The sequence below is a fragment of the Panthera pardus genome, unplaced genomic scaffold (genome assembly GCF_024362965.1).
Source record: "Panthera pardus isolate Hobbes unplaced genomic scaffold, ASM2436296v1 HiC_scaffold_11, whole genome shotgun sequence".
In the NCBI taxonomy this organism is placed as follows: Eukaryota; Metazoa; Chordata; class Mammalia; order Carnivora; family Felidae; genus Panthera; species Panthera pardus.
The window spans coordinates 12448205-12592383 of NW_026526666.1; the positions used below are offsets into that span (position 1 = coordinate 12448205).

General features: G+C 38.8%; 4 protein-coding genes and 2 long non-coding RNA genes across 8 annotated transcripts; 3 read left to right on the top strand and 3 right to left on the bottom strand.

Annotated features, from left to right (window-relative positions):
* Positions 1–42326: 42326 nt before the first annotated feature.
* LOC109272031 (uncharacterized) lies at positions 42327–43345 on the bottom strand. The gene is made up of 2 exons (XR_002082219.2): positions 42976–43345; positions 42327–42840 (listed from the first exon to the last, which is right to left on the bottom strand). It is a non-coding gene; the product is annotated as an uncharacterized LOC109272031 (long non-coding RNA).
* On the top strand, positions 42834–62086 carry LRIF1 (ligand dependent nuclear receptor interacting factor 1). Of its 3 annotated transcripts, none has more exons than XM_019457809.2 (4): positions 42834–43027; positions 54418–55927; positions 57065–57337; positions 58196–62086. In XM_019457809.2, exons 1-4 carry the CDS (start codon positions 42960–42962, stop codon positions 58631–58633), a joined length of 2289 nt encoding a protein of 762 aa, XP_019313354.2. In that variant the 5' UTR covers positions 42834–42959; the 3' UTR covers positions 58634–62086. The 3 variants fall into 3 exon arrangements, with proteins under 3 accessions (XP_019313354.2, XP_019313355.2, XP_019313356.2); XM_019457810.2 differs by having other exon boundaries at positions 54426–55927; XM_019457811.2 differs by lacking the exon at positions 54418–55927.
* A 16524-nt stretch (positions 62087–78610) lies between these two features.
* On the bottom strand, positions 78611–98558 carry CD53 (CD53 molecule). The gene is made up of 8 exons (XM_019457807.2): positions 98427–98558; positions 85481–85560; positions 84221–84397; positions 82683–82757; positions 82075–82170; positions 81467–81547; positions 80297–80380; positions 78611–79480 (listed from the first exon to the last, which is right to left on the bottom strand). The coding sequence occupies exons 2-8, from the start codon at positions 85541–85543 to the stop codon at positions 79409–79411; spliced, it is 648 nt and encodes a 215-aa protein (XP_019313352.2). The 5' UTR covers positions 85544–85560; positions 98427–98558; the 3' UTR covers positions 78611–79408.
* On the top strand, positions 86062–97379 carry LOC128773758 (uncharacterized). Its single transcript, XR_008418181.1, has 2 exons — positions 86062–86175; positions 97101–97379. It is a non-coding gene; the product is annotated as an uncharacterized LOC128773758 (long non-coding RNA).
* A 10858-nt stretch (positions 98559–109416) lies between the features above and the next one.
* Positions 109417–109705, top strand: LOC109272189 (small nuclear ribonucleoprotein G-like). The gene has a single exon (XM_053888895.1). The coding sequence runs from the start codon at positions 109450–109452 to the stop codon at positions 109678–109680; it is 231 nt and encodes a 76-aa protein (XP_053744870.1). The 5' UTR covers positions 109417–109449; the 3' UTR covers positions 109681–109705.
* A 20518-nt stretch (positions 109706–130223) lies between these two features.
* LOC109271854 (olfactory receptor 11A1-like) lies at positions 130224–131177 on the bottom strand. The gene has a single exon (XM_019457529.1). It carries the CDS (start codon positions 131175–131177, stop codon positions 130224–130226), a length of 954 nt encoding a protein of 317 aa, XP_019313074.1.
* Positions 131178–144179: the final 13002 nt, after the last annotated feature.

Genomic DNA, 144179 nt, shown 5'->3' on the forward strand with positions numbered 1-144179 from the left:
ATGGACCATATTATAGAGTTTCTGGTATTTTTCCTCCAGATCTACATCCTACTCTTCCCCTGGGTCTGACTTAGAGATTGACTGTTATAGACTGGATGTTTGTGTCTCCCCAACAATTTGTATGTTGAAATCCTAGCCACTAATATGATGGTACTAAGAAGTGAGACCTTTGGGTGGTGATTATGTTTTGAGAGTGGAGGCCTTGTGAGTGGAATCAGTGTCCTTATAAAGGAGACTGCAAAGTGCTCCCTCACCCCTTCTGCCATGACACAGCATGAAGACAGCCATCTATGAACCAGGAAATGGCTCATACCAGACATCAAATCTGCTGGTGCCTTGATCTTGGATTTCCCAGCCTCCAGAACTGTGAGAAGTCAGTTTCTAGGTTTATATGCCACACAATCCATGGTATTTTGTAGTGGCAACATGAACAAACTAGACAATGCCCTTATAAAATAGGCTGTAGAGAGCTCTCTTATTCCTTCCACCATGTGAGAATGCAGCGTGAAGACAGCCATCTATGAAACAGGAAGCAGCTCTCACCACACATCAAATCTGCTAGTGCCTTGATCTTGGACTTCTCAGACTCCAGACTATGAGAAATAAATTTCTGTTGTTTATAACCCCCCACCCCCCCAAAAAAAACTAATTGGCTAAAGAAAAGTCCAACTGGTTGGGACACCTGGGTGGCTCAGTCGGTTAAGCATCAGACTTCAGCTCAGGTCATGATCTCACAGTCTGTGAGTTCGAGCCCCGTGTCAGTCTCTGTGCTGACAGCTTAGAGCCTGGAGCCTGCTTCAGATTCTGCATCCCCCTCCCTCCCTGACCCTCCCCCATTCACACTCTGTCTCTCTCTCAAGAATAAACATTAAAAAAAACTTTTTTAAAATAAAAGTCCATCTGGTTAAGGGATATAAGGAACATTAAGAAGTCTCATTGAATGATAAGTTATATTGATTATACAATATAATAGTTTAACTTTTCCTATTTTAAAAAGTGTTAAGGAAAGGTCATGGAAGGTAGAAAATCAGTAAAGAGTCAAATTCTCCCTGCATGAGAATTTTACCTTCAGTTAGTTGTCTAGCTCTGAAAATAAATAAAAGAGGTATGTATCAACTATGTTATTAAGCAACATTTACCAAGGTTAAAATGAACGTTGATTGGTAAATTGAATCTGGACTTGGAGAACTATAAATACCTCATGAGAAGCCATATGCTCTGGATTTCCTTAGTGTAGGACTCATAACTGGACAACTTCCTTGTGAGAATCCTGGAAGATATGGATTTGCATCAAACTTCCAAGGATCATGAGTCTTTTAAACCAGAGAAGCTTCTACATTTCACCCATTAATGTTAATTTCCATTTCCTTGAACTGAGCTTTTACTTGGAGAATCAGAGAAAATAGCACCAAAGTGACTGTTTAAACTACCGTAGGGACTCCTACAAAACTTACTTCCACAAAAAAGCAACACATGGCAAGCTCTGGTGCCTGTCTCAGAGCCTCTGAATATACCTAAATGTAGCCTATGATAGTTTTGTAAGACCAAATGCTTAGTTGAACCTAAAAAAAAAAAAGTTGGGAGGTGAAATTAGTATGATGATAGACTTGGAGATTCCAATAATTGTGTCTTTCAGAAAAAGGACAGATGACCACTAAAAAAATAGTTCTGAAAGCTCTGGACTACAATGCAGTAGTAGCAGGAAACCCTGTGGAGCACAAAAACTGAGGATGGCTGATAGAAAAGAATAGGAAAGATTGTACTTGCGTCATCCTATTCACAAGTCCAAAGCAGCTCAGCACCAAGCAGGATCCCCTTAGAAGAATTCACTTCATGGGGAAAAGGGAAATAGAGGGAGTCCAGAAATCTCCATCATTGCTTGGAACATCTCCAGTCTTGCTACCAAGAACCCCACAGACTTTACCAACACTGAACACAGTTGATGTAGCTGCCCGGGGTTCCTGTTGCTGCATCTCCTCCCTAGGGCTAGAGCTGCTGCCATGCTGTGCCCCATCCCTTGTGTTCTGAGTCAGGGCTTTGGCCCACTATTACCAGTGCTGCACTGTCACTGCTCTGTGCCCCACCCGCTAGGGTCTAAGTTGTGGACGTTGCTACACTATTGCTACTCTACACTCTGCTCCCTAAGGCCTGAGTGATGATTATGACCTTCCACTATGAGGGCTGCACTGCCTCTGCATCCTGCCCCCTAAGCCCAGGCCATGACTGCACCTTTCATCCCTGGGCCCATGCTCTGCTGCATTCTGCCTCCTTTCCCCTAGGAAGGAGCCCCAGCCACTCAGAGATCATTTCCATGAATAATCTGCACATGCCTCTGCCTCAAACACCCTTACCATCACAACAGCAAGTGTAACTGTATCCCAGGCCTTAGGTAACATAGTAGTATGCACGTTCCTGAGCACAAGACCCCAGTTTGACTGCTGCTCTGGGTGCCATTGTTCTAGACCCAATTCCAGGAGGATATTCTGGGCTAGAATCTCCTCCTATGGACAAAAAGAAGAGAACGCCAGCAGCCTTGCCACCAAGTATCACAGCATCCCTAGTTGCCACCGCCACTGAAGACACCCACAGCTTTGGTCACTGAAAACCTTCAGTCTTCACTGACATGACTAAAGGTAATGGAGCTGCATAAATACTATACCACTGTACTTTTCCCAGAATCAGGTATACTGCACTCACCAACAACTGCCTTACAACCGCCTGCCAGTGAAAGTATTTCCCCACTGAAGAGGTGATTTCTCCCACAAATTTACAGACATCAACACAAGGCCACTAGAAACTTGAAAAAGTAAAGAAATATGATACCACCAAAGCAACAAAATAATTACCAGTAACTGACCCAAAAGAAATGGAGGTCTACAAGTTACCTGACAAGGAATTCAAAATAATTATTTTCATAAAGGTCAGGGATTTTCAAGTGAACACAAACAGCTCAAAAAACTTATGAAATCAATATATGGACAAAATGAGAAGTTTAGCAAAGAGATAGAAATAATTTTTCAAAGAACAAAAGAAATATACTGGAGCTAAAGAATACAATGAATGCAATGAAAAATGTAATAGAGAGCTTTTGTAATATACTTGATTCAAACAGAAGAATCTGTGAACTTGAAGATGGACCTCTTTAGTATCTAGTCAAAGAAAAAAGAATAAAAAGAAAGAAGAAAGCATATGGGATTGTGAGACACCATCATAAGAAATATACTCATTATGGCGATCCTAGGAAACAGAGAGAAAAGGGGGCAGAAGAGTTAACTCACAAACTACCAAAACTGAAACAGGAAGAAATAAAAAATTTGAACAGACCCATAACCAGCAAAGAAATTGAATCAGTAATCAAAACTCTCCCAGCAAACTAGAGTCGTGGGTTAGATGGCTTCTCAAGGGAATTCTACCAGACATTTAAAGAAGAGTTAATATCTATTCTTCTCAAACCTTTCCAATAGAAGGAAAACTTTCAAATTCATTCTATGAGGCCTATGTATCACCCTGATACAAAAACCAGATAAAGACACTACAAAAAAAAAACAAGAACTACAATATCTCTGATGAATGTAAGTGCAAAAATCATCAACAAAATACTACCAAACAGAATCCAGCAATACATGTAAAAAGCCATTCACCATTTTCAAGTGGGATTTATTCTTGGGTTGCAAGCATGGTAAAATATTCTCAAATTAATCAGTGTGATACATCACATCAATAAGAGAAAGGATAAAAACCATATGATCATTTCAATAGACACAGAAAAAGCACTTGATATAGTACAACATCCATTCTTGATAAAAGCCCTCAACAAACTAGGTTTGGAGGGAACACACCTCAACATAATATAGGTCATATATGAGAAACAGCTAATATAAGCCTCAATGGGGAAAAACTAGGAAACTTTCCCCTGCAGTCAAGAAGAAGACAAGGGTGCCCTCTCTCAGCATTACTATTTAACATAATACTGGAAATTTTAGACTCAGGAACCAGACAACAAAAAGAAATAATGGGCATACAAATCAGCAAGAAAGAAGTCAAAGTTCTACTGTTTGCAGATGACATGATACTGTATGTAGAAAACCCGAAAGACTACATGAAAAAATTGCTAGAAGTAATATATGAATTAAGCAGTCACAGGATATAAAATCAATGTGTAGAACTCTTGCATTTCTATACACCAATAACAAAGCAGCAGAAAAAAATATAAAGGAATCAATCCCATTTACAATTGCACCAAAACCAGTGAGAAACCTAGGGATAAACCTAACTAAAGAGATAAAAAGATCTGTACTCTGAAAACTATAGAACACTTATGAAAGATAATGAAGACACAAAGAAATGGAAAAGCATTCTATGCTCATAGATTGGAAGAACAAACATTGTTCAAATATCTATAGTACCCAAAGAAATCTACACATTTCATGCAATAGCAATTAAAATAACACCAGAATTCTTCACAGAGTTAGATCAAAGAATCCTAAAATTTGTATGGAACCACAAAAGACCCCAAGTAGGCAAAACAATCCTGAAAAAAAATAATAAAACTGGAGGCATCACAATTCCAAATTTCAAGCTATATTACAAAGCTGTAGTCATCAAAATAGTTTGGTACTGACACAAAAACAGATACATAGATCAATGGAACAGACTCGAAAACCCAGAAATGGACCCACAACTATGTGGTCAACTCATCTTCGATGAAACAGGAAAGAATATGTAATGGAAAAAAGACAGTCTGTTCAACAAATGTTGTTGTGAAAACTGGACTGCAATATGGAGAAGAATGAAACTGGACCACTTTCTTATACCATACACAAAATTAATTCAAAATCAATGAAAGACCTAAAGGTGAGATGGGAAACCAACAAAATCCTGGAGGAGATCGCTAGCAGCAACCTCTTTGACCTCAGTCAGGGCAACTTCTTACTAGACATTTCTCTGGAGGCAAGGGAAACAAAAGCAAACATGAACTTTGGGACTTGATCAAGATAAGATCTTCTGCACAGCAAAGGAAACAATCAACAAAACTAAAACATAACCTTAAAAATGGGAGAAGATATTTGCAAATGACATATCAGATAACGGGTTAGTATCCACAATATGTAAAGAACTTATCAAGCTTAATATATAAAAAACAAACAACCTGTTAAGAAATGGCAGAAGACATGAAGAGAGGGGTGCCTGGGTGGTGCAGTTGGTTAAGTGTCTGACTCTTGATCTCTGCTCAGGTCATGATCTCATGGTTTGTGAGTTCAAGCCCTGCATTGGGCTCTGTGCTAATGGTACAGAGCCTGACTGGGATTCTGTCTCTCCTTCTCTCTGCCCCTTGCCCGCTTGTGTTTTCTCTCTCTCTTTCTCTCAAATAAATAAGCAAAAAACTTTATATATATAAAAAGACATGAATAGACACTTTTCCAAAGAAGATGGTTAACAGATGTATGGAAAGATGCTTGACATCATTCATCATTAGGGAAATACAAATCAAAACCACGATGAGATACCACCTCACACCTATCAGAATGGTTAAAATTAACAACACAAGAAACGGGAGAGAAAGGGGAGTCCTCTTGCACTGCTGCTGCCAGTGCAAACTAGTGCAGCCACTCTGGAAAACAATATGGAGGGTTCTCAAAAAACTAAAAATAGAACTACTCTACAATCCAGCAATTGCAGTATTAGATATTCAACCAAAGGATACAAAAATACGTATTTGAAGGGACACATGCATCCCAATGTTTATAGCAGCATTATCAACAATAACCAAACTCTGGAGAGAGCCTGAATGTCCATCAACTGATGAATGAATAAAGAAGATGTGGTGTGGTGTGTGTGTGTGTGTGTGTGTGTGTGTGTGTGTGTGTGTGTGTGATGGAGTATTACTCAGTCATCAAAAAGAATGAAATCTTGCCATTTTCAATGATATGGATGGAGCTAGAATATATCATGCTAAGTGAAACAAGTCAGTCATAAAGAAAAATATCATATGATTTCACTCATATGTGGAATTTAAGAAACAAACAAACATATGGGAGTGTGGGGGAAAGAGAAGAAAGGGACACAAGACAAGACACAAGAGACTCAATGATAGAGAGAAACTGAAAGTTGATGGAGAGAGGTGAGTAGGATGGACTAGATTGGTTATGGGTATTAATGAGGGCACTTGTGGTGAGCACTGGGTGTTGTGTGTAAGTGATGAATCACTGAATTCTATTTCTGAAATCAATGCTGCACTGTGTATTAACTAACTAAAAGTTAAAAAAAAATAATGGCTTAAAACTTCCCAAATCTGGGAAGATATATTGACATTCAAGTACATGAATTTCAAAGATCCTCAGACATACTCAAGAAACATCATAATCAATGATAAAGTGAGAATTTGGAAAGCAGCAAGAGAAAAAAGTCATCACTTACAAGAGAACCCCCATAAGGCTATCAACAGATTTTGCAGCAGAAATCTTGCAGGCCAGGAAACATTGGGATGATATATTCAAAGTGTTGGGGAAAAAAGCTATCCAAGAATACTTCAGCTAACAAAGTTGTCCCTCAGAAATAAAAAAGAGATAGAGTTTCTTAGCAAAATGAAAGCTAAGGGAGTTTATTACCACCAAGAAAACTTGCCCAAAATTAGTAGAAGGAAAGAGATAAAGGTTAGAATAGAAATAAAGAAAATAGAATACAAAGAAAATAGAAGAGATCAACAAAATCCAGTTGGTTTTTTGAAAAGATAACAAAACTGACAATCCTTTAGCTATGCTAATGGAAAAAGAGAAATGACTCAAATAAAATTATAAAAAAAAAAAGACACAACTGATACGATAGCAATCCAAAGGATCTTAAGGGATACTGTGAACAAGTATATGCCAACAAATTAGATAACCTAGAAGAAATAAATTCCTAAAAATATACAACTTACCAAGGTTGAATAATGAAAATATAGAAAATCTGAACAGACCAATAAGAAGTTAAGTATTTTAAATCAGTAATCAAAAATCTCCCAATAAGGAAAAAATACAGGACCAGATGCCCTCAGTGGTGAATTCTATAAAATATTTAAGAAAGAATTAATGCCAACACTTCTCAAACTTTTCCAAAACTTTGAAGAGGATGGAACACTTCTAAATTCATTTTATGAGGCAAACATTACCTGATACCAAAGCTAGATAATGACAGAAGAAAATAAGTTTACAGGCCAATATTTTTGGTGAACTTTGATATAAAAATCCTTAACATATTTGGGTTCTTTCCATAGTTTCGCTATTGTTAGTAATGCTACTATAAACATCAGGGTACATGTACCCCTTTCAATCTGTCAGATTTTTGTGTCCTTCAGGTAAATACCTAGTAGTACAATTTCTGGATCATAGGGTAGTTTATTTTTAACTATTTAAGGGAATTCCACACCATGTGGATGCAGCCAGAGTGTATTATTCTAAGCAAAATAAGTCAGGCAGAGAAAGACAAATACCATATAGTTTCACTCATACGTGGAATTTAAGAAACAAAACAGATGAACATATAGGAAAGGGGGAGAGGGGGTAAAAGGACAGATGGAAACAAACTACAGGAGACTCTTTATGATAGAGAACAAACTCAGGGTTGATGAAAGGAGGTGGGTGGAAGATGGGTTAAATGCGTGATGGGTATTAAGGAGGGCACTTGTTCAGTTGCATACTGAGTATTATATGTAAGTGATGAATCACTAAATTCTACTGAAAACAATATTATAATATATGTTAACTAGCTAGAATTTAAATAAAATTTTGAAAAATATCCTTAACACAATACTAGCAAACCAAAGTCAAATGTACATGAAAGGGATCCTACGTGGGATTTCTCCCTGGAATGCAAGGATGATTCAATAGAAGCAAATCAATAAAAGTGATATACTACACTAACAGAATGAAGTATAAAAATATATGATCATTTCAGTAGATACAGAAAAATCATTTTATGAAATTTAACATATACTTTCATGATAAATGTTTTCAATGGATTATGGATAGAAGGAATGTACCTCAGCATGATAAAGGCCATATAAGAAAAACCCACAGTGAATATAAATCTCAGCTGTAAAGCTAATAACTTCTCCTCTAAGATTAGGAACAAGGCAAGGATTCCCATTCTCACCACTTATTTTCAACATAGTACTGGAAGTTCTAGCCAGAATAATTAGGCAAGAAAAGGAAATAAAAGCCATCCAAGTCAGACAACAAGAAGCAAACCTGTTTCTATTTGCAAATGACATGACCTTATATATGGCAAATCCTAAAGACCCCACCCAAAAGACTATTAGAACTAATCAACAAATTTAGTAAGGTTACAGGATACAAAGTCAACATATAAAATCAGTTATATTTCTATACACTAACAATGAACTAACTGAAAGGCAAATTAAGAAAGCAATGCCATTACAGTAGCATCAAAAACAACAAAATACTTAAGAATAAATTCAGTCAAGGAGGTGAAAGATCTCTACACTGAAAACTGCAGAACATTGTTGAAAGAAATTGAAGACCATATTAATCCCCTTTAGTGTTCCAGATATCCTTGATTCTGACCAAGGGATTCCTTTTACTTTCCATGATCTCCAGACCTGGGCATTAGAACAGGGTATTAAAACATCTTATTGGACTTTTATTTGTTACTAAAATTGCCATCTGGGAAATGAACCTCTTGCAGGCTTTACTCCTCCAAGCCCCCATTGTCCTCAACTCTGCACTCAGGGGGATCCATACCCCACACACTAGTTTTATACAAGTTGCGCCTGCTTGTTGTCAAAGCCAATCTGGCTTATTTCATTGTCTGGGACACTTATGTCCTAATAACTCCTGTCAAAGTTTCCTCATTTAAATGTAAGGAATTTTAGTTTTCTTCTAACCCCTTTGGCTTCAAAGCCCAATCAGGGATAGATTTTTAAATATGATCCTTTAACCACTGAAAGCCCATTAGGATGCCCTAGATATTTAATTCAGACACAGGAGTACCTAACCAGATAATGCCAAAGACTGAGACCTTGCTGCTGGTACTCAGGATATAAAGGATGGCTCCTTAACTCCCATTCCACTGACTCTTCATAAAAAGTAGAAGGGGCGCCTGGGTGGCTCAGTCGGTTAAGCGGCCGACTTCGGCTCAGGTCATGATCTCGCGGTCCGTGAGTTCAAGCCCCGCGTCGGGCTCTGTGCTGACAGCTCAGAGCCTGGAGCCTGTTTCAGATTCTGTGTCTCCCTCTCTCTGACTCTCCCCCTTTCATGCTCTGTCTCTCTCTATCTCAAAAATAAATACGTGTTAAAAAAATTAAAAAAAAAAAAAGTGGAAATTATAGACCAAGAGTTGATCCATGGAGTTAGCTTCACCTCAGACAACTGCCTCTGCTCTGTATTTGGATTCTGTTTTGGACACTTCCCCTTTAAACAGCTCCCACACTCAGTACCCATGCTCCTGCTACACACAGCTAGTCCCAGTGAACTGCAACGTTGTATTGCTCCCTATGAATATGAACTCTTCAAGTCCCTATTTTCCGAGATTGCTAATTGTTTAACCCTGGATCCTGCTTTGCTGAAACCTGCCTGTGAAACTGAGTTCAAATCCCACGATTGTAGAGCAGCTCGAGAATGCATTAAGGCTCTAGATTACAAAGTATTGTAAATTAAATACCACCCTGTAGGGAATATTTCCTAGTACACTTCTCTGCTGTGCCTAACCACTCATCCCCCAGATTTGCCACTCCTATGTGTCCTTCTAAAGATTTCGCATGATTTCTGTCCTTCCAACACTGACCATAGCAGGAATATCACACAGCCCAGCACTCATAGGGCTGGCACACAAGAGCATACATTCAAACATACCACTCCCATGAACACCTGCACTTCCTGTGTCCTCTCTCTTATATCACAACAACCATCAAACTTCCCTGGTGACAGACCAGGACCTCTGACTCATACGAATGGGCCACCGAAGTTTCAGCTATGACTCTAGCTCTTTGAAACTGTTGGGCCTCCCAACAAGTCCCACTAGACATGGGGCCCCACCTCAAAATCCTCCCTGACAACTCTATGCTAGACCAAGTTCATTGTGGCTTCGGAGGAAAGCCCCATTTGCTTAAATATACCACTTACCTTCATTCTTAACTGTACTCACATGGGACAGCTACAGATTGTACTCAAGTCATTCTCACAGGCTTAGAGCTTACACGCAGGAATCAACTGTACTTGGCCAATTCCCCATGCTGAGGATTTTACTCTCTTATCCTCATGGTATATGACAGTCTAAATAATGGTACATTCAAGTTCTACTGTAGCTCAAACTCACAGGCACAGCAACTTATGTATTTTTTTCTTTGCCAACTCCTTGTTTTTCCTAATGAAACCATATCCCAGAGTGAAGTGGTTACATGGGGGATTCCCATCGTTCTTTATCCACTGACTATCTCCCTATTCTGTCAACCCAAGGACACCAGGCAAAATGCACAATATTTATTCCTGTCTTAATAGGACTTACCATAGCTACAGGAATTGCGAGAGTTGGAGATTGTCAAATGCAATAAAATCATAACTGTCAAACAGGAACTTTCAGTGGACCTTCCAGGTCATATGCAAAGGCTAACCAAAATATTGTCCTTTATACAACTCGTCCGTGAGTCTCTAGACCAAATGGTAATGGATGACAGACTGGCTATTGTCTATTTACTAGCCAGGGAAAGAGGAGTTTGTGCCATCCAGGATACCTCCTTCTGCATGCACATGAATAACTCTGGACAAGTATAGGCCAAGCTATGAGGAATGGCCAAGAGGTAAAAGTCTTTTATAATGTAAAGGCTTTTATATTATAAACTATAATATAATATAATATAATATAATATAATATAATATAACTATATTATTATATAATTATGATTACAATATATAATTATATAATATTATATATATGTGTGTGTGTGTGTGTACACACACACACACACATATATAATACAGATACATAATATAATACAGATATATAATACAGATTTCCTTAATCCAGAGGTGCCTGGCTTTTCCTGCAAAATTGGGTGCCCCATGGTGAAGGGAGTATAAAACCTTCATAATATGTCTAGTAAGGGTCTTTCTAGTTGTCACCTTTATCAAAATCTGCCTTCAGAGGCTAAGTCAAGTGTTCCGTTCACTTTTAACATCACCAAAGCCCAGACGGCAAGCATTAGGCATCCCAATTAGTGTTGCTAATGATATTGAGGCGGCACAGAGTCAATTGGATTGCAAATTTTAACCTTTATATTTTCCTACTGCCACAACATCCCAACAAACAGGCTGCGAGCCTCTTGCCCAGGAGGCACAGAAGAGAAGGTCAGGTAAAGACAGAAGCAAAGATTGAAGTTGTGCTAACACAAGCCAAGAAATTTCTTTTTTTTTTCCAATGTTTATTTATTTTGACAGAGAGAGCATGTGTGCACAAGTTGGGGAGGGGCAGAGAGAGAGGGAGAGAGAGAATCCCAAGCAGGGTCCATGCTGTCAGCACAGAGTCTGACACGGCTTAATCTTGTGAACCATGAAATTGTGACCTGAGCCAAAATCAAGAGTCGGATACTTAACCAACTGAGACATCCAGGCCCCCCAAGCTAAGGAATTTCTGAAGCCCCTAAAAGCTAGAAGAGGCAAAGAAATATTCTCCCCTACAGTCTTTGGAAGGAATGGGTCTGAAAATCAGGAAAGAGCTTAATTTAGGACTTTTAGCCCCCAGAACTGTGAGGGAATAATTTTTCTTGTTTTAAGAGACCAAGTTTATGACAATTTATATATATGTCTATATATATGTGTGTGTGTGTATAGATAGATATAGATATAGATATAGATATATAGATATTTAGATATATATAATATTTATTTATTTTTGAAAGAGAAAGAGAGAGATCCAGGCAGGGACGGGCAGAGAGTGGGAGAGAGAATCCCAAGTTCACTGTGTGCTATCAGCACAGAGCCCACTGCCAGGCTTGAATTCATGAACCTTGAGATTATGACCTGAGCCAAAATCAAAAGTTGAATGTAACCAGCTGAGCCACCCAAGTGCCCCATTTCTTATAGCAATTTCTTATAGCAGCCACAGGAAATAGATACAGTTACTAAGAGAGTTGGGCTAATATTACCACTATGATTGTAGATTTTTGGGGTATTTTCTTTATAGTTGTCAGTCTGTGCTTTATACAATTCAAACTTATAGATTTTATTTGTATGTGTGGAATTATATGGGGATAGCTGTATGCAGAACTCATTGAATCTACAACCCACATAAACTGTCCTTCAAGTGACATGTTGTTTCAGTAAGACATGTTTTGGTAAGATATGACATTCCCCTATGCTTCTACACATATGTTTAGAAACATTTATATCTTAATGAGAGAAGATGTTAGCTGAAGGATGCAAAAAAAAAATAGATTTATGATATAAAGGTAGAATTATAGAAGATTAACCTTTATTTATGAATAAATAAATATGACTCATCTCTAGGTATTCTATTCTGCCTTAAAAACCTATCTTTTATATTAATATAGCTATAACATCTTGCATTTCCTTAATTTTTTGTGACCTATGTTTTCCCATTTTTTAATTAAAAAAATTTATTCATTAATTTATTAAAAATAATAAACCTATTGCATGTTAACACATATAACATTATTTTTTATAAACATTAGGCATACACCCCCCCCCCAAAAAAAACCATAACAAGAAAGGGGCCATCGTTAGGGAAACATACAATTCTTTTTTCTTTCTATATCCCTGTATTTGAAGTGAATATCTTTGAAGCAGGAGCTATTTGAGTTTTCTCCTATTCATAAACTTTTTATCTTTTAATAAGAAAATTGAGTCCACTTACATTTAATGAATTAATTTTATATATCCTGGTTTGTATCTTCCATTGTACTATTTTTTAAAAATTTGGAAAACAAGCTTATTGTTCTTTTCTATCTTTCTTTTGCATCTTAGAAGGAGAGAAGAGAATGAGGCAGAAAAATTAGTTCAAGTAACAATGACTGGGTTGGATCATATCTGGGTCATAAGACAAGTCTCAAAGCATTACCATGAATCACATAAAGATCTTCTTCCATTCCAAAGGTTGCTTTTTGGTTTTGTTGATTTTTTCCTTCACTGTGCTGAAGCTTTTTATCTCGATGAAGTCTCAATAGTTTATTTTTGCTTTTGTTTCCCTTGCCTCAGGAGACATATCTAGTAAGAAGTGGCTACAGTTGATGTCAAAGAGATTACTGCCTGTGCTCTCCTCTAGGATTTTGATGGTTTCCTGTCTCACATTTAGGTCTTTCATCCATGTTGAATTTATTTTTGTGTATGGTGTTAGAAAGTGGTCTAATTTCATTCTTTTGCATGTTGCTGTCTAGTGTTCCCAACACCATTTGTTGAACAGACTGTCTTTTTTTCCCATTACATATTCTTCCCTGCTTTGTAAAGGATTAGTTGACCATACAGTTGTGGGTTCATTTCTGAGGTTTCTATTCTGTTCCACTGATTTATGTGTTTGTTTTTGTGCCAGTACCAAACAGTCTTGATAATTACAGCTTTGCAATATAACTCGAGGTCCAGAATTGTGATGCCTCCAGCTTTGCTTTTCTTTTTCAAGATTACTTTGGCTATTTAGCATCTTTTGTGATTTCATACAAATTTTAACATTGTTTGTTCTAGCTCTGTGAAAAATGATGATGGTATTTTTATAGGGATTGCATTAAATTTGTAGATTGCTTTGGGTAGTATAGACATTTTAACAGTATTTGTTCTTCCAATCCATGAGCATGGAATATTTTTCCATTTCTTTTTGTCCACTTCAATTTTTTTCATAAGTACTTTACAGTTTTCAGACTGCAGATCTTTTACCTTTTTGCCTAGGTTTATTCCTAGATATCTTATTGTTTTGGTGCAATTGTAAATGGGGTCAATTACTCAACTTCTCCTTCTATTGCTTCATTATTGGTGTAAAGAAATGCAACAGGTTTCTACACATTGATTTTGTATCCTGCAACTTTACTGAATTTGTGTGTCAGTTCTAGCAAGTTTTTGCTGGAGTCTTTTGGCCTTTCTGTATAGAGTATCATTTTGCAATGGGAGAAGATTTTTGCATATTACATATCTGATAAAGGGTTAGTATCCGAAATCTATAAAGAACTTTTCAAACTCAACACTCCAAAAAACAAATAATCCATTTAAAAATGGGCAGAAGACATGAGTAGACACTTTTCCAAAGATGACATCCAGATGGGCAACAGACACATGGAAACATACTCAATATCACTTATCATTAGGGAAATACAAATCCAAACTACAATGAGATATCATCTTACACCTGTCAGAATGGCTAAAATTAACAACACAAGATGTGGGGGATAAGTTTAGGAATCTCCTGGGCTTACACCAATGGGTTAACCAAGGCATAAAGAAATACAAAGTCATAAAATGCTCACACCCAAGTTTGGGTAAACCAGATTGGCACTCCAAGGATAGCGGGGTGCAAAGAAACCCCAAGAATAGGGAGGCACAAAGATGCCAGGAATAGGGAGGTGCAAAGGCACCCCAAAATAGGGAGGGGTACAGAGCCCCCCAAAATAGAGAGAGGCAAAGGCCTGAAATAGAAACAGCGCAAAGGTGCCCAATACATGGGAATAACAAGATTAGATATTCAGGGTGAAAGCACCCCAAATTTAGTACTATAGCAGAAAGCTGCTTTCATAGGAAAATAGGCCAGGTTGGGTAAATTGGTGAATTGGACTATGGACCACTGTGCTGCAGGCTAAGCAGCCCAGAGCAGAGATGGTTAACAAAAGAAAAGGTATCTTGTTAACCCTGAGGTTTTTTCCCCTATCTGTCTCATCCCCTAGGCTAGCAAAGATAAACAGGCACAGCACCTCCTGTCTGCTGTTACCAACCATTTACCCATTTGCCCAGTGCCCGGATTTTGTTTTATATTGACCCAAACCCCAAACACTGTATATTTTCAAAACTCCCCTTTTCCCTCACATCCACAAGTTAATGTTCACAGCTTCTTTGTCTCTTTGTACACACCCATCATGTTTGTAAGCCTTCTGATCTGAATAAAAACGGGGCAAGGACCCTTATTCGGGGCTCTTGTCTTTTTCCCAGACATTAGCCATCTCTCGCTTTAATCCTGTGTCCATTCTTTTGCTGGCCAAAAGAGAACTTTAGACTTAGAGTCTATGACAACAAGAAACAACAGGTGTTGGTGAGGATGCAGAGAAAGGGGGGCCCTCTTACACTGTTGGTGGGAATGACAACTGGTGTAGCCACTCTGGAAATAATATGGAGGTTCCCCAAAAGTTAAAAATAGAATTACTCTATGACCCAGCAATTACACTGCTAGGTATTTATCGAAAGGATACAAAAATACTGATTTGAAGAGATACATGCACCTCAATGTTTACAGCAGCATTATCAACAATAGCTAAATTATGAAAAGGGCCCAAATGTACATTGACTGATGAATAGATAAAGAAGATGTGATATACAAACACGAACACACACACACACACACACACAGAAGCATATTAGTCATAACACAGAATGAAATCTTGCCATTTGCAATGACATGGATGGAGTTAGAAATCATTATGCTAAGTGAAATAAGTTAGTCAGAGAAAGACAAATACCACATGATATCATTCATATGTATAATTTAAGAAACAAAACATGTGAACATGGAGGGGGGAAAGAGAAGCAAACCAGAAAACAGACTTCTAACTATAGAGAACAAACTAAAGGTTACTGGAGGGAAGGTGGGTGGGGGTGGATTAAATGGGTGATGAGTATTAAGGAGGGCACTTTTATGATGAGCAGTAGGTGTTGTATGTAAGTAATAAATCACTAAATTCTAGACCTGAAACTAATATTACACTGTATGTTAACTAACTGGAAATTATGTAAAAACTTAAAAAAAAACTAAATAATGAAGAGAAGGCTCTCTAACCACAACAGAATTAAAATAGAAATGAATAACAATATTATATTCAGAAGATTCTTTAGTATTGGAAATGAAGCCACTTAATTCTAGAGTCAAACTAGAAACAATAAGGGAAATTAGAAAATATTTATAACTGAACAATAATGAAAATGTAACACATTAAAATTTGTAGCATACAACTAATGTATTCCTAAGAGGAAAACATATAGCCTTACATCCTGTATTAGAAGGAAGAAAAATTCAAAAGCAATGATCTAAACCTCCAGTGAAATAAACTAGAAAAAGAAGAACATATTAAATCCAAAGAATTACAAGGAAACTATAAAGATAGGAGTGAGCAACAATGAAGTGAAAAACAAACAGTAACAATGAACAAACCCAAAGCTGTTTCCTTGAAAAAATTAATAAATTAGCAAAAACCCTAACCAGGCTAATTTAAAAATATTACAGTAGCATGAATGTCACTACATGTCTTACAGATATTAAAGGAGAAATTTATGCCAATATATTTTAAAGCTAACTAGAAATGGCTAATTACTTTGAAAACTCAGCTTACCAAAACTAACACAAGAAATAGAAAATGTAAATTCACATCCTTTTTTTAAGTTTATTTATTTATTCTGAGAGAGAGCACATGCAAGTGGGGGAGGGGCAGACAGAGAGAGTCCCAGACAGGCCCTGCACTTTAAGCACAGTGCCCAGTGCAGGGCTTGAACTCACAAACTGTGATATCATGACGTGAGCTGAAACCAACAGTTGGATGCTTAACTGACTGAGCTACCCAACCGCCCCCAAATACACTTATTCTATTAAAATTTGAATTTATAAGTTAAAACTTTCCCAGAAATAAATCTCCAAGTTCAGAGGGTTTCCCTGGTGAATTTTAACAAATTTTAAGGGATAAACTATAATGATATTATACAAAATTTCAAAAAATAGCAAAAGGATCCATTTAAATTTGGTTTATGAGATTAAAATAATCCTGATAACAAATCTGACAAAGAAATTATAAGAAACATATATAGGCTGCCAATCATGAGCATAGAAATTTGTTTATATTAGTTCATCTATTTCAGCAATATACAAATAAGAGTAATCCTTGACAATCAATGGTGGTTTATCCCAGGAATTCAAGGTTGGTTCAACATTCAAAAATTATATAATAATAAAATTATATAAGTTTTTACCCAGATTAAGTGAAAGTATTGAGCAAAATTTCAACATACATTTATTACTTAAAAAAAATCTAACACATTATAAATGGAATTTCTTCAATATGATAAAAGACGTCTACTAAAAACCTAAAATTAACATTAATTAATCTTCAACAAAGCAGGAAAGAATATCCAACAGAGAAAGACAGTCTGTTCCACAAATTATGTTGGGGAAACTGGACAGAAACATGCAAAAGAATGAAACTGGACCACTTTCTTACATCATAACATAAATAATTCAAAATGGATGAAAGACCTAAATGTAAGACAGGAAACCTGGAGGAGAACACAGGCAGCAATCTCTTTGAACTTGGCCACAGCAACTTCTTAGTAGACATGTCTCCAGAGGCAAGGGAAACAAAAGCAAAGATGAACTATTGGGACCTCATCAAGATAAAAAGCTTCTGCACAGGAAGTTTCTGCACAAGATAAAAAGCAAAGCAACAATCAACAAAACTAAAAGGCAACTGACAGAATGAGAGAAGAAATTTTGCAAATGACATATCAGATAAAGAGTCAGTATTCAAAATCTGTAAAGAACTTATCAAACTCAACACCCAAAAAACAAACAATCCAGTTAAGAAATGGGCAGAAGACAGGAATAGACACTTTTCCAAAGAAGACATCAGATGGCTAACAGACACATGAAAAGATGTTCAACATCACTCATCATCAGAGAAGTACAAATCAAAACCACAATGAGATACCACCTCACATTTGTCAGAATAGCTAAGATTAACAATTCAGAAAACAACAGATTTCAGCGAAGATGTGGAGAAAGGGGAACACTTTTGCACTGTTGGTTTGAATGTAAATTGGTGCAGCCAGTCTGGAAAACAATATGGAAGTTCCTCAAAAAATGAAAAATAGAACTACCCTATGACCCAGTAAGTGCACTACTAGGTATTTATCTACAGGATACAAAAATGTTGATTCAAAGGGGGACATGAACTCCAATGTTTAAAGCAGTGCTATCAACAATAGCCAAGTTATGGAAAGAGCCCAAATGTCCACCAATTGATGAATGGGTAAAGAAGATGTGGTATATATATACAATGGAATATTACTCAGTGATCAAAAAAATAAACAAACCCTTGCCATTTAGAACAATGTGGATGGAACTACAGTGTATTATTCTAAGTGAAATAAGTCAGTCACAGAAAGATAACATATGATTTCATTCATATGTGGAATTTGAAAAACACAACAAATGAACATAGGGGAAGAGAAGGAAAAATAAAATAAAAATAGAGAGGGAGGTAAACCATAAGAGACATTTAAATACAGAGAACAAACTGAGAATTGCTGGAGAGGAGTAGGGTGGGGGTATGAGGTAAATGGGCATTGAAGAGGGCACTTTTTTGGATGAGCACTGGGTGTTTTATGCAAGTAATGAATCACTAAATTTTACTCCTGAAACCAATAGTACATTATATTACGTTAACTAACTTGAATAAAAAAAAACCCACCATACTTCATGGTGAAATATTATACATTTTTACCTGAAATGGAGAATAAGACAGACATATCTGCTCTTATCAGTTTAACATTTTACTAGCAGTTCTAGCCAATTTAATATGGCAAGTAAATAAAAAGAAAGTGGATAACAGATTGGAAAGGAAGATGCAAAACCATCTTTATTCAAAAACAATGTGATTATTTACATAGACCATTCTAAGGAAAATATAAAAATGCTACTAGAAACAATATGTGACCTGAGAAGGGTTTTGGGATATGAAGTTAATATTTTTAAAAATCAATCGTGTTTTTGTTTACTGGTGTACTAGTCTGCTAGAGCTTCTATAACAAAATACCTCAGACTGAGTGGCCATTGTAACTTCAATACCCCATTTTCAATAATAAATAAAACAACTAGATGGAAGATTGGCAAGGAAATAGAAGACTTGAAAAACACTATAAATCAAGTAGACTTAACAGAAATCTATGGAACACTCACCCAATTATTTTCAAGTCCACATGGAACATTCTCCAGATAGACCATGTACTAAACCATAAAACAAACACCAATAAATTTGAAAGAATAAAAATAATGCAAGTATACACTTCAACACAATGGAGTATAAGTTGAAATCAGTAATGAGAAAAAAATTGGGAAACTGACTCATTTGTGGAAATTAAACAACATACTTGTATATAATGAATGGGTCAAAGAAGAATGAAAAGAGACATGAGAACATACTTTGAGATGAATGAAAATGAAGATACATGTTATCAAAACTTGAGTTGCATGCAAAGTGGTGCTTAAATGCAAATATATGGCTGTAAATGTCTATTTAAAAAAGAAGAAATATCTCAAGTCAATAACCTAATTTTCCACCTTAAGTCACTTGATAAAGAGGAACAAACTAAACATAAATACAGCACAAAGAAGAAAATAAGTTTAGGGAAAATTAGTAAAGTAATGAATCAAGATTTTCTTAGAGATTAACAAAATTAACAAGTCTCTACTTAGATTGACCAAGATAAAATGAGAGAAACCAAAATTATTAGACTTGGAAATGAAAGAGGGACATTACCTACCAACATTACAAAACAAATAGAATTGTAAAGGAATAATATCAAGAAAACATTAACACATTAGGTAACTTAGATAAAATGGACACATTTAAAATAACACAGCTACAAAAACCAGGACAAGGAGAAATAGACCATTGAATAAACCTATAACAAATGAGAGATTAAATTAATAATAATTACTACTACAAACAATAAATACTAGCAAAGAAAACACAGGCCCAGATGGCTTCACCACTGAATTCTTTGAAACATTTAAATAATTTCTAGAATTCCTCACAAACTTTTCCAAAATACAGAAGAAGGACAAATAGTTTAAATTTATATAATAAGTCCAGTATTAACTACCATAATATCAAAATCAGACACAGACATCACACACACACAAAAAAACTACAGACGAGTATCTCTTAAATATATAAAAGCAAAAATCCACAGCCAAAAAAAAGCAAACCAAATCCAATAGCATATAAAATGAATTACACAAAATACCATATGGGATTTATCCCACTATGTAAGTTTGTTTACTATTTGAAAATAAATTAATGTAAGACCTCAACCAATAGGATACAAAAAGATAATATGATTATCTGAATGGATGCAAAAAAGCATTGGAAAAAATACACACCTCTTCATGATAAAAAATAGTCAACAAACTAGAGATAGAAGGGAACTCCCATAACCTGATAAAGGGCATATACCAAGAAACCAAACCAAACAAACAAACAAAGCTAACATCATAGCCAATGGTGAAATTGGATGACATCTCCCTACGATCAGGTTGAAGACAAGGATGTTTGTTCTTGCCCCTTCTAATCAACATTGTTCTGGAGTTACTATCCAAGAAATTGAACAAGAAAAAGAAATAAGAGTCTTCCAGATGGGAAAGGATGAAATACAACTATCTCTATTCATAAAACATCATTTATACATAGAGAATTGTAAATAATTCACTAAAAACTATTAGAGCTAATGAATGAATTCAGCAAGGTGGATGAATATACAAGATCAATATACAAAATCAATTCCATTTCTATTCACTTGCAATGATCAATCCAGAAATACCTGTGGGAAACAGTTCAGGGCTGACACAGGCTGCCTAACTTGTTCACACCATGTCTCACACCCCTGCACTCTGGCGGACTGCCCATCACAGTCAAGCATGCCTCAGTTCCAGGTCAATGGGCCCCTTCCCCAAAAGATCAGCACAAACCCTTGCTCACACTGTGTCTCCTGACCATAGAGTTCTGCAGGCTTCAGTTCTAGTGGAAGTGGTATCAGGTCTCACTTAACAAGCAGACCAGAGCACACATAATTAAAACTCTCCACGTGCTAGTCAAAGACCAAACACTGCCCACTACAGGTAAGGAGAACCTCTGCAGAAGACTGGCCTGAGGATAGAGCAGCCAAAACACAACAGCAGAGCACACACAGCACCAACAGAGACAACTGCTGAAGAGCCAGGCCCTGAACACTATATGACCTCTTCTTCATAAAGCCATTACTCCCAGAGGCAGGAAACATAGAGGCTTTTCTAACACAGAGAAAAAGGCAGAGACTTACAAAGAATACCTAGATGGAGGAATTAATTCCAAATGAAAGAATAAGATAAGGTCACTACCAGAGATCTAAGTAAAGTAAGTAACACACCTGATGGAGAGTTTAAAGCAACAATCATACGGATACTTGCTAGGCTTGAGAAAAGAATGAAGACATCAGGAAGACCCTCACCACAGAGATAAAGAGTTTTTTAAAAAGTATCAGTCAGAAATAAAAAATACAATAACAGAGATTGGAAATAGGCTTGATGCACTTAATAGTCAGCTAGAAGAAGCAGAGAAATGAATAGGTGATATAGAAGACAAATAATAGAAAATATAGAAGCTGAAATAAAGAAAGAAGAATTATGGAACATGAGGATACATGTTGGGAACTCAATGACTCCATCAAACATAACATTCATATAATAGGAGTCTCAAGAAGAAGAGAGTGAAAGGGGCAGAAAACTTATTTGAGGAAATAATAGCTGAAAAACTTCCATAATCTGGCAAAAGAAACAAACATCCAAATCCAGGAAGCACAGAGAACTCCAATCAAAATCAATGAAAGCAGGGGTGCCTCCATGACTTATTAGGTAGAGCATCATACCCCTGATCTCAAGGTCATGAGTTCAGACATCACATTGGGTGTGGAGTCTACCTAAAAGAAAATCAACAAAAGCAGGCCAATGCCAAGACATATTGTAATTAATTTTGCAAAATATAGTGATAAAGAAAAAACCTTAAAAGCAGCAAGATTAAAGAAGCCCTTGATTTACAAGAGAAACCCATAAGGCTAACTGGAGATTTCTCAACAGAAACTTGGCAAGCTAGAAAAGAGTGACATGATATGTTCAATGTGCTGAATGGGAAAGATCTGCAGCCAAGAATACTCTCTCTAGAAAGGCTATGATTCAGAATAGAAAGCAAGATAAAGAGTTTCCCAGAAAAACAAAAGCTAAATGAGTTTGTGACCACTAAACCAGCCCTGCAAGAAATATTCAAGGGGACTCTTTGAGTGGGACAGAAAGACCAAAAGTGACAAAGACTAGAAAGGAACAGAGAAAATCTTTAGAAACAATGTCAAAACGGGTAATAAACTGACACTAAATACATATGTATCAATAATTACTCTGAATATAAATGGACTAATTCTCCAATCAAAAAACATAGGGTGTCAGAATGGATAAAAACAACAAGACACGTCTATATGCTTCCTCCAAAAGATTCAGTTTAGACCTAAAGTGTCCTGCAGATTGAAAGAGAGGGCATGGAGAAATATTTATCATGCAAAGAAATATCAAAAGAAAGCCAGAGTAGCAATACTTATATCAGGCAACATAGATTTTAAGCCAAAGACTGTAACAAGACATGGAGAATGGCACTATATCATAATAAAGGGTACTATCCAACAGGAATATCCAACAATTTTTAATACTTATCCCCCAACTTTGAAGCATGAAAATATATAAAATAATTAATATCAAGCATAAAGGTACTCCTTGATAATAATACAATAATAGTAGGGGACTTTAACACCCCATTTACATCAACAAACAGGTCATCTAAACAGAAAATCAACAAGGAATCAATGGCTTTGAATGACTCACTGGGCCAGATGGAGTTACCAGATATATTCCATCCTAAAACAGCAGAATATACATTCTTTTCAAGTGCTAATGGATCATTCTCAGAATATATCACATATTTAGGTCACAAATCTGTCTCATTTGTATTCAACAAATACAAAAAGATTGAGATAGATCATACCATGTATACTTTCTGACCACAACGATATGAAACTTGAAGTCAACCACAAGAAAAAATTTAGAAGGGCCACAAATACATGGAAGTTAAATAACATGCAACTAAACAATCAATGTGTCAACCAGGAAATCAAAGAGGAAATTTTTAAAAAACAAGGAAACAAATAAAAAGGAAAACATGGCAGTCCAAAACCTTTGGGATGTAGCAAAAACAGTCATAAGAGGGAAGAATATAGCAATAAAGACTTATCTCAAGAAGCAAGAAATATCTCAAATAAACAACCTAACCTTATACCTAAAAGAGAAAAAGAACAACAAACAAGTCTAAAGCCAGCAGAAGAAGGGAAATAATAAAAAAATAAATGATATAGAAGCTATAAAAACAGAAGAACAGCTCAAAGAAACCAGTAGCTGGTTCTTTGAAAAAATAATAAAATTGATAAACTCCTAGCCAAAGTTATGAAAAAGAAAAGAGAAAGGACCCAATTAAATAAAATCACAAATGAGAGAGGAGAAATAACAACCAACAACATGGAAATACAAAAAATTACAAGAGAATTTTATGAGAAACAGTATGTCAACAAATTGGACAACCCAGAAGAAATGGATCAATTCCTAGAAGCACATAAACTGCCAAAACTGAAACACCAAGAAATAGAAAATGTAAGCAGACTGATATCCAGTAGGGAAATGGAATCGGTAAACAAAAATCTCCCAACAAACAAGAGTCCAAGACCAGGTGGCTTCATAGGTAAATTCTACTAATCATTTAAAGAAAATATAATATCTATTCTTTCCAAATTATTCTTGAAAGTAGAAATTGAGGGAGAAATTCTAAATTCATTCTATGAGGCCAGCATTACCATGATCCCAAACCCAGAGAAAGATTCCACTAAAAAAAAGAACTACAGTCAATATCTTTGATGAACATGGATGCAATAATTCTCAATAAAATATGTACAAACCAAGTCCAACAATACATTAAAAGAATCATTTACCCTAGAGTGGAATTTATTCCTGGACTGCAAGTATGGTTCAATATTCACAAATCAATGTGATACACCCCACTAGTAATAATAATAAAAGATAAGAACCATATGATTATTTCAACAGATACACAAAAAGCATTTGGCAAAGTACAACATCATTCATGGTAAAAAAAAAAAAAAAAAGTCCTCAACAAAATGAGGTTACAGGGAAGATACCTCAAAAAATGAAGGCCATATATGAAAAATCCACAGCTAATATCCTCAGTAGGGAAAAACTGAGAACTTTTCTTCTATGGTAGGGAACAATAGAGATGTCCACTTATTCAATATAAGACTAGAAGTCCTAGACACAGCAATCAGACACCAAAAAAATAAATAAATAAATAAAAGGCATCCAAATAAGCAAGGAAGAAATTAAATTTAACTATTTGCAGATGACATGATATTCTATATAGAAAGCCCAAAAGACTTCATCAAAAAGAGCTAGAACTGATACATGAATTCGGTGGAATTACAGGATACAAAATCAACACACAGAAATCTGTCTCATTTCTATATATCAATAATGAAGCAGCAAAAGAGAAATCAAGGAACCGATCCCATTTACAACTGCAACAAAACCAATAAGATACCTAAGAATAAACTTAACCAAAGAGGTGAAAGGCCTATACTCTGAAAACTATAAAACATTGATAAAAGAAATTAAAGATGACACAAAGAAATGGAAAAACATTCTTTCTCATGGATCAGAAGAGCAAATATTTTTTAAATGTCTACATCACCCAAAGCACACATTTCTTGCTATCCCTATCAAAATACCACCAGCATATTTTACAGAGCTAGAACAAACAATCCTAAAATTTGTATGGAACCACAAAAGACCCCAAAGAGTCAAAGCAATTTTGAAAAAGAAAAGCAAAGCTGGAAGCATCAGCATTCTGGACTTTAAGTTATATTACAAAGCTGTAGTAATCGAGACAGTATGCTACTGGCACAAAAACAAACACATATATCAATGGCACATAATAGAAAACCCGGAAATGAACCCACAAGTATTTGGTCAGTTAATCTTAAACAAATCCAAATTTGAAACAAGAAAACATTTTCATTCACTATAGCACCAAAATTAACAAAATTCTCAGGAATAAATTTAACAAAAGAAGTACAAACTTAGACTCTTAAAATTACAGAACAGTGTTGAAATCAATTCAAAATGATCTGAATAAATGTAAACACATTACCATATTCCTAGATTGAAAGCAAAGATTGTAAGAAGTAAATACTTCTCAAATAAATCTGCAGTTTCACTGTAGTCCATAGAGAAATCCTAGCTGACTTTCTTGTACAAATTGAAAAGCCAATTCTAAAATTCATAATGAATTTTAAAGAGACTTAGAACAGCCAAAATAATCCTGAATAAGAAGAATCAAGTAGGAAGAGTCATACCTGCTGATTTCAAAACTTCCTACAAAACAATGAAGTGATGGAAGAAGATATACAAATATATCAATGAAACAAATGATGGAAATAAAACCATACATCTATAGTCAACAGATCTTTGACAAGGATACAAGTCTATCTCTAGGGAAAGAATATTTTTGATAAGTGGTAATGACAACTGACCAATCACATGGGAAAGAATGAAGTTGAATACTTTCCTTACTCCCCATACAAAATCAGCTGAAAATGAACCAAAGACCTAAATGTAACTAAATATAACTAAACTAAAACTCTTAGAAAGCTATATAGGATTAAACCTTCATGATCTTAGATTTGGCGAAAGATTCTCTTTTTTTAATGTTTATTTATTTTTGAGAGAGAGAGAGAGAACGCACATGCACAAGCCAGGGAGGGGCAGAGAGAGAGGGAGACACAGAATCTGAAGCAGGCTCCAGGCTCTGAACTGTCAGCACAGAGCCCGACACAGAGGCTTGAACTCACAAACCATGAGATCATGACCTGAGCTGAAGTTGGACACTTAACTGACTGAACCACCCAGGCGACCCCCACTTTTTTTAATGTGACAAAAGATTCTTAAATATGACACCAAAAGCAAGAACAGAAAATAGATAAATTGGATGTCATCAAAATTAAAACTTTGGGCATTGCATTAGGGTTCTAAGATTACTATAACAAATACCACAGACTGGGTGGTTTAAACAATAGAAATTTATTTTCTCTGGAGGCTAGAAGTTCAAGATCAAGGCACCTGCAGGGTTAGTTTTCTCTGAGGCCTCTCTTGGCTTGTACATGGCCACCCTCCTGCTGCCACTGTGAGCACATGATCATGGTGTTTCCTTCTCGTAGGGACACATGTCATGTTGATTATGGCCCCATTCTCTAATAGCTTCTTTTAACTTAATTACCTCTTTAAATACCTTATTTTGATTATATTTGTGGGTACTGGAGTTTGGGATTTCATCATATGCATTTTGAGGGACACAGTTCAGCTCATTACATGCATTAAAGTACACTATCAAGAAAGTGAACAAAACTATCCACAGAATGGGAGAAAATATTTCCAAATCTTATATCTGATAAACACCTTGCATCTAGAATGTATAAAGAATTCTTCTAACTCAATAATAAAAAGACAAATGATCCAATTTAGAAATGGACAAAGAAGGGTGCCTTGGTGGCTTAGTCAGTTAAATGTCTGATTTTGGCTCAGGTCATGATCTCATGGTTCGTGGGTTCAAGCCCCCCATCGGGCTCTATGCTAACAGCTCAGAACCTGGGACCTGCTTTGGATTCTGTGTCTCCTTCTCTCTCTGCCCCTCCGCCACTCACACTCTCTCTCAAAAATAAATGAACATTAAAAAAATTTTAATAAAAAATAAACATTAAATATTTTTAAATAAAAAAAAGAAATGGACAAAGGGTCTCAATACACATTTATCCAAGGAAGGTATGCATATGACCAATAAGTATATGAAAAGATGTTTGACATCATTTGTCACCCAGGAAATACAAATCAAAACCACAGTAAGATGCAACTTCATACTCTCTAGGATGGCTAAAACCAATAAGTCACATAATAAAAAATGTTGGTAACAGTACAAAAAATCAAAACTCTTATACACGGCTTGTGGGACTGCAAAATAGTTCAGTCATTTTGGAAAACTGGCATTTACTCAAATGATTAAACATAGACTTAGCATATGACCCAGCAGTTTCACTCCTAGGCAGATATCTATGGGAAATGAAAACATATGTCCACACAGAAATTTGCACATGAATAAAGCAGCGTTATCCCTAATGGCATTATTCTTAATTATTCCAAGATGTAAAACCAACCCAAATGTGTGTCAACTGATGAATGGATAAATCGAATGTATCAATGGATAAACCGTGTATCCAGTGGAATATCATTTGGCCACAAAAAGGAATGCAGTACTGTTACATGCTACAACTGGATACATTGGGAAAATATGGTAAGTAAAAGAAGGCAATCAGAAAATATTATGGTAAGTAACTCCAGTCTCTAAGTCCCACTGGTCACAAGTACTCACCCAAATAAGCCACTCTCATTTTCCCAGCCAATGAATTTGGGGAAGTGTTCTCCTTGTGTATTCCCCTGTGTGCTCCTCTCTTTATTGCCTTTCTCTGCAACCATGGCTCCTTCCTCTCTGCAGCACCTGCAGTCCATTTCTGTTCCTAATCATGTCTCCCTCTTCCTACCTTCCTTGATGTGTCATTTTCTCTCCTTTCAGTTGTGGAGATTGTTCCATCAGTCTTTAGATTGATTTCTGGGGTATTTAGAATGATTTGATAGTCACTAGTTGTGTTCACAGGTCTAGACAAGCCTAAGGTCTTCCTACTATGTCACCATCTTAGCCCCTTCCTATTCCACACACTTAAAATTTATATAGTTTATTGTATATTAGTAGTACTTTGAAAATTTCTTACTCTTATGAAAACATTCTTTGTTTTAAAAATCAAATTATCTAAAAAGAAATGCAACTTAAAGGACTCAACAGTAAAGAAATAAATTTCCAAGAAACATGATCTCACATTCAGAAATCTTACTCAGAAAAATGGATAGCAGAATAAGTCCCTCAAAGATTTTAGATGCTGATGTAATCTGAATCAAGGTATGAAAGGAATATGTTCACTCTGTTTATAGAGTAAAGTTAAAGTTAGAAAACATAAACATGTATTAAAAAGCCATAGACAAACAATTGAAAAGGAGCTGGATATCCTAGGGAAGAAAAATAAATATTGAAATTAAAGAACCAGTCAGTTGTCTTGAGAAAACTTCTAGTTCTGACCAGGATAGAGTAGATTATATTTTACTAAATCTGTTTCATGTAAACATACATATACGTGTGTGTGTGTGTGTGTGTGTGTGTGTGTGTGTACACAGTAAACAGCTTATATAAAACAAAAATTTAAAGGCATTGGAGAACAAACAATGGAGTCAGGAATTAAAGAACTATGCTTCTTGTTAGGGAAAAAAAAGCATGTAAGGAGAGATTCATATGTATTCTGACCAGTTTCCTGATGGCTTTTTCCAACATAGGGACTGCAGTCGAAAGTATAAAACACAGTCATTTTAGAATGAACAGCAGAGATCAAAGTTCAGAGATGCCATGTGTCTGGGATTTAAGAAAATTTCTACAGGGAATAAACCATAGAGAAAGAATTCCAGCTACAAATTCACATGAAATCATTGGCCACATCCTTAGCTATGCATACAAAGGGCAGAAATACAATGAATTAATCAGAAAACAGCAGTTGGGGGATTAACAAACTGAGCACAAGTTTCAGCAGCCATGTTTTACTGATGAGACAGACGTTGGAGTTCAAAGCTTGCTATGTGAAAGGGTTTTGATAAGCATTAGAGCTTTCAGTTAAGATTCCACAATGGACACACCCTAGAAATATGGACCATGCCATAGGAATAATAATAAAAACTGAAATATACTAGTCCTAACATAGTCTCAAACAAACCCTCTAAAGGATTAATATGGTCTATTGGTACTCTTACTGCTGTCCAGAAAAAAGCTTTATCCTTAAACATGTTTAACGTAAATGTCCAGCATTCAACAAAAAAAATCATAAGACATCTTATAAAACAGCAGAAATTGACAAAAACAAGAACAAAATAGACAGTAAAACAAACTCTGAAATGAGTTAGATTGGGAATTAACAAACAGTATTTTATTTTATTTTACTTTATTTTATTTTGTTTTATTTTATTTATTTTATTTTATTATTTTACTTTATTGTATTTTATTTTATTATTTTATTTTATTTTAAGGCTTATTTATTTATTTTGAGGGAGACAAAGACAGCACAAGTGGGGGAGGGGCAGAGAGAGAGGGAGATTGAGAATCCCAAGCAGACTCTGCACTGCCAGCAGACAGCCCAATGTGGGGCTTGAATTCATGAAACTGTGAGATCATGACCTGAGCCCAAACCAAGGGTCAAACGCTTAACCAGATAAGCCACCCAGGAACCCCTAACAAATGGTATTTTAAAGTATAATTAATAAACACATGAATATAATTTTTAAAACAGAAAACTTTATTAGAGATATGAAATGTAAAAAACAATTAAAATGGAAGTTCTACAACTGAAACTACTAAATTGAAAGTAATAGTTTGATAGACTGGTAGCATAGTTTATTAGACATCATTGTACAGAGGATTGGTAAACTGGAAAATAAGAGAGAAGAAAATATTTCGAATCAAACATGCAGAAAATAAAAAATGATAAATATTGAATAGATCATAGGAGACATATGGGACATTGGTAAAAGTTCTACCATAAGTGTAATTGAACTATAGAAATGTGTGTAGGGGGCATGGCAGAGACAGAAGGAAGGGAAGATAAAGAAAGGAAAAGAGACAGAAGGAGAGAGAGGGGGAAAGACAAAGAAGCAATATTTCAAAAAATATTGGTGGAGAAATTTCCAAAATTAATTACAGTTATTAAAATACAGGTTCAAGAATCCCTATACATCCTAAATAAGATAAATCCAAGAAAAGCACACCTAGGGTCTAAGCTTTCAAGTTCACCTACCATTTCTTCTGAAATCTCTAATTCTCCATTAATCTAACCCAGTGTATTTTTTCTGTTTCAGCATTGTAACTCTTCTCTGGAAATTTTTATTTGGATTTTTAAAATATCTTCTATGTCTTTACTTAACTTTTTGAGCAAATGGTATACGTTTATAATATTTATATTAATATCTTTCTTTGTTAATTCTAACATCCAGGTCAGTTTTGCTTGGTTGATTATTCTCATTACAGATTGTATTTTATGGTCTCTTTGTATGCCTACTAGTTTTGGATTGGATTCTAACATTGGGGCTATTGCCTTGTGGGTGCTGGACATTTTTGTATTGCTACACATTTACTTGAACTTTGCTCTGGGATACAGTCATTTTACTTGGAAACAGTTTGACTTGAGGTCTTGTTTTTATAATTAATTAGGTGGATCTGGAGTGTAGAAGTACCCTATAAAAATATGAGTTTTTCCAGTCTAGATGTGGGAACGGGCACTATTTCCAGCCCTGTGTGGGTGTCAGGTGGCCTTTCCTCTATTCCTTTTGGATGTTTTTTTTTTTAATTTTTATTATTTTTTACTAAAATTTTTTTAAGTTTATTTATTTACTTTGAGAGAGACAGAGACAGCGTGAGTGGAGGAGGGGCAGAGAGAGAGGGAGACAGAGAATCCCAAGCAGGCTCCACACTGTGAGAGCCCAATGCAGGGCTCGAACTCACAAAGCCCCAAGATCATGACCTGAGCCAAAACCAAGAGTCAGATGCTTAACCAACTGAACCCTCAGGTACCCCGTTTTGGATGGTTCTTTATCCAGCTTTGTATTGTTTCCTTACAGGTATGTGCTTAGCAGTATTCTACTGAATATTCAAGAGAGACTGTCAGCAGATCTCTGTGGTTCTCATATGCAGTTCTTTCCTCTCTCTGATAGTCTATCCTATCAATTCAAGGTGCCTTTTTTCCTGGAGTCTCAGCTTCATTTTCTCAACTCAGCTAGTTTGCCATTTTCTGCCTCAGTTTCAGTTTTCTGAGCTGTGGTCTGTAAACTCTCTCAAAGGAGTATCCTAAGAATTACCTCATTTGCTACTCATCTTTCAAGGATCACAGTCTGTTGTGGATGAAATATTTGTTTTCCCCAAAACTCATATATTGAAACCCTACCAACAACCCTCTCCAATGTGATGGGGACTTTGGGAGTTAACTATTATTGGAAGAAGGCATGTAGGTAAGTCCTCATGAATGTGATTTGTGTCCTTAAAAGAGTTAAGACTGAGCTTGCTTCTTTTCTCTAATCTCTTCAATATGAAGATACAATGAGAAGTCAATAGTCTGTAACTCAGAAGATGGTGCTTACTAGAATCTGACCTGCTGGAATCCTGATATTGGACTTCCAGCCTCCAGAACTATGAATAATATATTTTTGTTGTTTATAAGCCACCGATTTTATGGTATTTTGTTATAAACAGCCTGTGCTGACTAAAGTATTGTTCTTCATTGCCTGACTCCAGTGTCTTGAAAAGTGTTGTTTCATGTGTTCTTGTCTGATTGTTATTATTGTTACTTGAAATTGCAGGAAAAATCCAGTCCTTGTTACTCTGTCTTGTCCAGAAGTGGCTTTCCAAAGGTTTTCGATTATTTTTGCAGGTTTGGCATAACATGACACATATATTCCTAAAAATCACCACACTATGCAATATTATGCAATAAAAATCCATTATGCTCATGGGAAAATGAGGTTAGGACCACAACACCAAAAACTTCTGAGATTAAACAAAAAGATAGGGAACCAAATAAAAATGGAAGTACAGTTTTTAACATGTTAAATGGTTAATAAATATATAAATACTGTAATACACATGGCACTTTGTTTTGTAAAAGACCTGAGATTGATTGTGGGAGTGCATGTTCATTCTCCTGCAAGCCTGACCATCTCCTGCCCCCAATGTGCTGCATAGGTGAGGAAGAGAACAAAAGAGATTTTTTTTTTTTCCAGGAGAGATTTTTATAAAAGAAAGAAATTGGAGATAAAGAGAGAGAAATAATGGAGTAATGGGGAATATAGAGAAAAAAGTACAAATTGGCTGACAGGAAAGAGGAGAAAACTAAAAAGAGAATGTGTGGGTGTTGAGCAGTCAAAATAGACATCTGAAAATCTGCAATTTGTGAAGTATTGTGAAGTCTGGAAAGAGGGTTATCTGATGTAAGATGGACAGTTGTAATAGCAGATGTGGATGTGCATGAATCATTTCTCTTGAGGTATGTGAGAACATGTGTTTTATGTCTTACACCTCTTAGTTCAGCTGGGTACAGTCTTATACTCACCTAGTGTTTCTTAGGTATGAAACTGTGTTTAAGGAAATACAAAATACATATCATGCTCAAATTCTTCCATAGTGTGTGAATTGTATAGGAATAAGTCATGTGTTCAGAATAAACATTATAGAAAAATAACTGTACTTTTCTTATTTTTTCAATATTTTATGGAATTGTTTTTCTTATTATTTTAGTATTTAATTAAAAATATTTTAAGTTTATGTCTTAGAGTAAAAAATTCTTTTTTTGTGTGTGTGCTTCCAGTTTTTATTTAATTTCTAGTTGGTTAACATATAGTGTAATATTCGTTTCAGGAGTAGAATTTAGTGATTTATCACTTACATACAACACCCAGTGCTCATCCCAAGTGCTCTCCTTAATACCCATCACCCATTTAACCCATCACCCTGTGCATTTCCCTTCCAGCAAACCTCAGTTTATTCTCTATAATTAAGAGTTTCTTATGGTTTGTCTCCCTCTCTTTTTTCTACTTTCCCCTATGTTAATCTGTTTTGTTTCTTAAATCCTACATATGAGTGAAATCATATGCTATTTGTCTTTCTTTGACTGACTTATTTTGCTTAGCATAATACACTCTAACTCCATCCATGTTGTTGCAAATGGCAAGATTTCATTCTTTTTGATGGCTGAGTAATATTCAATTATGTATATAATACATATTATATACATATTATATTTATGATACATGTATATAATACATTATATATATATATATATATAAGCACCACATCTTATTTCTATATTTAGCTATCATTGATAATGCAGCTGTAAGCATCAGGGTGCAGGTGCCCCTTTGAATCAGAGTTTTTGTATCCTTTGGATAAACATCTAGTAGTGCAAAAATTCTTATGAAGCTTTGTATGTCATATTAAATGACATTTTTACTGTATATAAATTTCTTGGTTATTTCAGAAAATTTTCCAAAAATGTTAAAGTGAAAAAAAAAAAAGATTAAAAACAGAGAGGGAGGCAAACCATAAGAGACTTCAATACAGAGAACAGAATTTCCGGGTTGGTGGACACATGGAGGTTTGGGGAGAGAGGCGTACCTGCAGAGGCCATAGAAGCACCCTTCCCCACACGTGGCCCTCTGAATCTCCTCATCTGACTGGTCCTGAATTATATCCTATTACAATCCACCCATGATCTAGATCCAGTCAGGGATCTCACATTACATGCTTGTCATGGCTGCTTTCTCTCCTCTTGTGTGGGTAAGGTCCTACATCTTTCCTGATCTTTTGTGACCTGAATACTAGGGAAGAATAATGGCTTCATGCCCAGCATGGAGCCAAATGCAGGGCTTGAACTCAAGAACCTTAGATCAAGACCTGAGCTGAGATCAAGACTAATATGCTTGAGGAGGGAAGAGTTAAGATGACAGAGATGAGACCCTGAGCTTGTCTCCTCCCTGAAATGCAGCTACATCAGCATCAAACCATTTTGAACACCTAGGAAACTAATCTGAGGACTAATGCAACAATCTGCATACGTGGAGCCAGAGAAAATGGCAGGTATGTAGTGTGGAAAGATGACTTGGGGGAGAGAAAAGCTGAAGAGCCCCAGAGGGTAGAGAGCCATTTTCCTGGAGAGAGGACAGAAAGAGAAAGAGAAAGGGGGAGAGTTCAGCACATCAGGATTGTGCAAGAAAAGCACCCCCATCCCCGAAAGTAGCTGGAGAGAAAGAGGGAGAAAGTGAAAACACTCGCAAGGGACTGGATAGAGAGAAAGAAGAGGATTTCGATACCACCAGGATTCTATAAACTATGGAGAACAGAGTCTAAAAGTTCAGAGCTCAGTGCCTGACGGTGCTCTAGTGAGAAAGTAAGGTGAATCCCAGAAGCAGGCACCATGGCCTGATAGGGTCCATGTGCCACAAGGAGAATCAGTTCTCCTGATTGAAGTGCATTTGGTACAGGCCCTATGGCTTCCCAGTGGGCAAAAGTCCTGGAGGACCCTGGAGAGCAGCCATGTTTACTGATATTGGAACAAAGACACTGGAGTACAACAAAATCTGGCGCCAGCTGTATGTTGTGATTTGCCGTAAACTCTGGACCTCTGCCACAGTGTTATTGTGCTAATGTTTTCCAGGACAAGCCGGCACCCGGCCATTGTCCAACGAGACACTCCCCCAGAGATTTGGTGCAGGTCCAAGCTGCAGGGCTCTCTGAGGTGTGGGGTTATGAAACACAGTCCCATCTGAGATAAAACTCTGGAGGGATATGCCACCTGGCAGGTGGACAGCTTGGACATGGACAGGGTAGAGGCAGGGAGCAGACAGAGGCCTGAGACAAAGGAGGGGTGCTTGATCGCAGGTTGGTGAGGGCATGGGGTTCCTGCACCAGAGACTAGGGATCTGTGTGAAACCATTTTCACTTCTAGTGCTCACATGCATGTGTGCATGCACACAGATCAGCCCCAGTGAGCTAAGCAGCGCCACCAAATGAAGAACATAGCCATTACACCAAACCTCACCCACCTGTGCTCTCCAGGCACATTCCCCAGAAGACCAGCACAAATCCCCTCCACCTGCTTATTAGTCTACAGACTATAAAGTGTGTGCTGCAAAGTTTCTGTGCTAGAGGAAACTGGCTGTAACTTCATTCAGGTTTCATTCTGTTTGCAGATTTACTTATTTGTTTTCTTTGCTTCTGGTTCTGTGTAGGTTATTTTCTGTTTTATTTTACTTCTTTTTCTTGGATACAGAAAGAGCAAATATTTCTATTTTTAATTTTTATTCTATTTTATTAAATTTTTACTTAAAAATTTTAAAACTTTTTTCCCTTCTCTTTTTTCTCTATTCTATCAACCTTCTCTCAACAAGCAGATGGAAACACCCCTAGGATCTAGCTTCCTTTATTTGATTTTTTGTTTTGCTTTTAATTTTTTAATTTTTACTTTTTATCTTATTTATTTTTTCTTCCTCCAAAATGACAAGATGGAAGAATTCACTCCAAAAGAAAGAATAGGAAGAAATGATGTCCAGGGATGTAATCAACACAGATATAAGTAAGAAGTCTGAACTAGAATTTAAAATGACTCTTATAAGAATACTAGCTGGCAATATAATTTTTAATGCTTGCTCATGTGGTGGGCCAACTCCAAGATGGCCTCCAATGATCTCACCTCCTAGTATTTACACTCTTGTGTAATCATCTCCTTTTGAATGTAGGGTGGCCTGGTGTCTTTCTTCTAACCAAAATAATTCATTAAAGGTGATGAGATATCACTTCTCTGTTTATGCTAAGTAAGATTATGAACTTCATCTTGCTATGAGACTCTTCCTGGTTGGCTTTGATAAAGCAAGCTGACAAATTTGGGAGGCCTTGAGGTCCCATGAGTTTTCAGCACATAAAGACTCCATCCAGTGTGCCTGGGTGGCTCAGTCGGTTAAGCATCCGACTTCAGCTCAGGCAAAGATCTCGCAGTTCACGAATTTGAGCCCCACATTTGGCTCTGTGCTGACAGCTCAGAACCTGGATCTTCCTTCAGATTCTCTCTCTCTCTCTCTCTCTCAAATAAATAAATAAACATTAAAAAAAGAAATTCTGGGGCGCCTGGGTGGCCCGGTCCGTTACGCATCCGACTTCGGCTCAGGTCATGATCTTGCAGTCCGTGAGTTTGAGCCCTGCGTCAGGCTCTGTGCTGACAATTCAGAGCCTGGAGCCTGTTTCAGATTCTGTGTCTCCCTCTCTCTCTGCCCCTCCCCTGTTCATGCTCTGTCTCTCTCTGTCTCAAAAATAAACGTTTAAAAAAAATTTTTTTAAAGAAATTCTACTTCTGAAACATTATTATACTATGTGATAAATAATTTGGATTTGTATTTTAAAAAATAAGAAGACTTGTGTTCTTTCAGTGAAATGCTGGACATTCTCTGGAAGACATTTGGGGATTATTAGATTCTACAGGGTTTTCACTTTCCATTACCTTTGGTCAATTTTTCAACTCTTTAGTGATATAAGTTTGTGGGGTTTTTTTCCGAATTTTTATTTAAATTCTAGTTTGTTGGGGTGCCTGGGTGGCTCAGTTGGTTAAGCATGCATCCAAATCTCTGCAGTAAGACACAACCAAACTCCAGTATGACTTTTAGCAACATACAACTGTGTCCCTAGGATGACCCTAACTACCCCTTAAAATAAATGCCTTCCTGATAAAGCCCAATATTGCCAGGAGAATTTACTGTCTTTTCTAACCAACCCCTAATGATAGGTCCCTGCCCTCTCTCTTACAGCATTTTCTAAAACAGGCTTACAGGGGCGCCTGGGTGGCTCAGTCAGTGGGGTGCCTGACTTAGGCTCAGGTCATGATCTCACAGCTTGTGAGTTTGAGCCCCACATCAGGCTCTGGGCTGACAGCTCACAGCCTGGAGCCTGCCTTGGATTCTGTGTCTCCCTCTCTCTCTCTCTGACCCTTCCCCACTCACACTCTGCCTCTCTCTCAAAAGTAAATAAACATTAAAGAAAATTAAAAAAAATAAAACAGGCTTACAATTATGAGTCCTTCCTCTGTCTCTTTGAGACATATATGTATCTCCTACAACTCAGATGTGTCTTTTTCAAGGACCTGAAAGTAATTGCTTTGAAATATAATTGTCAGGAAGTATAGGTCCCCTGTCTCCCAGTCTCTGTGGGAGCATAGAATTCTAACTTTTATCATTGCCAGCTAGCAGACACAGCTGGCCTAATTACATTTACACTGACCAACCTTTTGTAATTTTTCACTTCATTGACTCTACTTGAGCCCTCCCTCACCCCTCCCCAACTCTTCTTTAAAACAACCAGTCACTTCTGCACAAGTTGGAATGGGGTTTAGAGCTTTCCTCTACTGTTAATAGTTACTAAATAAAATCTGTTTTGATAGCCCACGTAGCAAGGAACTGAGAAAAACCTGTGGCAAAACAACCAGCAAGAAAGTGAGGCCATTAGTCCAACAGCCACAAGAACTGAATTCCACCAACCACATGAGCTTAAATATGGATTTTTGACTAGTTGACTCATGTGAACACGAGACCCCAGCCCTGGAAAACACCTGGATTGCAGCCCTGTGAGAGGCCTTAAAACAGGAAACTCAGCTAAGCTGTGCCTGGACTCCTGACCCACAAAAATTGGGAGATAATAAACGTGTGGGAAATTTTTAGCTGCTAAATTTGTGGTAATTTGTTACACAGCATTATATAACTAATGTATTCTTCCTTTTGGAAGCATTTAGGACATTCTCTTTTTGATAGTGTTAATCTTAATATCACTATTATTATACATTTTTAAATCTCCCTTACTCATTTCTTTTTTAAATTTTTTAATGTTTATTTTTGAAAGAGAGAGTGCAGTTTCCTATTACTTTAATTTTCCTTATAATCTTAATTTGATTGACAGTGCATATTTAAATTTTTGGTCTGGGGACACCTGGTGGCCCAGTTGGTTAAGAGTCCAACTCTTGATTTTGTCTCAGGTCAGGATCTCATGGTTCATTAGATCAAGACCTGCATTGGTCTCTGCACTGTCAGTGTAGAGCCTGCTTAGGATTCTCTCCTTCTTTCTTTGCCCCTCCCCCATTTTTACTGTTTCTCTCTCAAAGTAAATAATAAGTAAACATTTTTTAAAATCCTTTAAAAAATAAAATAAACGTTTGGTTTGTTTTTGTAAATGTTCTTCAGATTGTATTGTGTTTCAATAATTCCATCTGCTTTCTTCTGATAGAATTGTACTCCTTCAGTTTTTAGTTACTTTGGTTTGTGATGTCATGTTCTCCTGTTGGTTTGGGCTGCTTTACCTGGTAATGTGTTTTGGGCAAGGGCCAAAGACCTGACCCTTATCTATGTCATTTTCTAGTAGAATTAAGGAAGGAGTAGGTGGGTTGAGCTCTAGGACACAGAACTCCAGGGATCCTCAAACCACTTAATTAGTCCCACTTGCTGCCTCCCTACAAACCAACTCCTCCAGTCAAGGTATTATTGGACTTAAAGAAGGTGTAATTTTGGAGGAGCTATGTCCCTAGTCTGTGATCTGTCTTAGGATTTCGAGGAAGAAAGATATATTGAAATGAGCACCTGCCTCTCCGAGTAAAATTAATTTTATTCAATGCCTCACCTCAGCAGTGTTGTTTTGCTGACTTACCCAGAGATCTGGGTTACTACCTTAAGTTTCTTCTGAGTAGACTGACATAGATTGTCCCAAGGCAATGTGGGAGAGAGACAATAGAAATAATTTAAAGCTTCCTTTCTCCAACCTGTTCTTTCACTGTGTCCTCTAACTGTGCTCCACCCCAGACTGTGACTACTTTCTTCCCTTGCCACACACAATCATTGTTTTAAAACAGCTTTCAGCTCCCTCAGTTTTCAAAATTTGTCTTAGTTCTTAAAATGTTTGCCTTTTATAATTTAGATAAAGGAACTAGCAGCTAATGGTAGTTCATCATTGTAAAAGGATTCAGTAAGTGTTGTATTGTATTATAATTTCCCTTCATAGTACTTGCAAACAAAAATCTCTGTCATATTTATAGTTATTTTCCCTTTTTATTCTGCACTTTGCTTACTTGTATCTTTTCATTTTGCTTGATCACTCTTGCTAACAGTTTATCTCTATCATTGATCTGATTAAAGAACAAGTCCTGGTCTTGTGAATTTAATGATTTTTTTGTTGTTGTTGATATACTTCTCTTATTCTTGTTTCTTTTGATTTTCTGTTGTTTTCCAATACTTCTTAAATTGAATGTTTAACTCATTTGTTTTTAATATTCTTATTTTCTGACAAATGTATTTGTCATTTAATTTCCATAATTTCATAATTACTTCGAGGGTAATTTAGTAATAACTTATTTAGTTTCTAAATGTCTTACAGCTATTATGTATTTTCTAAACTTAATTTAATAAATTTGCAGTTGCAAAGCATAGTCTGTAGAGTACTGATACTTTGAAACTATTAGGGCTTCCCTTGTCGCCTAATACATGGCTTATTTTTATACACATTATACATATGCTTAAAAAGAATGGTGAACGGGGGTGCCTGACTGGCTCAGTCAGAAGAGCATGTGACTCTTGATCTCGGGATTATGAGTTTGAGCCCCACATTGGGTGTAGAGATTACTTAAGTAAGTAAATTAATTAAAAATATGATGGTGAACTATTCAATGAGTGGAGTTATTTACATATCTACTGGTTTGATCTGGTTTATTGTGTTGTTTACAAATTTTATATCTTATTTCTTGTCTGCTTTAACTATTACTTTCTCAGAGATGTGTGTTGTAAAATCATCCTCTTCATTTATTGACACTTGAATCTACTCATTTCTGTCAGTTGTTGCTTAAGTTTGTCAATATCTTTTGCTATCAAGATATATATTTCAGGGTCACCTGGGTGGCTCAGTTGGTTGAGCATCCAACTCTGGATTTCAGTTCAGGTCATGATCATAGAGTTGTGAGATCAAGCCCCACATTGGAATCCATGCTGAGTGTGGAACCTGCTTGAGATTCTCTCTCTCTCTCTACCCCTCTCTCCTGCTTATGCTCACATTCTCTCTCTTAAAAAAAAAAGATATGTATTTTAATATGCTCTAATTTCTTTTTGGCCTCACTTTCATCCCTTTATCTATGCTGTTGTTATTCTCTGTGCATCAGTTTCTTTATCTGTAGTAATTTTTTACTAGTTGTTAAGAGTAAACGAGTTAATATTTGTAAAACACTTGAATAGTGTTTGGTTGGCATACAGTATTATGTAAGTAGTTAGTATAACAATGAGTAGAAGTAGTAATTAAATCCATGGGCATGGCTGAAATCATTTGAGAAAGCATAACAGTTTGAGAAAATAAGAGGATCAATGATCAATATTTAAGAAACTCTTTTATTTAATGGCTGAGAAGGGAGGCATGAACCTCTAAAAAAAAACTGAGTAGACAAAAAAGGAGGAGGAAAACCAAGAAAGTATATTCTCAGTGGCACCGGGAGTGAAGGAATAATTAATAATACTGCTGATAATGTGTAAAATTGTCAAACCACTATGTTGTACACCCGAAATTAATGTAACATGTGTGCCAACTATACTTTAATAAAAACATTGATGAAAGAAGTTGAAGATTAAGAAAAATAGTGCTGCTGAGTACAGGTCTGAATGAATGTGTGAAAAACAGCATTAATTGCAACAGTTGAATGAGAGGTTTAATGAGTACAGTGGATGCTGTGATGTATCTCTGGGAACTCCCTTGAGGAATAAAGATCTTATACCATCAGTTGCTGGGAGTGTTGCCAGCAGACATGTCTCAGCTATCAACCTCCTTGAATAATTGCCTTGGCTAAATAGATCCTTTTTGCCTAAGGTCATAACACTTTTCCTTGGCAAAGCTGTCATTCCTACTGGGGAGAACTTTGAAAGTGCATTGCATTTTAAAGGTCTGTGTGGGATGGGCTAAGGCCTTTGTTGAGATGGGGCATCACAACCTAACTTCTCCCTCTTCCCATTTTTTAAAAATTTATTTATTTACTTTGAGAGAGAGAGAGAGGCACACACACACAAGAGGGGCAGAAACAGAGGGAGAGAGAGAGAATATGAAGCAGGCTCCGCATAGTCAGCACAGAGACTGATGCAGGCTCAAACCCACAAACCGTGAGATCGTGACCTGAGCTGAATTCAAGAGTTGGACCCTTAACTGACTGTACCACCCAGGTGCCCCCCCCCACCATTTTTTGTTTATTTATTTATTTTGAGAGAGTGTGAGAGGGGGAGGGGCACAGAGAGAGAGAGAGAGAGAGAGAGAGAGAGAGAGAGAGAATCCCAAGCAGGCTCTGCACTGCCAGCACACAGCCTGATGCCAGGTTCGAACTCATGAAACCATGAGATGGTGACCTGACTGAAACCAAGAGTTAGATGCTTAATGGACTGAGCCACCCAAGCACCTCTCCCTCTTCCCAATTTTACTTCCTTTCCCTCCCTTCCCCATTTACTGATCTCTAATAAGCTTCCTGCATTCCAAAGTACTTTGCTTCCCAGGGAACTCAATCGGTGACAATGAATTTCATTTATAGGAAGTGGTGATGGATAAGGGAGAACTGAGATGCAAAAAGTAAGAAGTAAATGGTAAAAACATGGAAGAAGCCAAGAATGGGCAATCTATTCAAATAATTTGCTTTCATAGATAGGAGGATAACCAAAATCAAGGCAATATACACGGTTCACCACCCTGCCCCCTCTTCAGTAAGAGAGAGATTTGACTGAAAGATAAATATGCCAGTTAGACATACTGGAGTCTTGTATCACTGGAACTAACTTGTAACAAAATGTTACAGCAGTTGGAAATTATTGCTTTCTGTTAATGGATCAGGACATCAAGTTCTTTAAACAGTATTAGCTCATTAAGGAGTTTGGGGAATAACTAACCAGCATTTTTAAAAGACTAACATAAACCTTTGAATTAGCCATCTTATGCCTGTCTTCTAAATTTGGTCAGTATGAACCAGTTTACATTTTTATTGCCTATACCTGATAAAACGATCCTCTAAACCACTCCTCCGACAACTTCTTTCTAGCCCCAGCTGAACTAGAAGTCTCTACTCTTTAAGCCAGACTTAACCTGTTTCTTGGTTAAGTTATTTAACAACGGGAATCAAGAGACTCCTGAAAAGTTTCTCTCTGGAGATCCAAATGAAGGTGCAAAACAAAACAAAACAAAACAAAACCCTTTATGGGGAATGAAATTTTTAAAGAATTAATTAATTAACTGTATGACCATAAATAATAATTTTGACCGAGTCATGAGCGTGTGGTGGACGAAAAATTTAGGTTAAGACTGGAGGCAAAGCTTCAAGAAAGAGGAAAAGAATAGAAACTCCAAGAAGTATCAATAAATATGCCGCTGGCTACAGGCAGGCGTCTACAAGGTTCGCACGCCACGAGTGCATGGCGACTCCAAAACAGCCCTCCGACGTCTTTTAAAGCACTGGCGGGAAAGAAAAACATACACTAGCGACGAACACAAAGGCAGAAAATTTACGATTGACCCCGGAAATATTTTATTTTGCGTAGGTATCTGGAGAATATTCTTCTGTGATTCGTTACTTGATCCGGAAGAAGAGCCAGCAAACGTCACTTGCGATTGGATTGTCTCACAGGGCGGCGCTTTAGCGAGCCAGTCACCTTGGCAACCGGATGTGACGATCGCGGAAGCCGCTGACTGAGCTTTGCTGGGCTGGCAGCTTCGGTGGGCGGGGTCGGCCGAGCCCATCCGGCGCAGACTTCTCCACAGACCCGACAGTGCTGAGGGAGGCGCCATTAAGGCCACGCCTCCTACGCCGACTCCGGGTGGCTCTGGAGCGGTGTCGTAGGCTCGCGGAGGCGGAGACTCGGGCCGCTCCTCTCAAAGCCTAGGGCCCGAGCAGCGTCGTCAGCCGCTTTGGTTCTTCCGGTTTCTGGTGGCGGCGTCGCCTCCCTCCGAAGGCTGGGGATACGCCCTCTCAGCCGTCGTTCCCCTTTCGTCATCGAACCCGTCTAGCTCCGGGACACCTGCTGCGAAACATTCTATCGCTCTGGTTCTCGCCCCTTGGAGAGACCTCGCCCCCCACCCCCACCCCACCCCCATTGCCCACTTTCCTGGATGTGCTGGCCCCTCCGACCCCTCAAAAATGTCCAATAACCTACGGAGGGTCTTCCTGAAACCCGCAGAGGAAAAGTCAGGCAACGCCTCGAAGTGGTAAGTACCGGTTTCGAATCTCGCTCGACACACCCGCCCCTCGCCCGTCTCTTAGCAGGGTGTCGAGTCGGCCGTCGTTTGCGGACTCTGTGCAAGTCAAATGAGCTTGATTCCGCAGTGGGAGCGACTGCGGGGCAAGTGCTCCTCACGGGGCCACTCAGAACCCTCGGAGCGCGCCCCTCTTGGAAACGTAAAGCCTCTTCAGAGCCTGACGCAGGCAAGCCTCGGCCGTGGCTCCGCAGGACTCCGTCGTCTCAAGTTACGTAGGCGACATAGTAGATAGAGCTCCACGGGAGAGGAAAACCAACATGGCCGACAATCTTGTGTGACTAAAACCTTCTGGAAGATTCTTGCGCACTCGCAGAAAAAACACGCAGCGCCCAGCACGGACATGCAAGTGCAGCCCAGGTGGCGCTGGACCAACAGTGAAAATAGGTAGTATTTAAGAGAGCGAGAAGGAAAGGAAAAATTTTTGTGTAGTTGAGTATATGAATTTAGACGCTGAAAAGATCTCGCGTGAAGGAATGGATTTTTCAAAAATCAGATGATAGTTTTATACGAAGAGAAAGAAAAGTAGACAGAGTAATTCTCGTGTAAAATCGATCCTTTAGGACAGATGAGAATGCCATCTCTAATTGGATGTCTCTGTAGAGGAGCTATGTTTGACGTAGGGAGAGTGTAGTATTTCTTAAGACGTACGTACGTACGTAGTTGCACATTTACAAAATAGTTTTTCACTGACTCAGTTTTTTTAAGAAAAGGTTATGTTGGTCAAGATGAAGTAAAATGGGAACAGAACTGTGAGCGAAGATCGAATATTTTAAGTTGTAGGCTCCATAGTTAGTAGAGGTATAATAAGTGGTGGGAAAAAACTTATGGGGCTCTCTCTGCAGAAGAAAAATGTAAAGAAAGCCTGGAAATTGAGATGTAAAAATCACGGAAGAGGAATTATGTTTGAAGAACATCCGGCTGCCTAAATTTAATCGTAGCTTTGACAGATACTGTTTGTATGACTAAGTGCCTTCTTTCCAGTCGCCTTTCCAGTAAGAGCGCTTAGAGATATTTTAAGAATTAAAAGAAGAAGTGTGTGTAAAATACTGGGTATAGGAAAACAGAAAACCACTATTTATGTGTTAGCTGTTGTTATTTTAAGAATACAAGTTTGTTTCTGTACAAATTTTAGCCCAGGAAGTAGGTAGTAGGTTTTTTTTCATCACAAGTAGATACAAAACAGAATTATAATAACGACTGAAAAACATGCATAATATTCTAAGAAGAAATAACTAATCGCCTTGAGCTAAAGCAGTATTGAAGAACCGCCAAGAAAGAACCACTGCTTTTCAAATCGAATAAAGAGCCAGCTTGTGTGTACGTATGTTGTTTGTTGGCTTACTTTGGTGGAAGCTGGGGGGAGAGGAGAGGCAGAGGTAGATTTCTGTATAGATGATTCAAAAGTAGAATTACTTTCTAATGATTGTTCATTTCTTCTCCCTTGTTTTGGTACCTGGATATTTGATTACATCTGGCTTACCCTAATTTAATATAGTTTGTTTTAGGATTGCATTGTTTTTCAATATTAGAAATAGGGTAGACTAAGAACTTAACGTTTATATTTCTTGTGTATTTTAACTCTTTTATCCAGTTTCTCAACCTTTGGCTGTCTATATTTGACATTTTTTAAAACATTACCAATTGAATTATGTTTTGATTATATTCGTAAGTCATTGGGAGTTCTTAACTCGTTGGTTTATGCATTGTTTTCATCATCTTTAAATGCATTTGTTTCTTCAATCACTGGGGTTTGACATCACATATTTGGGACATTTATCAGATGCCTTTATGAAGCTATTTGACTCTTATTTTGGTTATTGCTTTGCATATTCTATTCTGTTTTGTAAGTAACAATCTGCATGACGTGCAAGTATAATTTTATAAATCATTTGATTACTGTTAGTTCTTGAATTTATTGAAAGCTTAGGTTTCATATTTTTCTGGTAATATTTTTGATGGTATTGAATCATTATCTTCATAAACTTAAAATGAGTATATGATTTTCTTATTTTCTATTGATTGTTGGATTTTTCTTGAGTTACTGCTGCTTTTGTAGAGTTTTTCAACACTGCGTTACAGAATGTTTATTGCTTAATGTATCTCTAATTCATCAGGGCATAAAGGGTAAGGATCAAATTTACTCTTAGAGTACAAAGGAAAAATCTGGAAGATCTATGCGATAGTACGCATTAAGTTTATTTAGATTGGGGCTTTATTTACAAAGAGCAAAACAGGAGTTAGAATGGTATAAGTATAAAGAATGTAAACTTTGGAGTTACAACGACCTAGGTTCATGTCCTAGTTTCCCATTATTATCCGTATAGTTCAAACATTTTGTTGAAAAATATTCACTGAGTGCCTGCTTAAGTGATAAACTGTGCTAAATGGAGAGACTAACTAAAGAAGAGGATATGAACCGTGCCCATGAAAAACCTCATAGCTAAGAGGAAGATGATATAATACAGTTTTAAATAGCATTACGCACAGGATGCTGTCAGGGCATAGAGAAAGAAAATTGTAGAAAGGGTTCGGGAGCACCTGAGTTGGGGAATGTAGATACCAACTTTCCAATTAAAGATAAATGCAGGCTGTGCTCAAGCAGAGGGAACTGGTAAATAAAGCACCAGTATGGTTTATTATTAGCTATTGGTATTTTTGTTTGATTCTCTACTGTAAGCAAGATGAATAGGTAGCTCTTAAGCGCTTGGTTTGCTCTGCTAGAGAGATTAGACTTCATCTACTGGAGATCATTCAGAGGATTTTATGAAAAGGTTGTCACTTCCCACATACATTTTAGATAACTGATGGCAGTGTGGATTTGGGAATGAGGGATCAGGTGTATAAAGATTCTACTTAAGTGTCCTTTCAGAGATTCTGAAGACCTGAACCAGCTGATGTAGAGTAAGGGTTGGATTCAGAGAAATATGAAAGGGAAAATAGGCATATTTTGTTAGTGAATTGGCACAAAGAAAGGGGGATCAATTATAATGCCAGTTCTCTGGACAGATATTGGTGAATTAATTGAGATGAGGAACACACCAAAAAAACGATTGCAGAGGTATTTGAATTTGAAACTCAGGCAGAGTCAGAGCTGAAAATAGAGATTTGAGTCAGCACCTTAGATGTATTGTAATAAAAGCCTGTGATGCTACATCTCACAATAATAAGAGTTAGGATGTGATTGGCAATTGGCTTCTGTCTGCTCTTAATCCTTTGTTCTTAAATGGGGAGCTAAAATGAGTGTCCATACCAGCAGGCTTGATTTAGTTCGAAACATAATGTTTCATTGTCAGTTTATTGTGCATTTAGTTTTGTACCCCATAAGTGTTATCTTTACTATTTGGGTGTGTAACAAAAGGACATTGACATGTATGCCTTACAGGCTAACTGAAATCTGTTTCTCATTAATCTCTCACTTCATGCAGTTGAATTTTTTGGACCTTGTTATGTTTGCTTTATGTTAAAGTAAATACAAGAAAGTATATAGATGGGATTGCCCATGGGAGCATGTAATTCTGAATAAGTTATTTAATATTACCAAACCTCAAACTATAAAATGGTAATGGTAATACTCACATTACTGGGCTGTTTATTAGGATTAGTGTTAGCTATTTATAATAATTATCTATTATGTATATAATATTATGTAGTATATAGTATTGTATATATTATCACATGTATATGGGGTATGTACATAATGTTAAATCATAGATAGTACGATGGAAGAAAAGGTTTTCTAGCTGTTGAAAAAAATGCATTTTGCAAAAATATCTACAAAATGTTCAATAGCCTGTGAAATTTTTTTCATTCCATTTCTTGTGAATGTGTTATGTTGATATTAGAATAAAAAAAGTTAGAAGTTGTATGAATATGTTTAATATACTTACTTACTAAAGTTCTCATACCTTTTTATTAAAGTTCTTACATTGTCAAAAATTACCTGATTCATTTACTTATTCTTGGACACCAATTGTATATTTTAGTGGAGTATGATGACTTGCATTTATTAGGAGCTTATCATAATTCCAGCCCGTCATTTCATTTGCTTCTTATAGCAAGCCTTATCATTCCCATTTTGCTAATGAGGAAACATATTCAAAGAGGTTAAGTAAATTTATTAAAATTAATTAACTAATAATTGGAAGAGCCAAGATTAGAAGCCTGATAATTTTCTAGTGTATTCTTCTTTTGCCTTTTAAAGTCTTTAACTGTTAGTTTTTCCAGCGTAGTTTCTCAGTTCAAATACCAACTGGTTTAAAGGAATTAGCACATTGATGATTTTTTTTTTTAAATCTTTAAGTGAAAAACTAGAGCATGGGATGTAGAATCTGGTTCTAATTTTAGTTCTAACATTAGCTTGCAGAGTATGATTTTTAAGAAGACAGAATCTTTATAAGGTTTTAGTTACAGTTACTCTCGTGGCAGGTCTCTTCTAGATCTGGGGGAAAAAATGGATATTGATTGGAGAAGGGTGAATTTCACCCTGTTCATTTCAGTTTAATATTTAGAACTTATTCCATTTGTTACTAGTAAGTCGTGTGTGTTTGTTTTTAATGATGACACGCAGGAGTTAATTCAGCTAACGTTATTGTTTACAATGTGCCAGTTACTCTCTTAGGTGTAGAGGATTTACATGTGAAGTGCATAACTTGCCCTTAAGGAATTTATGTCTTTGGTAGATTATGTGAATCTCTGTTGATATAATGACATAGAAGAAACTATTTTCCTTCCCTTTTTGAAGGGGAAATGGAAGAGAAGAGTGTAATCAATGATTAGACTTGAAAATAGTTTGTGTGGTATGTTTTCTGTAAAGCAGGCACATTGAGGCCACATAATGAAATATGTGAATGAAGTATCAGAAGCATGTGCCGTTTGTTTACAAACCATACCAGTTAAAAATGTGCATGCCCATACACAGATAATTATAAAAGCATAGGTTCTGCTCTTTGAAGCTTTTAATCTGAGGGCTAGATATTATCGACAAATGAAGTGCATAAATAAGCTAAATAAGACTAAAGGAAAAGTATTGAGACAGTTCAGTTAAAATGGAGATTTGGAAGGGATACATTAGTTTTTACATAATTTTTTGAGGCCCTACTGTACTTCGCATTGGGAGAACAATTACAAAGTAAACAGTATAGTCTCTGACTGTAAGGAAAACAATATTTTACTCATTTTTTAGAAGGCATTATATAACTTGTAGCATTCGTGGCACTAGTGGGAGTGCTTTATGGATTTCAAGTTGGAAGAAATTAATGTGAGTTTGAGTGACTTGCAAATATTTCATGGAGAAGATGGAATTGATCCTCAATTTATAGCTATGTTTTAAATTGCTGGAGAAGGAAAAAAAAAATAACTTGAAGAATACTTAGAATAAATAACGTGCATGGGAGAATCCAGAATAGCAAAGAGACCTCTGTGGGAAGATCAGAGATTTTGTGTTTAGAAGTTAGAGATGGTACTGTTGTAGAGATTGGTTGGGTCTAGATTTTAGATAATTTTCAAGTCAAGCTGAATTGGCAATGATGTATTATTGGAAGTTTGAGAAAGGAGGTAACAGTATGAAAACAATGATTTAATCTGCCAGAGATACGTAATAGTAGTGGCTGCAGTCACAAAAACTAGTTTAAAAGTCACAGCAAAATACAGGAATGAGATAATGACTAGACAGGTCCTAGGTAATACACGTCTGATCTAGGTCATGGTAGTGGCAGTGGTGAAGAAGGAGAAGAATGAGTAAGAGCTGTAAAAAGGAAAAAAAAACCCAAAACTTTACAGATGCAGTGATTCATTCACTATACATTTATTGAGTGTTTACACTTTGTAAGCATCTATACAAGGTGCTCTGGGTGAATCAAAGGTAAATAAGGGCAATAAAGGTGTCAGAGATGAGTGGGGGATTTAAAACCAAAGTGACTTGGGAAATAATAGTGCTGACATATGACTAGATGGTAGAATAGAGTACTAGTTTTCAGTAGAGAGTAATTTTAACTTTAAAGTCATGGTTTTCAAAAAACATCATGGTATGAAAAGTGAAAGATTTTGGTAGGACATCACAAAAATGGAACCGAGGTCAATATTAGGGGATAGGAATGATGGATCTAACTGTGAGGGTCATTATTGCAAAGGAGATAGTTGAAGGAAATAGTTCAAGCAATCGACACAGTAGTTGAAGCAATTGGTACAATCTTTAAGGAAGAATGTCTTGAAGGAGAAACAGGATCAAGAATTGTGCTTTGGGGAATAGTCTTAAGTGGGTGCTTAAAGTGCAGAATAAGAAAGGGAACATTAAGAAAAACAAGCAAATTGTGCATAATGGACATCATGTTAGGGATCTGTTCACGAAGGATAATTAATTAGCTAGCAGTGTCAATTTCAGCAGGAAGTACCTAGAAAATGAGAATAGAATAAAGATAGATTTAACTGTGAGAACACATTTGGTAATCTTTGAGAATGAAATTTAGTAGAATAATGGGAAAGAAAATAGACTGCAGAAGAGCGTGAATTTCAAGACATCTTTTTGGCATATCAGTGATAGGAAGTTGGTAGATGGCCTTAATTGTGGTTCATTAACATCATCTACCAACTTCCTGTAATCAAATTTGGCACATAGATCACAATCATCTTTTTAATCTTACATGACTTTAACATTTATATGGATAATCTCTTTGTCATCTGGTCTTTCAGTACAAAGTTCTTTTTTTTCCATTGATCTTATTCTGCATTCTGCTGCCATCCATCCACTTCTGTAGTTCTTGTTGTCAGATAAAATTGTTGCATCTATGAAATTCTTGATTCAGGCATCCTCTTTTTGAACACCAGTTGCTATATTTCTAGCTTACTTATTTAAATACTCCCATTCTGATCATTTTTTAACTTTATCTGGCCCTCCAGTCCAACAATCCCTTTATTTTCTCTTTATACTTTCACCTTTGTCTTTTTATTTTTTTTCATCCTGTTTAGATTCTATATTCCATCATTTTAATAAATTTTTACCAATATCCTAAACTCTTTTGTTCCTCTTTGATTTTTTTTTTCCCCATTCTTCTGAAACCACCCCAGCCCTGGATTTGCTTTCTCTTTGCGTATACCCAGTGGAACAAGAAAATCTCACAAGAGCACAGATTGGTCTCACTATAAATTCATAATCACTACCTATAGCCTTGGGCCATCAGCACTACCTGATGACTGATATTGCCTGAGGTCATCTTGTTCTCTCTCAAAGACTGTTTCAAATCTTTGATTTGCCTCAAATTTCTATTTTTGCTCCTATACTTAGCATATGATGTCATGTCCTTTTCACAGAAAAATAAAAGTCATTATATCAGAATGACTTCAGCCTCTTGACACCAAAGCTTTATAAGCCTAACTGCAGTTGTGCCTAACCTCTCTTTCAGTGCCAATGGAAGAAGGTATTTCTTCACCCCTCTTTAAAGTTCAATTCCTCTGCCTGACTGCTGGTTCCCATTTCCTATCTCCTAATCAAACCTTACATTCATTTAGCCCTTTTTGTCCTCTTCCTCTTGGTAAATCATATGAGCATTAATATATGCTCTCGTTCATCTAACCTTAAAAAGAAAAAAAGATCTCTTATTTGACCCCATTTAGCCTCCATCTACTTGCCAGTCTTTATCTTCCCTTTTGCAGTCAAAGTTCATAAGAGCTGTCTGTATTTTCTATCTTAATATCCTCTGCAACCTCCCCCCCCCCCCACGAAACTACTCTTTAAAGTCCTCAGTGACCCTCATACCACTCATGCAAGTAGATTTTTAATTTACATCCTATTTGACTTCTCAGAAACTTTTAAATAGAATTTCTCAGGGGCGACTGGGTAGCTGTTGGTTAAGCATCCAACTCTTGATTTTGGCTCAGGTTATGGTCTTGCGGTCATGAGATTGAGCCTGGCATCAGGCTTCATGCTGAGTGTGGAACCTGCTTGCGATTCTTTATCTCTGCCCTTACCCTGCTCATGCGTGCACACGCGTGCTCTCTCTCTGAAAAAATAAATAAATGAACTTAAAATAAATAGGGGCACCTGGGTGGCTCAGTCGGTTGAGCGTCTGCCTTCGGCTCAGGTCATGATCTCACATTTGTGGTTCGAGCCCCGCATTGGGCTCTGTGCTGATAGTTCAGAGCCTGGAGTCTGCTTTGGATTCTGTGTCTTCCTCTCTCGCTGCCCCTCCCCTGCTCACTCTCTGTTTCTTTCTGTTTCTCAAAAAATGAAATGTTAAAAAATTTTTTTTAAGTAAATAGAATTGCCCAAGTTTTGTGAAACTCTCTTCTTTGGCTTCCATTGCATCAGAATCTCTTGGTTTTCTTTCTACTGCTCAAAGAAAATGGGAAACTGCTGAAATATTTTAAGCAGGGAAGAGCCAGCTTTAGTATGCTGAAAGCTTTGAAAGGGAGAGGATGTGGCTGAAATAAAGGAAGACCAGTTATGGGGTGCCTGGGTAGCTCAGGTAGTTAAGCTTCCGACTTCAGCCCAGGTCATGATCTCACAGTTCATGTCTCTGCTGTCAGCACAGAGCCTGCTTTTCTGATCCTCCTGTCCCCCTTCCTCTGCCCCTCTCTAGTGTGTGCTCCTCCTCCCCCAATAAACATTTAAAAAAAAAAAAAAAAGACCAGTTATGATGATGTTTGCTTGAATTAGAATGGAGACAGATGATTTGGAAAGAATTGAAAAGATCAAGGGAAATTTAGGAGATAACATCAATAAGATTTTGTGATAGATTGAATATAGATGGTTAGAAAACAGGAAATTGCTTTTTTCTGATTTAGGCATCTAAAATAGATGGTATGCCATTTATCATAGAAAAAAACTGGACAAACCATGTTGAGCTTTAGGTGTATTTGAGATTCTGAATGGAAATGTCATGAGGGAAGTTGGATATATAAGCCTGAGTCTCAAAAAGAGCTAAGATAGAAATATTTTAATTGTTGCTGTATAAATGGTAATATAATTGAAGTCATGCACATAAAAGAAATAATTGGGAAAAGCCTACAGAGTAGGGAGAGAATTCAGTCTCAGCTTTGGTGCGTTCTAGTATTTGAAGGTTGATTCAAGTAGTATGTATGAGTTGCCAAAGCAGACTGAGGAATCATTACAGCAGTAAGAGAATTTCATATCTAGGAAACCTTGGGAAGAGAGTGTTTTAAGAAAAGGAGGAAGCATTTTTGTTCTCATTCAAATGTAATGTATCACTTATCCTACTTAATGATAACTGCCTGTTTACATGCACATACAACCAGCAGTTTAAGTTCTTTTCGGGACTGTGGGTTGAACTGGCTTGGCAAGCAAACATTTTCTGTAAAGTTCCAAATAGTAAATATTTCAGATTTTGGGTGCCGTGTGATCATCTCTGGTGTAACTACTCAACTCTGCTATTGTAGCATGAGAACAGCCATTTACAGTACAATAAAGATGAGTGTGACTGTGTACCAATAAAACTATTTATGGATACTGATATTTGAATCTCGTAGTTTTCACATACCACAAAATACTGTTCTTGTGACTTCTAAAAATCATTTAAAATAGAAAAAAAAATATTCTTAGCCTGTGGGCTACACAAAAACAGGGAGGAGACAGATTTGGCCCGGGCTGTAGTTTACTCACCCTTTTCCCATAACTGAGCCTGTGGCCTGTACCATAACATACCCTCAAGTAAATTTTTGTTGAATAAATTAAATTTGAATAAATTCTAGTCTAGTTTATATGTTTCTGGGGGGTGGGGAGTTGATGAAGGTAGGCTTTCCTCTTTAAATCCTGAAAGCAAGAATTCATACTTTATGTTCATGCTTCTCTTTCGAGATTAAGTTTTAATTTGCTAAAAGTAAATTTAACATTTTGAAGCACTATCAAGTGGCTAGAAAACAGTTTTAAATGTTTAAAAAGATATATTTATATTATTTTGGGTTATGGAAAGGTAAAATCATTGTTCCAGGGCTTCCTAGAATACACAGAGTTTTTGGGTTTGATTTTTATTAATACCTAAGGTTTTAAAAATGCCTATAGTCAGTAAAACACACCTTTATATCATTGAGAATTCTAATTTTATTATTATTTGTCTTAAGTTTTTGTTTTCATTTGATCTCTGTCATATAAGGCCACACTGTCAGTAGGACAGGAACCCTGCATTTACATTGCTAGAATTTAGCATGAGAGACAGTCTATAGGCAAACGAAGAAATGGATTAATATATATTTACCAATTGTGATATACCATGAAGGAAATTAACAGGTGTAATATTATAACTAATAATGAAAGAAGAGCAAAAATAGTTAAGGTGGTCAGAGAATATCTCTCTTGAGAAGTATTATTTATGCTGAGACTTGAGTTATATGGGTGGGAGAAGAGTACCTAGGTAGAGAGAGAGCATGTGTGATGACTCTGGGTCCCATGAGAGCTTAGTATTTTCCAGGAACTGAAAGGTGGTTTTCGGCATAAATAACTTGGGATCTCTGCATTTAAGAAATCTACAAATTAATTATACAACAGATATTGATATATTTTGGATTTTTAAAAAATCAGACAGTCTGTACTAAATTATGGCTCATAAGTATCAGGATCAAAATTGGCTAGGTTAAAAAAAAAACCCAGTGTGTTCCACAATCACTGAAAATTATTTAGCTGAAATGGTGTTGCTATTATGTATATGGATTGACAGATAGTTGGAACAAATGTGAGTGATTCCCATACCAAGGGCTATTTAGCACCAAACTTCAAATGTGCTAAGTCAAAGAAGAAAATGGTTCCTACATGAGTAACTCCATTTAGTCTTCAAAAATGTGGCACACGAAGGTATCACCACAAGAAATGACTTTAAGCAAAAGAAGAATGGCTGACCGTATGACTTGTGAGTCACTGTCAGTAGAAAGAGGACAGAACAGGTTGAATGGAGGGTAGAAAAGAGTGAGGGAAATAGAATGTACATAAATGGAGGTGAAATGAGAATCCTGGTCGCTCAGAGTAAAGGAGGAGGAGGACAAGAAGGAAGAATTCAAGTAAAAAGAGAAGGGAGGATGCTCATAGTTTAAGAGGAACATATTCTAGTAAGCATAATTTTATACGGGGTAAAACCTTAGAAAAGTTTAATCTACCCATTGCTTAATCATATGAGAAACTCTAAATCAAAGCTGATCATTATCTTTGATTATCACTTCTATTTAAAATCTTTGTTTTGCAATAGTTCACTTTGAAAACTCAAAGTGACAAATGATATACTTTTATCATATTTTATAAATTTTTATCTTTTTAAAATAATATTTGCAAATATTTGTTTTTAAATAAAATGTATATACCGTCTAGTATGTTGTATTTATTTACTCAATGTTCTTTTAAGTGTTTCAGGCTGCATGTACCAAGTAGTTCAGACGATTGGCTCGGATGGAAAAAATCTTCTGCAATTACTTCCAATTCCTAATTCTTCTGGAAATCTTATACCGCTAGTTCAATCTTCAGTCATGTCTGATGCTTTGAAAGGGAATACAGGAAGCCCAGTTCAAGTTACTTTTCAGACTCAGATTTCCAGCTCTTCCACAAGTGCATCAGTTCAATTGCCCATTTTTCAGCCAGCCAGTTCTTCAAACTATTTTCTAACAAGAACAGTAGATACAGCAGAAAAAGTTAGAGTTACTTCTGTGGGAACTGAAAATTTTACCTCATCAGTTTCTAAAGTTCAGAGTCATGGTGTGAAAATTGATGGACTCACCATGCAAACATTTGCTGTTTCTCCCTCCTCAACACAAAACGATTCACCTTATATTTTAGTAAATACTCAGAGTCTTCCAATGACTGTGAAGTCTCCAGTTTTGCCTTCTGGGCATCATTTACAGATTCCAGCCCATGCTGAAGTGAAATCTGTACCAGCGTCTTCATTGCCTCCTTCAGTTCAGCAAAAGATACTTGCAACTGCAACCACAAGTACCTCAGGAACAGTTGAGGCCTCCCAAATACCAACCGTTATTTACGTATCTCCTGTAAACACAGTGAAAAATGTAGTTACCAAGAACTTTCAAAACATTTATCCAAAACCTGTTACAGAAATAGCAAAGCCAGTGATTCTAAATACCACACAAATGCCAGTGAATGTTGCTAAAGAGACACAATTAAAAGGTGGTCAGCATTCTCAAGCTGCTCCTGTGAAATGGATTTTTCAAGAAAATCTACAGCCTTGCAGTCCATCTCTTGTTCCTGTTAAGTCTTCAAATAATGTGGCTTCCAAGATTTTAAAAACTTTTGTAGATAGGAAAAGTTTGGGAGATAATACTATCAATATGCCAGCATTGAGCACTGTCAGTCCTAGTGGGACACAGTCCAAAAGTATGCCTATTAAAGATAATGCTTTGGTTATGTTTAATGGGAAAGTCTATCTATTGGCTAAAAAGGGGACAGATGTTTTGCCATCACAAATTGACCAACAGAATTCTGTTTCTCCTGATATTCCACCAAGAAAAGATACATCACAGATAGTGAGTTCAAGCCCAGTCACAGAAATATCCAGAGAGGTTGTAAACATTGTTTTGGCTAAAAGTAAATCTTACCAGATGGAAACAAAATCACTTTCAAATACTCAGCCTGCTTCCATGATCAATCTAAGGGCAGAGAAGAATAAAAAAGTGGAGAAACCATCTCTTTCTACCCCAAACCCACATAATATGAATCAACCCATTAACTACTTAAAACAGAGTAAGATTTTATTCACAAAGCCAGACTTTCCAGATGGATTTAGTACAGTACAGGATGCCCCCAGAAAAGGAAATATCATCCAGAGCATAGAGAAAATAAGTTCCTCTGTTGACGCAACAACTATCACTTCACAACAGTGTGTTTTCAGAGACCAAGAACCAAAGGTAATTTTCCCATGTCAGGGTGTTCTTTTTCTCTATCTATATAGAAAATTTTTCTTTCTTAATTCTCAAAGTTAGTTCCCTATGATACCTCTTCCCCCCCCCCTTCTCCCATCCTCCACTCCATCACACACATACCATACACACATGTATGCTTAATTAAGTCAGAGCTTTCATCTGAAGGCAATGTTTGAGGAGGATAATTGAGAGAGTGCAAACAGTATCTCTCTCTTAATTCATTTGGCATGCCAAAGCTTTAAAACAAAATCAAACAAACAAAAAACTCATAGAGCAAGAAGGTTTATTGGTGAAAGATAATGTGAATTCGAAACTGGGTAAATTCTGTGTCCATGCATGTATTTATTAGATTACTGTTAGTATATGAAAAGATCAATATTACACATATAGGAGAGCTGGGTTTTTTGTTTGTTTATTTTGTGATGGTAGGGAAATATCTGGCAGTTTTTTAGGTAGATGGTAGAAGGGGTAGGATGGTGCTAATCAGTACCTTTCAGTCATTTGTGAAATAGGATTTATCAACATCTTTGATTTTGTTTTGTTTTGTTAAGTAGACGAGTTTCCTTTCTTTTTTAAGCCCTTCTTTCTGACTCTTTAATTATTCAACATATCCACATAGTTACCTTTCTGTTCTACTTAAGATATGTGTGTCTGTGCTCACTAAATACTTAGGCCCACTCTTTCCTTGCCTAGAGGCCTTAATAATGTCAGTGTTTCTCCCCTTCCAGAGATATAAAGAGGTAAATTCTGAAGGAGTTTAAGATTGATTGAAGGCATAAGACTTTTCCAGAAGACTACAACTTCCAACTAAAGTTATATAGATGATTTTTTGACTTGTCATTAGTCTGTATTATTTCATCTGTTAACCTTTCTAGTGCAAGAAAGCAAAGTAAATGAGAAATTGTGGAGGAACAGTTTAAGTTTGTACCCAGTTAAATTCATTTTTTTGAGTGTGGGTGGTAAGGCAAGGGTAATGCAAATCAACCATTTAGGACTTTAGAGCATGATGTTTTTTGTTTTGTTTTTTTAAGTAAGATGAGATGATCACTTAGTTGCCAGTCTGATGAAATAGCTTAAGTAATTGGCAGTATTGTTTGTGTGTTTTTGTTTTCTTAATTGCAGATCCAGAATGAGATGGCATCAACATTAGAAAAAGTTCCTCAAGAGAGGAATGACAAGAACCATTCCCAAGGAGGAAGCAATAAGGTATCACATCTGAAGAATGATGCTGAATTTAAAAAGATATTTGGTCTCACTAAAGATTTGAGAGTGTGCCTTACTCGGATTCCTGATCACTTGGGCTCTGGAGAAGGTTTTGATTCCTTAAGCCGTTTGGTGAAGACCAATACTTATAAAGAGACGGAGTTTATAGAGAAGGAGGAAAAGAAAAAACAGGTAATATATTTTGTGTCCTTTGTAGTTACTACAAACGTTCATGAGTGTATTTTCTTGATTTCTTTTTTTAGTCTTGTGCATTAATATGAATGGTAGTTTTCAGATTTGCATATGTGTATATACTATACACATTTGGTGTTAAAGAGAACCAAATACACAAAGGTAAAAATGTATCCCCAGTGAGTAGAAGACGTTTTAAGTGTTTTTATTCACCTGTTTATTTTTTTCATTAAAAAACTATAAGAAAATGGCCATAACTTTTTAAACTAGCTATCCTACGTTGAAGACCCTATTTAAAATAAATAATCCAAATGTAGGGAAAATACAAGCATGCAGATGGTCGTTGCAGTATAACCCTTAATACAGACATTTTAAGAAATCTACTTGGTCAATGATGAAAAAAAATCCCTATGACTTTGCCTATTTTACTTAGAAATATATCATTATTACACTGTGTAATATTCTGTGCTTTAGATCAGAGACTGCTCAACCTTTCCCAATGAAAAGCTTCCACATATGTGCCTACTGTGCACAAGGAAACAAAATTAAGTCAATTCTGTTTCTCAGGTTCTTTATAAATGGCTGTTGTATTTTGGCGATAGATCAATACATCTGATAGTTAAGCAGGAAGATGCGAATTAAGCAGTTTATTCTCAGTGAATATCATTAGGACATTGCTATTCATTTTGGCACTGTACAATGGTAAACAATTTTTTGCTAGAGTTCTCAATATATTTTGTTGAGTTGAGTTTAATTGATAAGTATTTGTCACCTGCAGACTGTTAAATTTGATAGCATACTGTCTATGTGGCAATAATTGTTTTTTTTTTTTTGAAATCTTACTCAACATGACAACAGGGTTTTGATAAGAAAAGAAAAGCAAAAACCGTTAAAAAGATGGATCACACAAAGAAGAGAAAAACCGAGAGTGCTTATAACACAGCTCTAAATGGTGGAACTAATGTCACCAATTCCCAACTTGTCAGCAGTATTTTACCAACTTCAGATGTATCACACCATAACATTCTCACAAGCCGCAACAAAACCAGAGAAGAAAAGAAAACTGAGGTTGAACACTGTACCCCTGAGAACCAGGAAAAAGGCACATTGAGTTTGAATGTAGCTTTTGAGCAAAGTCATTCCTTTAATAAAAGTTATACTGAAGACATTTTCCCCATGACGCCACCAGAGTTAGAGGAAACCATTCGAGATGAAAAAATAAGAAGACTTAAGCAAGTGCTGAGAGAGAAAGAAGCAGCTCTTGAAGAAATGCGTAAGAAGATGAACCAGAAATAATGAAATGTTGCTATTCTTAAAGACTGCAGTGAAATAGCTGTGTTTTTTTCATATACTTTTGCATTAAGTTAATTATAGATGCATTAAGGTGTTCTTTGCATATGAAACTTGTTTTTTCATCAGTTGATTGTTAAATTTTATTTAAGGACTACAAAAAAGGTTGATTCACATATGATTCTTGTGAATAATCTACATGGGGTATCTGAGTCTTTGTCTAGATACCTTTTTTTGGAAGGAAAAATTTTCTATTTTTCTATTATTTTAATTAGAAATCCCCGAGTTTGAATATTTGTGCAGAGTTTTTGTTATTGTATGTTTGCATCTTTAGTTGAACCACTCAGGTGTTTTTCCAACAGCAGACAATTATTATATACTATTGAAATTATATAATCCAGGAGAGGAAATTGGCTCTAAATTTAGCTTTGCCAATGGTCTTATGTATGTACTGAGTCTCTATCCATAAAATGATGTAATTGTTGTAATTTTTTTTTTTTATTTCATGGAAGAAATTGTATAATAGCAGTATTATTTAAATATCCAAACATTTCTCAAGAGTTGAGGGATACTTGTTTTGTGGCTTTTACAAAGTAGTTTTATATAAACCAAAATGGGTTTTAGAATTCAGGCTATATAATGTTTGCTTAAAGTGATACATTATTATTCCTAGGCAAATGCTTTTTCTTCCTTTTTTTGTTTTTTTTTTTTAATATGTACATATGTAACAGATTGAGAAGTAAATCTGAACAATGGCCACATATAATACTTTTTAAAATTGTAAAATGTAGTTATTCTTAATGGAGGCAAACATTTTTCCATCTGGTTTTGTTTGATTCGGAGAGGTTGGGATTTGTGTTGTGGATAGGGATTAATGGGAAGGAGGAAAAGTTTACCAAAAAAAGATGAATAAATCCCTGGAAGTAATGTCACATACAACCTATACATACTGAAGGGAGTAGAACAAGTGCACACTGATCAACTAAATTCTGCCTTTTAGATTTTTTGTAACCGTTTTATTGAGATAATTCATTTACCATAAATTCACCTTTTAAAAGTGTACCGTTCGGTGGTTTTTATTGTTTTCACAGAATTGTGCAACCATCAACATGACCTAATTTTAGGACATTTTCATCACTCCCTCCAAAAAACCTCATACCTAATAGTGGTTACCCCCCAAATCCTCCTACCTCCGATCCTAGACAACCACTAACACACTTTATGGATTTGCCTGTTGTGGAAAGTCATAAGCATAGTATGAGTCATTCAATATGTTTTCTTATGGGATTGGTTTCTTTCACTTAAAGTTTTCAAGGTTCATCTGTGCTGTAGCATGTATTAGTATTTAATTCTTGTTTAAATTGCTGAATAATAATCTATTATATGAATATACCACACTTTGTTTTCCATTCATCTGTTTCTGGACATTTGGGTTGGTTACACTTTTGGCTACTAAGATGTTATGTTGCTATGAATGTTAGGGTGTAAGTTTTTATGTGAATGTATATTTCCAGTTCTCTTGATTGTATACTTAGGCGTGTAATTGTTGGGTCATATCCTAACTCTGTTTAACATTTTTGGGAACTGCCAAACCATATCAGTCGGGTTTTTCTTACCCTCCTCAACCAAAGTGGATTCTTCAAGGACACCAGTGACTTCTATGTTGCGAGATCTAGTGGTCAGTCAGCAGTTGTCTTAATTTATCTATCATGGGAATATAATCTCATGAATCATTACCTACTTTGAAAATTCTTAAACCATTTTATTAAAGAAGCAGTACATGTGCATTGTAGACAATTTAAAAATACAGCAAGCTAAAATATTAAAAGTTGAAATTTCATGTTCTCCTCATGCTAAAATATTAATGTTGGGGCTTGGAGATAATGTGATGGCCTCTTTGTTAAGTTTATTCCTAGGTATCTTATTTGTAAATGGGATTAATTCCTTAATTCCTCTTCCTGTTGCTTCATTATTGGCACATAGAAATGCATATTTCTTTACATTAATTTTGTATCCTGTGACTTTACTGAATTCATGTGTCAGCTCTAGCAGTTTTTTGGTGGAGTCTTTGGCTTTTCTATATAGAGTATCTTGACATCTACAAATAGTGAAAATTTTACTTCTTCCTTGCCAATTTGGATGCCTTTTATTTTTTTGTTGTCTGGTTGTTATGGCTAGGACATCCAGTACTATGTTAAATAAGTGGTGAGAGAGGACATCCCTGTCTTGTGCCTGACCATAGAGGAAAAAGCTCTCAGTTGGTTGTTCCCATTGAGGATGGTATTAGCTGTGGGTTATTCATATATGACCTTACTATGTTCCTTCAGAACCCAATTTGTTGAGGGCTTTTATTGTGAATGGACATTGTACTTTTTGTGAAATGCTTTTTCTACATCTATTAAAAAGATCATATGGTTCTTATCCTTTCTTTTATTAAAGTGGTATATCATGATTTATTTACAAATATTGAACCACCCTTGCAAACTAGGAATAAATCCCAGTTGATGGATTTTTTTAATGTACCGTTAGATTTGGTTTGCTAGTGTTTTATTGAGAATTTTTGTATCCATGTTCATTGGGGGTATTGGCCTGTACTTCTTTTATTTAGTGGAGTCTTTCTCTGGTCTTGGTTTCAGGGTAGTGGCTCATAGAATAAATTTAGAAGTTTTCCTTTTCTATTTTTTGGAATAGTTTGAAAAGAATAGGTATTATTAGCTCTTCTTTAGATGTTTGGTAGAATTTACCTTTGAAGCCATCTTGCCCTGGACATTTGTTGTGAGATTTTTTATTACTGATTCAATTTCTTTTCTGGTTATCTGTCTATTCAAGTTTTCGATTTCTTCCTGTTTCAGTTTTGGTAGTTTATGTTTCTAGGGATTTATCCGTTTCTTCCAGGTTGTCCAGTTTGTTGGCATATAGTTTATCATGATATTCTCTTATAATTGTTTATATTTCTGTGCTGTTGGTTGCTATTTCTCATCTGTCTTTTGTGATTTCATTTATTTGGGTCCTTTCTCTTTTTGATAAGTTTGGCTAGAGGTTTGTCAATTTTATTATTTTTTTCAAAGAACCAGCTCCTGGGTTCATTGATCTGTTTCCATATCATTTATTTTTGCTCTCATTTTTATTGTTTCCTTCTCTCTGCTGGCTTTAGGCTTTGTTTGTTGTTCTTTTTCTAACTTCTTAACATTGGAGATCCATAACTAAGGGCTATTAGTAAATAGATATTTGAAGTCATAGGTCTGAACAACATCACTTAGGGAGATGCTATAAACAGAGGGTAAAATGGTAGGCTCATATCTGAGTAAATTTAAAGGTTGGAAAAAGGACGATCAAATTTTGAGGATTGGAAGAGGTGAATATTAAATGAATTGTATTTATAAGTCCTTGAAGTGTCCTGACACATAGTAAACAAACAGTGTTTGTTAAATAAAATAAATTCAACTACAATCACCCTGACATATTGCATTCATCTTCCATTTCATTTCATTTTCTTATCTGTTTGTTTTAGCCTACCTTCTCCTTTTGATTTTTCTACTTATTTATATTAAGGTTCTGCTGATCATGCAATCGTCAAGCACCCACACTTCTTCTGCTATTATATACCATCATGCTGAAATGTGACTTGTATCCTTTACAGCAAAATCCCGTTTGTCAATATTGATAGTCTCAAACTCTTGCTCTCTCATTCTGAAATTCACTCAGATTAGGGTTTTGTCTTTACCACTCCTCTAAAACCTTTTTAAGTTCTCCAACAAACATCATATTTGCTAAATCTAATGTCAATTCTTAGTCTCTATCTTACTTGGCCTGTCAGCATTTGATGGTTTTCATTAGTCTGTCATTGAAATGTATTTTTTATTCAGGTTCCATCTCTTGTTTTCCTACTATCTTATTGACTGATTCCTCACCTTCTCCATGATTTCTTATTGTTGATTCTTATTATTGGAGTTACTTATACAGCTCAGCGCTTGTAGGTCTTTTATTTTTACAACTGTACTCATGTTGACCTTGTCTAGTTCTTTTTTTTCTTGATCTCTCTTTATTTTTAATGTTTATTTATTTTTGAGTGAGAGGCAGAAGGGCAGAGAGAGGAGTCACAGAATCCGAGGTAAGCTCCAGGCTCTGAGCTGTCAGCACAGAGCCCGACATGGGGCTTGAACTCACAGACTGAGAGATCATGACCTGAGCCGAAGTCCAACGCTTAACTGACTGAGCTACCCGCGTGCCCCTGACCTTGTCTAGTTCTTATGCATCAGTGTTTATGCATACTATATTCAGGAACTCTTCTTTGACTATCAGCACTATATATCCATTTGCCTTCTTGACATTGCCACTTATAAGTTTGATTGGCATCTCAAAGTTAATACAGGCCAAACCCAGCCTCTGATTATCATCCACACACAAATTTTGCCTCAGCCAAGATCTTCTCTAAGTTCATGACAAATCTAGGTTTCCACTTGTTCAAGTGACAACATTTGGGAGTCCACTTTGACCTCTTTTGGTCATACCTTACAATGTGTCTGTTAGGAAAATTTTCTGGTTTACATTCACATGATACCTGCAGTCTGACCATTGCTTGTCACCACTATTATGACTACCTTGCTTTATTTCATCTGGATTATTGAAATAACCAAGTTTCTCCCTGTTTCCATCATTATCCTCCTATAACTTGTACTTAGCACAATAGCTGAGTGATGTTGCTAAAAGTATAAGGAGGGTAAGGGACCAAAACCCCAGTGGAAATAACCTCAAATATATAAATGATGTTCATATACACTCAGAATTGGACAAATGCAAATTAAGACTACTCAATTTCTCATTGGTGAGACTGGAGAAAAGATTTAAGAATATGGCAACTCATGTTGGCATGCTGTGAGGAAATAGGCATGTTCATACATTGCTGATAGACATGTTTATACATTACTGATGGGAATACAAGTTGCTACAATTCTAGAGAGAAATTTGGCAATGTCTAGTGAAATCTCGTATAAACCTTTCAACCAATGCAGCCAACAATTTTAAGAATCTACCCAAAAGATATGCCTCCGACAATATGAAAACATATGCAAAAGTTTATTAATTATAGCATTTTTAAATTGCAAAGTATAAGAAGCAATCCAAATGCCCATTCATAGGAGAGTGGTTGAAAAATATATGATACAAGCACACAGTGGAATACTAAGTAGCTGTAAGAAAAGAAGAACTGAACTGATACGGAGTGATTTCCAAGACATACTATAAAATGAAAAAAGCAAAGTTCAAAACAATATATATAGCCTGCTACCCCTCATATAAGAAAAAGAATGCAAGGAAATATATAGACATCCACTCATTTATACCAAAGAAATTAGGAAGGATAAACCAGAAACTATTAAGATTGAGTCTAAGGGAAAGAGAAGAAGACAATGGGAATGGGTTAGCAGGGATGAAGTACAATAACATTTCTCTGATTGTATCTTTTGGTATAGCTCTGATTCTTGGAATCGTAATGTTTTGCATACCATTTACATGCCCCCAGATAAACGATTAAAACCAACCAGGAAATAGGAGATCCCCAAATGGAATGCAAATACTAACTAATGAAAGCATATATTACAAAAGAATAACATGAGCACACTTAAAGGGACAGGAAAGAAAGCTAACCTAAGTGACTTAGAAAGCAGTATATTCACTAGACACTGAAAAGCCAAAGGTCTAAGTGTTGTAATCTACTTGGTAAAAATGTTTCCCATAAGGGCATGAGTTAGCATACATACCACTTTCATTTGTATACCAGAATTGAACGAAAAAGTACATATAGATAATGAGAGACAGGTTTTTTATTGTTGGAGGAAGACCTAAGGAGGAAGGCTAAGATAAACCCTGTAGTATTAGATTAGAATAAGAGGCATTAGTTTAAACTCAGGTATTTAAATATGCTTTCAGACAGATTAATATACATGTGGGTATATGTGTAGGTTATACATATATCTATACATTCACATATTTCCTAGCTTTCATTGAGAGGGCCTAGAAGCAGTGACACTCCAGGACAATGAGCACACCTAGCACCAAATCTTGGTTTCTAAACACCATTCTTCAACAAAAGGAATCAAGCTCCTTGGAGAAGTGGATTCCAGGACAGGCAAGAAAAATACAAGGTGATCCTAGAACATCTTGTGATGTCAGAATGTAAGGAAATATTGCCCCCAAGATGGAGGTCTATGAAAAACAGGAGCCAATCTGAAGGAGCTCTTAATGGCCAAAACTGGAATAATTTCAATAATGAAAAATTATGACATTTGATTTTAAACCCTAGACAAAATATACCCAGGGAGTCTAGACTGTATGTATAAAAGGCAAATACATAAATGAGGGAAAAGGAACAGCTCTTCCTTATGGTTGAATTCCAATTACTAGTTGTAGACAGAAATGGGAAATACAGAATCATCATTGCAAATGCCCCAATAACTATTGCAAACAAGATTCACCAATGGATAATAAAACGAATGGGCAAAAGTTTGAGAAGAAACAGGATTTGCAGTCTCAAAGTCTTCCCAAAGATATTAACTATAAATGTAGAGATAGTAACTTTTTAGTGGAAAACCTACCAGATCAAGGTAAATATCACCAGTAATAATACATACCAATAATCACAAATCCATTATATGATGCATAGTCTTTTGTGTATGTGGCAGTCTCTCTAAAAATATAAAACCTTTTTGTTGGGGTGCCTGGGTGGCTCAGTTGGTTAAGGATCTGACTCTTGATTTCAGCTCAGGTCGTGATCTCATTGTTGTGAGATTGAGCTCTGCCTTGGGCTCTGCACTGGGTGTGGGGGTCTGCTTAACATTATCCCTCTCCCTATGCCCTCTCCCGCTTTCTCTCTCTCTTAAGAAGCAAAAACAAAAATAAAACAAAACAAAAACCTTTCTGTTAATGTATGTTTGTTTCTCCCCTAGCATTCATACATTGAAGCCCTAATCCCCAGTGTGCCTGTATTTGGAGAAGGGGGCTCTAAGGAGGTAATTAAGGTTAAATGAGAATAAGGATAGGGCCCAGATCCAATAGGATTACTGTCCTTATAAGATGAGACATCAGAGTGCACCCTGTCTCTCTCCACACCCCCACCCCAGCACAAATGCACTAAGCCAGCATGCTCAAATTGAGGAAAGGATATGTGAGGACATAGCAGGAATGCTGCCTGCCATGTGCAAGCAGGCAGGAAGAAGGCTTTCATGAGAAACTGAATTGGCTGGAAACTTGATCTTGGACTTTTAGCCTCCAAAACTGTGAGAAAAGAGATTTTTGTTGCTTAAGCCACCTAGGCTGTGGTGTTTTGTTATGGTAGCCTTAGCAGACTAATATACTTTCCAAGCATGAGAACATATCAGATAAAAGAAAAAAGAAAATATCAGGTAAACTCAATTTGTGGGGCATTCTATAAAATTACTGATTAGTATTCTTCAAAAGTGTCAAGATCAAAAGACAAAGAAAAGACTGACAAACCGTTGCAGACTGGAGAGACTAAGGAGGGGAAAAAAACCCAAACAACTGCATGCAATATAGGACCTAGGGACCTGGAATAGGATTCTGGAACAGAAAGATGACATAGGTGGAAAAATATATATATAAAATTTGAATAAGGCCCGTAGTTTAGCTAATAATATTGCACCAATGACAATTCCCTGTTCTTGTTATAAGGTGTTAAATTTAGAAGTGGGATAAATGACATAAAGAAATTTTTGTACTATTTTTGCATTTTTTCTATAAGTCTAAAATTAAATCAAACCAAAAATTTTGAAAACAAACAAAATAAAATCTTTTAAAAATGCAAATCAGGGGGCAACCAGGTGGCTCAATCGGTTGAGTGCCCAACTCTTGATTTCAGCTCGTCATGATCCCAGGGTCATGGGATCAAACCCCATGTCAGGCTTCATGCCCAGCATGGAGCCAGCTTAAGATTTTCTTTCTCTCTCTCTCTCTCTCTCCCTCTCTCTCTCTCTCTGCCCCTCTCCCTTGCTTGTGTGCACACACTCCCTCTCTAAAATAAAAACTGAAAATAATAGTAATAATAATAAAAATGTAAATCAGAACATTTCCTCCCCTGTTCAAAATCCTCTGGTGGTGGGGTACCTGGATGGCTCAGTCAGTTAAGCAATGGACTCTTGGTTTTGGCTCAGGTCATGATCTCATGGTTCATGAGATCAAGCCCCACGTTGAGCTGACAGCATAGATCCTGCTTGATATTCTCTCTCCCCCCTCCTTTTCTCTCTGCCTCTTCCCCACACACGTTCTCTCAAAATAAATAAACTTTAAAAAAACAAAACAAAAAACCTCTAGTGGCTTTCTATCTTACTCAAAGTAGATGCCAGATTCTACACGATGGCCTAATAACCCTACATTGGTTGTCTCCCTGTTTTCTCTTTAACCTCATCTCCTGCTAGTGCCTCCACCCCCACTAGACTTTAGCCAAACCAGCCTCTTGCTGTTCCTTAAATATAGCAGGCACATCCCTGGCTCAAGCGCTTGCATGGGTTTTTCTTGACTACCATTAGTTGTTCCTCCTATAGCTAACTACATGGCCTGCTCACTCACATGTTTTGTCTTTACTCAAACGCCACCTCATCAATTAAGCATTCCCTACCACCCTGTTTAATTTTGCACCCACCAGCCTCCTGCAATTCCATATTCCAATATTATTTTTTCCCATAACCATCATCGTTATCAATATTCTGCATATTTTACTTATTTAATTGTATTATTATATGTTGGTATACAAAAGAGTTTATTATGCATCTAAGTTTAAGTTAGGGAAGAGGCTTTGGCTGTTTTGTTCACTAATGTATTACCAGTAGACATGAATGGAGAATGAATAGTTCTATGGAAGCTGCTTCATCTCCAATGAAGGAATGAATGAGAAATTCCAGTTTCAAGAGCAGGAAGAAAGAAGAAATAAAGAAGAGATGTATGAAGAAAACAAAACCTTCATGTGTTACTGGAGCACTGGCCAGATGGTTACATGGCCACCTCCAATTGCAATGAAACCTGGGAACATGACCGTTCAAACACAATTTACCTTCTGTTGGTAAAGGAAAGAGTGAATACTGGGTAGATGGCTGATAATGCCTGCCACCAGAACCAGATCTACCACATTTTTACAAAAAGTTGAGGTTATACGGACAACAAATACTATAAAGTATTCAGACAAAAAAATTATTGTTAACTAAAGTAGCCCAAACTTTCATAATTTCTACTTTTGTTTCAGAAATACTAAGAGAAAAAAACAACACAAAATTTACAGATTTCTGAGGATAAAAATCTAAATCAAGAACATTTTATATGTATATTTTGAATGATACATGATACCAAGAAAAATATATTCTCAAATACTCTAGAGCCCAGAAAATATACTTTTCATCTCTTCCTCTTGAATAAAATTACTTAAACATGTACTGTTACAACTGCTCATTGTGTCTTCTTTAAGAAAAATATTCCTACTTTTGTTGACTTTGTACTATGTCAATTTGGCTAGGCTGGACTACGTTTCCCAGAATTCCCTTTGGTGTATATTTCCAGTTAGAGTCACAAAGAGATTCTTGTGGGAGAATTGGAGGGCAAAAGTGAAACAGTAGTCATCTTGTAGCTCCTACACATTCTCTCTGTTCCACTGGCTCATCTTGGCATGAGGAAACAGCCAGGTCCAAAACTACTTTATCTTCCCCTGGATTTTTCTTCAACTTCTCTTACTCCCAGCCAGGTGAGTGTGTTTAGCTCTGTGAAAATGAACCCTGGCTTCTGGAGGACATGGGTACCATCAAGATCAAAGACAACAAGGACTGACACAGATTTCAGTTTGTTCTGGTGGCCTTCAGCTTGTGCCTGTGTGTTCTAATTTGTTCTTGCTCCTTCACACTACGTGCATCTTTCTTCCTGGCTTTCTTCACTGTGGCTTCAAGTTCCAGGATTAATGGGAAGACAATATCTCCTCACAAGGAGGCAAGAAGATCAGACTACTGGAACAAATATGTACACACACACACACACACACACACACACACACACACACACTACACATTCTAGTAGTTCTGAGATTTGACTGCACTCTAATACACTACTCTTGAATTTTTTTTACACTACTTTCGAATTCATAAAGAAATTCTTGGGGCACCTGATGGCTCAGTTTGTTAAGTATCTGACTTTGGCTGAGGTCATGATCTCATGGTTCGTGGGTTCAAGCCCTGTGTTGGTTCTCTGCTGATGGCTTAGAGCCTGGAGCCTGCTTCGGATTCTGTGCCTCCCTCTCTCTCTGCCCCTCCCCAACTCACGCTCTGTCTCTCTCGGTCTCTCAAAAATAAATAAAAATGTGTAAAAAATTAAAAAAAAAAAAAGAAATTCTCCAATAATTTCTTCTATGAGTTTTAGAATTTTGCTTTCAAAGATTGTTCTTTGGGGCGCCTGGGTGGCGCAGTCGGTTAAGCGTCCGACTTTAGCCAGGTCACGATCTCGCGGTCCCTGAGTTCGAGCCCCGCGTCAGGCTCTGGGCTGATGGCTCGGAGCCTGGAGCCTGTTTCCGATTCTGTGTCTCCCTCTCTCTCTGACCCTCCCCTGTTCATGCTCTGTCTCTCTCTGTCCCAAAAATAAAAAAAAAATTAAAAAAAAAAAAAAAACGTTGAAAGATTGTTCTTTACCTCATATTGATTTTTGTGTATAGTGTGAATAAGAAGCTCAATTTCATTTTTTTCCATATGTTTAACCAATTGTACCCCACATTCTTAATTGGAAAGTCCATCTTTTTTTTGAATGGCATGGAATAATAGCTTTATCATATAACAAGTGTCCATATATATGGAGGCTTATTTTCCTTATCTTTCTCTTAGGCTCCATTGGTATATCCATGTATCAGTAAATGCTTGTGTTTTGATTATAGTAGCTTTAATGTAAATCTTAGAAAGTACTCTTACTCCTCTTTATCAAAAGTAGCTTTGAATTCTTGATCTTTTAAATTTTATATACATCTTAGAATTATCTTGTTGCATCTCATAATGCAATATTTTGGGCAGGTATTGGGATTCAATAGAAAAATTTGAAGATAATTGACATGTTGATAGAATCTCTAAGCACGGTACATTTCTCTGTTTATTTAGGTCTGTAATGCCTTTCAATTGAGTTTTAAAATATTTTCTAAAGAGGTGTTGCACAACTTCTTGAAGGTTTATTTCTAAATAGCTGATATCTTCGATAAATGGTAATTAACAATATCTCTTAGTATGAAATATAGCACTCTAAAAGTGCTTAATGGAATCATACTGTATGTATTTATCAGTGTGCTGTTTTTTCACTCAATATTATGTTTTAAAGATTCATCCATTAGTTCATTCATTTCTAGGGCCATGTGGTATTTCATTGTATATATATATATACACCACAACTTATCCATTCTATTGTTGATAGATATAGGCCTTTTCCCAGTGTTTGACTGTTACAGACGATGCTTCTATAAAACAAATTTTGTATTTGTGCCCTTATGCATGTAAGTATGCATTTGGGGAGGGCTTATATAAGAGTGGAATTACATCAAGAAAAGGTCACGCTGTTGGTAAAAGGATTGTATTATATACTCAAAAGTGGTTTATAAGAGTTCCCAACATTCCACATTCTGTGTAACACAAGAACTAGTCAGTTCCTTGTTTGTTTATCCAAAGTGATATGTCTATAGTGGTATCTTATTTCCTTGATTCCTAATGAGTTTGAATAATTTATCGTATGTTTACTGCTCATTTGATGTTTTTTTTTTGTGAAGTGCTATGCCAAGTCTTTTGCCTATTTTCAATAGATATTTCTGTAAATTCTATATAAATTTCTATACATTGTGTATTTCTTATCTATTTATAGGAGTTCTTTATATATTTTGAATATGAGATTTTTGTTCATTATGTGTGATGCAAATATTTTTTCTTCCTTTGTGGTTTGTGTATTTAGTATTTGGGGACATTTTTTTGATTGGTAGAATGTATTCAAATTAATCAGTCTTTTCCTTTTGTGCTTATTGAGTCAATTTTTTTTTTAATTTTTTAACGTTTATTTATTTTTGAGACAGAGAGAGACAGAGCTTGAATGGGGGAGGGTCAGAGAGAGAGGGAGACATAGAATCTGAAACAGGCTCTGGGCTCCGAACTGTCAGCACAGAGCCCGACGCGGGGCTCGAACCCACGGACCGGGAGATCGTGACCTGAGCCGAAGTCGGACACTTAACCAACTGAGCCACCCAGGCGCCCTTTGAGTCACATTTTTGAAAAGTCCTATCTCCTCCAAGATCACAAAGAAAGTTTGCTACATTATCTTCTAAAAACTTTATAGTTTTTCTTTTCATAGTTAAGAATTTACTTTGCCTTATCATGAAGAGATCTTTGTGTGGGTATATTTACTTATTTTCATATTGATACTCAAATGTCATAGCACCATAGTAAGAAATCTATCCTTTCTCTAGTGTTCTCTAGTGCCACATCTGTTACATATCACATTTACGTACATGCATGAGTGTTTCTGTATTTCATCTTCTATTCCATTGGTCTATTTATCCCTAGGCCAGTATTGTATTGCCTTCATTATCCTAACCTTATAATGTCTTTTTTAAAATTGTAGTATAATTGACACATAATGTTACAGGTGTTCAATATGGTGGTTGGACAAGTCTGTATGCTATGCTCACCACAAATATAGTTACCATCTGTTATCATATGATGCTTTTACAATTCCATTGACTACATTCCTTATGCTGTACCTTGTATCCTCATGACTTATTTATTCCATAACTGGAAGCCTGTACCTCCCACTTCCCTTCATCTATCTTGGCCAACCCCATCCCCCCAGCAACTACTAAGTTTTTTCTGTATTCATGTAACTGTTTCTGCTTTTTTGGTTTGTTTTGTTGTTTTTTAACATTACACATATAAGTGAAATCATATGGTATTTGTCTTTCTCTGACTTATTTCACTTAATGTAATACCCTCTAGGCCCACCCATGTTGTCACAAATGAGAAAATCTAATTCTTTTTTATGGCTGAGTAATATTTCATTATACACGTATGTGTGTGTATGCATATATTACAATTTTTTTGTTCAGTCATCTATTTTTTTATGTGTTATTTAGACTCCAGTTAGTTAACATAGTGCAATATTAGATTCAGGTGTACAATATAGTGATTTAACACTTTCATACTATACCTGGTGCTCATCACAAGTGTACTCCTTGATCCCCATCACCTATTTACCCCATCCCCCCACTCACCACCATTCTAATAACCACCAGTTTGTTCTCTATAGTTAAGAGTCTGTTTCTTGATTTGCCTCTCTCTCTCCATTTTCTCCCCTTTGCTCATTTGTTTTGTTTCTTAAATTCCATATAGAAGTGAAATCATGAGGTAATTGTCCTTCTTTGACTTATTTTGTTTAACATAATACTCTCTAGCTCAATCCATGTCATTGCAAATGGCAAGACTTCATTCTTTTGTATGGCCGAGTAATATTCTATTGTGTATATACACCACATCTTCTTTATCCATTCATCTATTGATGGACACTTGAGTTGCTTCCATATCTTGGCTACTGTAAATAATGCTGTGATAAATATAGCGGTACATATATCTTTTCAAATTAGTGTTTTTGTTTTCTTTGTATAAATATCTAGGTAATGAAATTATTGGATCGTATGGTACTTCTATTTTTAATTTTTTGAGGACCTCCATACTGTTTTCTACAGTGGTTGCACCAACTTACATTCCCACCAACAGTGCATGAGGGTTCCTTTTTCTCCACGTCCTTACCAACACTTGCTATTTCTTGTCTTTTTGATTCCAGCTATTCTGACAGGTATGAGGTGATCTCTCATTGTGGTTTTGATTTGTATGTCCCTGATGTTGAGTACGATGAGCATCTTTCTATTGGCCATCTGTGTGTCTTCTTTGGAAAAATGACAAAGTAAAATTTGTGTTGTTTTTTCCCCTTAGTATTTCTGAAACAAAAGTAGAAATTATGAAAGTTTGGGCTACTTTGGGTAACAATATTTTTTTTTTTGTCTGAATAGTTTATAGTATTTATTTATTGTTCTTATAACCTAAACTTTTTGTGAAAATGTGGTAGATATGGTTCTGGTGGCAGGCATTATCAGCCATCTACCCAGTATTCACTCTCCTTTACCAACAGAAGGTAAATTGTGTTTGAACAGTCATGTTCCCAGGCTTCATTGCAATTAGAGGTGGCCATGTAACAGTTTGGCCAGTGCGCCAGTAACACAGGAAGAAAAGTTTTGTTTTCTTCGTATATCTCTTCTTTATTGCTTCTTTCTTCCTGCTCTTGAAACTGGAATTTCTCATTCATTCCTTCATTGGAGGTGAAGCAGCTTCCATAGAACTATTCATTCTCCATTCATGTTTACTGGTAATACATCAGTGAACAAAACAGCCAAAGCCTCTTCCCTAACCTAAACTTAGATGCATATTCTAGAGAAGAAGCCCTCTGTCAACAATAGACACATAACAAAAGCAAGAAGTAAATCTTCATTGTTTTCTTTTACTGCATCGTTACCTAGCTTATGCTGATAGATGATGCTCTTATTATCTGTTTAATGTCATTGTAGCATCTACAGTGATGTCCCCCTTTCAATTCCCTTTCTCCCTTCCGCCCTCCCTTCCACCTCCCAGTCTTACCACCAGAGATTTGTCAATGTTATTATTCTTTTGAAAGAACAAACTTGGGACTTTGCTTGTGTTTGTTTTCTAATTTTTTTTAATGTTTATTCATTTTTGAGAGACAGAGTGTGTGTGAGGAAGAGGCAGAGAGAGAGGGAGACACAGAATCCAAAGCAGGCTCCAGGCTCTGAGCTGTCAGCATAGAGCTCAACATGGGGCTGGAACTCACCGACTGTGAGATCATGACCTGGCTGAAATCGGACCCTTAACCGACTGAGCCACCCAGGCACCCCTTGTTTCATAAGTTCTAACTTCTGATTTTTCAATTTTTTCCCTTCGCTTTAAAAATGTTTAGGCTTTTAATTTGCTATTCTTTTCCTAACTTTTTGAGATGTCAGCTCATTAATTTTCATCCTTGCTTTTTTTTAATGTTTATTTGTTTATTTATTTGTTTTTATTTCATTCTCTCTCTCTCTCTCTCTCTCTCTCCTATTTTTTAATTTAAGTTCAAGTTAGTTAACATACAGTGTAGTCTTGTCTTCAGGAGTAAAACCCAGTGATTCATCTCTTGCTTATGACACCCACTATTCATCCCCAAAAGTTCCCTCTTAATGCCCATCACTCATTTAACCCATCCCCCCCACCCCTCCAGCAACCCTTAGTTTGTTCTCTATTTAAGAGTCTCTTATGGTTTGCCTCCCTGTCTGTGTCTTCTTTTTCCTTCCCTTCTACTACCTACTGCTACTACCTTTGTGGTAGTAGTTCATACCTTCTCAACATAGGTAACCTTGGTGCTCTAATATTCCATTCTGTTTGCCTATTACTGGAACCACAACTTCTATTGCTGTTCTTAAATTGTTTTGTTTTGTTTGTTTGTTTGTTTTGTTTTTTACTGAGGTTCACCATGCTGTGTCTAGATGTGATTTTTTTTCTTTCATGAAAGTAATTCATTTGGCTTTTTATTTGTGGATTGTACCTACCTTTCATCCATTCTGGAATGTTCTCAAGTATTATGACTTCAAGTATTGTGTCTACTATGCATTGTATCTCCTTTATCCGGAACTCCAGTTATACTTATGTTAGACTCTGTAACTCTGTCCTCATCATTTCTTAATCTCACTTTCATATTTTTCACACTTTCTATATGCTACTGTATTAATCTCCCAGAGATGCTGGAACAAATCACCACAATTTGGTGGTTTCAAACAAAATATAATTATTCCCTCAGAGTTTTGAAGGCTAGAAGTCCGAAATCAAAGTGTTTCTCTGTGTTGATTCCTTGTGGATGAAGAATTATTCTTCTTTTTCTTTTTATTTAAAAAAAATGTTTAATGTTTATTCAGTTTTGAGAGAGAGACAGAGCAGAGACAGAGCATGAGCAGGGGAAGGGCAGAGAGAGAGAGACACACACACAGAATGTGAAGCAGTCTCCAGGTTCCGAGCTGTCAGCACAGAGCTCAATGCAGGGCTTGAACTCAGGAACTAGGAGATCATGACCTGAGCCGAAGTCGGATTTTTAACCGACTGAACCACCCAGGCACCCCAAGAATTCTTCCTTCTGAGGAAGAATTTGTTCCACGTCACCCTCTTACCTTCTAGCAGTTGTTGGCAATCCTTGGTGTTCCCTGGATTTAGATACATTGTTCTAAATTGTTCAGTCTCTGCCTCTGTCTTCACATGGCCTTGCCTGATGGGTCTTCACACATGAGTTTAAAATGTCCCTCTCCTTTCTCTTATAAGGACATGAGACATTGGGTTTAGGGTTCACCCTAAATATAGGAAGATCTCATCTCAAGATCATTGATTTAATCTCATATGCAAGGACCCTAGTTCTAAATAAGGCCATATTTATTGGTACTAGGCATTAGAATTTGGATATACTTTTTTGGGGGACAAAGTTCAACCCACTATAGTTACATTCTGGTTAATTTCCTCATATAAATCGTCCTGTTTATTAGTCTTACTTTAGTTGTATCAAATCTCCTTTTAAACATATTCATTTAAGGGATGCCTGTGTGGCTCAGTTGGTTAAGCATCTGACTTCGACTCAGGTCATGATATCACAGTTCGTGGGTTGGAGCCCCGCATCGGGCTCTGTGCTGACAGCTCAGAGTCTGGAGCCTGCTTCGGATTCTGTGTCTCCCTCTCTCTCTGCCCCTCCCCTGCTCACGCTCTGTCTCTCTGTCTCTCTCTCAAAAGTAAATAAATATTAAAAAAAAATTTTTTAACATATTCATTTAAATGAAAAAAAAATCAACTATATATTTTCATCCTTCAAAATGCTTAGGGGCCCCTGGGTGGCTCAGTTGGTTAAGCATCTGACTCTTGATTTCCACTCAGGTCATGATCTCATGGTTCTGAGATCAAGTCCCACGTCAGGCTCCATGCTAGCGTAGAGCCTGCTTAAGATTGTCTCTTTCTCCTTCTGTCCTCCCTCCCCATCTCAAAAATAAAAATTAAAATGCTTTGTCTTTCTTTCTTCCTTCTTTCTTTCTTTCTTTTTCTTTCTTTCTTTCATTCTCTGCACACATCTTAAAGATGTTCTTTATTTTCTTAAATATAGAAAAACATGGCAATTTATATTTTGTTTCAATTAAATACAACATCTGAAGTTTTGTAGGTCCATTCCTATTGTTTGTTGATTCTCTAGGTTCACGGTGCCTTGTATTCTCATATTTTTTAGTGAATTTTATTTGTGAGTAGTTCAATTTCATAAAAAGTTTGCTTTTTGAGATTCATGGAGACCTTAATTGTTATTATTAATATTATTAATATTTATTAATATTAATATTATTGGTATTATTGTGAGCTCATTCAGAAAGTGTACGCATTTTGCTTCTGCCAGAGTTTGGGATAACTTCTTGTTTGGAACTATTTTAAACTAAAGTTTTAGTTTGAGAGTTGCAGATGACTCAAACACTATAAATTTGCACTAAGCCAAATGGTCAGATAATGGATTCAACTTTTTAGGGATATTGCCTTCCTCTGCTAAATTGCAAAGTTGAGGACAAATTTTCACATAATCTTTGGTGAAAGTGAGTGGTATTTTTAGTTTACTCTTTTACTAAGGTGTATATAGCACTTAGGTGCCTCTGACTTATAAGAGGAAAGATCTCTGCTTAAACTCTCCGCCTTAGACAGACCCTAAAATTTGCCTCCTATACCCCGTGTGCATGAAAACCGAAATCCAAGTTCACCTAGTTTGGCAAATGTCCTCAAATTCCTCTTACCTCTCTGTTTCTCGTCATCACAACGTCTCTGGCTTGAGTATTCCTCACTTTCATTCCAGCTAAATAGTGCTCTTAACAAAATGTTTTAAAGCTTTTATCTAGCACTTTAGTTGTTTATAGTGGCAGTTTGGTGTAGTAGTATTGTCTGCTATCTTATCAGAAACAGAAATCTCCTTTTGCTATTTGACTCAATTTAGATGGTTTCTATTATTTTAGACAAATGCTTATAGCAACTACATTTTTTTTCCCACAAAATGATTGGCCTAGATTTTTTTTTAATTGTATAGTTTCATGGGCTTTAAAATCTGAACTCTATTTGTGGTTATGGCACAATTTTTATTTACAGTTAATTTTTGCCTTTTCTCTTTCTTTTTCTAACTTGATTAGGCCAATAATTAATAGAGACAAATAAAGAGGAGTTAAAATAGAATGTAATAAGATCTGTGAAGTTTCTATGAGTGCATTATGGAGGTACTCACAAAAGACATTTTGTCAATATTTAAATGGGGAGATGTACATAAAGCTCTTAGCAAGCAGTCGCATACTTGCAAAGACCTCGATAGATATTAAACTTGGTCATACTAGGGAAACCTACCTTAGACAGAGGGTAGGAATTATCCAGACAAAGGGATCATTGGATGAATGGGAGAAATCGGTTTGTATAGATAGAGCCCAGAGCAACTAAGTAAACTTTAATAGAACTAAAGTGTGGAATAAAAGGTAAGTCTGGAGAGCCAAGAGTGGGACATATGTAGGGCCTAGTAGACATAATAAGGAACTTTATCCTAAGAGAAACATAGTATTGGAGGGTTTCGAGCAGGAAAGTATCTTGTTTCTATTTATGTTTTAGAAATATTATTTTTGGCTGCTGTATGGAAGATATCTTAGATGGGGTCACTGATGGATACTAGGAGAACAGATGGTGGACTATTGAAGGAATACAGGCAAGAAATGAAATAGGAAAAATAGATGAATGGGGTATGTGGTAGGTGAACCGTTAGAACTTTATGAATGACTGGATGTTGGAGTGAAGGACAGGCTAGAGTTCAGGACAAAGCCCAGGTTTCTGGCTAGGGCACCTGGGTGGTTGGTGTTATCATTCACTGATATGGGGAACAAAAAAAGAGGAGCCGGTTTGGAAGGTACAATAAGTTTTGTTTTGTACATGTTGAACGTGGGATGCTTTTGATACTTGTGCTCAAAAGACCGTGTCCTCTGTTCCTGGTCTCCCTCAGGAAAGTGTAAAATATGTAGGTTTCCCTATAACTACCACGAAGATGACCAATTTTCCTTAAAGGGAGGCGGGAGATCTTACACAAAACTTCAAGAACAAAAACCCAATTCTTCTGTCCTTTTCTCTACCTTCTCTACATTCGGTTCTGTGCGAAATACGTTCTGATTTTATGCTTTGTAACATATGGTTATTAAATCATTTAATTTAGCTTCTAGACAATATAATTCAGCTTTTCCGGGCCCAAAAGACATGATGTTGTTGGCAGCCTCTAAGAGGGCCCCCAGTGATTTCCACTCCCTGGTATTCACATCCTGTATAATCTCCTGCCCTTGAGTGTGGGCTGACCTTTTTGATTCACTTCTAAGGCATATAATATGGCAGGATTGATGCGATGGAACTTCTGAGTTAGATTATAAAGGATTATGGCTTGTTTGGGGTGCTGTATTTCATATTCTCTCATGGCTGTTTTGCAATGGGGGATACCAACTGCAATGTCGTAAAGTAGCCCTGTGGAAAGTTGCAAGTGGCAAAGAACTGAGGCCTACCAAGAGGCATGTGAAAGATCTTGAAAGTACATCCTCTTCCAGTCCAGCCTTCAGATAAATGCAGCCCTGGCTGACATAGTGATTGTAGTCATGTGAGAGACCACGAATCAGACTCACTCAGCTAAGCTGCTCCCAGGTTCACCACTCACCAAAAAGAACGTGAGATAATGTGTCTATGTTCTCAGCCACTAAGTTTGGGAATAATTTGTTATGCAACAATTGATAACTTATCGACTGCTGGGAGGACATTCAGACTGAGTCACAAAAAATATATTTCAGATATAAGAAAAAGAATGTAATGATTGAGATCACAAGCTATTTTGTTTATTGAAGAGTTAAAATAGTACATTAACAAAACCTTATTTGATAGAGAAATAACACCAGAATTCTTATGAATGTGATTATCAGCTAAACCACCAGAGATACTGGTCCTGCTGAGTTCCTCCACAGCTATGTAAATCAAAGGCTGAGATTGGCTGAAGTCAGGATACAAATCACTAGACAGTTTCTTCTGGAAGGACAGAATGAATCAATAAGGCCCGTAATAAGGAAGTTGAAAGAAACCTTACCCTTTGGAGAAAGAGTACTCTGTCATTCCTGTAGCCAAGGCCCAGGCCCAGCCAAAAGGAAGCAGGGGGTTGTAACAGTGATCCAGTGAGTCTGGCCCCAGAACTCCCTTCAGTGTGTCTTTTGCTTGACTTTGGAGAGTGGACAGGGCATCATTTGGAGGCTAGAGAGTTATTTGACAATAAGAAGATGCAAAGATTCAAGTCCCAGACTCATCCTTTGATCTTGAACCATTAGTGCCAGAGGTCTCTTGGCCTCTCGTGTCTGAAAAATGGTCGGTATTAGTGTCACCACCTTGAGGGACATAGGTGCGTCTCCATGAGTGGGTGAATGATTGTTCTGGTGCTTGAGATGGGAAATGACTAGCAAACACATCTCTTCTCTGGTTATATGAGACAGGGACCAAAACAGGGAAGAGATGAGAGGGGGACAAAGACACCAGGCCAAGAGGTGACCATTTAGGGCTTCATGCTATAAATGACTTTGGATTTCCAGAGATGAAATAAGCCTCTCCAGCACAAGGCAGTAGCGTGTCACAACCCTAGGGCCTGGCTGGTTTTATCAATCTGGCAGTTCAAGGTCAGCGCAAAGGACATCCCCAACACCTGAGAAAAGAGTTGGGAAAATATCAGGTCTTCATAGGAGAAGCCATCTCTCCCATAACCCCTGGGATTAGCCCTAGAGAAAAACAAAGTATTCCTCACACTGGAACCACCCTTCCTGCCATCACTTCCAATTCCTTCTCCGTTCCCTTAGTTAGCTTTAGAAAGGCGCGGGAGATGATGGTGCAAAAACAGTAGAGGATAGAGTGTTGGGACATCTTTGTCTCCTTAAGAAGTCACTTGTATAGTCAAGTTCTGCACAAGTCAACGCTGTGCAGTGAGCCATCTCTACACATGCCCTGGGACTCCTTGGTTTCCAAGCAGAGAAAAACTGTTTCCCCCTGAGCTTCTTGATCGATATCTTAGTTATTCTGTGACACACCCAAAACGCTTGTATATAAAAATAGTAGAAATGTCACATAATAAAAAATTTGCCCCTGACTTATCATGCTAAGCAGAGAAACAAGGAGGAAATTGATTGTAACTTTTATCAACTCCTGCTTAGCATACAAGGCCAAATTTTCATATAGAATGTTTATCTATTGCAAGCTTTTCCATCCCAGCTGAGTGAATGACCAAAGTAGGGGTCTGCTTGATGACCTTTAATTTGACTATGAAGCAATCATATCTCTTAGGGATAAGTTGACCCGATAGATCGGGATATTTTCTGTATGCCTCAAATTGGTAATGACATCATTTGCTACGTGACTGGGGAAGCTCATATTTATTGAGCATGTACTATGTACGTGGTAGTGTTTTAAAACCTTACATGGCTTAAATAATTTAATCTTCACGATAGTCCTGTGGTTAAGTTCTTACCTGGATCACACATACACAGATAGTGATGATTCCAACATGCAGGAAATTGGAATGAAACCACTGTTTTGCTTTTGCATAGCAACCCTAGAAAAAAATCACAAGTACAAATGATAACACTATATTATTTGACTTTATCAGGAGGCTAATTTCAGAAGATAGTTTCTATTTTGCCTTATGCCAAGAGACTTAGACCATTTTTATTTTCTTTCTATGGTTGAAGAAACAGGCTTCAAGCAGCAAACATTAAACAGAACCCTTTCTGGTGTTGTTATCATTACAGTGACACCTGATGCAGAAGTCCTAGATCTTTGCACACTGAGTCAAAGTAGCTCCTGAGAGGCACCTCAGCAATAGGTATCCTTAGGTTTTTTTGAACTCTCACTGATGACTTGAGATTACTAAAAGTGAATATAGCCTGTGGAATTCTAGGTTTGGTTGCATCTCAGCTTCTGCTGAAATGTAAATCTATCATGGCCCTACCAAGCTCCAGGGCAGCTCTCGTTGGTGAGTGTTTCAGTCTTTCTTCACAGACCTAAAAATGTCTGGAGATTTTCAAAAAATCCCAAGCGTGCATAACATGGGGTAACAGGAATTTAGGAACTTGATCTTGAGGCAATATGACCTTGGCTTCTTCTCTGGGCTTAATCTGGAGGTCCGAATTCAGTGGACCGGTTGTTTCAATAGTTCCGCCAACTATCTCTCTCCCCAACTCCTCACTCCTTCACTTATGATTCATTTCACCAAGGGGCTGGGTGATGCCTTTTCCAAGAAAGAAGAGCAGAGAAAGAGGAAGAAGGAGAAGGTTTTCTAGCTCACCTTTACAAATTTCTCTTTCAACAATAAGACCTAATTTTTGCTCAAGAAAAATGTAGATCTACCACTGTCATCACATAAACCTTCCCCCCTCTAATGTAATAGTTTAGAGTAGCAAGATTTGTGATGGCCTTCCTAGTCTAAATGAGGCTGTTCCTTTTTTGTTTCTTTTGTCTAGTTGTCTGGACAACTTTTGTCTAGTTTGTTTAGTTACCTGGGTTGTCTCCCTGGCCTCTGTTTTGTCCAAGGTTCCCTGTTTCTGGCGGGGATGATTAAGCTCAGTATGACTGGAGTTTCTAAGACAATTGAAAGTTTAACCAAAGAGATTAATAACAGAAATATTGCTTAAAAAATTACCTGAACTTGTGGACCTTGGGGGCAAGATGCTGGTGGGTGACCGTTCCAATCACTTGTTCCATTGACACCACAACATTGCAGCTAAAAGCCAAACCCCCAAGAATGTGATGGTTAGAAAGTCAACAGAAAGAAAATTGAACCTTGGAGAGAAGGTGGGCCCTTCATATCTGACTCTAGCCAAAAATCCAGAATTACCTGGGCTACTATGGCTCCTGAGAACAAAATACTTTCAAATCCATCATACCATTTCCATCACATAAGGTTGCTTGAAGCAGACAGGGCATATTTAATTTACTCACATTTTACACATGAAAAATTAAACACACAGCGGATTTAGTCTGACATGGTTGAGTCTTCCTTACGTCTCAGTAGGACTTAGATAATAAGCCTACCTGAGAATGGGAAGGATGAGAGAATGTAGACAATTTTGTACCAATCAAACTGATTCCTGTGCTCTCCAGTTTGTGACTGTTAAACATTATTCTGACTTAGGGACTGTGGACCTTAAATTCTGAAACTTTCAAGAAAGGAAGGTCCTTCTAGCTCCCAGGGACTGAGGTTGGAAAATCAAATCTGGTTGAGCTGAGGAGGATTTCATCTACACTCACCAATGACTGGATGGAATCCCACATCTCCCTGGTGCTGTTGTCCGAGCGGTATTTCTGGATGCTGGTAGTCAGGCTCTCAGACACATACTTATTCAGCTGGGCGGGCACATCCCAGCAGAGGAGACATTATAAAAAGCAGGTGAGTTCAAGGAATAAGCAATTTCTAGTATAGGCTAATGGTTCCATTTGCTCCTCCCTTCCAAATGATCTCCTCAGAGCTAAGGGTGTGACAAGAGGGAGTATATATACAGGAAGATGGTGCGTGGTGGTGATCTCTTGCCCTTCCAGAACTCTAGTTTTTCAGAGGAAGAGGGACAACCAAAGCATGGGCTCTCTTAGGCATGGAGACAGACATTTTCTACTGCCAAACATGGAGAAAAGTAAGTAGGAGGAAGATAAACTTGTTTTTATAGCTCTTCCTATTCATGCTTCAAAGCATGACTCAACGGCAATCTCCTTTAAGAATTTTTTTCCTCTCCCCAATTACAGTTGATTTTTCTTCTTCCATCCCTTTTCCACTTTGCTTCTACCTCTATTATAGGATTTATTTGGGGCCAACTTCTTCCCTACAGCCAGAAATACTACGAGTTGTGCTCTTTGTAGCTTACCTTCTGTTCATACACGAAGAGCAGGATGGCCAAGGTCACCTCCGCAAGGAGGATAATCAGCAGCAGGATAAAGAACTGAAGCAAAGCAGAGACATGCTCACAGTGCTGATTCCCATTCTTCCCTCACTCCCACGCCACGCTGGAAACATCTAGGTGTGTCTTTGCACATGTGCAGAGGCTCCTGTTCCTGCCCGCTCGGACATTCATAAACCTTCTCTTGCTTTATGAGGGCTGTGTGTCATTTTTCTACAACTAGACCCCAAGTCTCTGGAGGGCAGATCAACTGTCTTGTAACTTTGTTCTCCCCTTCCCATTGTGCCTACCCAATTCCAGGCGCATAATACATATGCAATACTAGTTGTTGAATCAATGAAGCAATTTTGGCATCGGCTTTTTGAAAGCTGAACAAAAGACCAGCAAACTAACCTATGTGCCTTTGGAGTTTGGGGCCTGGTCCTTTCTGCAAGATCAGGGCTAGTTTGGGGTGGGGGCAGGTGATAGTGGAAGTTGAGAGGAGCCCTGTACAGATGGGGAGAAGAGGTATTCTAGTCACCCTCCTAACCCTTATTTATCTCCAACTGGAGAAGCTTGCTCCCTCTATGCTAATCACACACCACGGAAAACACATTTTCACTTCTTCCCTCTCCTTCACCTTTTTATCCCAACGCTAATCTTGGCGGCTTTACCTTTTCCCTGTGTCTATCATCTCCCATCTTTTGCCATTAATCTGAGAGCTATCTGAGAACAGGGACTTCTTAATTCTATCTCTTGGCTCCAGTTTGAGTTGATTCATAAAGGAAAAGAGATTGACCAATGACTTAAGGAAGAACCGAGGCAACTGGGAACACTTACTTATGGACGGAATGGCACTGTTACAGCAAGCACTATTCTGGGTCTACTAGAGCAACAAGGAGACTTCCTTCAGAGAGCTTACAAACAAAACCTAAGTCCAAGGGTTCTCCTCAGGATACTTAACTGACAGGGAGCAACTGAAAGGTTCTAGCATCTCTCATGTTAGATCACAATGGCTGCCACCTAGGCCTTCACCTAAGCTGAGTCATCACACTCTAGTGTGCCTTGTGCAGATCTGAGATAGAGAAGCATTTTCTGCCTCCTTTTAGGAAGGCCACAGTACTCAGAAGAATCTAGAGAGTAGATTTTCCACCACTTAGTGACTCTGACTCAGATCCTCAAAATACGTACCAATGTGAAGAGCACTTAGGCAGGTGGATGACACTTGATTTCAACCAGACATGAAGAAATAAAATACCATAAAGGCAAATTATGATGTGGGTCATTAGTAACACTGTAAAATGAATCCCAAGGAGGATAGCAATGTCCTCTGCCACCCATCCCTGGGATCCCAGTCAGAAACAAAATACTAGTGGTCTAGACAGACTCAGATGGTCTAAAGTGCCAATCTTATGTTCCTATGATTTCCCTGTGACCATAGATTAGCCACCAAGAAATATCTTGCCTGGGGCTTAGGGCATCACGTCCCTCTACCTAGGGTACCACATCTGCTGCAAAGGACTCACCGACATAAGCAGGCACTTGTTCTCCTTGATGGAGCCCATGCATCCCAGGAAGGCAACCACCATGATAATGGAGCCCACGATGACAAGCACATTGCCCAGTGGGAGGAAGGGGAGCAACCAGAGGTTGTTGTGGATCAAGAGATAGATCCCAAAGCCCAAAATGCAGCAGCCACAAAACTGAAAGAAAGAATTCCGCAACACTCTTGAATATCTGCTCACATTCTCACTTCAAATTAGAATCAGCTCTTTCCATTGGTTCTATTTTTTTTTAAATTTTTTTTTTAACGTTTATTTATTTTTGAGACAGAGAGAGACAGAGCATGAACGGGGGAGGGGCAGAGAGAGAGGGAGACACAGAATCGGAAGCAGGCTCCAGGCTCTGAGCCATCAGCCCAGAGCCTGACATGGGGCTCGAACTCACAGACTGCGAGATCGTGACCTGAGCTGAAGTCAGACGCTCAACCGACTGAGCCACCCAGGCGCCCCTCCATTGCTTCTATTGAGACTGTCATGAGCAACCTCTTTCTCCAGCTTTCCCCATGCATCCAGAAAAGAGGTGACCCTAGCTTCTACCCGTGATGTCCTACTCATGCTTCATCCCACCCATATCAGATAGCAGGGGAAGCTCCTTCCTGTGAGTAATACAGTATCTTCGTGCTTCAGATCCCCCACTCCTCGTTCCCACAACGGCTTACACGTGGTCTTCCCTTTGGAAACCACAACCGTTAGAGGGGAGGCCCTGGGTGAGAAGTTTATCTTGCTAGGCAGAAAGCTAGAGAAGCCAAACTTTTAAGAATCTTCTCATAGACACTTGAGTACAAACCGATTCTATATTTGAAGTTCAATTGCTGGATTTGGTACAGTGAAACTTTCCCGAGAAAGGGGACTTCCTTTTCAATCAGCTATTTGTCTAAGGGACTGGGGCGAGGGGAGAGCAAGAAAAAGAGTCATTTATACACAGAACGTAGAGTGTCAGGTTTCTCACCCGTAGATGTCAGCAGTGAGCAGTAGTCGCCTAAAGTCCCCAGAGAGAAACAGCCCGCCTATAAATAACTGCACTGGTACTTTTCAATTGTATAAGCATATCCTATGGCAGGATGGGAAAAGGGGAGGAAATTATTACTCCCTTGTTCTAAGCTGGTTATGTCATTCCAACACGCATCGGTTGCTCTTCGTAGCAGACTCTTCAGTAGAGGACAGAGAAATAGAGTGTAGCCGGGAGGAGGTGAGCTCAGTCATGCTCGGAAGAAACACACTTACCCAAAAGAGCAAGTTGAAGAAAAACAGAACGTACTTCAGCAATTTCAAGCCACTCATGCCCATGCTGGGATATTCTTGCCCTAAAAAGTGAAAGAAAAGAGGAGGTAAGTGACCTGGCACCAGAGAAGAGAGGACACAAATGTTCAGGGTTTAAAATCTCCAGCATCACCATGGGTTTGAGCTGCGACTCTCCTCTGGGAAGTTTCCCCAAACTCCCGGATCTCTCGATCTCTGCATTGAGGTACCAATCGGTTTATCTTGGACACTCACTTTGGCTCCAATTCTGCAAGCCAAGAATGCTTACCGCTGAATTAGATGCTGTAGAAGAAACCCATGGAGCTGCTCTCAGAGGAGAGTGAGTCACAGTGACACCCCTAGGCCAATTCTCAGAGACTAGAGCTTGGGCACTCGCTCAAGAAGGTGACCAGGGTTCAGGCATTAATCAGCTGATGAATCAGCTGTGGAGAAGGTCAGTGACTTGATCAGCCTGTTCCTTAAATGCCCTGAGATGCATGTACATACCACATGTGGTCTATAAACCTCTCCACATGAAAATGGGGGGGGGGGAAACCTATGTCTGATTCATTCTTTTATTGAAGCAACGTTTATGATGTTTTCTGTCCTAGATACAGTGAGAGATATAACCATGACTCTCCAGTACCTACCCTCCAGAAGATGTGAATCTTACAGCAGAGGTAAAACTGGCTAACCAATACCCAATGGAGGAATGAAAAGGGATAGAAATTGGAGCTTGATTTTTTAAAAAATATAATTTCATTTCCCAGCAAGGACATTAATGTGCAAAGCCTCATCCTCAGTTCTAGAGATCTGGATACACAGTTGTGAATTTTCTGTCAGACACAATTAGTTTCCCTAGAGTAACTCATATTTTAAAACTGCACATAAGACTGATCCATAAGGCAGAATGTCAATTTATTGGTTTTTTCCCATTAGAACTATGCCTTTTCTAGTATATAGATTGCGTGTATAATCCATTGCTTCTACCCTCTTAACAGCAGCCAGAAATCAGATGGTCTTGAGGGATAGGTCAGTAAGTGAAACCCATGATTATTTAGTCTTAAAGGAACTCTCTGGGAAGGGAGAAATGGAAATATACTATTATAAGGTTCTCATGTGTGTTGTGGTAATGTCACTTGAGGAAAGACTGTGGTGAGTTAGAGATGTAAAGTATAAACCATAAGGCAACCTCTAAAATAACAAAACAAAGAATTGTAATTAATAAGCAAGCAAGGGAAATAAAAAATTATTTTAAACTACTAGATTAATTGAAAGAAACCTAAAAAGAGGAAAAAGGAAACTGCTGTGGTCTGAATGTCTGTGTCCCCACAACATCCACATGTTGAAATCTTAATGCCCAATGTGATAGTGTTAGGAGGTGGAGCCTTTGGGAGGTAGTTAGGTCATGAGAGTAGAACCCTCCTGAATGGGATTAGAGCTCTTCTAAAAGAGACCCCAGAGAGCTTGCTAGCTCCTTCCACCTTGTGAGGACACAACAAAAGGTCTGCAACTCAAGAGTGGCCTCGCCTGACCATGTTAGCATCCTGATCTCAGACTTCCAGGGTTCAGAACTGTGAGAAGTAAATTTCTGTGGTTTGTAAATTACTCTGTCTGTAGTAGTGTGTTATAGCAACCTGCACAGACTAAAAGAAAAACAAAGAACAGATGGGGAAAATAGAAAGCAAATATTCTCAACTCTAGCCATATTAATAGCACAGTAAATGAAATGCTCTAAATATTCCAGGTATGACACAAGATAGCCAATTGGATTAAAGAACATTTAGTAATGAATTATCAGCAAGAGAAGTTAAGAAAACAATCTCATTTAAAATTTCATCAAAAAGAATAAAATGCTGGGGTGCCTGGGTGGCTCAGTCGGTTGAGTGTCCAACTTCCGCTCAGGTCATGATTTCACAGTTCATGGGTTCGAGCCCCACATCAGGCTCTGTGCTGACAGCTCAGAGCCTGGAGCCTGCTTTGGATTCTGTGTCTCCCTCTCTCTCTCTGCCCCTTCCCTGCTTGCACTCTCTCTCTCTCTCTCTCTTAAAAAATAAACATTAAAATAAAATAAAATAAAATGAATAAAATGCTTAGGAATAAGTTTAACCAAAGTGGTAAGAGATCCTGGACACTGAAAACAACAAGAAACTGATGAAAGAAATGTAAGAAGACACAAATAAATGGAAATATATTCTATGCTCTTGGATTGGAAGAATTAATATTGTTCAAATGTCCATACCACCCAGAGTAATCCATGGATTAAATGCAATCCCTATAAAAATTTCAATGGCATTTTTCTCAGATACAAAATAAACAATTCTAAAATTTTTGTGGAACCACAGAAGACCCTGAATAGCCAAAGAAATCTTGAGAAAGAAAAACAAAACTAGAAGCATTATATGTTTTAATTTCAAAATCTATTACAAAGCTATAGTAATTAAAACAGTATGATGTTGGCATAAAAAACAAACACATAAATCAATGGAACAGAATATAAAGCCCAGAAATAAACCCATGCATATGTGGTTAATTTATTTACAGCAAAGGAGCCAAGCACATACAATGGGAAAAGGCAGTCTCTTCAATAAATTGTGTTTGGAAACCTGGACAGCCACATTGCGAATGAATTGAACTGGACCCCTATCTTCCACCAATCACAAAAATAAAATAAAAATGGCATAAAGACTTGAATGTAAGACTTGGAACCACAAAACTCCTAGGAGAAAACATAAAAGGAAAGCTCCTTGACATTTAGTTTTGGCAAGGATTTTTCAGATATGACACCAGAAACAAAGGCAACAAATGCAAAAATAAGCAAATGGTCTGTATCAATCTAAAAAGCTTCTGCACAGTAAAAGAAACCATCAACAAAATGAACAGACAACCTACTTAATGGGAAATAATATTTGCATCATATATCTGGGAAGAGGTTAATATTCACAATATATAAAGAACTCCTACAACTGAATAGCAATAAACAAAAAGTAAAATTTGATTTTAAAATGAGGAGAAGGGGGTGCCTGGCTGGCTCAGTTGGTTAAGCATCTGACTTTAGATTTTGGCTCAGGTCATGATCTCACAATTTGTGAATTCAAGCCTGCCTCAGGCTCCATGCTGACAATGCAGGGCCTGCTTGGGATTCTCTCTCTCCCCCTCTCTCCTTGCTCCTTCCCCACTCTCTCTTTCTCTCTCTCTCTCACACAGTAAATAAATAAATTTTTTTTAAAAAATGGGCAGAGCAAGTGAATGGACATTTTTCTAAAAAAGACACACAGATGGACAACAGGTACAGAAAAAGATGCTCAACATCTAACCATCGGGTTGGGAAATGCAATTCAAAACTGCAATGAGGTATCACCTCATACCTGTTAGAATGGCTATCATCAAAAAAATAAGAGATAACAAGTAGTGAGAGGACATGGAGAAAGACAACCCTCGTTGCACTGTTGGTGGGACTGTAAATTGGTTACAGCCACTATGGAAAACAGTATGGAAGTTTCTAAAAAAAAAAAAAAAATTAAAAATAGAACTACCCTACAATCCAGCAATCCCGCTTCTGGGTATATATCCAAAGAAGAGGAAATCACGGTCTCAAATATCTGCAGCCCCATGTATATTGTAACATTATTGACAATAGCCAAGACAGGAAAACAACCTAGGTCCAAACTTCAATAAAGAAAATGTGGTATAAATATACAAAAGAACATTGTTCAGCCATGAGAAAGAAGAAAATCCTCCCATTTGTGACAACGTATTCTCAAAACTCAGAAGACAAAGAGTCCCATTTAAAAATGGACAGGGCGCCTGGGCAGCTCAGTCAGTTAAGCATCCAACTCTTGATTTCGGCTCGGGTCATGATCTCACGGTTGTGAGATCTGAGACTGAGCCCCATGTTGGGCTCCCCACTCAGTGTGGAGCCTGCTTGGGATTCTCTCTCTCCCTCTTCTCTGCCCCTCCCCCTGCTTGCACGCGTGCTCTCTCTCAAAATAAATAAACATTTTTTAAGAATAAAAAAATAAAAACATAAAAATGGACAGAAGTTATGAACAGATAGTTCACCAAAGAAGACACATGGATGGAGAATATGTTCATGAAAAAGTACTCTACTTCATTAATCATTAGGGAAATGTAAATTGGGGAAATGAGATACCCGTACCTCCTAGAGCGGCTAAAATTAAAACACAAACAAACAAACAACAACAACAAAAACCAAAGACAAAAAACTGACCATACCAGGGACTGATAAGGCTATGGTTTTGGTGAAAATGTAAAATGGTATATCCACTTTGAAAAACATTTTGCCAGTTTTGTGAAAAGCTAAACATACACTTATCATATGATTCAGCCACACCACTCCAAAGAATTTACCAAGAGAACAAAAAGCATATGGTCATACAGACTTATCCAAGAATGTTCACTGCAGCTTTATCTGTAATAGCCCCAAACTGGAAACAACCCAAGGTCCATCAACAGATGAATAGAAAAACAAGTTGATACAGCTATGAAATGGTGCACCACTCTGGAGAAAATAAAAAGTCAACTGTTGATACACAACACAGCGCTGATGAATCTCCAAATAATTATGGTGGATGAACAAAGACAGAAAGAAGATCCATACTGTATGATTCCAGTTCTATACCATTCTGGAAATGAAAACTGATATATAGGAACAGAAAGCAAGCAGATCAGTCATTGGGGACGGACGTAGAGGAAAGTGATGGTAGTGGCAGTGTTAGATAAATGAAAGGAGAATAGAGACAGGCAGGAGAAAGGGATTGCAAAAGACCACAAATAATCTTTTGGAAGTGATGAATATGTTACCTTGACTGTTGTGACAGTTTTAGGCATGTACGCATTCGTCAAAAGGCCCTTCCTAATTTGTTCCTGTCCATTTCTCCAAACTTATGGCAACATCTCCTGTCTAGAGAGCAACACTGAGTGCTTGTTTTAATGGCTCCTTCTTTACCTGTGCCCTTTGCTGGAATTTGTCCCTTTCTCTCCCTCTGACCCCTTACTTTGGTTAGCCACTATTCATCCTGACACTCGGCTCCAGTGTCACTCTTCCAGGAAGCCCTCTCTCCTTGTGTCTACCTCTCCACACCCCAGCCGACTCCCCACAAGGAGTGCCTGTAATACCTACACATCTCCATTACTGCCCTAGCCACTTTGTCTTATAATTATCTCTTTCCTCTCTGGAATGTGAGCTCCTTGAGGGTAGGAACTAGTTTATTCATCTTTGAATCCTCGAGATCTTACATAGTCCCCTGATTACACTAAAAAAAAAGTGCGATTCTTCAATAAACCTTTGTCCATTAACCCCAAATAAGCTGATGGAGTGGAATAAACGTGACACGGCAGCATCCGAAGCCTTGGGCTTGAGATTTATGCACCAAGAAGCTAAACTTTTGGACGTGGGCCAATAACTTACACAGAAGGTTGGGCCAGATGCCTCCTAAGGTCACCGCTTCCCTAACATCCGGAGATTCTGTGAGACCTGCTTCAGGCCCCCGTAATTGAAGTGTCCACAGAGCACTAACTAATGAGGCAGCCAGAGACCTGCAAATGGCCCTCCTGATTCTTCCCTTCGACAGGAAGAAAAACCTCTTGTTTCTCTTTCCATGATTTTCCACTTGCTGAGACTCCCACCAGTTGAAGGAGAAAAGCTGCCTATTTGGTGGAGATGGTCACTACTTTCACCACACGCAGTGATGGCCCCACTTTTTGTATTAACCCAGATAGAACAGCACTCTGCTCCCCCACCCCCCCACCCCGCTTTCTTCCTTGTGACTGTGCCAGTTATCAGCTCCTGCCCCTTCCGACCCCACGGTCTGGAAGAACTGATATCTCTCTGCAGTCAGAATCTGCTGCCCAGCCCCATGACTCATGGTTCAGTGAAGAAAGTCCCTGACATCAGCTTCCAGGAAACTCCTGTGATGAAACTGCAGTTAGCTGTGGCCATCTCCCACGGCCCGCTGTGTAGGCCAGGGATGAAGCTCACTTTTTAGTTTCTGCCAAGCAATGATCTTGGGCTAGTAAACCATCGTGTGCATTCCTAGTTCTATCCCTCCCCCCTTTTTAAACCCATACTTGCGGGGTCATCAAATCTAGTCTTGAAGCAGTCAAGCTTAGGAATGGCTAAGGTTGGGGGGCACCTGTGTGGCTCAGTCAGTTAAGCGTTCGTCTCTTGGTTTTGGCTCAGGTCGTGATCTCTTGGTTTGTAAGTTTGAGCCCCACCTCGGGCTCTGTGCTGACAGCGTGGAGCCTGGTTGGGATTCTCTCTCTCCCTCTGTCTCTGCTTCTCCCCTGCTCTTGTGTACTCTCTCTCTCTCTCTCTGTCTCAAAAATAAATAAATAAATGAGTAAACAAACAAACTTAAAAAACAAAGAAGTGGCTAAAAACAAACTTAAAAAACAAAAAAGTGGCTAAGGTTGGGACAGAAGCTTCAAGAAGCTATCAATTCAATATAGCCTTATGTGATCCAGTCTTGGAACCACAGTAAGATAGCTTCGGTGTTATGCAGACTGTTATATTTATGAGATGTTAATAAGTGTTCCCCAAACAAAATCAAGCAAACAAAACCATAGGGACTGAAAGGAATCCATGGTCAAATAATTTTGGAAGTAAACAGGATTAAATAAAAATAAAAGAAAAAGCAATAAATAGTTCTTTTAATGAACGACTTCTGAGCAACTTGTCATACACTAATGTACATTGTTACCACACACCTGTTCTTACAAGATTACTTATAATAACTCAAAGGACATAGTGTTCCATGGAACACAGTTTGATAAACACTAGTTAATGGAATCAGATGGACCTCGTTTTGAATTCTGGTAGTGCTGCATGCCAGCAATGTGGCCTGGGGTAAGCTGTGTAACCTCTCTTTCACAACCGTCTCATCTTTAAAATAGTGATATTCACATACGGTTCACAGGGTGTTCAGGGGGTTAGATGAGATAACATTTCCTGGATGGCTCAGCATCAGAGTGCTTGGTTCAGTGAACACTGACTAAAAGATCGTTTATTTATTTATTTTTTGAGTGAAAATGTGTTTTATTTCTCTTTTTTGTGTATTTTATTGTATTTATATTAAATATAATTTATTGTCAAATTGGTTTCCATACAACACCAAGTGCTCATCCCAACAGGTGCCCTCCTCAATGCCCATCATCCACTTTCCCTTCTCCTCCAACCCCATCATCCCTCAGTTTGTTCTCAGTATTTAAGAGTCTGTATGGTTTGCCTCCTTCCCCCTCTGTAACTCCCCCACCCCCAACCACTTTCCTTCCCCCTGGTCTTCAGTTAAGTTTCTCAGGATCCACATATGAGTGAAAGCATATGGTATCTGTCTTTCTCTGCCTGACTTATTTCACTTAGTGTAACACTATCCAGTTCCATCCACGTTGCTACAAATGGCGGGATTTCATTCTTTCTCATTGCCAAGTAGTATTCCATTGACTATATAAACCACATCTCCTTTATCCATTCGTCAGCTGATAGACATTTAAGCTCTTTACATAATTTGGCTGTTATTGAAAGTGCCGCTATAAACATTGGGGTACAAGTGCCCCTATGCGTAAAAGATCAAGTTTAGAGCTTCCCTACCAGTCCATTCCTAAGGGCAACCCCAAGCTTCCTGCTAGATTTTCAGGAATAAAATACATCAGGGACCAGAAGGCCTTTAATAATCCTTTGCTTGATTCATTTTTGGGTAAACACTTAAAAAAAAATCTTTGTTCACCCTCTGCAAAAAAATTCAAACAATAAAGAAAGTACAAGTGTAAAGCATAAAAATCTTCTGAAACCCTATATCCAAAGATAACCACAACTGACATTTTTGGTGAACACCTTCCTGGACATTTTTCTCTATGTGGATCTATTTGACAATTTACACAGAAGGACAAGATATTCATCAAGGTGACTGTTGGCTTCCTATCCCTTTCTACACAGAGACTGTAGAGGTTTGTGGAAAGTGGGGCCTTGATTCACACAAGATTTTTCTAAATAGAAAGAAAATCTGTTCTCGAAGAGGGCCCCTGAGTTCAGGCAAAAATAAATTTAAATAGATGATGGAGTTCACTGAACCCTGTACAATGCCAAGTTCTTCACAAATAAATCTTATTTACTGGTGCAAGGTCACCCAGCTAATGAACAGCAAACATAGGGCACAAGGCAAGGTCTCGCAGCCTCCTAGCCCACCTTCCTTCTGCTGCCCCAGGCTCCATGTTGTGTCTCTCACTTCCCAATCCAACTCACAGCCCTGCAGTGTGAGGAGCCCCAGGAGGACTCCTTCCATCCTTCAGCGTGAACCCCTGTGAGCAGTGGCTGCGGAGGAATGGGGGTTCTGCAAGTATGTCTCTTTGAGGAAGTAATAAGCAATTGCAGGGGGAGAGGTGATACTCAAATAAAACCACACCAAACCATCCACGTTGATGCATTAGTTTCCCCTCATTTCTCTGTCACTTTGTCCAAGGAATGTGTTTGTCATCTTAGTTCTCCCCAAAATTGTGGTCTGGTGAAAACTTTTTCCTTTTCAAAGCTGCGATCAGGGAGAGAAATTAGTGATCTGTAGAAGAGAGAAAGAAGGAAGAAGCGAAGAGGAGGGAAAAAATGAGGAAAGACAAATCCAGATGATCTTGGAGGCTCATTTCTTAGAGGTTGTGTTTCCCTTTGCTAAAAGTATGTGGAGGTTTCCTGTGAAGGGTCCCTGTCCTAGAGACCCATCTATGGTGCATTCAGGCAAGCTATGTCCAAAGCAAGCAAGTTTCTCTGTAGGATAATAAAAGCTGCTTATGTGGTATTCCCATCAAAAGTTTGAATAACCTGAATCCAGTAATGAAGAAACAGGAGACAAATATAAAATATAGAGACATTCTATAAAATAGCTTCAAGAATATCAATGTCATGAAATACAAGGAAAGACTCAGAAATTGTTCCAAGCAGAAGGAGACTGAAGAAACAGGACAGTTAAAAGCAATGTGTGATCAGAGATTTCCAGTCTCCATAAAGATACAAATGGGATACTAATTCAGATGCAATCTGAATAAAATCTATAGATTGTTAACAGTATTGCATCAGTGTAAATTGCCTATTTTGATGAATATAAAGTGGTTATGTAAGAAAATGCTTTTGTTTGTAGAAAATACACAGTAAAGTACTCTGTGGGAAAGGATATTAGGCCAGCAATTACCCCCAAAGAGAAAGTCAAGGAAGGATAAAGAAAATGTGATAAAAGGTTACTATTTGGGAAATCTAGGGGAAGGGGGATTCAGAAATTCTTGGTAGTGTTTTTGCAAGTTTTCTTTAAGTCTGAATTTAAAGAGACAGAGAAGGAGTGGAATATGAGTAAATAATCTAAGGAATTCTGATCTTTAAGTCATTACATCACATAATTCCCTAATGGTATAAATACTGAGATTCCACAGGAGCTGTTTTTAGAAGAACAAACCACGGGATGATTCTTTAGAGCCTCTGTTTGCTCCTGATATAGATTATTAAGCCATGAGTCCAAATTTAAAAGACATGAGGTATCAAAATAATTTCCCACCCCCATTCCTCAATCCAGTTCTCCTGAAATATAAAATGTCAAACAAAACTTTGACAAATTAAATATATTTTAAATATTTGATTTGTTAGCATCTTGATGTCAGATCAACTGGATTTATAATTAAGTCATGTTCTTTATGTTTGCTCATGTTAAAGTGTACTGGAGATTTCTTTATGTTTATGAGAAAGTTTATAAGGAAAGAGAGTATAGTGTAATGAGGAGGAAGGAGCATCCCATTGAGAATCAGGAATTACTATTTAATTGTACGATTTTGGACAAGTTTCACCCTACCTGGAAAATAACCAGTTTAGAATGTTACAAGAATAGCTAACATTTCCTGGGCTCTCACTATGAGTTGAACACTTTATTCGAACTTCAATAACCTCTAAATTCCACTGAAGTAACAACATTCTAACACTTGGAAAATAGTGCTCTATTTGGAATGATGACAGCTCTTGGCCATAGTTATGATGTACTGATGTTACTGCTTGGGTAGGAAGCCTCCTGTGTGCTTGTGACGTGGGGACTGAATAGAGGACTTGCCTCTGTACCCCAACACAGAGGTCTGAACGCTCACCCAATGGCTTTGGAAATGGCTCCCTTCTTCTCAAAGAAGAAAGCTGTGTCCAGACAGCTTTCCCACAGTCACACTCCAGCTGCAGTCCTTGCCTCCTCTGGCCCAGCAGCCACCCTGGAGGCCTACTGTGTGTAGCAGTCTTCTCTCTCTGTTTCTTTGCTTCAGGATTTTGTACCCGCAGGGGCTCTTGGGGCCCGGAGCTTCCTGAGTGCAGATACCCAGTCTGTGGGCCCGGGGTGATCTGCACACACTGGGTACTCAGTACAGGAAGTGCTGGGGGAGGACTAATATAAGAACACAAACCAAACCACTGTAACTAAATCAACATAGCGTTTCCTGGAACAGAAGCCAAGAGAGAGAGAGAGAGAGAGAGAGAGAGAGGCCATAACCTCGAAAAAAGCTCCTAGCTTCACCCTAATCTGGGGGAAATCGAGATTGAGGAGTAAAAAATCTGCCCCTTCACCCTCATTTCAGGCCACATCCTATCAATACTGACATCTCAGCGTACCCCTAGACCTACTACCCGCCCAGTTGTTTGGTCTTGCTTCTCACTTGCAGGTTCAAGGGTTCTAGATCCAAGGCAGAGAGGGAGATTTCCACTTCCTGTGCTCCTGCAGCCATGGCTTGCACTACAGCCTGACTTGCTTACTCTCATTTCAAATATGTCTGGGGGGTGGGAGGGTCACACTTCTTTAAGTGTGCATATACTGTGCCCTACCTGGAACGCTGTTTACCCCCAGTCTCCATAGCAAAGTCATACTTCTTTGAAAACGACCCAAAGCAGTCACTTCCTTCCCAAGGCACACTCCAACATGCCTACCACATTTTGTGCACTTACCCTCCATTATAGAAAAGATCACATTGTGCTGTATTTGTGTGTGGTCGTGTCTGTGCTCCATAACAGAATCTACAAATGCTTTGAGATTGATAAGCACCAGCTTTCCCTGTCTCCAGCACTTAGCACAACGCTTAGCTGTTCTTATGCTGTGGGCTGGGACTAAGGAAGGGGAACAGGTTTCAGATCTGGTGTCTGAAGCCCTCTGGGTGGTCAGAGGTCAACCAGAGGACACCAGGAATCAAAGACCAATGGAGCTTGATCTTGCCGGTTTGTGCCAGTCAATTACCAAAGGAGAAGTGGCTTAGCAGCCGCAAGTGCACAGGGATGGGCTTTGAATCATTCCCTGTGGGCATAAAGGCGCCCAATCCTTTCATTTAAAGGCTAAGTACTCTTAATTGGCTCACAGGGAAAACAACACAGGAAATCATGCTTCAGCTCAGTCTCTGCTCCAAACCAACCGCAATTTCAAAACAGTGCAGATTCTGGTGGAGACTGAGAAGTAAAACTTCTTTGTTCAGCCAGCAGCTACGACTCTGCCTTTGCTCAGTGGTCTTTCCACAGCACTTACACATCTGATATCATACACATACACATACACATCTGATAACATACACATCTGATATCTCTTATCTTCCACAGGAGTTCCTAAAGGGCAGGACTATTTTCAGGACCAATCTCTACCTTGCTACTCTGCCTCCCCACCAGTATCTTCCAGAGCACAGTGCCTGGCTCCAGGAGGCACTTGAACATATGATTATTAAATGAATTCATTAAGAAGTCTGGTCTTGGGTGCGTCAGTCAGTAGAGCATGCGACTCTTGATCTCGAGGTTGTAAGTTCGAGCCCCACGCTGGGTGTAGAGATTACTTAAAACAAAATCTTAAACAAATAAAATAAAAATTTTTAAATTTGTGGCTCAGTGGCCCCTGAGGTGCTTTGGGAATCTAAAGCCCTCGGTGGCATTGCTATCCCTCATCGTTAGGTGGGTGGGTATGGTCCTTGAGGACTTTTCTGTCTCCTCCCGGGTATGATCAGTTGAGATTCTTGCGGGTCTTGGAAGGAGAAAGCTCTGATATTCAGTGTTTCCTGTGGTCACCTGACATCCAGTAACTATTATGGTGGTCACAGACCACCAGAACCAAAGCTTGGCCATGACTTTCCGAGTCCAGGAGGCCACAGTCATTCGTTACATGGCGTGAATTAGAAATGGTTACAATATCAAGTTTTGTTGGTTGATGCATGTCATATTATGTTTATCAATATTTACATTTTGTATACTGAATGTATACATTTGGCAGGGTTTGGCAGAACCCTGAGGATCACAATGTTCTTTCTGCTATTTGAAAACAATCAATCTAAGCATCTCTTAGGCGCATTCAGTTTTTACCTCTTGATATACAGGCAGTGGGCATTCTCTGTGTTCCTGACTCTGAGCTGGGTGTTGTCATTTGTAGCTGTCCTTCTATTTAGTGGCTCTGAGGAATCACAGTGAGATTCATAAAAATTTGTAAAATTAAGAACTGCCATCTTCCGGCTGCCTTTCTTAAGGCTCTGGCTGTTGGCTCTCTCCTCACCTTAAAATCACAAGATCGGTCTTCTAAGAGACGTGAACATGTATGAAATCTCCACAATTTCATGTCACACAGAGGGCTCCAGACATCAGAAATGACTACACACAAAAATTCAAGTTCTGAAGCAACTTAAGCATATAAACGCCCTGACCCAAAGAGCTATCAGATAATGTGAACCAATTAATTGAAAAGTCTTTCTGGCCTGCTTGCCTTTTGAGGGGTGCTAGGATCTTGGTCTTTCTACCTTCATGCACTAAATATCTGTGAAATAGAAGTTGCAGGAGGTTTTAGGCTTACTAGAGAGATCTACGGAGACTCCTAAGAAGATACCTTATCCCACACAATATGGTTCAGGTCTTTGCTCTCAAGTCCAATGAAAATATCACCAATCTTACCTTTTGCAGGCACTTTTGCTCAGTTCTTCAGGCAGGATTGGTGATTACACTTGAAATGGCCACGACAAGGCTTGTAACACGGACGTCCGGGGCTATTTGTGTAAAAGGAGAAGTGAATGGAAAATAAATGTGCTCATGCTGTGACGACAGGAAGCCCAGTTGAAGAGAGGAGGAAGTGAGGCTCTGCCCACCTTCTTGAGCCTCAGAGGTACAGAGATACTCCTTCCCCCGTGGCCTGTTAAACACGTACTCCCACAACCCACACAAATAACTAAACTTGTTTCTATGAAACCCATGAAAAGTCAAAGATCGAGCTGGTCCAGGCACTAATCGGTGAGCACTTGTGGGTTCTAGGGTGATTTGGGCATTGATTTTTGTCTAGAAAAACTCAGTGCTTCTCAATCGAGGTGGCATCTCAGAATTACTTGTGGATCTGCTCAAGAATAAGTATGCCTGGCTCTCCATTTGGTAGACTGAGACTGGAGTAGAACCCAAGAATAATTATTTTTAAAAGTTCTCTAGGACTGAGACAGGAATGTGTCTTAAGGCCCTTGGCCTTCTCCCCACCCTCTCTCCAGCTGCCTTCCAGAAGATCTCTCATCTCCTGTTGAATTGGGCTGTCGTTTCCAGACTTCTGTGTCTCAGAAGTTGGATTTTCCTTGTATAAGGTTATTGTCAAAGGTAAACCCCAAGACACAATCCAAAGGACACTGGTAGAAATGATTTGGTTAGTAAAGGGAGCCACAGATTTAGGACCCAAAGCTCTGGGTTTCAATTCCAGCTTTATCTCTTCCAACTCTGTGGTACAACCTCAGCCTCTCCCCTTCAGTTTATTCATGGTAACATCTAATAATAATCCTTCTAGATATTTACTGTTATATCCCCACTAACAGATGAGAAAACAGAGGTTCAAAAAGTTTAGATATTCGGTTCAAGATTATACAACTAAGAAACACAAGAATTGGATGTTCTTTAACCTCCATGTATTTGTGGTCTTTCCAAATTCTTTCTTGTGGTTGACTTCAAGTTTCATAGCACTGTGATCTGAAAATATGCATGGTATATCCTGATCTTCATGCACTTGTTGAGGGCTGATTTGTGACCCAATATGTGATCTATTCTGGAGAATGTGCCATGTGCCCCCAGGAAGAACATGTATTCTGCTGCTTTAGGATGAGATGTTCTGAATATATTTGTTAAGTCAGTCTGGTCCAGTGTGTCATTTGAAGCCACTGTTTCCTTGTTGATTTTCTGCTTAGATGATCTATCCATTGATGTAAGTGAGGAAATAAAGTCCCCTACTATCATTGTATTATCAATGAGTTTCTTTATGTATATTATTAATTGATTTAGATATCTAGGTGTTTCAGGTTGGGGGCACAAATATTTATAATTGTTAGATCTTCTTGATGTATAGACTCCTTAATTATGATATAATGCCCTTCTTCGTGTTTTGTTCCAGTCTTTGTTTTAACATCTAGTTTCTTTGGTATACGTATGGCTACTCTGGCTTTCTTTCTTTCTTTTTTTTTTTTTTTTATTTAAAAAAATTTTTTTAATGTTTATTTATTTTTGACAGAGAGAGAGAGAGAGACAGAGCATGAGAGGGGGAGAGGCAGAGAGAGAGGGAGACACAGAATCCGAAGCAGGCTCCAGGCTCTGAGCTGTCAATGCAGAGCCCAATGTGGGGCTCAAACTCACAGACTGCGGGATCATGGCCTGAGCCAAAGTCGGACGTTCAATTGACTGAGCCACCCAGGTGCCCCTCTTTCTTTTTTTTAATGTTTATTTATTGTTGGGAGGGGAGATAGGAGGGACAGAGAGAGAGGGAGACAGAGGATCAGAAGCTGGCTCTGCAGTGATAGCAGAGGGCCTGACTTAGGGCTCAAAGTCATGAACCATTAGATCATGACCTGAACCGAAGTTGGACACTTAACGGACTGAACCACCCAGGTGCCCCATACTCTGGCTTTCTTTTGATGTCCATTAGCATGATAGATCGTTCTCCATCCCCTCACTTTCAATCTGCAGGTGTCTTTAGGTCTAAAATAAGCCTCTTGCAGACAGCATATAGATGGATCTTGTTGTTGTTTTTTTTTAATCCATTTTGATACTCTATGTATTTTGGTTGGACCATTTAGTCCATTTACATTCAGAGTAATTATTGAAAGATACGAATTTAGTGCCATTGTGTTACCTGTAGAGTTGGTGTTTCTGGTGATGTTCTCTGGTCCTTTCTAGTCTTTGTTGCTTTGGTCTTTTTTTTTTTTTTTTTTTTAACTCCATTCAGAGTCCGCCTTAAAATTTCTTGCAGAGCTGGTTTAGTGGTCATGAACTCTTAATTTTTGTATAGAAAACTCTTTATCTCTCCTTCCATTCTGAAAGATGGCCTTGCTGGTTAAAGAAATAGCACAGTTGGGACTCAAATTCAAAGTCACAGAGAATGCTTTTTTAGAAACCCTATGACCGGTTCAGATTTTGAAAATTATACTGCCAGTTTTCCCTCTGCTGTGTCTACTGGGATTGTCTGAGACTGAAACCTTGAGGGGCTAAGTGATAAGCCCAATGTATCCCAAGCTGTCAAATGTCTAACCTACCACTGAGATACAATTTTTTACTTTGATAAATGAAGGCGTGGACACTCTCCCTAGGGCTTGACTTAAAAACACGCATCTGGGAAAGGTTAGCTTTCTCTCTCTTCCTTCACCCTGACACATTCAGATTCTGTGAATGTGATTCACAGAATCACCTGTGACCAGGGCTGGCTTGTGAAGAATGCTGCATTAAAGAGGAAATGCATCTTTGCTGCAGAACTTGTCAGCCTTTAATAGTGTCTAGATGAACAGGTTTTTCCAAACTTATTTGATCACGAAATAACATGTATGTGTGCATGTGGCTGTGTGGTTTTTCTCAGGGAACAGATTTTCAGCATAACTGCCCCTTAAGAAATGCTGTCATAAATTCTCCTGTCCCCGTCTGACATCAGTCTGTGGAGGCAGTGCCCCTTACTCAGAGCTGCTGTCATGATGACAGGACCCTGAGGTGAAAGAGCTGAGAAAAGACTTCTTGCTTGACTCACACGTTTTCTGTGGCTTCCATTACTCTCTCTTTGTGCCAGAGATTCACAAAGCTATACGTGGAACCCGAGTTCTCGTTGAGCTCCACGCAAGTGCGTTAAATCTGGGATGCAACATTCAGCTTAGTAACCTGGGCATCCTCCTGCTGAACCTGCTCCTCTCCTGTATTCACCAGCTCGGGGAAAGGCCCACTAACCTCCATGTTGTTCAAGTCAGGCGTCCTAGGCTACCCTCTGTCCCACCTCACAGCATATTATCAACCCCCGTGTCCTATAAATTGTCCCTTTGCCTAAATATTTCTAAAATCAGGCAACTTCTCTCCTACTCCAGAGCCATACACTAGTCCTCATTTCTCACCTGTTTTACTGCATCCCAACCTCCTTCGAGATCAGCTGGGGGTGTTTTCTTGCTCACCCTAGCAAGGAAAGCCTTCTAAAGATGATAATTTAATCGTGTCATTCCCCAGCTTGCAACTCGTCAATGGTTTCCCCTTAGGTTTTTGGTTTGGTTTTGTTTTGGGTAAGTAAGCTCCACACCCAGTGTGGGTGGGGCTCAAACTCAGGACCCTGAGATCAAGAATGGCATGCTCCACTGACTGGGCCAGCCAGGCCCCCTTTAGGTTTTAAGCAGCCCCTATTAACTCTTAGAACTCTCAGCTGGCCTCTCCTCCTCCCCGACCCCCAACACCATGGCCCTGCCACACTTGATGCTGAATTCCTTTGAGTTGCTTGAAACAAGTCTTTACCTCTCTCTCTTTCCCGCTCTCCCTTCCTCTCTCTTTCTAGAATATCCTCTCACCTCTTCACCTAATTCCTACACATTCTCCATATCTCGGTTCCTCCAGGAAGCCCTCAAAGGAGGACTAGGTACTCCTGCTACACGCTCCCATTACCCACACGTATCCCCTTATCACTCATTGTTTTTATAATTGTCTGTCTTCGCTATGAACACAAAGCTCCATAGGTAGGTTCTGTGTTTCTCTAGTGGATGTTGGATGATTGCGTCTGGCAGGCCAGAGGTGTTCTATAAATATTCGAATCGCTTTAGGTAGTGTGAGGCCTGAAAGTTAGGGTAACTGAAGATTTGGGAAGGGAGGAACAAGTACGAGAAAGAGACGTCAGGAGAATGAACATCTGTGGAGGGAGAAGTGGTTATGAGAGAGGGCATTTTAGGATCATCAGAAAGAATGTCTCAAGAGTTGTTTGCAGCAGAAATGGACACTCATTTTAATGTAGAAAACTCTTCCTTTAATGTACCCCTCTCCGGATCCCACTGAGAAGATCTGGTCTAAGTGCCTGACAGTTAGACGTGGCTGTGGTCTGGGAATCAGGTAAGAGAGGAGAATTGTATGCCCACTTAGACCCAAACCTGTAAGATTTTATTGAGAACTAATACTATTTCTGACCATGAGATGTTTACAATCCATTTGGAGAGACAAGGAAAAACCCTGAGAATAAGACAATGTCAGGGCAGACTGTGTTGTTGAATAGTCCAGGAGAATGCTCAAACACTTTGAAAAATGAAATCAGGAAAGAGATAAGCAGAAACTTAGACTCACAGTTTGGTCTTCTCAGTGAGTGGTCTATTGATCAAGCTACATAGGTCACAGTGGTACCTGGGAGAAATCATTGGTCCTCATTTAAGCTCTTTGCTTTTTTTAAAACTTTCTAGGGGAGTGAATTTGTTCTTATTATTAGAAAAAAGTCATTATTGAAATATGAGCGGAAATAAAAAGCCCCAACTTGTTTTTCATCAAGTTACTGAAATACGCAAGAATAATCGAGTTTGGGAGGGGTAGATGCTTGAAAATTGCAAGCCCGTAAGCTCCAGTGGGCGATTGAAGTTAACGAGTAGCACAGTGGATTTTGCTTATGGACTCTGAGGTTAGAGTTTTGAGGAGAGCACAATAGAGTATCATTTGTAAAAAGAAAATTCGTTGTGCAATTTGATCGCTATTATATCTTAGAAATAAATATAGGGCGCTTAAAATTCTAACATTTGGCTTTGTATGTTTTGGATATTTCCAGGGTTCCAAAAAACCATCCATGTTGAGAAATAAATTACAAATCTGGGTTTCAGCAAGTGAGTATTTATTGTCTAGTGCCCATATCATTCTCAGGGTTTAAACTAAGTAGCTATATCACAGACATTATGTAACTGTTTGGCAGTATGGAACTTGGGACAATAGTATCAGTGGGGCACTGCCATAGATGTATGCTTGCCAATCTATGTCTTATTGGACTAAGCAAGGCAATATCATGGTTGGTTATTGTAGCTATGATAAAAAAAAAAACAACATAGTGTCTTAATCCATTCCGGCTGCTATAACAAAAATACCGTAGACTGGGTGGTTTATAAACATAAACTTATTTCTTACAGCTCTGGAGACTGGGGAAGCTAGGATCAAGGCACCCAACTTGGTGTCTGGTGAGAGGGGGCTTCCTGATCAAGTTCTGTCAGCTAGATAGGAACTAAGCAGATATCACAATCATTAGCTCACTCACTGGTTAGGGAGACGGTCAGTCCCAGGAGGATACAGAAGAAGTGGTCCCCTTGTGCTGAAGGCTCATGATTTCCACATGGAACTTATGACTCTCTCTTATTAGGGTTCTGTTGTCTTTGAGCTCAAATGGGTGTGGATAAGTAAGAAACCACCAAAATTGCATGACACCGTAGTGCCGACAAAATGGGCTTTCTTGCCCTCCTGCCTGAGCTCAGAGAGCAGAGTGACAGGTCTCTCTGCAAACACAGTTACTCTGTGATGTGGCTATGATCTCCTTTCCTGACCACCCCCCGACCCATCCAGTCTTGACTGTGTGTCTATATCCCCTCTCATTTATCAGCAAAAGACTGCACCACCCTAGGACAAGAATTAAGAACTTATAGGTCATTCTGTAGCATCCCCTTCATTTCTCCTCAAAAGAGATATAAATCTGAGTGACAAAGGGGTCCTTTTGCAGGCCAATTCACTCCTGAGGCTCAAAGAACACATATGTCAGGGTGCGGCCATGCTAACTTGAGGTATCCAGTGCCCCCCAAGGACAGGCATCCTCAGTAAGCCTGGGGATGTCCTTGGCAAGTGTTGCTTTGAGATTCAACTTGTAGACAAGTCAGTTACAGAGATATAGAGGCTTAAAAAATACAGTGCAGGTAAACATCCTTAGAAGGCTGGTAATCCCAGAAGCTGTGGCTCTCTCTAAATACTCTCTCCTTATTCTCCTCTCAGGGCACACCAATTGTCCTTGGCCTTACAGGGCATGAATTGATCCAAATGTGAGCCCCTCATTTTTGTATATCTGTCCAGCAGGGAAAGTAAGGGAAGCTAAAAGGAAAAGGTCTAGTTAAAAAAAAAAAAAAAAAAAAAGGTCTAGCGTGTGTGAGAGTGTGTGTGTGTGTGTGTGTGAGTATTCATACATAGCAGCAAAACTCTTTATTCAAATGAAGCTTAAAATGGAACAGCGATAACTAAGAGAGATAAAAGCAGAACTGCTCAGAGAACACAGAGGTGGGGCTCCTCCTCTCCGGCCTTTGGTGGCTTCTTAGGCTTCTCTGCCCAACCCCAAGGAGAGAAAACCACTGGCCGCTAGTTGCCTTGCCAGTGGTGGGGTTTCTGTTCAGTTGTGGGACCAGGGGCTGTGGCTTCTCCCGTCCTTCAGCCCTCACTCGCTTGGAGAAAGACTCCCCAGGCTCCGAGTTTCATTGCCGTGGCTCAGTGGAAATAGGAAGCCAGTCCTACACCCCACAGCTCCTCTTCCCCATTTGGGAGGCTGAGAGTTGTGGCTTCCTGCAGAAAGAATAATGGGGAAATGCTTTTCTCAGCTGACAGCCACAAAACACCCAGAGGCTTCATTACCTCATTGGAGGCTGTGATCTCGTAGGAGGCACAATGTGGGGCTTGGGCCGTCAACAGGCCTGTGAACTGTGACACACTATGCTCTCTCCTAGCCAAGTATAACAAAATGGTAATCCTACCGGCAGTTCTGGCGTACCCAGGGGGAGCTCCTTCTGGTCCCTGGGCAAGGAGAAAAGCCACTGGGTTTTGATAAGTGGTGTGGTGTGGGGGAAAAAGGCCTGGACTCAGAAACAAAAATTCTGGATTCTCGTCATTCTATAATTACCCAGGGAAAGTCCACCCAATCCCCTAAGGGATCACTTCTCTGTGAAAGAAAATAGATAAGGTAATCTGCACATTCTCTCCGGACCTTAAAAATTCAGAACATCTATGACCTTATAATATCGAAAATGAATTCCTAAAAAATAGTAGTTTGGCTAGGATGTGGTGTAGGAGGTGGAGCCTAGAAGCAGAGGTACAACAGCTACCATTTACTGAGCTCTTCCTGTGGTCCAGACAGCACACTCCACATGTTCTTACCTAGTGGCAGTGTGGAATAGGCACGGCATCTCCTCCTTTGCTACAGAAAGGCTAAGACTAGCCTGTTCAGGTAACTTGCCCAAAGCACACTGCTAGAAAGCGGCAGAGCCCAAATGAAAAACTTGCCCATGACCAAAAGACTGCTCACCTTTCCAGCTATCCAGCTTCCTTGGGAGCTAATCTGACAGTCTAATACTTGCTGAACCTGTGGATAATTGAAAGCTGACCAGGTCTACTTTTCCCAGGAGTACCCTAAGGTGATCTCACAATACTTTCCAGGTTTACAGGACGAACAAGAAGAGTGAAAATCTCTCTTCAAAAAGCAAAGCCCAGAGCACTGGGTGGCTCAGTTAGTTAAGTGGTTAAGCACCGAACTTTGGCTCAGGTCATGATATCACGGTTCACGAGTTCGAGCCCAGCATCACTCTCTTTCTCTCTCTCTCTCTCAAAAATAAATAAACATTAAAAAAAGGGGGGGCACCTGGGTGGCTCAGTCGGTTAGGAGTCCAGCTTCAGTTCATGTCATGATGGGTTTGAGCCCCCCATTGGGCTCTGTGATGAACACTTGCTCGGAGCCTGGAGCCTGCATCAGATTCTCTGTCTCCTTCTCTCTCTGCCCCTCCTCCTCTTGTGTTCTGTCTCACTCTGTCTCTCAAAAATAAATAAATGTTAAAAAAATAAATAAATAAAATAAAAAGCAAAGACTGAGAATGCTTTCAGACACCCAGCACAGACTCACATGTACTGTTTCCAGCCAGGGCTTTGAGTAACCTCCATGAATGAGAAACATAATCTCTTTACTTAACTTAGAAAAAAAAAAAAAAAGGCAAGAAAAGTTTGGGCAAGACATATTTGTATCCCCGGCACTGGGGGAGCATAATCTGAGAAGCCAAAGAGGCAAGGAGCATCTGAGTGTGTGTTGCTGAACTCAGCTTTTCTACTCTGAAGTCAACTCAGCTCTTTAGAGTTGCATAGAGCAAAGAACAAACGCATGCCCACCACACCCTGTGTTCCAAGTACAGAGAGCACGTGACGTCAGAAAGGGAGTGACTAGGGGCAAGAGCCTGGCTGAGCGCCCGGGGGGGGAGGAGGTGACACTCAACTACAAAGCCCCAGCTTCTAACTGAGCCTGCCCCTACAGCAGGAGGGGAGAAGGAGACCTGTGGATATTGTCATGGGTCCTCTGCCTAGCCTCGCCTCCCCAAACCTTCACTTCCCACTGTGAAGTTCTCTAGTGCAAGGGATTAGAATATGCTCCGCCTAGACCAAATCCACTCCAGAGGAAGAAACCGGAAGCTCCAAATTCTTGATGGATAATTGATGTCTCATCGTTATTACTATGTTATTTTAAAATAAGTTTATTTTTGGAGCAAAAATGAGCGGAAGGTTCAGAGAGCTCTTATATCTATCTCCTGGCTGATGTGAAAATTAGTAAAAAGAAACCTTGTTTAGCGTGGAGTCGGGAGGCCAGCACGGGGAGCTCTCACACCTTACCGCGCTGTCAACTGCCTCCCCAAGAGGAAGAAATGGACCTGGAGCCTGGATACTATTTCACTATCCCAGCGGAAAGGGTACAGTCTCTCCCTTTTGCCTGGCAACAGCCCACCCAATGAGAGACTATCACAACTCAGCCAATGAAAAGTCACTACACTTCCAACTCCCAGTTTACCCCAATGAATTTTTGGTTTAGAACGTCCTCCCCACGTCCCACTTTTCCTCTACAAAAGAGCCCTCCTCTCCTTTGTTCCCTGGGCTTGCCTGTGGTTTTGCCGTAACCTGCTAGTTGGGAATTGCAATTCTGTGCTACTCTCAAACCCGTTTCTGTTAGCAAGACAGCTGGCGGTTTTATTTTTAAGGTTAACATTACTTGGCCGTCTGAAGCAGGAAGAAGACCCCCCAACTCTGAGGCTGGTGAGCAAACAGGTGTCTGTACCCACGGAGCCAGCTGAGCTCCCTGCTTTCTCGCCCACCCATGGGTTTGAGGGTAAGTTTTCTCCTCGATTGCAAGCTTCATTCTCTTTTGTGTTCAAGCTCTCCAGGCCTGTGGCGAGCACGCTACGAAGGCGTACACATGAGTTGTGTCTTTTTGACAGGGTCCGCTTTATTCAATCATAGAGCAAGGTTAGTATAACTGAAAGCAGGTGCAGGGTTCCAGACTCCATGAGATAATACTATGCATGTAACGTGGCTTCATACATGCCACACAAAGCAAAGCATAATACAAAGGCACACAACAAACGAGATACAAAAAGGGGTAAGAGTTAACAAATCAAGTGTGAAGTCCGTCTGTGAGCTCGCAGTTGAGATGAGGCCAAGGTAGGGTCCTGGTCAGTTCTCGGTACTTACGGCTTATTATTTTCAGGCTGTTGGAGGATCTGTGTTATGTTCAGAGATCAATAGGGCAGAGCCTTTGGCGGCACTTGTCTTTCTGATGCAGCCAGACGTGGAAGAGTCAGCGTCAGAGTCTGACAGTTTGCTGCAGAAGGTCCTTCCTTTTTAAAAGGGGTTTAATCAGTCTTGGGACTTTGCAGGTCTCTTCTGATTCTAGTGATGATCAGCTCTGGGTTCTTCCAGGCTCTCTTGGCTTTGCTGGTTATCGGTTCTGGATGCCATCAGCCTGTGCTGGTTTTAGTGATATCTGGTCTTAGCTGCAATACCTTGGCTGCTTATGTCACTGCTTGACACGAGTGATTGCTTGACAGGAGTGACTCCATCTTGTTCTCTACATCGCACCCAGAGATTCCTCATGACTAATCTTAAGGATCATTCAGGAATCAACTACATCTTTAACCAGATCAGCACTGTGTTTTTATTCTGCTAACTTGGATGAAGGCAAATCTAAGTCACCCAACCATAGTTCCAATGAAAATCAAACAAAATCAAATCAATCTCAGATCCTATGAAATGTCAACTGACATCATAAAATGAACATCACACTAAATAAAACAAGTTCGATTGTTTACAGTAAAGCAAAATTAAGGATTAAATCAGATATCAGTCAAATCAGGTTATAAAGTCAAATCAGAATCAAAACTAAAACCCAAAGTCACATTTAATAAGAATTAAGTCAAGTAAGAAAAGCCAAACTAAATCTGAATTTAGTATTAAGGTAAGTGAAATTATCTTAGTAAGTAAGTCCATTAAGGTAAGCTAAGAAATCAACAAAACAACCAAATGAAAATCATATTGTCAAGTACAGGTAGGTAGAAGTCCACAAATACATATGAGATCTTCATTATAGGCTCACAGAAAAGAATGGCAAAGGTGTGGTTAATCAGTCTTTTTGTAATTTTCCCTTCTTAAGCCTCAGGGTGCATAACATTATAATAGCATCTTCAATAAGATATGGAGCAAAGATAATAGCTAAAAGCAATGAGAAAGATTTCCTTAATGGATTTCCAAATATGGGTAGAGAAATAATTCCTGCCCACCTGTAAGTATTTTTAAGGGTTATACCCAGACCAGAACAAATATAGCCAGAACAAATCACATGTTGAAAAGGTTTTGTTAGCAATTCCAGGAAGGAATATTTAATATGTAAATTTTGGATCTTTGAGCTTGCCGAGTAGACACCATGAGCAAAGCTCACCCTCCTGAGTTGAAAAAATTTACGGACAAGAAATTACCATTGAAATTAAATGGTGGCAGACGTGGCCAAGGAATATTGCGGGGCTTCCATCCCTTTATGAATCTTGTGATGGATGAATGTGTGGAGATGGCAACTAGTGGGCAAGAGAACAATATTGGAATGGTGGTAATTCCAGGAAATCGTATCATCCTGTTAGAAACCTTGGAACGAGTATAAACAATGGGTGTGTTCACCGGAAGAAACCAACCGCTTTCACATGTCCCCTCCATAGCATCTGTTTTACTACAGTATAAAAATCAGGTCGTGCATTTTCATATTGAACTTTTATGCTAAATAAACTTTCTTAATAGTCCAAAAATGCTTTCTCAGGCGTTCTGAACATGAAAAATTGAATGGTAGCTCTTACTCTAGTTTTTTCTAACACGGCTGTTCCTGGTTGAGACTGATTTGTTCCAAAGCTTTAATGCATTAATACGGAAGAATCTGATTAAATGTGAGGCGTGACTAGGATGGCTTTTTTTCATCTTTTAATGGAAAGATCAAGAACCTGCAAACCTGAGCAGATTTCTTCTGAAACATTAACTGTAATTTTCAAAAGTCTTGTAATAGTTTTGATGTACTCTGACTTTTCCAAATACATCTACATTCCAAGTATAGTGCAATTGAAATAAAACACAGGAAGTAACGATACAGTTGTTTATTTTGAACATAAACGGGGAAAATTTTTTTGAAGACAAGAACAGAAATAGAACTCCAGAGAAAAACAAAACAAAACAAATAATATGTAAATTTTGTGTATCTCTGTTTAATGCAGCTATGTTGGTGTTGATGAGTTTTGAGGGCGCATGAATGGCCTGTGCAGGGTGTTCAGAGTGGGTTAGCTTGTTTTATGGGCTGCTAGGTTTTATGGGATCTTCTAAGCTTCCATCTAAAAGCTGGTCAATTTTGTCAGTTTTACCCAAGGTATTTCTGTTACTTTAGTATGCTAGGATGTTGGAAAATCTTTATATGAATGTTCTGAGATAAAAATACCCATCATAGTAACATTATTCAATGTCACATTAATAGCATACAGTATTTTAATGTACTCATTGTCCACGGTGATGACAGTATCATTCATCATAGAGTGATTACAGAATATGACCTCTGAGTTCTTAACACCAGGTGTCCAGTTAAAATGTCCCATGTCTAGGAATACATTTTCCTTGGATGTTCTTGGAAAAGGATACAGATTAGCACTGATTTCTTTTTTTTTAATTTTTTTTAAATGTTCTATTTATTTTTGAGAGAGAGACAGAGTGTGAATGGGGGAGGCAGAGAGAGAGAGAGAGGGATACACAGAATCTGAAGCAGGCTCCAGGCTCTAAGCTGTCAGCACAGAGCCTGACTAGGGGCTCAAACCCACGAACTGTGAGATCATGACCCTAGCTGAAGTAGGACACTTAACTGACTGAGCCACCCAGGTGCCCCAGATTAGCATTGATTTCTAATTCACACTAGGTATAATACATGCCATTAGACCATTGAAATATCATCTCTTTGGGTAGTAAATAGCCATCAATCCAGAAGGGTACATGGGTTGCCAAAAGAGCTGTGTTACCATGTACTTTCATATGTGTATGTGTCAAATGCTAATAGACTTCGACCCCCTAATAGTCTCAACAATGAAAGTTTACATTGTCTTGTATTGTCACAACCCGATGGTCTGGAGGTGTCCAACTGTAAGAGAGACTCCATCCAGCCCAAAGAACACATTTTACCTGTTATAATAATGTTTCTGATATTATTCCGTACTCTCTCCAGTAGGTTACTGATTCTACAGTAATTTTTTAATTGTTCTCTTAGGTAGAGATTTCTAAGATTGAGTAAATTCTGTTGGAAGGTTTGGAGCTTATGGCCAGTGTTATAGTTAAGCTCCAGGTGCTAGGCATGGTAATCATGCATAAGCAAAATAATAGAATGTAGATCTCTGAACACTGAGGAGATTTTGGAACCTAAATTTCCTACTGCAGTAAGTAGGGGGTTTACGTGTTTTTTAAACACAAAATAGTTCCTGCTCAATAGTCTGGATTTCTCCTTCTTGAATTCCAGAGATAATTAAGTTAAAGATGATGTCTAGTCCTACCTGCATTGTTAGAGATATTCTAATCTAATTCTCTTGATGGGTGGCAAGTCGGGCAGTTCGTGGTGGCTCTTCCCAGCTCTGTTGCATAAATTTCACATGCAGGTTGTATATAGAACAGTTTGAATTGTTTCTTTTGGAAGGTTACTTCAACTCTATGCCACGTAATTTGTATGCAATTCTCACAGGGTTAAGTAATATAGGTTCAAACATAGTTGGTCTGAGAATTTTTGGTGTTGGGTCAGTAATGCCATGTGTCCATTATGGCTCCCAATGGAAAGTTCTCATACAATGTGTAGTATTCCAATGTCCCCTCTCAATAATACATTATACTATTGTGTGATACATCACATTTGCCAACGGTAACTTCTTTAGCTATACAAATTGGTATTGATCCATCAGTTCTGGTTATATTCTCAGAGATGGGGTGCTGTGCTGACCATGTGTGTTCCACCCCATTGTGCCTCTGATGGTTGGATCAATGAAGAGAAATATTGCTGCATACCTGGATCGATCTGTGTCACTAGATCTGCATTAAAATCAATTCCTAATGTTTCCCATCATGCTTGTGGATCTTCCTTGTGTAATTGAAGCTTTATTAACCAAGGGATAGTAAAAAATATATTGCATCTAATTGTTCTAATTGACATGGAGGTATGATTACTTCCTTTGTTATATAGGTTGACTTTAGATTTTGATATTAAGATAGCATTATAGTATTGGCAACTGAGTTGTGTCTTATTCTATGTAGGTGTGAAAGGACCTAAGGTGACCGGACCTCAGAGGTGCAAGGCTATTAAAATTATCTAGAGTATGATCACACGTAAACACTGTATTACCCCATTTACCTCTCATGTGCCAAAACTCATTTAGGTTTGATTGTAAAAGTGTCATAGACTGTTCTGAGAACCATTTTGCCTTAACTACAGAGTGACCAAATTTCCAACAGTTAGTGATATTTACTGGTAATTTGTTAGGTTGTGATGTTAGCTTGTAGTAGGAAACTCCATAACAGGTAATCCCTAAAGCCATAAACGTTATCTCTCAAAATATTCCACTATTTAATATTGCATTCAATTTTTGATAAGCTTGGATCATATCCAAAAGTGTTATCACTGGAAGATATGTCAACTCCATGAGGGTGTGGCACAATAATGATATATTCCATGGGGATGTCTTCAGTGATTGAGGTGTTGTGTGGCATCCATAGATACAACCTTTTGTGTCTTCATTCCATTATATACTATATCCTGTGTTATTGAGGTATAACTTAAATGCAGCTATCCCATTAGGTGGGAGTTGTCCATTCATGGTATTATTCAAGAATTTTGATTCCATTCCATTATGACGTGGTATGGAGAAAATTTCAAAGACTGACTTTGAGGTTATCTTTCCTGCTCTAGGGAAATTTACTAGCCCTTCAGGGTGATGTCCATGCCCTCTAAACCAAAGTGTGAATTGGTCCAAATGGATACTTTAGGTGCTGGTTTTCTGAATATTCTGCATGAAAGTGCCCCATAGGGTGTGATGCTATAAGGTTCAGTTGAAATCATAGAAGAATTGGTTTTAAAAGCATTGGTCTGGGGCGTCTGTGTGGCTCAGTTGGCTGAGCGTCCGACTTCAGCTCAGGTCACGATCTCACAGTCTGTGAGTTCGAGGCCCCCGTCGGGCTCTGTGCTGACAGCTCAGAGCCTGGAGCCTGCTTCGGATTCCGTGTTTCCCTCTCTCTCTGCCTCTCCCCTGCTCATGCTCTGTCACTCTCTCTGTCAAAAATAAATAAACATTAAAAATAAATAAAATAAATAAATAAATGACAGCATTGGTCTTGTAACATCGTCCCTGTGTAAGTATGCGGTAAAATTACCTTTAAAGTCCCTGAGGCATGCCAATGTCCAATTATGGCATAATGGTTTCATCTAGTAATGTGTGTTTTTTGCTACATGTAAATAAGGTCTACTTGATGTGTGAAGTGATGGTCTGGGTGCGTAAGCAATGTTGGTCCTATTTTTAACTTCCAGGCTAATCCTGTGGGTGCAAATGTTCCATTTCCTCTTTTCTAAATGTTGAGTAGGTTGATGAAACCTTGGGGTACCAAGTGTCATGTGTGTTGTCACATTATATATCTTTATGTCTCACACAAAAATTGCCAAAAAATGGAAAGTTTGGAAAATCTGTTAAATAATAGTTACAGTATGTATTGTTTTCATCTGTGGATATGATGTTGTATTCCTTTGGGTATCACATTGACATTGGAAGCTTATCTAGGGGTGGGTTAAAGTATGGAAAGTGATAATCATGAGGGTTGAGTAGTAACAGTACTTTCAGGCTATTCGTATTTGTCACATTCTATTTTCATGATATTTATATTCATCCTACATTCTATCTATCTATCTATCATCTATCTATCTATCATATATATCCTTTTGTTCCATACCCACTTGGTACCAAAATTCATACCATGTGTCGATGGAGGATTTGTACAAGTGTATTATAAGGTTTATGCATGTGATTGATATGTGGACATACTGAAGTGTGTATTGCTCTATGTTGGGTATATATGCTTGTGTGCTGAGATTATGTAGGACGGTAGTAATGTTTTTATTTTTAATTTTTTTTTCTGATTTCTGAAAATGTTATTTTCTTTCAAAGATACATTATATATTATCAAAATTATTGTTTTTTAAACAGGGTATGTCCATCCCTTTTTGTTTCCAGTAAGAATTTTCTTTCTTTAAAAGTTTTTATATAAATTTTTTTAAAATGTTTATTTATTTTTGAGAGAGAGAGAGAGAGAGCGGGGGAGGGTCAGGGAGAGAGGCAGACACAGCATCCGAAGCAGCTTCAGGCTCTGAGCTGTCAGCACAGAGCCCAATGTGGGGCTTGAACCCACGAACCGTGAGATCATGACCCGAGCTGAAGTCCGGCTTTCAACTGACTGAGCCATCCAGGCGCCCTGGAAAGTTTTTATTTAAATTCCAGTGGATTAACATACAACGTAATATTAGTTTCAGGTATACAGTTTAGTGATTCAACACTTAAATACAACACCCAGTGCTCATGCAAGTACACTCCTTAATCCTCATCAGGTATTTGACCCACCTTACTTCTGGTAACCATTAGTATGTTTTCTAAAGTTTTCTAAAGTTAGAAGTCTGTTTCTTGGTTTGCCTCTCTCTTTTATTCCCTTTGCTTGTTTTTTTTGTTTGTTTGTTTCTTAAATTCCGCATATGAGTGAAGTCATATGATATTTGTCTTTCTCTGACTTATTTTGCTTAGAATAATACTCTCTAGCTTCATCCACATCATTGCAGATGTCAAGATTTCATTCTTTTTTATGACTTAGTAATATTTCACTGTGTATATCATATCTTTTTTTTTGTACTTAAATCAAAACAATTTGGAACTCTATTCAATATATTATATGAATGGAGTCTCAAATTCTTCCATAGAAGCCAACAAAAATAAATGAAATTTATCACACAAAATCAAGAATCTAAATTTGTTAAATATTAAGCTTGAAGACAGTGTCCAAAATTTAGTTTTTATGTTATATAATTGCATTTTGTATTATCTCAACTTTGGGTAATGCTTTTTTGTTGGAACTTCTATTTGTAATTGGATACATTTTTCTTTTTTTTTTTTTTTTTAATTCGTTGTCAGGGTGCCTGGGTGGCTCAGTCGGTTAAGTGACCGACTTTAGCTCAGGTCATGATCTCACAGTTCATGAGTTCCAGCCCTGCATCGGGCTGTGTGCTGACAGCTCAGAGCCTGGAGCCTGCTTCAGATTCTGTGTCTGTCTCTGCCCCTCCCCTGCTTACACTCTGTCTCTCTCTGTTTCTCAAAAATAAATAAATATTAAAAAAATAAAATTTATTGTCATGTTAGCTAATATACAGTGTAGTCTTGGCTTCAGGAGTAGATTCCTGTGATTTATCACTTAACAAGTGCCCTCTTCAATGCCCATCACCCATTTTCACAACCCTCCCCCCCAAGCCCTCACCCCCATCAACCCCTCAGTTTGTTCTCTGTGTTTAAGAGTCCCTTATAGTTTGCCTCCTTCTCTGTTTGTATCTTATTTTTCCTTCCCTTCCCCTATGGTCATCTGTTAAGTTTCTCAAATTCCACATATGAGTGACATCATTTGGTATCTGTCTTTCTCTGACTGACTTATTTCACATAGCATAATACCCTTCAGTTCCATCCACATTGTTGCAAATGGCAAGATTTCATTCTTTTTCATCACCAAGTAGTATTCCATGTTATATGTAAACCACATTTTCTTTATCCGTTCATCAGTCAATGAACATTTGGGCTCTTTCCATACTTCGGCTATCATTGATAGTGTTGCTATAAACATTGGAGTGCGTGTGTCCCTTGAATCAGCACTCCTGTCTCCTTCAGATAAATTCCTAGTAGTGCTATTGCTGGATTGTAGGGTAATTCTATTTTTAACTTTTTGAGGAACCTCCACACTGTTTTCCAGAGTGGCTGAACCAGTTTGCATTCCCACCAATAGGGCAAGAGGGTTCCCCTTCCCACATCCTCGCCAACATCTCTTGTTTCCTGAGTTGATAATTTTAGCCATTCTGACAAGTATGAGATGGTATCTTAATGTGGTTTTTGATTTGTATTTCCCTGATGATGAGCGATGTTGAGCATCTTTTCATATGTCTGTTTGCCATCTGGATGTCTTCTTTGGAAAAGTGTCTATTCATATCTGTTGCCCATTTCTTCACTGGATTATTTGTTTTTCAGGTGTTGAGTTTGGTAAGTTCTTTATAAATTTTTGATAATGACCCTTTACCTGATTTGTCATTTGCAATTATTTTCTCCCATTCCATCAGTTGGCATTTTAGTTTTATTGATTGTTTCCTTTGCTCTTCAAAGAGGTTGTTGCCTGTTTTCTCCTCTAGTATTTTGATGGTTTCCTGCTTCACATGTAGGTGTTTCATCCATTTTGAATTTATTTTTGTGTATGGTGTAAGAAAGTGGTCCAGTTTCATTCTCCTGCATGTTGCTGTCCAGTTCTCCCAGAACCATTTGCTAAAGAGACTTATATTGTTTTCCATTGGAATCTCTTTCCTGCCTTGTCAAAGATTAGTTGGCCATCTATTAGTGCATCCATTTCTGGGTTCCCTATCCTATTCTATTGGTCTATGTGTCTGTTTTTGTGCCAAATACCATACTGTGTTGATGATTACAGCTTTATAATACAGCTTAAAGTCTGGGATTGTTATGCCTCCAGCTTTGGTTTTCTTTTTCAACATTACTTTGGCTATTTGGGGTCTTTTGTGGTTCCATAAAATATTTAGGATTGTTTGTTCTAGCTCTGTGAAGGATGTTCATGCTATTTTGATTGGGATTGCATTGAATGTGTAGATTGCTTTGGGTATTTTCAACTTTTTAACAATATTTGTTCTTCCAATTTATGAGCATTGCATTTTTTTTCAGTTTCTTTGTGTCTTCTTCAGTTTCTTTCATAGGCTTTCTATAGTTTTCAGTATACAGATCTTTTACCTCTTTGGTTAGGTTTATTCCTAGGTATTTTATGGTTTTGGGGTACAATTGTAAATGAGATCAATTCCTTGATATCTCTTTCTGCTGCTTCATTATTGGTGTATAGAAATGCAACTGATTTCTGTACATTGATTTTATATTTTGTTACTTTGCTAATTCATGTATCAGCTATAGCAGTTTTTGGGTGGAGTCTTTTGGGTTTTCCATGTAGAAGATCACGTCATCTGTAAAGAGTGAAAGTTGGTCTTCTTCTTTGTCAATTTGGATGCCTTTTGTTTCATTTTGTTGTCTGATAGCTGTAGCTAGGACTTCCAACACTATGTTAAAAAAAAAAAACAGTGGTGAGATTGAACATCCCTGCCATGTTCCTGATCTCGGGGGAAAGCCCTCTGCATTAAGGATGATATTGCCTGTGGGTCTTTCTTATATGGCCTTTATGATGTTAAGGTATGTTCCTTCTATCCTAACTTTCTTGAGGGTTTTTATTAAGAAAGGGTGCTGTATTTTGTCAAATCCTTTTTCTGCATTTGTTGACAGCATCGTATGGTTCTTATCCTTTCTTCTATTAATCTGATGTATCACGTTGATTGAACTGTGAATATTGAACCAGCCCTGCAGCCCAGGAATGAATCCCAGTTGATCATGTGAATAATTCTTTTAATACACTGTGAATTCAATTTGCTGGTATCTTGTTGAGAATTTTTGCAACCATAGTCATCAGGGATATTGGCCTCTAATTCTCCTTTTTAGTGGGGTCTTTATCTGGTTTTAGAGTCAAGGTAATGCTGTCCTCCTTGAATGAGTCTAGAAGCTTTCTTTCCATTTCTAGTTTTTGGAACAGCTTGAGAAGAATATGTATTAACTCTTCTTTAAATGTATGGTAGAATTTCCCTGAGCCATCTGACCCAAGACTCTTACTTGCTGGGAGATTTTTGATAACCAATTCCATTTCTTCGCTGGTTATGGGTCTGTTCAAATTTTCTATTTCTTCCCGTTTGAGTTTTGGTAGTGTGTGAGTATCTAGGAATTGTCCATTTCTTCCAGATTGTCCAGTTTGTTGGTATGTAATTTTTCATTATTTTCTCTGATAATTGTTTGTATTACTGTGGCATTGGTTGTGATCTCTCCTCTTTCATTCATGATTTTATCTATTTGGGTCCTCTCTCTTTTCTTTTGAGAAGTCTGGTTAGGGGTTTACCAATTTTGGTTATTCTTTTAAAAAACCAGCTCTTAAATTCATTGATCTGTTCTACTGATATTTTTTTCTCTTTCTTTCTTTCTTTCTTGGATTCTATATTGTTTGTTTCTGCTCTAATCTTTATTATTTCTCTTCTTCTGCTGGCTTTGGGATTTCTTTGCTTCTGCCTTTCTGGTTCCTTTAGGTGTGAGGTTAGGTTGTGTATTTGGGACCTTTCTTGCTTCTTGACATGGGCTGATGCAATGTATTTTCCTCTTAAGACTGCCTTTGTTGCATCCTAAAGAGTTCGAATTGTCGTATTTTCCTTTTAATTGGCTTCCATATATTTTTTTAATTTCTTCTTTAATTTCCTGGTTGACCCATTCATTCTTTAGTAGGATGTTCTTTAACCTTCATGTATTTGAGGGTTTTCCAAATTTTTTCTTGTGATTCATTTTGAGTTTCATAGCATTGTGATATGAAAAAATGCATGGTATGATCTCAATCTTTTTATATTTGTTGAGAGCTGTTTTCTCACCCAGTATGTGATGTATTTTGGAGAATGTTCTATGTGTATTCGAGAAGAATGTGTATTCTGCTGCTTTTGGATGAAAAGTTCTGAATATATCTGTTAAGTCCATCTGGTCCAATGTGTCATTCAGAGTCATTGTTTCCTTATTGACTTTCTGCCTAGATGATCTGTCTCTTGCTGTAAGTGGAGGATTAAAGTCCCCTACAATCACTGTATTATTATGTATACATTTATATATGTTTGTGATTAATTTATTTATATATTTGGGTGCTCTCACACTGGCAGCATAAACATTTACAATTGTTAGGTCTTCTTGATGAATAAATCCCTTAATTATGATATAATGCCTTTCTTCATCTCTTGTTACAGTCTTTGTTTTAAAATCTAGTTCGTCTGCTATAAGTATGGCTACTCCAGCTTTCTTTTGCCATCCAGTTGCATGATAGATGGTTCTCCATACCCTCACTTTCAATCTGCAGGTGTCCTCAGGTATAAAATGTGTCTCTTGTAGGAAGCATATAGATGGATTTTGGTTTTTTATCCATTCTGATATACCCAGTGTCTTTTGATTGGGGCATTTAGCCCATTTACATTCAGAGTGATTATTGAAAGACACGGATTTAGTGTCATTGTGTTATCTCTAGGTTTCGTGCTTGTGGTGATGTCTCTGGTCCTTTGTAGTCTTTGCTGCTTTCCACTCATGGAGTCCCCCTTAAGATCTCCTGCAGAGCTGGTTTAGTGGTCATGAACTCCTTTTTGTTTGTCTGGGAAAACCTTTCTCTCTCCTTCTATTCTGAATGGAGAATAGCCATTCTATTCTGAATGGAGAATATACAGCCTTGCTGGATAAAGGATTCTTGGCTGCATATTTTTCCTATTCAGAACATTGAATACTTCCTACCACTCGCTTCTGCCCTGCCAAGTTTCAGTGGACAGGTTTGCAACTACCCTTATGTGTCTACCCTTGTAGTGTTAGGGAAAAATCTGATATATCATGGCCGACAGGACTGATGAGAGAATTTCAGTCCCTGTCTGAAGACTTCCCTTCCAGGTTCTTGTTCACACCCTGCTTGCCTCAGGCACCAGATTACTACCAATGAGGGATGTGGAAGTAACAGACTATAAATTATCCCCTCTGTTGCCGCTCTGGACTCAGACCTCTGAGCCCACTGGTGTAAAATAAACCTCCTGGCTTCCAAGATCTCCGAGTGCCGCTTGGTTCTTCTGCCGGGTGATCCAGACCAGTTTCCGTAACATTTAGTTCCCTGACCGGGAAACCCAACCACACTGGCCCATTGTTGCCACCAGTTTGGGAAAACGGCAAGGCGGTGACAGAATGAGGAATCGCAGTGGAGAAGGCGCTCCCTGCCTGAATTTTGGCAGTCTCCTGCTGGGTCACCTTGGGCCGGCCCTGCTCCACCATTCCTACCAGACTCAAGACTGGGAAATGGAGGATCTGGATCCAACGTCGGAGATTGGTAAGACCTGGGACCCAATTCTGTCCTGTCCTGTCCACCCATAGTGGTGGAAGGGGAACCTGATCACTCCCTGCAGACCTCAGTGGTCTCATCTGTAGACCTGTATTCTGTGGGAGGGAATGTCATAACCTCTGGTGTGTATGTGAGTGTGAATGTGCGACTCGGTCTGGCTTGCTTGCTGAGTTTGATTCTATGGCTCCACGAGCGGGTACCCTTAAGGTCCCCAGAAGCATATGGAGTCTGAGTGGGCCCGTCTACAATTCTGTGGTGAATGGCATACAGTCTATGGTGGCCTCGGAATAGTTTCCTATCCTAAGTCACAAAGCTGAGACTGCTACGGCTAAGTGTCACCTAAGTTCCTTTTGGACATGGACAAACGGGGATCTGACTGGTCTCCTCATTAGAGGGGGCACCCCATCCCTCTGTCTGTCTTTGCGACTCTGCCTCATGGGAACATTATGGGGTCAGGACAGAGCAAAGAAGGGATTTTGGGGAGACTATGGAATTAAGATAACCCCCGGCACGCTAAGGACCCTATGTGAGTTAGAATGGCTCACTTTTGGTGTAGGAAGGCCCTCTGAGGGAACCTTGGTTGTCCCAATGGTTTGCTACATCTGGCATGTTGTCACCAGAGACCCAGGTTACCCTGATCAGCTCCTGTATAAGTCCTGACCTCCACAAATTCTCACCGGTGAACTGGAGAAAGAACCAATCTTTGCCCCCCCCCCCCCCTTATGAACTTCTGGTTCCTGATACTCTGCCACCTTTGGTCTCCCCACCACGTCTGGAATTGGCAGATTCTCTCTCCCCTGGAACCAGTGGCCAGATTGCGCCCTCCACCAGGCACAGCCACTCTCCAGATGCCGGTCCACAGCACCGGTACCAAGAGGCTCTCTTCCGTGGGGATTTGAGCAGAAGCGAAGAAGCCCATGAATATGTCCAGCCCAAGGGGAATCCCCCAGGGATTATTATGAGAGACTATGCAAGGCTTACACCCTGTTTGACCCTGAGGCACAAGAGAGCCATGACAAAACGATGGGGAAGATCCAGCTTCAAAAAGGGAGGAGGCCCACAACCTCCTCAGCAAGGGATCATTGTGCCTGCTGCAAGGAGAAAGGATATTAAAGCAAGAATAGTTTCAGGTTGAGGGGGACCTGGCTCACTTCTTGGCCTCCATGAGCCCACAGTCAAAATAAAAGTAGGGGGCCAAACTATGACCTTTATGTGGATTCGGGGGCCACACAGTACGGCATGACCTACCTGAGTGCCCTATCCTTCTCCTTGGCTGGGATATACTCTCAAAGCTAGGGGCCCAAATAACCTTTGATCCAAGGGGATGTACCAGCCTCAGATTCGATCCAATTGGTAAGGGGAATTGGTAAGCATCTGATTGAGGGCTGAAAGGTTCAGACCCTGGTAGGCTGCCAGGGGAGTGGTCGCCTTTATGGCTTGTATTACCCTATCCTGGGTATCCTTTATAACTTTTTGAAGGGCCCTGTCTTGCACCCCTCCCCCATCCGAGATCCCCCATTGAGGAAGGTAAGTGTAACAAGCTCACATCCCTCTCTGGAGGCCCTTGTTATGACATAGGTTCCTGACATTCTAGGTTATCTCTACAGTCTAATACTTAGTCCTTGGGGCACCGGATGACTGACAGAGAATGGGTGTTTTTCCCTTGTAGCAATCTTTGTGGAGGGAGGTGAAGGCACTGAACACCCTTGACCCCCTTATTGTCATATAACAATCCTGGGGGCAAAGTGGGTAAGTGGCAGTTGTGAGAGTGAGAGAGGTTATCATAATATACAGGCAATACTTAATAATCATCCCATCCAGAGGAGGTATGTGAGACCCAGCATGCATCTTTTGTCCCATGTCCAGCTTCTCTATCAACCCAATAGTAAGAAGTAAGATCAGGGCTATGACACCAGTAAGGGATAAGGACTGGCAGAATTGCATCCATACCCCGGGGCTAGTTGATTCCTCAAGCTTCTGCCATGCGCAGGACAACCAGCTTCCAAGGCATGGCTGGAACAAGGCTGGAGATCTCAGGGGCCAGTTTCCCTTTTGAGGGTCAGTTTAAGTGGGTTGACTAGATCTGGATCACTTCGCCCGTTTGTGGGTTCTCCTGAGTTGGCCTTCTTAACTCTGGAGTGATGGACCCATGGGGTTATACCTGAAACTTTAAGGGCTTGTTAGAGTTGTTAGAATAACAGTATGAGGCCCAGTCCACCATGGTCTAAGAGGTTCCCTCTTCCAATCTTTGACCCACACAGAATCTCCTGGCTGAAAGGGGTGAATGGGGGTCCCTAAGGAAATTGGGGCCCTCTCTGTGGTGTATCTTTGTAACTTGTTTAGGACTGCCCCCAAGGTCTGGAGCTGTTCTCTTATTCCCTTGTCTCCAATCTGGTGTAGGTCTCCTAGGAGTTTTCCTAAACATGGGGGGGGGGGGTGTCTCCCATATAATAACTCAAAAGGGGAGAATCCTAGTGTTCCAGGCATGCATCGGGCACGCAGGAGGGCCAGCAGTAGTAAATCTGGCCATGGGAGATTAGTCTTTTGGTGGAACTTAGCCAGGGTTTCCTTGAGGGTGCGATTCATCCGTTCTACTTTCCCTGAGCTCTGGGGTCAGTAAGCAGTGTGCAGTTTCCAAGTAATGTCGAGGGACTTTGTTAGGGTTTGTATAATGTCTGCCACAAATGCAGGTCTGTTATCACCGTGTATGGTTAAGGGTGGACCAAACCGAGGCACAATCTCCCGTAGAAGAGCTTTGGCCACCTCGCGACTTCGTTCCGTTCTTGTCGGGAATGCTTCGACCCATCCCAAATATGTGCAGATTATTACAAGAAGGTACCTGAATCCTTTATTTGGTTGTATGTCGGTAAAGTCTGCCTCTAAGTCTTCAAAAGGGGTGGCCTCCGTCCTTTGTGTGCCGGGCAGGGGCCGTGGGGCAGACCGAGCATTGTTTTTGGCACACGTTATACACGGCTCACTGACAGCTCGGCATAATGCCGGCAGCTGGCAGATATAGTAGTTCTTTTTGAGGAGGGCTCCAGTGCAGTTTTCCCTAGGTGAGTGAGTTAGTGATATTCCTTCACTAGGAGTCGCTAGGAGACAAAGATGTGTCCATTTGGCATGACCCACCATCCCTCTTTGCTTAGTGTGTCCCTTTCTGTTGAGGTCCATCTTCTTTCTTCATTTGTGTACAGAAGTGGAGAGGCTTCCCTCTGGGGCACAAGAGTCATAGCATAGGTAGGAGCTTCGCCTGGGTCACCACAGGTGACTGCTATGGCTGTTTTGTCGCCCAGGCGATTTCCTTGAGTTACGGGGTCGTCTCCTTTCTGATGTCCCTTACAGTGTAGAATAGCTACCTTGTCTGGCAGCCATATGGCCTCAAGAAGCTTTAGTATTTCTTCCTTATTTTTGATAGTTTTCCCTGCAGCAGTGAGGAGGTCTCTTTCCTTATAGATAGCCCCATGTACGTGCACAATAGCGAAGGCATACCGGGAATCAGTGTAGATGTTAACTCATTTACCTTTGCTCGGGATGAGGGCTCGGGTTAAGGCGTATAGCTCACTTCATTGTGCTGACCATCCTTCCGGCAAGGCCTTGGCTTCCAGAACTTCGGTGGTTGTGGTTACCATGTATCTTGCTCTTCGGCTGCCCTCTTGTAAATAGCTGCTCCCATCGCTGAACAGGGTGATCTCTGGGCTTGTTATAGCCTGGTCTTGGAGGCTGGTGTGGACTTCATCCACTACTTTGGAACAGCCGTGGTCGGGTTCTCCCTCCTCCGTGGGAGGGAAGGTGGCTGGATTTACTGTTCTTACTGTTTTGAGAGTGACCCTTGGGTTTTCATAGAGAAGGCCTTGGTATTGTGTCAGCCAAGAATTGGAGAGGAAACGATGTCCTTGGCTGCCCATGAGGGACATGATCATGTGTGGGACCTTAAGTGTTAGTCCCAGTGTGTTTGTCTGCCTCCTTGATGAGCAGGACTGTGGCTGTCAGTGCTCTGAGGCAGGGTGGCCATCCTGCAGCCACAGGATCAAGTTTTTTTGACAGGTAGGCTACTGGCCATTGCCAAGGCCCCATGCTCTGAGTGAGCACTCCAAGGGTTATTTTGTCCTTTTCATGTACGAAGAGGTTAAAGGGCCTTTCTATGTCAGGCAAACCTAGGGCTGGGGCTTGTCCCAGAGCCGACTTTATTTCTGTGAAAGCAGCCCTTGCCTCCTCAGTCCATGCGAGGGGCTCCCGGGCTGGCCCTCCCAACAGGTCATAGAGGGGCCTTGCTGTGGCTGAGAATCCTGGAATCCAAATGCGACAGAACCCGGTGGTCCCTGAAAATTCACACAAGCCCCGTTTTGTTTGGGGCTGTGGCAGTGTGGTGATAACTTTCTTCCTTTCCAGTCCTAGTTCTCTTTTTCCTTTTGTGAGGAGGAAGCCTAAGTATCAGACCTGCTGCTGACAAATCTGTGCCTTTTTCCAAGAGGCCCGGTACTCCGAGGAGGACAGGAGCTGCAGGAGGGCCTTGGTACCTTTCGTACAGTCTTCTTGGGTGTCGCTGGCAAGGAGGAGGTCGTCTACATATTGGAGGAGGACACACCCTGTGGTTTTCGTCAGAAAGTCGGGGAGGTCTGCAGGTAGGGCTTCCCCTCAAAAGAGTGGGCGAGTTCTTGAAACCTTGGGGAAGTTGTGTCCAGGTCAGCTGCATCTGGCGCCCTGTAATGGGCTCAGTCCATTCAAAGGCAAACAGTGGTTGACTTTGAGGAGCCAGGTGGAGGCAGAAGAAAGCATCCTTTAGGTCGAGGCACATAAACCATCTGGCTGACCCAAGAATTTGGCTGAGGAGAGTCTATGGGTTTGGAACCACTGGGTGTAAAGAAACAGTCATTTTGTTAATGGCCCTCAAATTCTGTACTGATCGGTATCATCCTCCTGGCTTCTTGACTGGCAAGAGCGGGGCATTCCAAGCCGATTGGCACTCAGTTAGAATACCTGCTTCTCTAAATTTGGTCAGGTGCTCTTGTGTACCCATTCTAACCTCGAGTGGAAGGGGGTACTGCCTTTGTCTCTGAAGTTGGGCTCCAGGGATCAGGTCAACAATGATGGGGGCCCAACTCAAGCTAGTCCAGGTGGGTTATCTTGGGGCTGAATTCTGAGGGGCTACAGGGTAGGGCCTGGGCACAGAATAGTCTCCATTCTTCTTCCCTTGACAGGGTAATTGCCAAGACCAGGGTTTCCTTCTGCCATGGGTTTAATTGGAGGCTAGTGTGTCCAGTGGGTTCAAAAGTTATTTGGGCCCCAAGTTTGGAGAGCAGATCCTGCCCCAGGAGAGGAATGAGGCAGTCAGATAAGTAGAGGAACTCATGCTGGACCTCGTGACCCCCAAGTTCACATTGTCAAGCTTGACAGAAGGGCTGCTGCATTGCCTGTGTCCCAGTAGCCCCAAGTATGGTTGCCATCTTTTGGTTGTAGTGACCGGGGAAGTTACAATGGAAATAAAATTAAAAATGCGGTGCCTGGGTGGCTGAGTCAGTTAAGTGTCCAACTCATGATTCTCCCTCTCTCTCCCTCTCTCTCTCCCTTTCTTCTCTCTGTCTCTCTCTCCCACTCCCCCCTCTACCCCTGTCCGGCTCATGCTGTCTCTTACTCTTTAAAATGAAAACCAGTCTCCCATATTCAAAATGTATTACATGCCATACTTTTGTCAGCTGCTTTGGCTATTAAGGTTCCTAGGCATTCCAGTCTCAGTTCCCTGGAGGCCAAAGTAGTCTATCCCACTGGTATTTCCACCAAAATTACTACCTTCATGGAAACCAATAGCCAAACCTCTGTCGTGGCCCAAAGGGATATTCTCTCGAATGATAAATTTCAGAAACATTGACAAGAGATACCCAACAGTTGGCCCCAGGGAGGGGGAAACAATATGGAAAATCTAGTAATTGTTAGCTTGATTGAAAGAGAACTCTGGTTTGGACCAAACAACAATCTGGCCCAACTAGAAATTCTAAAACTCCCACTATTTACCACTGGATGTACATTAAACCATTGGTCTCCTGAACATGATAGCATTCATGAACCAGTATTGGTGAGAAACAGTTGATAAGGCTGTTAATAAGGCTGTAAAAAGTGCCCACCTGTCCAAAGTAAATTTCAGGGAAACCTGTTCACACAAATGGATTTCATACAACTCCCTCCCTTCGTGGATATTTTTTAGTCCTGGTTTGTATGTTTTCCCACTGGACCAAAGCTTTCTGTTATAGACACGCCAATGCTTCTTCTGGTAGAAAAGATGATCCTTATTTGAAGCACCTCTCTCAAACCTCATAGTGATCAGGGAACCCATTTTACTCATCAGGTGCTTTGACAATTCTGTTGTTGCTTGGTCGGTTTTACATTTTCCTCGTGCATATCATCCTCAATCCTCAGAGTTAGTCACACGTGCACTAAGTCAAGCACTAAGACTTAATTGGCAAAATTTATAGAGACCCTCCAAATACCTTGGCTGGAAGCTTTGCCATTGGACATTTTAAGTCTCAGATCCATCCCCTTGGGAACTCATAGACTCCTCCTTTGAGAGAGTCACAGAATGTCCAATGTACCTGGCCCCTGCCTTCTTTGACCCACAGTTGATAAAAGGAGATAGAGATACTTCAACCGTGTGAGAGCCTAATTGCTTCTATTAAAAATAGCCATGCTTGGTGGAGTAATCTTTCCATAGTGCACTCCTAGGAGACAATGACCTTAAGCACCTTGCAACCTATAGATTTCATCTGTTGGAAAAGACACCTCCAGAAAGACTCTTGAACCTCACTGGAGAGGTCCTTATCAGAAACTGCTAGCCAACCCATGTGTGACCAAACTCCAGGGAATAGATTCTTGGATTCATATCTAAGAAAGCACCAAAGTCTGACTGGAACTGCACGCTATCTGGTGATCTGAAAGTAAAGACTTCCAGTAATAGAAGAAGACATATAATGAGAGCTTTGCCAAGGTGTCCTGACCAGGCTTGTATATCTTTTTCTCACTGTTGTTTCTTCTCTCTCTTTTATGGGAAGACAATACTCGGTCTACATTTCCCAAGCCCTTGCAAAAGGGGGAAACCTCTTCTTTTGATTATGGCCTTTTGGAAACAGCTTCATGATCTTGGTGCACATTAATTTTTCACTTGATTTTTCTGAAGGATTAGAAAGTTCAGAATTCACAAAAGCTTTCTTTCCTTTAAACTATTAATTGACTTAAGATTGTTTTCCAAATTCATGGTCTCTCAATTTTCACTCTTACTATTGTTGATAATACATTTGGTTCTAAACAGTTCTTTTGAGATAACAACATTCTTTTAAAATGTCTTTGAAGTTTTTCAAAAAGTTCATCAGCTACTGCTTTTAAATTTTTTTTAAATGTTTATTTTTGAGAGAGAGAGAGCATGAGTGGGGGTGAGTCAGAGAGAGAGGGAGACATAGAATCCAAAGCAGGCACCAGGATCTGAGCTGTCAGCACAGATCCCAACGCGGGGTTCAAACCCACAAACTGTGAGATCAGGACCTGAGCTGAAGTCTGACGTTTAACCGACTGAGCCACCCAGGCACCCCTCATCAGCTACTGCTTTAAGTTTGTACCTACACTGTATCTTCCCAAATGTACTTGGTTAACTTTTTCAGTGATTTCTCAAAATATTTAGTATTCTACTTTTGTGACGGGTTTAAGTGGAGACTTCCAGGAAGCATGTATGACAATTATGGGTGTTTCCTTCATAGGTAGAACCTTTCTCCCATACGTCAGAACAAATGCCAATAAGTATTTCAGATGGCTCCTTTCAGACCTAGAGTCCTGGTTTAGAAGCATCACACAATTTGGGTTTGTTATGTTACTTCCTCTATTTTTATAATTATTTTAAGTTTTATATTCTGTTGCCTAGCAAACTTTTTAAAAAATGATACACCCAATAAGGTGATGCTAGCTCATTGCTCTGAGATGATATCCAACACACATGACCTTGACATAATACGGGCTTTAAGTTGGAGTACTTGAGGGTTTTTCCCTCCTAACCTTCCTTATTACTCAAATGTGGCTGTAAACGGTTTCCAAATGCTATGCACTTTCCCTCCAATGTAGGCTGTGACAGCCAGGAAAGGTCCTTCCTGGTACTGAGGGGCAAAACCACTAAATATGGAAAACCTGACTCCTGATCAGCAATGCTTTCAAAGAAAGATCTTAACCAAAACGGGGAAACATGAAAATTAATAAAAGGAAATCTCATTTAGAATGGAGTTGAGAAACCAGCAGAGGGAGCTCTCAATGCCCTCTCACTCGTCAATTACACACCCAAGCAGGAGAGAGGAATCCTGCACATGGATACTACTTTACTACCCCAGCAGGAAAGGAAGAGACCCTTTATTCACAGTCCAGCCAATGAAAAGCCACTATACTTTGAACTCCCAGTTTACTGCAATGGACATTTTGTTTGTAACAGCCTTCCCAACTTTCCCTTCCACTGTAAAGGAGCGTTCCTCTTCTTTGTTCTGCAGACTTGCCTATGGTTCTGTCATAGCTTGCTTGATCTGGATTGCAATTCTCTACGATTCCCCAATAAATCCACTTTTGCTGGTATGATAACTGGCAGTTTTATTTTTAGGGCTAATACCCTACCCTTTCAGTCTCCCCCCATTATCAACATTTCCCACCAGAGTGGTACATTTGTTACAATCAGTGAGCCTACACTGACACATCATTATCCCCCAAAGTCCATAATTTCATTCGAGTGCACTCTTGACATTGTACATTCTGTTGGTTCTGCCAAATGTATAATGGCGTGTATCCACTTTGTAGTATCATACAGAATAGTTTCACTGCCCTAAAATCTTATGCTCTCTATTTATCTCTCCTGCAGCCCTAACCTCTGGCAACTACTGATCTTTTTACTATCTCCACCGTTTTGCCTTTTTTCAGAATGCCCTACAGCTGGGATCATATAGTATGTAGCCTTTTCAGATTGGCTTCTTTCACTTAATTATACCTACTTACAGTTTCCTCCAAGTCTTTCAGATATTGATAGCCCATTATTTTTTAGCATTGAATAATATTTCATTGTCTGCATGCACCATGGTTTATTTTTCCATTTTCCATTGAAGGACATCTTGGTTACTTCAAAATTTGGGCAATTATGAATAAAGCTTCTATAAACATCCATGTAAAGTGTTTTGTGTAGACACAAGTTTTAAGCTCGTTTCGGTAAATACCAAGGAGTGTGATTACTGGATTGTATGGCAAAAGTGTAGTTAGTTTTGTAAGAAACTTCCAAACTGTCTTTTAAAGTGGCTGTACCATGTTGTGCTCTCACCAGCAGTGAATCAGAGTTCCGGTTGCTCCACATATTCACCAGCATTTGATGTTGTCAGTGTCCCAGATTTTGGCCGTCTAATAAGTACATAGTAATCATCTTATTATTTTTAATTTTGAATCACAAGTGTAATTTTATATTTATATATGTAGCTTTATGTTAGTTATTTGATTAATGTTTGTCATCCCCTTATAGCCTGTGGGTTCAGTGGAAGCAGGGACTGCCTCTGCTTTTGTTCATTTTATCACCTATATGTAGTACAGTGCCTCGAGCATAGTAGACCTCAATGAATATTTGAATAAATGAACAACCAGCCTTAGCAGCTCATTTTGAGGCTGAGCTTTTACACAAAAGATGCAGGTCTACTGAAGATAATGGAGCAGAACCTGACCTATGTACATCATTCATGGGACACCAGTTCACCTGAGGCTGTCAGAACTCAGCAGATATATAATGTCAGATACCATAGCCATGCTCAGAGGTATCTGATCATCTGGCTTTAATAACTCCTGGGGTAGTTATTGCCTTTTATGTAGAATCTAAATTACTCAATCCAATTAATCATCCCTTGGACAAATATAGAACTTTTCCTTTTTGCATCATCCAAGGAGGAAACTTGGCTTCTTACTCAAGCACATCTTCAAGGCTTCGCGGATGTCTCTGTTTCTCAGGCTGTAGATGATGGGGTTGAACATGGGTGTCAGGATGGTGTAGAGCAGAGAGAATCCTTTGCGCAAGAGCTGTGAAGAATTGGCTGAAGGCACGAGGTACGTGGCAATCAGTGTCCCATAAAACACCTTGACCACAGTGAGGTGGGAGGAGCAGGTGGAGAAAGCCTTTCTCCGCCCTGTGCCAGATGGAATTCTTAGGATGGCAACAAGAATGCAGGAGTAGGAGGCTGTGATGAGGAGAAATGGAACCAGAGTCACTGCAGAAGAGGTGGCATAAGCAATGGTCTCGGTCAGTGAAGTGTCCATGCAGGAAAGATGGACCAGAGGCGTGAAGTCGCAGAAGAAGTGATCGATTTCATTGGGTCCACAGAAGGTTAGTCTAGACAGTAGGACCATAGTAATTGCTGTGAGGAGGAAGCAGCAGAGCCAAGAACTGGAAGCCAGCTTAATGCAAAGGGGGCCAGTCATGAGGATGGGATAGTGGAGAGGTTGGCAGATGGCCAGATACCGGTCATAGGACATCACAGCAAGCAAGAGACACTCTGTTGCAGCCAGGGATCCAAAGAAGTAGAACTGTGCCAGACACCCAGCCACAGAGATAGTCTTCTGCTCAGCTATGATGATCAGCAACATCTTGGGGACGATGTTGGAGGTATACCAGATCTCTAGAAAGGACAAGTTCACCAGGAAGAAGTACATGGGGGTGTGGAGGTGATGGCTGAAAAAAACTAGCAGAACAATGAGGATGTTTCCAGAAACGATTAAGATGTAGAAAACTAAAAATGTCATAAAGAGGAAAATATTTAGCTGTCGGATGGAGGAAAATCCTCGAAGCACAAATTCTGCTATGGTTGTTTGGTTTTCCCAGGGTGGGATCACCATGCCTTTGCTTCCCTAGAGCACCCAGCGATAAGACATGCAAAGCACAGAAAGTTCTAGCTTACACATAGACCATGGGCTGACAGTGGATGATTTTCATTCCCCACTCAGGTTTTTGGAAGATTTTTTATTTGGGTGGAGGAGTATCTTCTTTTTTCCCCCAAAACCTGAAATGGGAAAGAAAAGAATTTGCAATAAGCACTTGTGACTGCTTCAATCCCCCCTCTTCTCCTACTTATCTAGATCTTTTTTTATTAATTTTTTTTAACTTTTATTCATTTTTGAGAAAGAGTGTGAGTGGGGGAGGGGCAGAAAGAGGGAGACCCAGAATCTGAAGCAGGCTCCAGGCTCTGAGCTGTCAGCACAGAGCCCAACGTGGGGCTCGAACTCACAAACTGTGAGATCATGACCTGAGCTGAAGTCGGACGCTCAACTGACTGAGCTACTCAGGCACTCCTCCTCCCTATACATATCTTCATTTCATCAGGAGCAATGTCAGGCTTCGGGGAAAGCAGGACATGGAATAAAGGAGAAGAAGAATACAAAGGGGAGGAAGGACAAAGTAAAAAGAAAGGAAAGGAGAATTATATGCTCTGTCATCCTGAATGCATTATGGTGGCTTGGGGAGTTATGTAAAGAAAAGAAGATCTAAAAGGAAGGTAGACGTAGTAGAGAGTTTGTGAACTCTCAAACATTCCAGAGTTTGTGAACTCTCAGATGGACCTAGAGAATCAAGGACTCAGGACAAAAAACCCTTTCCCCCCTCAAGTACTGGTTATGTGCAGAGAAACAGCCCCTATCATACCTACTATGAATTTTTCTCCTTTTCAGCTTCTTAGTGACTTGAGAGATAAATTTCTTATTTCTGTTACCGTTTCCATAGCCCGAGCAAGAGAAAATCATGTGAGTGTGAGGTTTGAGATTCTCTTGATTCTGAGGTCAGTGCTTGTGCTGGTGTAATGCAGAGGCAGGAGTGTTTTTCACTCACAATTTGAAAAAGATAAAATCAGGTCATTAAAAAGATTTTATGTCGGGCAGCAGTAAATGGGAAAAGAAGATTCAGAACCAGGGGGGCCTAACGCATGGTGTGCGACCAGCCAATTGAGTGTAAGGTAGCCTCAGGTTCTTCTTTTGAATGAGATACAAAGGCCCAGGTCTCCTCCTCAATTCCATCTTGGTCTAAGTCATAGGCCCTCCCCCGAAGTTCAAGATAGAGAGAGAACCTGCTCAAGAAAGTCTGTTATCCTCAGAGCCTGAGGCTGAAACCATGTGACTATTCCCAACACCCTTGTACTGGATGTGTTACATTCTTAACATAGTTGTGGAAGGACCCTCCTGCTGCAGGTGGAGATGGGAAACCCCACATGCAGGGACAGAAAGTACTATGTGAGGGTAATAATGAAGTTATCAGAGTAGCTGGAGAGTCCTATACAAAGTCCAGGGTGCTGCTCTGTAAGGGTCACATTTGAACAAGTTGTTTAACTTCTCTGAGACACAGTTTCTCATCTGTGAAATGGGATACCAGGAAGGAGAAAAACTGAACATGTGCCTAGCATGGGAAAAAACATAAATACAGAGATTGTGAAATCACTAGCTATTCCAGGCTGCCCACATTACTGAAGTTTACCAAGAAATTGCCTCTGCTTTGAAGAAAGCATTGGCAACAAATCCCAGTTTGTTTTGCCACATACTGCAGTGTTTGTGCATGTAATTTTGTGAGTAATTAAGCTCTTCCAGTGATCTCATATCATACTAACAGCTTTTGGCAGTACACGAGTCCCATTTTAAAATCGACCCAGTGTCCTGCCATTCTGTGGGGCCCTAGTTTTCTAGCTTTCCACGTGGCTCACAGAACTAACCTGGAACTTGCGGTGAGCGGTCGCCAGGACTGGTGACGCGCACTCTGAGCCCATTGAGTGTAGCACGGGGAAGGCACAGAGACAAGTTCTCTCCATCCCCTGCAAAGCACAAATAAGGATCTGAGATGTCAGAGGGAGGGCTTCGATTCTGAGAGCACAGCCAGACTCCTGGATGTTGCTGCTATTGCTGCGGATGAGGACGTTATTACTCGATCCCAGGCACTGTCCTAAGTGCTGAAAAATGTAACTGTCATCACAACAACCCTCTGTGGTGGGTTATTATCCTTACTTATTATTCGCAGAGAAGTGAAATAACTTACCCATGGTCATCAGCTAGAAAACGGCAGAGATGAGATTCAGATTTGCTCTCAATCCCTCACTCCTAACCATGAGCACTGCTGCTCACGGGGCCGGAGTACATCGGCTAGTTTGCATAGTCTCACAGAGGCGGGAAGAGGAATGTTTCCATGAAGCAGCCTATCACACAGGTTTTGACTTCAGGGAGAGTGAGTTTGCCTTTGTTGTTGATGAGGGAGCCGTTCCAGAAAGGGTCACAAACTGACAACCTTTTCTACCTGTCTCCTGGACTTGCTTTCACACTGCTACTTTTATGCCCTTTCTCTATAATCTTAAAAAATCCGGTCAGTTTATTACCTTAAAAAAATCCAAGAACACTTTTGAGAATGTGCCCAGAGAATTATCACTTCCCTTCCACCAGTCAGTTGCATTTATGCTGCAGGACTGCTGCACCAGCTGGATGCAATGCAGAGGCATGACGAAGGAGGGAAAGCCAGTGAAAGATAGGACAGAACTAACTAGCAAAGCCTTGTTGAGAGCACAGGCTCTAACGCTAAATAAATAGGCCTGGATTCCAATCCCTGCTCAACCACGAAGATATGTAGGCAAAGGCATTTTATAACCTTTAAGGGGAGAGGAACTCTGCTACCTCCAGGGGATGAAAATGAGGATTTATAGGGCAGCAGAGAGGTCGATGACACTGGCCTCCCTCCTCTAACATGCAGCCACTATCTCTTGCTCTGTCTCCTTAGCAGGGTGAGGAAATCGTGCCCCTATGTTAACTCTGCTTCTCTATGCTGCTGGACTCCATAGCCACAGGCCCAAACAACACAGTATGTCTGTAATTCATGTTGGTACAGGGCTGGGTCCAGAGTAAGTGCTCAGTAAGTGGTAGAGCTTTCTTCCTTTCCCCTCTTCTCCTCTTCACCTCTTCCTCTTCCATTCCCTCTTTTTTTCCCAGTTATGTCAGCACAGTTAGTGCTATCTGAACATAGAAGATATCTGCTTCCCTTCACTAGAAGTGTTCAACAAGAATAAATTATGAGGGCAATTAAAGAAGATGTAAGCATTGGAGAATTATTTGGATTTGATGAGTTTTCCTGTCCCTTCCAAATGTGTTTCTAATTGGGAAACATTTCATTCCCCCAAGACACACACATACAGAAAATTTGTAGGAAAGAGAAGAGGCTTATCACAAAGCAAAGTAAAAACAATCAGTGAATAATCACAGATTTTGCTGCCTTCACTAACAACAACAACAAAAAAAACCCAAAAACATGGGAGGGCAGGAAGTGACTCGGGTGCTCTCTGAATGAGATCCTTTCTCTTAGCTGAATTCAGGTGTCAATCAACTAACCAATTAATTCAGCCAACATTTGGCTTATTGATAAGGGCTCTTGACTCTTGCTAGCTGCTCGTTAATTCAGGTGAACAGTTGGCCAACCAGATAGACAAATAGTTTGATTCTGTTACTAACCTGATAATTGATTTAGTGTGCTAGGGAATTGTACCCCTGGCCTTAGGTAGCAAAGAACAGACCCAAAACAGGAATCACTGAAGCGTATGCCAGCAGAATAGATGAGTTTTACCTGTCAGTGCCTCAGAGTGGTCCCCTCCTACTTTGGGCAGCCAGGCCATAGAGACAATGACAGTCTCTCTCCCTTGGATTCAAAGAATTGGGCTAAATATCTGGAATCCTGCTTTTATCCAGAAAGCTACCTCCCTGTGCACTTGCCAGAAACCTAAATTGGGGTTGTCTTTCCACATGAACCAATGAGGCCAGTTGAATTTTGTCCCCATCTTTCAACCTTCCTCTGTGTAAACTTGAATTCCCTTTGTGGGCAAAGCCATCACCTCCCCTGATCCTGGTGCTCATGGGCATTTCCCAAACGACTCTGCTGGGGAATTGCTGTTTATTTTGCAAATTATGTGAAACCAAGTTACCTTCACCTTAGAGGAAATCTCCTTTTTTCCTTTGCTTTATATTAATCTTCTACTTTTTTTAAAAAAATTTATTTAAATTTTAGTTGGTTAACATACAGTGCAATATTGGTTTCAAGTTAATCTTCTACTTTAATGATGACTATTTGTATTTATATTACCTGTATAAAGAGCTTTAATTTAGTGATGAAAAATGCATGATTATGTTAGGCTTGGGGATAATGGATTAAAATAGTATTTTGAAAGGAATATTCAATTTTTTTCTACCTTCTGGGAAAAAAAAACATTACTGTGCATTTCCTCATTGTATAGGCTTGGTAGAGAACTTAAACCAATATCTATGATAGTAAACATTTATTGTCAAAACCATTAACTAGGATTCTAAAGAACTTGTGTCCTCCTTGATTCCTGTCATTTATTAAAAATTGTAACTGAGGCTAGCCCTGTTCTAAGAAACGTAAGTTTGTGATTGGCAACCTTCTGGAATTAAAGTGATCATCTACTGACAGTATTAACAGACTAAAGAGAGATTTGCTCAAGCTAACAAATTAATGCAGCTTGTTCAATAAGCATAACAAATAAAACAGTAAAATAATCAATGAATTGAAATGACCTCATTTGTTCTTCAGAACTGAAGTATTTTCTCTATGATATAGTACCCAAACTTCCTGAAACCTTGGTATCCACCACAGTTTGAACTCATGAATGAGTACCTGTCTGAATGTATGAGGCTTCTGGGTAGGATGTCCTCATTGAAATCTACTAAGTAACCACTGTATGCCGGGCTTTGTGCTAAGCCTATAGTATCTGTAATCCTCACAATCCTTGTGCATATTGCCCATCATACAAATAAGGAAATCCAGGTTTTGAGAGATGAAGTGACTTGTTCAAAATTACCCAAGCAGAAGAATGTGAGGAGACTGGGATTGGACCAAAAGTTCCGTGAGGACAAAGCATGTCTATTTTCATCACTATTCTATCTGCCTGAGAGACTGGCACATAGTAAAATTTATAATAAATATATTAATACTTATAAATATTATAAATGTTTTATTAATACTTGTGAAATTTTGGGGGCGCCTGGGTGGCTTGGTTCATTAAGGGACCTACTTTGACTCAGGTCATGATCTGATGGTTCGAGAGTTTGAGCTGACAGCTCAGAGTCTGGCTCCTGCTTCAGATTCTGTGCCTCCCTCTTTCTCTACCCCTCCTTCTCTCTCTGTCTCTCTGTCTTTCTGTCTCTCTCTCTCTATCAAAAATAAATAAACATTAAAAAATTACAAAATATATTTATAAAATTTTAATATAAAATATAAATAATATTTATAAATCAAATGAATAAATAGGTGAGCAAATGTCTGCCTTCAGATGCAGTGTTGTTTTTATTTTAGTAAGCCCCTTCCTCCAAATTTCACAGGAGGTGAAATTTCATGGTACCATTACCCTGTCAAGTTAAAAAGGGGGTCTAGAGCAGGCAGTCTTTCCCTTGCTGTCCTGCCTGCTGCTCCCTTGCAGTGTATTCGATAAACTTCTATCTCTTTTAAAAAAGGCAGGCGTAAGGGGCTCTAGTACCTGAATTGAGACTGAATAGGTAATGGAAGCAGTTCTTGGTGCCAACATTTTTTTAATGTTAATTATTTTCAGAGAGAAAGAGAGCATGTGGAGCAGGGGCAGAGAGCAAGAGAGAGAGAGAGAATCCCAAGCAGCCTCCATGCTGTCAGCACAGAGCCCCACGCAGGGCTCCATCCCACCAACTGTGAGTTCACGACCTGAGCCGAAATCAAGTGCTGAACACTTAACCAACTGAGCCACCCAGGCACCCCTAAAATTTTTCTTAAATGGAAAATTATACCTTAAAAAGTAAAAGACCACTGATAAAAACAGCAAAGATTACTTTATTTAGAACAAGACCATTTAGAATCCCATTTCAGTATTTAAGTCAATTAGTTATTTTGCAGAAAGCCCACTTTACAATTTCTAAGAGGTTTTGAACCCATTTTCTACTTTTTAAAAGAAAAGATATTTATTTTTTGGCCATCAAGACACTGATCCAAAATTAGTCAACAATACAAGCTTCGTAATAAATGAATTCAGTAAATTTACAGGACAAAAAGTTAACACACAGAAATTGGTTATGTTTCTATACACTAATAATGAAGTAGAAGTAAGAGAAATTAAGAAAACAGTTCCATTTACAATTGCAACAAAAAGCATAAAATACTTAGGAACAGGAATAAACTCAGCTAAGGGAGTGAAAGACCTGTAATCTGAAAACTGCAAGCATTGATGAAAGAAACTGGAGATGACACAAACAAATGGGAAGATATTTCATGCTCCTGGATTGGAGTAATTAGTATTGTTAAAATGTCCATACTACCCAAAACAATTTATAGATTCAATGCTAGCCCTATCAAAATACCAACAGCATTTTTCACAGAACCAGAGCAAATAATACTAAAAGTTTTATGGAAACACAAAAGGCCCTGAGAAAGAAGAACAAAGCTGGAGGTATCACAATCCCAGATTTTAAGACATACTCTAAAACTATAGTAATCAAAACAATATGGAACTTGCACAAAAATAGAAACAGATCAATGGAACAGAATAGAGAGCCCAGGAATAAACTGACACTTACATTGTCAACTAATCAACGACAAAAGAGGCAATATACAATGGGGAAAAGATAGTCTCTTCAGTAAAGGGTTTTGGGAAAACTGAACAGTTACATGCAAAAGAATGAAACTGGGCCACTTTCTCACACCATACATAAAAATAAACTTAAAATGGATTGAAGACCTAAAGGTGAGACCTGAAACCATAAAACCCTTGAAGAAAACAGGCGTTAATCTCTTGGATGTTAGCCTTGGCAACATTTTTCTAGATCTGTCTTCTCAGATAAGGAAAACAAAAGCAAAAATAAAACTATTGGGACTACTCTAAAATAAGAGCTTTTGCACAGCAAAGCAAATCATCAACAAAATGAAAAGGTAACATACTGGATGGGAGAAGATATTCACAAATGATATATCCAATAATGGGTTAATATCCAAAATATGTAAAGAACCTACACAACTCAACACCAAAAAAGCAAATAATGCAATTAAAAATGAGAAGAGGACCTGAATAGATATTTTTCCAAAGAAGATATATAGATGACCAACAGACATGAAAGATGCTCAATGTCAGTAATTATCAGGGAAATACAAATCAAAATCATGAGATATCACATTACATCTGTCAGAATGGCTAGAGTCAGAAACAAAACAAAACAAAGAAAAAATAGGAAATGACAAGTGTTGGCAAGAGTGTAAAGAAAAGAGATTCTTGTGCACTGTGGTGGAAATGTAAATTGGTGCATCCATTGTGGAAAACAGTATGGAGGTCTCTCAAAACATTAAAAATAAGAATACCAGGATACCTGGGTGGCTCAGTCGGTTAAGCATCTAACTCTTGATTTTAGCTCTGGTCATGAGCCAAATGAGTCACACAGTTTGTGAGTTTGAGCCCCACATCCAGCTCTACATTGACAGTGTAAAGCAATAAAGACTACAAAGCATCAGAGAACATCATCAGAAACACCAACTCTACAGGTAACACAGTGGCACTAACTTCATATCTTTCAATAATCACTCTGAATGTAAATGGACTAAATGCTCCAATCAAAAGACATAGGGGATAAGAATGGATGAAGAAAAAAATACATCTATATACTGCCTCCAAGAGACTCATTATAGACCTGTAGATTGAAAGTGAAGGGATGCAGAACCATCTATCATACTGATGGACATGAAAAGAAAGCCAGAGCAGCCATACTTATGTCAGACAAACTAGATTTTAAAACAAAGACTGTAACAAGAGACGAAGAGGGGCATTATATCTTAATTAAGGGGCCTATCCATCAAGAAGATATAACAAATGTAAATATTTATTCCCCCAACTTGTGACACCCAAATATATAAATCAATAACAAACATGAGGAAACTCATTGATAATAATACTACAATAGTAGGGGGCTTTAATTCCCCACTTACAGTAACGGACAGATCATCTAGGCAGAAAATCAACATGGAAGCAATGGTTTTGAATGACACACTGGACCAGATTGACTTAACAGATATATTCAGAAAATTTCACCCTAAAACAGCAGAATACACATTCTTCTCGAGTGCACATGGAACCTTCTCCAGAATAGATCACATACTTGGTCACAAATCAACCCTCAACAGGTGAAAAAGATCGAGATTATACCATGCATATTTTCAGATCACAACGCTATGAAACTTGAGACCACAAGAAAAAAATTGGAAAGCCCTCAAATACATGAAGGTTAAAGAACATCCTACTAAAGAATGAAGGGTTAACCGGGAAATTAAAGACATAATAAAAAATACATGGAAGTCAGTGAAAAGTAAAACACGATAGTCCAAACACGTTGGATGAAGCAAGGGCAGTCCTAAGAGGAAAGTATATAAGCAATTCAGGCCTGTCTCAAGAAGCAAGAAGCGTCCCAAATACACAATCTAACCTTTCACCTAAGGGAGATGGAAAAGAAACAGCAAATAAAGGCTAAAGCCAACAGAAGAAGGGAAATAATAAAGATTAGAACAGGAATAAATGATACAGAAACAACAACAACAAAACCCAGTAAAACAGATCATTAAACTAATTTGAAAGAATTAACAAAATTGATAAGCCCCTAGCTAGACTTCTCAAAAAGAAAAGACAAAGGACGTAAATGGATAAAATCATGAACAAAAGAGGAGATATAGCAACCAATACCACAGAAATACTAACAATTTTAAGAGAGTACTATGAAAATTTATATGCCAACAAACTGGACAATCTGGAGGAAATGGACAAATTCCTAGAAACATACAAATTACCAAAGCTGAAACAGAAGAAATAGAAAATTTGAAGAGACTCATAACCAGCAAAGAAATAGAATCAGTAATAAAAAATCACCCAACTAACAAGAGTCCTGGGCCAGATGATTCCCAGGGGAATTCTACCAGATGTTTAAAGAAGAGTTAATACCTATTCTTCTTAAACTGTTCCAAAAACTAGAATGGAAGGACAGCTTCCAAACTCATTCTATGAAGCCGGCATTACCTTGATTCCAAAACCAGACAAAGAACCCACTAAAGAGTAGAATTACAGGCCAATATCCCTGATGAACATGGTTGCAAAAATTCTTAACAAGATACTAGCAAATCAAATTCAACAGTACATTAAAAGATTTATTCACCACAATCAAGTGGATTTATTCCTGGACTGCAAGGCTGGTCCAATATTTGCGAATCAGTCAATGTGCTACACCATATTAATGAAAAGCCAAGACCTCTATGACACTCAATAGATGCAGAAAAAGCATTTGACAACATATAGCAAACTTTCGTGATAAAAACTCTCAAGAAAGTAGGGATAGAAGGAACATACCTCAACATTATAAAGTCCATGTACAAAAGACCCACAGCTAATATCCTCAATGGGGAAAAACTGAGAGCTTTCCCCCTAAGATCAGGAACATGACAGGGATGTCCACTCTCACCACTATTGTTCGAATAGTACTGGAAATCCTAGCCTTAGCAATCAGACAACAAAAAGATACAAAAGGCATACAAATTGGCAAAGAAGAAGTCAAACTTTCACTCTTGGCAGATGACATCATACTCTGCAAAATCCAAAAGACTCCCCCAAAATCCCGCTAGAACTGACAACATGAATTCGGCAAAGTCGCAGGATATAAAATCATCGTAAAGAAATCAGTTGCATTTCTGTACACCAATAATGAAGCAGTAGAAAGAGAAATCAAAGAATCTATCCCATTTACAATTGCATCAAAAACCGTAAGACACCTAGGAATAAACCTAACTAAAAAAGTAAAAGAGATCTGTATGCTGAAAACTATAGAAAGCTTATGAAAGAAATTGAATAAAGCACAAAGAAATGGAAAGACATTCCATGCTCATAGATTAGAAGAATATATAATAAAACATCTATACAACCCAAAGCAATCTACACATTCAGTGCAATCCCTATCAAAATAACACTAGTGTTCTTCACAGAGCTAGAACAAACAATTCTAAAATTTGTATGTGACCAGAAAAGACCCCGAATAGACAATGTTCAAAAAGGAAACCAAAGCTGGAGGCATCACAATTCCAGACTTCAAGCTGTATTACAAAGCTATAATCCTCAAGACACTATGGTACTGGCACAAAAACAGACACATAGATCTTAGAACAGAACAGAGAACCCAAAAGTGGAACCACAAATGTATAGCCAACAACAAAGCAGAAAAGACAGAAAAGATGGTCTCTTCAGGAAACGGTGCTGGGAAAACTGGACCATTTTCTTATTCCATACACAAAAATAAACTCAAAATGGATGAAAGACCTAAATGTAAGTCAGGAAACCATCAAAATCCTGGAAGAGAATACAGGCAGCAACCTCTTTGACCTTTCCTGCAACAACTTCTTACTAGACATGTCTCCTGGGGGCAAGAGAAACAAAAGCAAAATTGAACTATTGGGAACTCATCAAGATAAAAATCTGCACAGTGAGGAAACAATCAAGAAAACTAACATGCATTCTATGGAATGGGAGAAGATATTTGCAAACAACATACCTGATAAAGGGTTAGTATACAAAATTTATAAAGAACTTACAAACTCCACACCCATAAGACAAATAATCCAGTGAAGAAATGGGCAGAAGTTCGGCATGAATAGGCACTTCTCCAAAGAAGACATCCAGATGAAGGACACATGGAAAGATGCTCAACATCACTCATCAGCAGGGAAATACAAATCAAAACCACAATGAGATACCACCTCACACCTGTCAGAATGGCTAACATTAGCAACTCAGGCAACGACAGATGTTGGCGAGGATGCAGAGAAAGAGGATCTCTTTTCCATTGTTGGTGGGAATGCCAGCTGGTGCAGCCACTCTGAAAAACAGTATGGAGGTTCCTCAAAAAATTAAAAATAGATCTTTCCTACAACCCAGCATTTGCACTACTAGTTATTCATCCAAAGGATACAAAAATGCTTATTCAAAGGGGCACATGCACCCCAATGATACAGCAGCATTATCAACAATAGCTAAATCATGGAAAGAGCCTAACTGTATATCAACTGATGAATGGATAAAGAAGATGTGTGTGTATATATATATACACACACACATACATACACACAATGGAAAATTACTTGGCAACCAAAAAAAAAAAAAATGAAATCTTGCCATTTGCAACAACGTGGATGGAACTAGCATGTATTAATTATGCTAAACAAAATAAGTCAGAGAAAGACAAATATCACACGATTTCACTCATATGTGGAATTTAAGAAACAAAACATGAATATAGGGGGAAGGAAGGAAAAATAAGATAGAAACATAGAGTCAAACCAGAAGAGACTCTTAAATACAGAGAAAAACTGAGGGTCAATGGAGGTATGTGGGTGGGGGGATGGAGTAAATGGGTGATGGGCATTAAGGAAGTCACTTGTTGGGATGAGCGCTGGGTGTTAAAATAAGTGATGAATCACTGGGTTCTACTCCTGAAGCCAATACTAAACAGTATGTTATGTAACTTGAATTTTAAAAAGTAAAAATAAAATAAAGTAAAATAAAATAAAATAAAATAAAATAAAATAAAAAGAATACCATCTTGCCATTTCAGCAACATGGATGGACCTAGAGGGTATTATGATAAGTGAAATATGTCAGACAGAGAAAGATAAATGCCATATGATGTCACTTATATGTGGAATCTGAAAAACAAAAAGCAGAAACAGACCCATAAATACAAAGGACAAACGTGTGGTTACCAGGGGAGTGAGGGTATAGGCAAAATTGTGAAGGAGTGTGGGAGATAACAGGCTTCCGATTATGGAATGAATAAGTCATGGGGAGAAAAGATACAACATAGGGCATATAGTCTATTGTATTGCAATAGTGTTGCATGGTGACAGATCACAGCTACACTTGTGGTTAGCATAGCATATATTTATAGACTTGTGGAATCACTATGTTGTATATATGAAACTGATGTGACATTGTCAACTTTAGTTCAATAAATAAAAAGGAATACAAGCTTTAAGTATGTTCTGCAGCTGGTACAGATTCAGCTAAATACTTCAGACTTTCAACTTGTATAGCATGGCATAAGAATTATAACTCTAATCCTTTGACTTCAAAAGGACTTAAATTATAATTTCTATATACTGTAAGTCTTAAAAGGTGAAAAATTCTAAAAAGAACATTAAAAGTGTTAAAATAAAAACATTTTTGAGCCTCATGTGTTCACTTCAGTTATTCAACATGATTAGGAATGTAACTTTGTGGCTATAAGAGAAAATTAACTATACATTTGGCTGCCTTTTACTTTTTTTTTGGTTTCCGTTGTCCCCATTCTTAAGAACCCCAAGCCCCATTCTATCTCAGAGATTTTGTAATTGTTGACTCTGCCTAGACTATGCTGTTTCTGTGTCGATGTGTTGGGTATTTTTATTTCAGTTCAATTTATTTGGTTATTGGTTATAAATAACCAATTTACTTGGTTATTGGCAGTCTCCCCTACAAGACTAATTCTACAAGAGCAGTGAACTTTCTGTCTTATCTGCTACTGTATCCCAGTGCAGACAACTGTGTACCTGCATTTAGTAGATAATAGCACATAGCACATAATAACTATGTGCAGTACTAAAAAGAAAGAGTGACTCCAAATGGAGTCACTTGTGCTAAGCCCCACCAAGACTTAATACCTAACCTAACTGCAGTTTTAGCCTCTCTCAGGAGTGGAGTTTTAAACCAATCAGCCTGGAATTTCCTGATCAGCACTAGTGAGGTCATCTGATAAGATCCCCTGCTTTTCCCCTACAGAAAGATAACCTTGCCAGAA

What these genes read in the sequence shown, in the direction of transcription:
- LOC109271854 (XM_019457529.1), bottom strand. Translation starts at nt 131,177, where the DNA reads ATGGTGATCCCACCCTGGGAAAACCAAACAACCATAGCAGAATTTGTG.
- LOC109272189 (XM_053888895.1), top strand. Translation starts at nt 109,450, where the DNA reads ATGAGCAAAGCTCACCCTCCTGAGTTGAAAAAATTTACGGACAAGAAA.
- LRIF1 (XM_019457809.2), top strand. Translation starts at nt 42,960, where the DNA reads ATGTCCAATAACCTACGGAGGGTCTTCCTGAAACCCGCAGAGGAAAAG. An exon ending in TCAGAGACCAAGAACCAAAG is followed by an intron (nt 55,928 to 57,064) that starts GTAATTTTCCCA and finishes TCTTAATTGCAG; the next exon opens with ATCCAGAATGAGATGGCATC. An exon ending in AGGAGGAAAAGAAAAAACAG is followed by an intron (nt 57,338 to 58,195) that starts GTAATATATTTT and finishes ACATGACAACAG; the next exon opens with GGTTTTGATAAGAAAAGAAA.
- CD53 (XM_019457807.2), bottom strand. Translation starts at nt 85,543, where the DNA reads ATGGGCATGAGTGGCTTGAAATTGCTGAAGTACGTTCTGTTTTTCTTC. An exon ending in TCTTCAACTTGCTCTTTTGG is followed by an intron (nt 84,398 to 85,480) that starts GTAAGTGTGTTT and finishes TCTTTCTTTCAG; the next exon opens with TTTTGTGGCTGCTGCATTTT. An exon ending in TCTTCGTGTATGAACAGAAG is followed by an intron (nt 82,171 to 82,682) that starts GTAAGCTACAAA and finishes GTGCCCGCCCAG; the next exon opens with CTGAATAAGTATGTGTCTGA.